The following is a 144179-nucleotide window of genomic DNA, read 5'->3' on the forward strand; positions in this document are numbered from 1 at the left end:
ACCAGTCTGTGCTCAGAAGAATCATATTAGATTGAAAGGCGAAGTCAGGACCGAAGAGGTTAAGGCTGAGTGGATTTGGCAACATAAAGATCTGTCAAGGCTTTAGGGAGAGCACGGGCACAGGTTAAGACATAAAAAGAAAGAAACAATGGAAAGATCAATGTAAACTTTTATTAAATTTAATACTTTTTGCTTTCAACTAGATTGAAATACTTACTTGGAATGATTACAGTGATCCCTGTAGGGGCACAAAGTGCTCCAATTTCTAAAGAATCACCATTTGTGATGCGGAGAATAAGCAGTAGTGAGGGTCAAGGTGAGAATAGGGAAGAGCAGTGAGGAGACTGTTGGAATAGTCTAGGAGAAAAATGATGGCTAAAGAGGTCAAATTCAGGATATAATCTGAAGCTAGAACCAACTGGTTTTACTGATGAAGCATAAGGATATAGTTTGTGAAGGAAAGACAAGAATTAAGCATGGCCCTGGGTTTTGAGCCTGGGCAACTGAAGGAATGTGGTGCCATTTCCTACAGGAAGAATGAATGCAGGAGGTGCAAATATGTGTGTGTGTATGTGTGTGTACGCACACCCATGTGCACCCATGTTAGGGTGGAAGGAAACTAAGGACTCTGTTTGACTATGGTGCATTTCATACTCTGGTGGAGTGGTCCTTAGTTGTGTGTAAGACTGTAATCTGGATGAGATCACCTAGGGACTCAGTGTAAACAGAAACATAAGATCCAAGAACTGATCCCCAGAACATGCTAACATTTGAATACCAAAAAAGGAAGGAGGATATATATACAATGCAAGAGTGTTCAACCATAAAAGAGAAGGAAATTCTGCCATTTGCAACAACATGGGTGGACCTTGAGGATACTGTACAAAATGAAGTAAGAGAAAGACAAATACTCCATGATCTCATTTACATATGGAATCTAAAAAAAAAAATCAAACTCACAGAAACAGTAGACTGAAGGTTGCAGGTGCAGAGCAGGGAATGAAAGAAATGAGAAGATGTTTGTGAAAAGGTAAAAAATTCCAGTTATAAGAGGAGTGTGTTCTAAAAATGTAACATAGAGTAATGTGACTATAGGTTAACAATACCATATTGTAAAACTGAAATTTGCAAAAACAGTAGATCATAAATGTTATAACCACACACACACACACAAAATAGCTTCATCAGGGGATGGATGTGTTAGCTAACTTTACTATAATCACTTTCCAATATACACATACATCAAATCATCATGTTTTACATCTTAAACTTACACAATGTTGTAAATTATATCTCAAAAACCCTGGGAAAAACTGAAGAAGGGGCCCAAAAATGTGACTGAGCAGAAAGAGTGAAAATGGTGATCCAATACCTATGTGAAGGAAATGTTGCAAAGACAAGGAGATAGCAAACTATGTCAATTTTTTCTCATAAGCTCAACTAAGATGAGGCAAGAGAAGTCATCATTGAGTCTGGCAACCATGGAGGACCTTAGTAACCTCAGAAAAATCAGTAAAAGTGATTAGCAAAGTAGAGAGAATGAAAGCCATTGGAACATCTACAAAGCTACAGAGAAATGAGAACATAAAGACATAAATGTGGCATTTTGCTGTATGGGGGGGCATGGAGAAATAGGGTGACAATGAGGTAAAGTTATAGTCAATACAGGGACTTTATGGTGAAAAAATATTTAACAGTACTACTTACATCATTTAGATGAGAAATAAAAGAGCAGAAAGACTTAATCCAGTGGTATGTGGACACATTTTGAATGCAGAGTAAAGGAGATAATTGCCAGAGTCCTTGTCATGAGTACATGGGGGAAGGATCCCGTGCGAAGTGAGGAGGCTAGACTTAGTGAACAGGAACAATTCATCCAACTGAGCAGTCAGAGTATCAGACAGATTAGCTGAATGATTGGTAAATATCCCAGCAATAACAGAAGTGATGGTGAAGAGGAAAATAGTGCTAAATCTTCAAGGAATAAAAGAGTGACCAAGAGTTTGAGAGATAAAGACAAGGAGGGTGAGTGGGGGAATGTTCTCGTGGATTCTTTCAAAGAGATGGTTTTTTTTTTTTTTAAATTTTCAGCGTAACAGTATTCATTGTTTTTGCACCACACCCAGTGCTCCATGCAATACGTGCCCTCCCTATTACCCGCCACCTGGTTCCTCAACCTCCCACCCCCCCCGCCCCTTCAAAACCCTCAGGTTGTTTTTCAGAGTCCATAGTCTCTCATGGTTCATCTCCCCTTCCAATTTCCCTCAACTCCCTTCTCCTCTCCATCTCCCCATGTCCTCCACGTTCTTTGTTATGCTCCACAAATAAGCGAAACCATATGATACCTGACTCTCTCTGCTTGACTTATTTCGCTCAGCATAATCTCTTCCAGTCCCATCCATGTTGCTACAAAAGTTGGGTATTCATCCTTTCTGATGGAGGCATAATACTCCATCGTGTATATGGACCACATCTTCCTTATCCATTTGTCCGCTGAAGGGCATCTTGGTTCTTTCCACAGTTTGGTGACCATGGCCATTGCTGCTATAAACACTGGGGTACAGATGGCTCTTCTTTTCACTACATCTGTATCTTTGGGGTAAATACCCAGCAGTGCAATTGCAGGGTCATAGGGAAGCTTTATTTTTAATTTCTTGAGGAATATCCACACTGTTCTCCAAAGTGGCTGCACCAACTTGCATTCCCACCAACAGTGTAAGAGGGTTCCCCCTTTCTCCACATCCTCTCCAACACACGTTGTTTCCCGTCTTGCTAACTTTGGCCATTCTAACGTGTCAGGTGATATCTCAATGTGGTTTTAATTTAAATCTCCCTGATGGCTAGTGATGATGAGCATTTTTTCATGTGTCCGATAGCCATTTGTATGTCTTCATTGGAGAAGTGTCTGTTCATATCTTCTGCCCATTTTTTGATATGATTATCTGTTTTGGGTGTGTTGAGTTTGAGGAGTTCTTTATAGATCCTGGATATCAACCTTTTGTCTGTACTGTCATTTGCAAATATCTTCTCCCATTCCGTGGGTTGCCTTTTTGTTTTGTTGACTGTTTCCTTTGCTGTGCAGAAGCTTTTGATCTTGATGAAGTCCCAAAAGTTCATTTTCGCTTTTGTTTCCTTGGCCTTTGGAGACATATCTTGAAAGAAGTTGCTGTGGCTGATATCGAAGAGGTTACTGCCTATGTTCTCCACTAGGATTCTGATGGATTCCTGTAGGATTCTGATGGATTCCTGTCTCAAGCTGGGGTCTTTTATCCATTTCAAGTTTATCTTTGTGTACAGTGTAAGAGAATGGTCGAGTTTCATTCTTCTACATATAGCTATCCAGTTTTCCCAGCACCATTTATTGAAGAGACTGTCTTTTTTCCATTGTATATTTTTTCCTGTTTTGTCAAAGATTATTTGACCATAGAGTTGAGGGTCCATATCTGGGCTCTCTACTCTGTTCCACTGGTCTATCTGTCTGTTTTTATGCTAGTACCACGCAATCTTGGTGATCATAGCTTTGTAGTAAAGCTTGAAATCAGGTAACATGATGCCGCCAGTTTTATTTTTGTTTTTCAACATTTCCTTAGCAATTCGGGGTTTCTTCTGATTCCATACAAATTTTAGGATTATTTGCTCCAGCTCTTTGAAAAATACCGGTGGAATTTTGATTGGAATGGCATTAAAAGTATAGATTGCTCTAGGCAGTATAGACATTTTAATAATGTTTATTCTTCTGATCTAAGAGCATGGAATGGTCTTCCATCTTTTTGTGTCTTCTTCAATTTCTTTCATGAGTGTTCTGGAGTTCCTCGAGTACAGATCCTTTACCTCTTTGGTTAGGTTTATTCCCAGGTATCTTATGGTTCTTGGTGCTATAGTAAATGGAATCGATTCTCTAATTTCCCTTTCTGTATTTTCATTGTTAGTGTATAAGAAAGCCACTGATTTCTGTACATTGACTTTGTATCCTGCCATGTTACTGAATTGCTGTATGAGTTCTAGTAGTTTGGGGGTGGAGTCTTTGGGGTTTTCCATATAAAGAATCATGTCATCTGCAAAGAGAGAGAGTTTGACTTCTTCCTTGCCAATTTGGATACCTTTTATTTCTCTTTGTTGTCTGATTGCCATTGCTAGGACTTCTAATACTATGTTGAACAAGAGTGGTGAGAGTGGGCATCCTTGTCGTGTTCCTGATCTCAACGGGAAGGCTGCAAGCTTTTTCCCATTGAGGATGATATTTGCTGTGGGTCTTTCATAGATAGATTTTATGAAGTTCAGGAATGTTCCCTCTATCCCTATACTCTGAAGTGTTTTAATCAGGAACGGATGCTGGATTTTGTCAAAGGCTTTTTCTGCATCAGTTAAAAGGACCATGTGGTTCTTCTTTCTTCTCTTATTGATTTGTTCTATCAAATTGATTGATTTGCGAATGTTGAACCATCCTTGTAACCCAGCAAGACTGACATTCAAAATGGATGGAGAGATAAAGAGTTTCCAAGACCGGCAACGCTTAAAAGACTATGCAACCACCAAGCCAACACTACAGAAAATATTAAGGGGGGTCCTATAAAAGAGAAAAAATCCCTAAGAATATCATTGAACAGAAATATAAGACAATCTACAGACAGAAAGACTTCAAAGGTAACACGATGTCAATAAAAATGTATCTATCAATAATCACTCTCAATGTGAATGGCCTAAATGCACCCATAAAACGATACAGGGTTGCAGATTGGATAAAATGACAGGACCCATCCATATGTTGTCTACAAGAGACCCATTTTGAACCTAAGGATACACCCAGACTGCAAGTGAAGGGATGGAGAAGCATCTTTCATGCCAATGGGCCTCAAAAGAAGGCCGGGGTAGCAATTCTCATATCAGATAAATTAGATTTTAAACTTAAGACTGTAGTCAGAGATACAGAAGGACACTACATAATTCTTAAAGGGACTATCCACCAAGATGATCTAACAATTGTAAATATCTATGCCCCCAATATGGGAGCAGGCAATTACATAAGAAAACTATTAATCAAGATAAAGAGTCATATTGGTATGAATACATTAATAGTAGGAGATCTTAATATGCCTCTCTCAGTACTAGACAAATCATCGAAGCAGAAAATCAATAAAGAAATAAGAGCATTGAATGAAACATTGGACCAGATGGACCTCATAGACATATACAGAACATTCCACCCTAAAACAACAGAATACTCATTCTTCTCAAGTGCACATGGAACCTTCTCCAGAATAGACCACATATTGGGTCACGAAGCAGGACTCAACCGATGCCAAAAGACTGACATTATTCCCTGCATATTCTCAGATCACAATGCTTTGAAACTGGAGCTCAATCACAAGGAAAAGTTCAGAAGGAACTCAAACCTGGAGGCTAAAGACCACCTTGCTTAAGAATGCTTGGATCAACCAGGAGATCAAAGAAGAACTTAATTCATGGAAACCAATGAGAATGAAGGCACTTCGGTCCAAAACCTATGGGATACAGCAAAGGCAATTTTAAGGGGGAAATACATAGCCATCCAAGCCTCCCTCAAAAAAACTGAAAAATCCAGAATACACCAACTGTCTCTATACCTTAAAGAACTGGAGAATCAACAACAAATCAAACCAACTCCACACACAAGAAGGGAAATAATCAAGATTAGAGCAGAGATCAATGAGGTAGAAACCAGAGATACAGTAGAACATATCAATGAAACTAGAAGCTGGTTTTTTGAAAGAATCAATAAGATCGATAAACCATTGGCCACACTAATCCAAAAGAAAAGAGAGAAAGCCCAAATTAATAAAATTATGAATGAAAAGGGAGAGATCACAACTAACACCAAGGAAATAGAAACAATCATCAGAAATTATTACCAACAGTTATATGCCAATAAGCTAAGCAAACTAGATGAAATGGATGCATTCCTGGAAAACTATAAACTCCCAAAATTGAACCAGGAAGAAATTGACAACCTGAATAGACCAATATCTGGTACCGAGATTGAAGCAGTGATCAAAAACCTCCCAAAAAACAAGAGCCCAGGACCTGGCGGATTCCCTGGGGAATTCTACCAAACTTTCAAAGAAGAAATAACACCAATTCTCCTGAAGCTGTTCCAAAAAATTGAAGCAGAAGGAAAACTTCCAAACTCTTTTTATGAAGCCAGCATTACCCTGATCCCCAAACCAGGCAAAGACCCTACCAAAAAGGAGAATTTCAGACCAATATCACTGATGAATATGGATGCAAAGATTCTCAACAAGATCCTAGCAAACAGGATCCAGCAGCACATTAAAAAGATTATCCACCATGAACAGGTGAGATTCATCCCTGGGTTACAAGGAGATGCTTTTTTGAGAAAGGAAGAAGGAGAAATGTGTTGGAAGAAGAAATGAGGAGGAAGTAGTTAAGTATATTCCACTCCCCTCCATACTCACTATCTATTCATAAGAGACAAAAATAATAATATAACCGCCCCTAGAGAAGGAAGACATGTCCTTGAGATGAGCCAGGTTCACTTAGAACAACAAAGTGAAGAGGACATTTCCAGAAGAGGAAAACATAAGGGACATTTACCTTATAACACTCTGAGAGTTCAAAAAAGGAGGTGAAAGAGTTTGGATGGATCAGAAGTAGTATAAGAGTCTCATTAGAAGATTTGGAACATCATATGGGTGTTACATTTTGGACAATAATAGATTTCTTGAGAGATATGAACTTTCTGATAGTGCAGGAGGTAAAGAGGCATATAAGGCAAAATGAGATTAAGTCTGATGGTCTCTCTGGGGACAACAGAAATCTGGTTCTAGGATAGCATCATTTTGGGGATTCGTGTCTTGCAGCTGGTGGTGAAGAGGCTGGAGTGTCATGGTCTGGCAGTGAGGGGGTGCATTCTTCAGACCTCCCTGCTAAAGAAAACGTTCTAGTTATTGACAGCCTCCAACTGTTTCACCTTAGTGATCCACCATAGTTTTCACACCAAGGCCACACTCTTCTGGGGCAACTCCCAGCCAGACCTAGCAAGGTAGAAGTCCTAGGGACAGGCCATTTCTGCCAAAAGCAGGACTCTGCACTGGGCCTCCTTATGGGCATAGTCAAAACTTTCCCGGGCCTCCTTGGTTTCCCCAAACCTCCTTCTTTCCCAACTTTTCCACAGATGTCAAAATTGTTTCCAGGTCTGAGGCTTTCCTTGACTAGGTCTGCCCCCTTTCCTTACCTCTTTCACAGGCATTTCCCACAATAAGCCTCTCACACTTGTAACTTGGTTTTAGCGCCCACTTCTGGGAGGACACAAACTGATCCACTTGGGGAGAGATGGAGAGGCTGAGCTGGGGTAAATGTGTGCTGGATTTTACTGGGAACTGTCACAGCTCTTGGATCTCTCTGGACATGTTATGATCAGGGATGACCTGGTTTACCAGGGATGAACTCTATGGATGTTCCTGCTCTTCAACTCTGCTATCCGTGGTGTGGCCATCAAGTTAATGCAGAAGTTTTTTCTATCCCTATGTACATCATTATCCTCCTTGTATGCCAAGCTAGGAATGCTACAAAACAGCAAGGAAAAATGTATTAAGGGCTTACTCTGTAGCAAGCTTTGGACAGAGGCTTGCTCACTGCTTCAGAATACTTTTACTGAATACCAGGATACATGGGGCACCATCTTGAGTCAAAATCCAGGCCAACACTTGTTTTTAAAAAAATCATTTACATCCTGCCTTGCTTATACCAGAGCTGTATCTGTCTTATCTGTATCTGTATCTGTCTTAAAGCAAGCATGTTCACAAGCTGTCATGTCATATAAATTCTCCCTGCTATCTTGCTGACTGGATGCTTCCAGCTTCTCCCAGCTGCATCTCAATTTTCCTCCTGGAATGAAGCTAACAAAGGGTCTCTTTCTCTCCATCGCATGTTGTGAATGTTTCAAAAATGATAACATACCTCCAGGATACTGGAATACATGAAAACTGGTGCCTTCATAAAAGGAGTTTCTGGTGTTGTCCACTTCAGGGTTTCCTGCGCCTAACAGGTATGTCTGCCACTTTCCCAGTAGACAACCCAGCCTGAGTGAAGGCAAAACAGTGTTAGCTCCCAGCTCATGAGAAACAGAGCTGTGGGCTTCGGGTTCCTCTGAATTCTTGCATTACATATTTGACTGGTTTTTACCCTTTTCTGGGATGGTTGTTTAGAATCTCACACCTCGACACCCCTTTATTTTTCCCTTTAGTCAAAGGCTTAATGAGGAGCAAAATGTGTCTCTGCATCATAAACACATTTTAGAAGTTAACAGGAGTCCCTGGCCCCTGCTAAATGCTAACCAAATGTGTTAAAATCAGCAGTTTGATGTTGCCCATAGAGACAGCTGGGGAAGGGGAGGGGGGTTGGAGGGAATGTCTCACAGCTGGAGAACTCAGCAGGAAATGACACTATCCGAGACTTGCGACTAAACAAACAACAAAGTGAGAGAACAGAGAGAAAGAGAGAGCGAATAAAAGTATGGGAAACCAGCCCAGCCGGGTCATAGAATTGGTAAGGGGATACAGATGATACAGCTAAAATTAAAAATGATTAGCTGAGAACTGTCTAATTACTGAAATTAAATATAAAATCCACTCAGTGCTTACTATTCTAACTCCTGTGCATATGTGCTGTGGTATAATCTAAAAGTTTTGTAAACTCACTTCTAAACACTTAGCAGTAGTTAACTATAGGCTTTAACCATAAAGTTGTAAGAGGTGGACAGTTGGAAATGCCCTTTCACCTACATGGGCCACTTCTGGGAATAGAATACAAGAACACAACATGTGAATAAAGGTAGGTATTAATATCAGCATTAACTCTAATAACAAAAGATTTTCAAACAATGGAAATTGCTGTATAAATCATATACTGCTAAAAAAATAAAATATTACAAAGAATATTTGCATTTAGGGGCACCTGGGTGGTTCAGTGGGTTAAAGCCTCTGCCTTCGGCCCAGGTCATGGTCCCAGGGTCCTGGGATCCAGCCCCTCATCGGGCTCACTGCTCAGCAGGGAGCCGGCTTCCCCTCCTCTCTCTCTGGCTGCCTCTCTGCCTACCTGTGATCTCTGTCTGTCAAATAAATAAATAAATAATCTTAAAAAAAAAAAGAATATTTGCATTTAGGAATTAATTTCCCCACGTTACAGGATGCTGAATGAATCTTTTCATGTTGTCTTCTGAAATTCAATAGATGGTAAGAAACACTAAAGAAGAATGCTACTTTTATCCTTGCCAAGAATAACAGAACTAGTTTGATCATTATTAATCCCCACCACCGACCTAATAGCTTCAATAAGGGGAAACTAGGAATTCTAAAAGGTGACAAAAAGAGAACTGGTAGGAGATTTTTCTGAGATGAAAAGTGAAAAGAATTTATCCCCCCTCCTCTCTTTGAGGAAGAGGGTACCCTCCTCATCAACTGATTGAGAAGGGTCTAAGAAAATGTCCATAAAGTAATGTCCCTGTATGAAGGGAAGCTGGCATCCCTCACCTTGCCTAGATGTTTGCTGAGTTGCAGACATTTGTAGTCTGAAACCAGTACAGCCTCCTGAATGAAGAAGGATATAGGAACTCTCAGGTGTTTGATATGTCCATTGAAATTTCACATACACAATAATAAACCCAGGATCTGCCTCTTATCTGGAGAATTATAAAGGTAGGATTCTGGTTAGACCAGCATGTGATAGCAAAGCAAACACAGACTGCCCAGAAAGGATGCATGAATTTCTTGAGAACCGAGAGGATGCCTTAGAAGATAAGTAGGCCATCTTCAAGGTATGAGACCTTGGGTTCACCACAGCAGTAGGAGCAGTAGGAACAGACAGAGGAGATGATCTAGAGAGTGCATTGCCCTTACTGGGTGCACCATTGGTGATCCTGTGCAGCCTCCAAAGAATCCATTAATGTACCAGACAAAGAAGCCAGGATTTAGGTACCTATCATGGGAAATATAGTAGCTACATGATATATATACACTACATGAAAGACAAAGCAAAAGACCTTTTCTCTTTTTTCTCTAGGCTTTCTCCTTCCTCTAAACCTGTAAGATATAGGAAGATTCACAAGAGACATTAAACCAAGAAATAGCAAGGAAGAATATCATGCCGTATACCCCATTGCAAGATCCCAAGGTACAACTCAAGCCTGCTAGAAAGTGGGGAGAAGGTGAATAGGATGTGAGATTGAACTTGTTGTGTATACTGGCCTGACCAGTCATAAAAATATATATATAATTATTAATTATTAATATTTTAAATATAATAAATAATATGCATTTATAATACAAATATGATTGATTGTGAATGTTAATATTATATTATATATAGTCTTAATTACCATACATGACACAATTTTCTAAGTGAAAGTACCCGGAAAGCTACAGTGTATACACCAAACAAATTCAGAGGTGGGCAAGACAGCAATGCACTTGCCTTTTTAAGGTCATGATTTTTAAAAGTCAAGGAAATAAAAGGTTTTTTATGTGTGTATTCCCACTGAGTTCATCTCATTTACTACATCAGTAATATATAGCACTGTGGGAAAATTCATAATTTTCAAGAAAGTGTGTTACTTAGGCTATGCTTTGTAAGTTTAGGTCTTTTTAGCTATGAGAAGATCCACTGTCTGATCCCAAAGCAAGAAGATTTAATTTTAAAACATCAAGAATATAGAACTCCAAGGAGCATTTGGAATATGACAAGTGAAACATTCTTAAACGTTGCTTCCCAAAATATGTTGCATAGAACTTTATAAGATGCTCTCTCCATTGCAAAAAAAGAGATACAATCATATAAGTTTGAGGGATTTGTATTTGTTATCTTTTGTCTTAGCAAGTCACAATTCATATTAGCGTGTTTGAGAAATGCTTCCATTTTTTAAAATTGTTCATTTAACCCAGTACATTTGATATGCTTCCCAATATTCAGTCTCAGTTCCACAGAGAGATCCGATGAGCAGCTGTGGAAGAAACCTTTAGTCCAAGTGCCTTGTCTTTGAGTTCCCTTCAGGCACAGACAGCAGTGGGAAACACAACTTTCTTTTTTTACATCTTCTTTCATGGACGCTGATTTAGGGTCATAGGAAAGTGAGAAGGAAAAGAAAAAAGGCCAAGGAAAGGGACATAACAGAAATTAGTAAGGATGAAAGTAAAGAGATTCCAAGAGAGGCAGAAGGTGGGTGTTCTTCTTTCCTGAAGGCTGAGATACTGCTTCAAAAGGTAAACTTCACAAGTGAAATCATGACCTCAAAAGAGAGACCTCTGGCCCCAGCCTGACCACTGCCAAGGCTTCATTCACCAAAAAGATTTTGGATAAAAATAAAGTTGACCCAATGGTTGGAACATGGAAGATGAGCAGAAGGCAAAGAAGTATACATATTTCAAGCAAGATGGGGATATTATTTAGGTTTGGATATGGGGTCGGGAAGGGAGAAGGCTCTCACATCTTTCTAGAAGGAAAATATTCTTACTTTTCTCTCTGGGGAAGATAATCACTGGCCTTGGTTGCAGGTACTATGTAAAGTAAGAGTCTATTTTAAACTCTTACTTTACATAGTACCTGCAACCAAGGCCAGTGATTATCTTCCCCAGAGAGAAAAGTAAGAATATTTTCCTTCTAGAAAGATAGAACCAAGGAAGGAAACAGAAAACGCTCCAGGGTGGGCTGAAAAACTGTCTTGCCAAGCTCCATAGAACATCAGTATATCAAATGAGCATTCAAGGTCCAGACCTGTCAATTCCACTCCCTTCAGAAGGAATAGGTTCTTAAAAATGCATCTATGCCATATTTAAATGAGGGAAACCTATCGGCCTCTCTTCAGAATTTACTGGTGGAAAGCAGCTGAGGGTTTTCCTTAGTGAAAATGACAAATAGCGGGGTTTGTCATTTAAGATATGCCATTACCTAAATCTTACTGAAAGGAAAGTGATTTGCATCAATTAATTGACTGTGTTTAAGGTCTGTTCTAATTTTCCCTAAACCACAAGAACCTCCACCTCCAATATTACCAAAGGGCTGCAGGCCAAGAAGAGAGAGGAGGGCTTCCTTTAAGTTCCTCAGAGTGGCTGTGTTCCTTTCTTTTCTCCTCCCATTGTGAGCTGAGGAATCCAAGATTGGGGTGCCTAAACATTGGGTATCTGGTAAGAGTAATTTCTGGGTTCATGTAAGGTCATCTTTTTTGCTATACCCTCACCTGGTAGATGGGCCAAGGGAGCTCTCTGGGGTCTCTTTTAAGGGCACTCTTCTCATTCATGAAGGCTCCATCCTCCTAACCTAGCTACCACCCCAAGGTTCCACCTCCTAATACCCTGGCATAGGAAATTAGGTTTCAGTATAGGAACTTTGTGGGGGACACAGTCTACAGCAGGCTCCAAAGTCAGACTTTATGTGCTCATATCTGTAGGACCTCGGCAAGGTCTGAGCTTTTCGGGTTTTCTTTTCCACATCTGTAGAGTAGGGATAATAATGGTAAACATTTAATTGGGTTGCTAGGTTAACTAAAATGTTGTATGTAAATCCGATAGCACCAAGGCCATCAAACCTGTCAATGGGTGACTTGCTGACTAGTTAATCCTAACTTCCAGCCCATTTGTACCACGCAGTTATAGGAATCAGGGGAGCGTCACCAATAAAAGCTTCTGAGACACCCACACCTTCTTTGGCTTAGTCTTATTTTTGTTCCTCAAGAAACAGAACAAAATAATACCCAGACCACTGAACTGAACGACACTGGAGCAAAATATGAGATCCAAGCAAGACCAGTAGAGATCAAGCAAAATGGCGGGAGAGGAAATGTTACGAAAGATGACTGAAAGAGAAGTGAAGAGTGAGGAGCCAAGGCATCCCCGAGGAATCAGAGCAGAAACTGCCGGCTAAATGGGGTTGAGGTTTAGTTCAGGGCAGGGCAAAGGGGCGCAAATCACCAGGTAAAGTGCCTGCTTCCCTTGGGCATGGCAGAGCCCTCGATAGAATGGAGGGATACCGTGTGTTTAGAGAGAGAAAACGGGAGACACCATGTAAATATACAGGGTCCTGACTGATCAAAGTGCTATTTACCAGCCTTCCCAGAGAGAAGAAAAAAAATCACTGAGGCCCCCTGGTGGGTGTGCTAAAGCAAATACCCAAATACTGGAGCCATGAGCTATTGGAAAGAACACACTTGCTTTGATCACAGGATGAGGCTGGAAGCAGCGTTTTGTTGGTTACACTACATCTTATATACCCTTTATTGATGCCAAACCACATTTCTTCTCCATTAGAACAGACACCATTTTTTATTCTAGGCAGCTTTTCGACACATCTTTTTCTTTTTTCTCTTCCCTAACCAGGGCTCAGTTTGAGGAGAACACTTTCTGATATAAACTCTGCAAGTAAGGTCGGACCTCTACGCTGGTAACGCTATGCTTTCCCCATAAAGCAATGCTGAGCACAGCACTTTGAGCAAACAGACAACTCCTTCCCGGTAGCGGTGGGGATGTGATAAGTCACTCAGGGCTGTCTACCCAGACAACAAGAATAAAAATTTCTAAGCCAGACTCGGCAGATATTCGATGTGGCCCTTGTCATTAAGTTTATTTTCTCAAGGCGATAATGGGCACCATGCATAGCTAATAAATTGGTGTGTATTCCTTTCTTTTGGATTATTGACAGTGACTTAGAATGCCATTCTATGCAGGAGACAGAATAAATGCTGCTGTACAAAAGTGATGGCCTAGCATTTGTAGTATGATTGATTTTTTTTAGAAGAAAGCAAAGCTACAAGGCAGGAGAAGAACATAACCAACCACGGGTTGAAATGTCTGTCCCTACGTGAATAAGAGATGAAAGAAGATCAGTAAGTAATTCCATCAAGATGTCGTTCCTGGCGCATGCCAACTCCGGTATCTTTAGAAGTTTTGATTCACAGGTAGGGATGTGAATATGTGAAATAATCAAGCACATAACTTAGACTTAGTATTTACAAACAGCACCAGCAAACACTTTGATGGCATTAACGACGAGTTGGACGCTATTTTCAACACTTTCCATGTAGCGCCACATTTAATCCTCACGACAGGGAAGTGCTATTATTATCCTCATTTCAAAGAAAAGAAAATTGAGGCACAAAGAGGTAAAGCACCATGCCCCAAGTTGCACTCCTCGCAAGAAATTGTGGAAGTCCTAAGGGCTGCTCATAAATATTTCAGTTCTCCTCAGAGGCCCATGATAGAATTGCACTTAGGTAGAATCTCTAACAGCCACTGTTCGTTCGATCCACCATGTTCTCTTTGCTCTGGCGTGGTTATCACTGAGGTAGGGATTGGGAGGGAGCCGAGGTTTCTGAGTGACCGTGATGATCATAGGCCTCCCGCCAACCTGAATGGAACATTTAATATGAGCAAAAAACACTGTGTTAAGCCTCTGCAGCCTTGAGAGCTATCTGTCAACGAGCATACTCCAGCCTGTCCTGGCTGGAGAGTGGTAATGCTGGCATGTGAACCCAGGCAGAGTCCATCCTCTAAACCACTGTGTTATACTGCCTCCCAAGTGTGAGGTATCGCCTGTACACCGAATGAGCTTAGTGTCTGCTAAAAATGGGCAGACACCACAGAAGCAGCCAAATAAGAATGTTAAGTAGCACATGATGGATTTAGAAAATGAACAGCACAGAGTAAGTAAACGGGATGTCAGAGAATGGGAAGACCAGGGTAGCAAGATATGTTGGTCCAAGCCCACTGCATTGATAAGGTAAGAAACCCATTCTAATTAGCTCAAGTCAATTGGCGTGAGGTTATAAATCTCTTGGAATCTAAAGTAGGGAAATTAGAAGAACTGAGCCACCTGTGAGCTAAAAGTACACCTGAAAAGTCAGCAAACTTGTCTTCTCAGAGGTTGCATGTCCTCTCTTATCTCTGTTTCTCTTAGTTTTTCTGCTGTTTCTCAGCCGTACTCTTCCCCTTGGCCCAACATGACACCCGTCTCCCCACCAGATCCATCTCTACCATGACTGAAGAGGCTTCGTGTCACTTAGTGCAAGTTATTGAGAGACAGAATCTGTTTGGTTCAATCAGTTTCCTTTTGGCCCAATATGACCTCTGGTTCAATCACCTGCCAGGGAGGGGATCCCAGGGTTCACAGGCTAACACAACTCCTTTGGCAGAAATGGGATGAGAGAACAAGTCTAAAGAAAAAGATGGTCAGCAATGAAATCAAGAATGATTTAATCAAAGAAGTAAGAATTTGATTTAGGTGAACAAAGAGGAATATGGCCCAGGCCCTGCAGGAAGAAGCATCAGCTTGTATAAATACGCAAATGCTCCTACAAGTTTGGGAGGAAGCAAGGAGGAAGCCAACAAGGGCTAGGAAAAGCAAGCTTAGGTTGCTCAGGGGCAGGAAGCTGAAAAAGTGAAATGAGTCATCAACAGATAGTCATCAGTGACCTTCACCTTTACCCCATTTATTTTGTAAGTGTGCTCATCTGACAATCTGGGCTGTGATCTCCAGGCCAAAGAGTGTATGTCTTTTCTCTGAACTATCCATTTCTTTCATATGAACATTTCTTAATCTCTTTCAATTATCTCCTATGTTTTATAGAAATTAATAAACATTTCTTATACCCTCCACAAGAGCATCAGTTACCTTAAGGGAAGCGAATGTATTTTATACCTATTCCTAGCACCTAGCTCAGTCCCCTTTACCTAACAGACTTTCATAAATGTTTTTTGGATAAAATAATTAAAAATAAATGAACCTCCCTTTAGGAAGAACAAAGAGCCAACTGACTTATGTGGCAACACCACGAAGACTTCAAGTTCTTTGAAAAGCAAAGAACCTCTAACATTTTAAGAAGGAGAGTTCTTAATTACTACCGTGACTCCCCACTGTTCTTCCTCTGCTCACTAACTAGTCTGGAGGCGCTGGGGGCCTCCCTCCATGCTCCTCAAAGTTAACAAGCCACTTTTCAAAATAATGTATTAAGTTTTAGATATCTGAATCAATTTCCTAACACCATAATATCTATTATGAGATTACTAGGTCATATGTGAATATAATGGCTGGAAGTACACAAATTTAGTAAAATCAGAGACTTCCAAGCCATCATCTGAATCTCAGCTCTACCTGATCTTAGGCAACTTACTTTACTACCAGGAGTAAAAAACTGGATATAATAACATTTACCTCAAACATTTGGTATGAAGATTATGTGAACACACACATGTAGAATTCTTAGCCTAGGGATGCATAGTAGGTGTTAAGAAATACTTGTTCTCTCCCTAGTTTCCTCTTTCCTTTGATGAGAACTGCCTTTTGCTAAGCCAAGTGATGTCTATAACTCTGTCATATTGCTCTTTGGACAGATGGACCAGCTGCAATTTAGACTGCTGAATAGAACCCCCAGTGCTAAATTGTACGGCCACTCAGGCCTCAATGGCCTTTGATCTCTCCAGAGTGCTTCATCTCCTCTGGTCAGTGACTGTGCCTCCTAGTCACTCTGGAATAACAGAAGGTCAGAGCAGGGCCCCACACTATTGCAAGTGACAGACTATCTGAGGCATTGCAATTTGGCTCATTTCCTGTTATGACAATGATGGTAACAAGAACTGAAAATGGCACAACACAAATGCATTCCTGAGACCAAAATTGTAATAAAAATGGGAAAATTTACAGGAGCTGTTATCCCCAGAACAGGTTTCTCATTGTAATTGTGTGGATTTTGTTTTTCTTTATTTCTTGTTTTTTTTTATAATCTTGTGTTCAGATCTTGGTATTGGCAGTCAGTGAAAATTGTTTGGGCAGTCAGGAAAACAGTGATGTTTATCTAGTAACAAGGTTATAAAATTTGAATAGACCAAGGCAACAAATAAATGCTAAAGATAGTTTCCTTTGCAGAATTAATTTTCCTAAATCATACTTTTGACATATTAGGAAATAAGAACACATCAAGATCATGGTAAACAAAATTTGCATCTTGTAAAACACACATTCTGTTAAAGCAGTAGTTCTCAAATGGGAGCAAAGCTTCTCACTTTGGCCCCTCTCCCCACATATAGCCACCCTCAAGGTGATATCTGGCAATATGTAAAGATATTTTTCATTGTCACAATTGGGAGGAGAATATCACTAGCATCTAGTGGGTAGAGAGCAGGAAAGCTGATAAACATCCTACAGTATACAGGCCAGGCCTCCTCAACAAAGAACAATCCCACCGAAATGTCAATAGTGATGAGACTGAGAAACTTATGTGAAAAGAACTCAAACTTCTTGGCTTTGCTTAAATCCAATACTGTAACATTTTGTTATCAAATACTTCGGCATCTCATTTCCATGGGATTTATTAGAGGAACATTGTTTTAAAAAAAAGGAAAATAGATAAAATAAAAACTTGTAAAATAGGAACTAAAAAAACTTAAACTGAAACTTTTCAGGAGTCAGTATGAGCCACATAAGCAAACAGTGTATTAGTCACCTTTCTCATTAGTGTACTCAATTCCCAACACTTATATTTTGCTTTAAATAGCACATTCAATTTTAGTCATCTCATTGGATCTTCTCAAAAGTCCTGTGGGATAGATATAATTGTCTACAATTTAAAAGGGACCAAGTAAGATTCAGAGAGGGTAAGTATTTGTCCAATGAAACACAGGTAATAACACCACAGGAACCAATGAGAAAAATGAATGTTTGGGATCAGGAATGCTGAGCTTCCTAATGTCTCCCATTCACCAGCCACATGTCACTGTTTCACCCTGTGAAACCCTGGCCTCCACACCTGCGCAGTGGGAGTGGTGATAGCTAGCTCCTGGTGGGGGAGGGGAAGGCTGGTCACCGTAGGGATTGACTAAGGCCATAGATCCTAAACAAAGGAAAACAAAGGAACTCACCTTAGGCGGACAAAGACACAGAGGTGGCATAGTGCCAGGGCCCAAGTCAGATGTTCTGATTACAAATCCAGTGTACTTTCCTCCATCCCATGAGGGCCCACCATGTGTTCCTAACACTGTAGGCATTTAGGTGGTAGATTTCAATAGCAAATGTGTATAACTTGCCTAAGGAAAAAGAAAAAGAAAAAAAAAAAAACAACCTTAAAATCACTTAGAACTTTTTTACTTTCAACTGTATTGTTCCAAATTGACAGGAGATTTCTTTCTCAGCCAGGACAAGATAAGGAGAAACTTTCCATTTTCCATGATTGAATAGTGTGCGTTTTTGTGTGTGTTGGGGGTAGGGATGGGGAGAATGAAAGCATCTCAAAACAGTCTAAGGCAAAAAGGGACTTAATCATCTTCACTGAAATGAAGAGAACATGCTTTTATTTGTTCAGAGGAATCTCATACCAAGAGAGTATATTTTTCTCCAGCATCCAGCAAATCTTTTGGGGCCTGAATCAAAAAGAAGCAAAAATTAAAAAGAAAACTTGACCCTGTAATTCTACTTCGGGGAATCAATCTGAAGGAAAAATAATACATATATAATATATATAGTATATATACATATAATTTTAATATCCAACACACAAATTATACTATCATCAGTATAATTTTATAAATTATATAATCTTTTATAAACATGAAAAATTGAAATCAAATGAAATATCCAACAAAGGGAGAATGGTTAAGCAATCATTAAAAATTATGGTAAAGGGCAGTTGTAACAATACAATTAATGCCTGCTAGAAACAGTGGTTAGAAGAAAGCAGAAACAAAATTACAGATACAAAATAAACTTAATTTTGTTTTGGGGAAAGTCTAAATAAATAGATAGGAAACAGTCTAATATGTTATAGTGGTAAGGTTATAAATAATTTTTTATCTTTCTTATTTTCTATTTCCCAGCTTTATAAAATGAGCATATATTCATGTTACAACAACAACAACAACAAACAATAAATACAATGGCAAAGCTAAGAGCACTTGAAAAAAAGGAGTTCTGTTGAAAAAATACATAGAATTTTATGTGGGGAATTTGCTACTGCAAATAAAATAGTTCAGTAAGGCAGGGGAAGAATGACTTGATTGTTACACTATTGCAAAGCCCTTAAGACCGAATTCCTCTCAGCCCATCAATTTCACATTGATTTCATCTTGACATGTAACATGCCCCTCAGTTCTACAATAAAAGAAGCCATGAAATATCAATGGTGACTTCTAGAGGACACACATACACATGTTGATTGAAGATTAATTTCTCAGCAGGCCGGCTCATCATCAATATCCTGCCTTTTGTGTGACATAGGTCAGGGGACCTTAATGATTAATAAAGGAACCTGCTTTTAGTTGGCTCTGGGTTTCCAGGAAGTATGAGTTATTCTGAACTAAGCTCCTAGAGGATGCTCTGGTTTGACCATATATTTCATTACAGAGCATCATAATCCAAGTAAGGGATTATCTGAATGGTCTGAGATGTCACTGAAAGCTACCATATGTATAAACTTGCTGATGGCTGATTCTAAATATGGGGAAATCTTTCTGGATGGTATATACTACCTGTTGACCTCGACTATGTCCCATGATATATCTTTTTCACCCTTTTCTTTTTCCTCCACACATAATTTTCCAGCAAAACTTTTAATAGCACATGACCATGGGGGGAGATGGATTAAAAAAATATTTAATCAAATGATCCTGATGATTTAATCAAATGGGCTAAATCCAGTAGACACTTAAACAACTCAGTTGAAAGTTCAGTTTAAAAAGAAGTATAAAAAAGTCTCACAAATCCTCTTTGAGAGCTTTTTTGGATTATCTGCAAGGTGTTTTTTATAACTGTAAGGAATTATTATATCATAATTATAAGATCCGGCTATATGTAAATTATGCCAGTTATGTACTATTTTATGTGATAATGCATAATAAATGCCTAGCACAGTATCTAACACATAAAAAATTAAAAATAAGAACAAAAAGTATAGATTCATAGCAACAGAAACATGAAGACAGAAGAGATTTACCTTTTGATCAGCATAATGAAAACAATTAATTGGTCCAAAATACCTACCCTCTGCTATGGTTGTGGGCAGATCTGCTTTGGGCAGACCTCACTTTCTTCCCCACCCAGAAAGGTCATTTCCATAATATGTGAACTTATCCTTCCCCCAGTTCTGCACAATTTTTCAACCAAAGATGGATCTCTGTCCAAAGTTAAGTCAATAAGTTACTCTATATATGACTTTGGAATTGGGATAGGAAGGCAAACAGACAAAAAACAGAAAAAAACAGCAAGGCAGCCAATTGCTATAGGTGGCTTTAGAAATGAACACTGTGAACGTGGCCACCCTCTGTCATGTGAATGAAAAGTCAGAAAAGGCTGCACTGGAGTATATGTGGAAAGAAGTCTGATTAGGCCCAATACAAAGACCCTCTTCCCTGCCCAAGTTATGATCGAATTGGGAGCCTCAGGACACATGTTAACATCAAAATAGCCCATTTATTTGTGGAGCATAACAAAGAACATGGAGGACATGGGGAGATGGAGAGGAGAAGGGAGTTGAGGGAAATTGGAAGGGGAGATGAACCATGAGAGACTATGGACTCTGAAAAACAACCAGAGGGTTTTGAAGGGGCAGGGGTGGGAGGTTGGGGGAACCAGGTGGTGGGTATTAGGGAGGGCACGTATTGCATGGAGCACTGGATGTGGTGCAAAAACAATGAATACTGTTACGCTGAAAAGAAATTTTAAAAAAAAGTTTATAATAAAAATAAAAATAGACCGTTTATTTCAGAGATGGTTTGTCACAGCTTTAGGTATGACAGAGTTGCCTTCTCAGTTCATAACCCCAGGTTAGGCAGACCCACCCAGCACAGTTATTTCCCTGCAGGTGTCTTCCAGACATCTTAAAACAAATGTAATAGAATATTACGCAGTCATCAAAAAATGAAATCTTGCCATGTGCAATGATGTGAATGGAACTAGAGAATATTATGTTAAGCAAGATAAATCAATCAAAGAAAGACAAATATCATATGATCTCACTGATAAGTGGAATTTGAGAAAGAAGGAAGAAGATCATAGGGGAAGAGAGGAAAAAATAAAACAAGATAAAACCAGAGAGGGAGACAAACCATAAGAGACTCTTAATCACAGGAAGCAAACTGAGGGTTGCTGGAGGGGAGGGGGATAGGGGGATGAAGTAATTGGGTGATGGACATTAAGGAAGGTATATGATGTAATGAGCACTGGATATTATATGAGACTGATGAATCACAGGTCTGTACCTCTGAAACCAATAATATATTAATTAATTGAATTTAAATTTAAAAAAAATTTTGTATACCATAATGGGATGAAGGAAGAGAGCAGAATGTATGTCCTCTGTAAGCAAACAGGTCTCATAATTAAGGAAGAGGCTGAGCTAAACATGCCCAGTGTATTCTTTCAAATCTAGTTAGATATGTTAAATACATTACCCCTTCCCCAGAAGGAGTGAGTGAGAGGGTGGAAAGTAGCCCGGAGTCTGACACTAACAGAGATCTTTCCACATGGAAACATGGGATAGTTGGACTGTGAGTATGGACTAAATTTAGCTGGATGGCTCTTAGATCGCATGAAATCCCCTAGTATCCTTCTCATAAATTTTCCTCTGGCTTAGATTAACTCAAGTTGGTTTCTCTTACTTACAATCACAATCATCCAGAAACAACTGTTTGCGATTAGCGTTCCACAAAGGACACCACCAATGCTAGGGTCCCAGCAAAATTAGTTCTAGTCTCTCCACGTCTTGTTCTTCTGTTAAAGGTCAGAAGGTAGGACTCATAGAGATAACCTATGCAGGGCTCTACACCACTTGCTTTGGGCTTTAATGATCACCATCATTAGAAAGACAGAAGGAATGCTGAGTCTCAGAAACTTTTTTGTTTGTTTGTTTGTTTTCAGCCTAACAGTGTTCATTGTTTTTGCACCACACCCAGTGCTCCATGAAGTACGTGCCCTCCCTAATACCCACCATGTTCTTTGTTATGCTCCACAAATAAGTGAGACCATATGATACTTGACTCTCTCTGCTTGACTTATTTCACTCAGCATAATCTCTTCCAGTCCCGTCCATGTTGCTACAGAAGTTGGGTATTCATCCTTTCTGACGGAGGCATAATACTCCATTGTGTATATGGACCACATCAAAAACTTTTTCACTTATAATCCATTAGTTGTGTTACACTGGACAGAACGCAGCAGAAAAGAGTTGATGAAGCAGAAGCTGAGAGATAAGATCCACAGGCATCACCAGCTACAATGTGAAAGCACATCAAAGCACTAGCTAGACCATTCAGGGGACACTGTGGGGTGGCACCCCATGCTTCTTAAGGACCGAGGCATCTGTTCCTCGGCTGCTGGTAGTGTTGGCAACTGACAGCTTATACCTGGGTCCCCTTCCTGGGATTCCCCCCCTTACTGAAAGAGAGCTGCTTCCCCCAAGTTATGCCCCTGCTTCAAGAAGAGAGTGGGACAGCCAACATTCAATGACTGCTGGTGAAGGGGTGTAGAGACCTGGCTCCCTTGTCTCAATTCTGATGTTTCTGAAGAGCATTCCCAGGCTCAGACTTCCCCCAAGATATGCTGAGACCCCTGTGTGACCACTTCACAGTTCAACCTCTCCCTTTGCCTAATCTTATTTCTCTCACTCCCTTCTAGATTTATTTCTAAAACTACTCCCCAGTTAATTTCTTGAATACAAATCTCTACCTCAGAGTCCATTTCCTGGGGGACTCTATTTGTGACATCCAGATGTTCAGAAATAAACAGTATCAAGGGCATTATAGACCTACAGAGCTTTCTACAGTGATGGAAATGTTTCATAGCTGTGCTGTCCGGTATGGTAACCACTAACCACACACGGCTATTGAGCACTTGAAGTGTGTAACTGAGAAAATTAACTTTTAATTTGATTTAATTAACTTAGGTTTAAACATCCACATCTGGTTAGTGGCTACCATACTCGACAAATGCTAATCAGAATATTAGGATAAAAATCAAAATTCAGCATCATGCCATGATCCTACCAAAAGCCTGGGGAAAAGAAATCAAACACGGTGGGAAGGGGTAACTAGGTACTGGGTGCAGAGGAGGACAAAAATCCAGGTTTTGAAGACAAAGAGCAACAGGCGTAATAATAATTACTAAGTACTTATCCAAGGTAATATTCGCCTCACTATTCAGCTAAGAAAAAGGTGGCTCTGAACGGGCACCAGATCATACAGTGGTAAGTAGGAAAGCCAGAATCTAAAAATGACTCTAGGGGCGCCTGGGTGGCTCAGTGGATTGAGCCGCTGCCTTCGGCTCAGGTCATGATCTCAGGGTCCTGGGATCGAGCCCCACATCGGGCTCTCTGCTCCGCGGAGAGCCTGCTTCCTCCTCTCTCTCTGCCTGCCTCTCTGCCTGCTTGTGATCTCTCTCTCTGTCAAATGAATAAATAAAATCTTAAAAAAAAATAAATAAAAAAAAATAAAAATGACTCTAAAGCTCATCTTCCTTTCAAAGTGCTCAAAAAGCAGCAAACCCAGTCCACAAGTAATCAGCAAACATCTGCACATATTCTTAAGCCTTAATCCTTCTTCTCTTGTTTATGATTCTTAATTGTGCATAGCGATGCAAGAGGAATTATGTGGGAGGAACCGCTAGACATCCGGTGAGTCCTACCTGCCACCCGTTAACTACCTACCATGCGCTGGGTGCCTGAAGCAGATACTGACATGAGTGAGAAATGAAGACAGAACTGTAACTGGTGGTGAGTGGGGCTAACATCGTGCAACAGACCTGCTGACTCTCCATATTGTGAAGCCCTGAGGCATAGTAACCGCTCAAAGGTACTACAGGCAGGGATAAATCTGGCTAAGATGGTAGTTCGAAGTTCCTGTATTCCCTCTCCTCCTAGAGAACTGCCTGCCTCCTGCACACAGGAGTGACCTCTGGGAAGAAAGGAGGCACTCCTCCCAGGGCGGGCACCACAGTCGTGTCAGAGTCTGTGTGAATGGCACCCCCCTGCATGAAACTCTCTTGGTGCACAATTTTTCTAGGACCCATTGCTGATTCCTGTTTGCCTTTTTTTTTTTTTTTTTTTTTTTAAAGAATGGGATAGAGAGGATTCCTGGGCCGATCACAGCAAATTCGCAGCACAAAAGAGGTGATCAAAATAGAGATGTCCTTTCAGCTTGGACCAAACCAAAAACAGTGGAAGTCAGAGGTTTGAACTGTTTTACTTCTCCCAATGTAAGCTTCATCCATTAGCCTCATGGCCCTGAGCTCCTTCACAGGTAATCCTGGGCCACCTATGTAGACAGCAGTCTGGATCATTTAAGGAGATCGCCGCCAAGTAAAGACAGTACAGCAATAAATTATTGCTGTTCAGTGATAACTTCTATGGGAAAGGGATGTACAGATGCTCATGGGAGCACGAGGAGGGACTACTCAGAGCTTCTCAGGTGCCTTCTGTTAGAACTGTTCAGTGAGGTAAGAAACAAGAAAGCTATGAACAATAGCTTAGTGTATTTGTATGACCCATGGTATGTTCGTGGGTGCTCTTAGCAGTAAACCCCAGTGAAGAGCATCAGCGCTTCTTCCAAAGGGACCAGACTGATCAATGAGTTTTTTATTCTGGTCCAACCTAAGCCACCTATCAACCAAGGGAAGGGAAAACATGAGATGTATGTTTCAGGCTTCCATGTCATATCCAAATCCATGCTAGAGCTTTACAATCTCCTTTCTTCCAACAGATTAAATATATGCACAAAAGAAAGTATGTCCAAAACGGTTCTGCAAACCTCTTTTAAGTCATTAATCATGAAGTTGGGCAATTTCAAAGTTGACCTTAGAGCACCTACGGTCAGTACTAAATTTTCCATATAATCTGCATCCTCAATCCATGAGGGAAGACTTGAGCATGGACTCCTAAGGGCAGAGATGGTTCCATTCATCACTGTATGATCACTGCCCACCATGCCAGGTAGCCCATAGATGCTCACTATGTGTATTAGCCTTCCTTCTCCAGACAGTAGTTCAGAAATTTCAACACACATTTATAAACCCTCTTTGTGCCCAGCATCATTCTTAGGGCTGGAGGGAAAAAAGATGAGTAAGGCATGTTGCTCCTTTGCTCTCCATCAGCTTATAAACACAGGGCGCTCAATAAATGTTCTTTGGATTGAATTGCTGACTGAGTGGTTCCACAGGGGCAGGCTCAGAATCACCAACGAACTCTGAACAGAAGCCTCCAATCAACTGAATCCAAAAAAACTGATGTGAGATATAACCATAGGATACTGATAGACACATGGCTTGAATTTCTCAAGCACAGTTGTGAGCACTGTCTCAGTAGACCTACGTGGATTTATTTCTTCCTATACCCACCCCCGCCCTGGCTCGTTTCGGAGCTGTGAAGCCCAGGATGAAGTCTTCTGTCTATGGCCATAGGATACAGGGAAACACATAGATCAACACAGGGCTTGAACTGACATCCTCCGTTAGCACCACGCTTCCGCCAGCCGGGCCCCCCCACTGCAGATGGGCCCAGATGGATTTGCTATCACGTTGACACAGCTTTACTGCATGCGCTTCCATATAATGTAGAACTGTTCTTCCGAGTTGTCAGCAAACAGCATTGAATCGGACGATTTCTGCATTCCCCGATTTTGTGAGCATATCTCTAGATTAACATTATGGAGGTTATAAAGTGTCCCCCCCCTCCGCCCTTAGCACTCTGGTCTATAAATCATGCTATTTACATTTGTTTGTCCTTAATTGTCCAAGGCAAACTGTCCTCGTCACTGGGAAATAAGGATGAGTGGTCACACAGTGGCAGAACACAGGCAATCACAAATAGTCAGGGAAACAAAACGAGCAACAAGATGAATGTACTGGAAGCAAGTGTAGCAAAGAGAGGTGGCAGCGAGCACGGACCATTGCTTCGGCCACGCAGCCAGGGCCTCTGTGCATAAATGCTCAGCAGGCTTCAGAGGGAGAGCTGGAAATAAGTTTATACCTGAGGCAAAACAGACTGTCAAGTCAACTTGAGACCAACAGAAGCACAGGTGAGAGGAGGCTGGACGTGATTGTCAGGGGCCACTCGGCACTTGCTGCGTCACATCTCAGACTGTCGAGTCTCCTCAAAGAATGAGGTCTCTTGCCACTGAGCCGGTGTGGAAGGCCTATCTGGCTTGCCTCTCTCCTGGGCCTCCCGGGTCCCAGACTAAACGAAGGGGCCGTATAGAAAATGGACCTGCTAACACCTGGGGCTCGGGGATGTGTGTGACACACACCAGCAGCGGATCTTGCTCTCTTGTCACTAGTTCACCTACCAGAGGGGAACAGTCCCCTACATGGCCCCCCAAACCGCAGCTGCCAAAATTTAACTTGTTTTGAAGCTCACGCAACTTTGATGTTTTCTGAACCCAGCCAGGCGCTTCATTAAAGCACCACGGAGCACACCAGCTACGTTTTCCCTGGGGCGAGCTGGACGAGATCCAGGCTAGAGCACCAGGCACACACAGGCAAAATTATACAGGCACGGAGGTAAACCTCGTTATCTTCCCAAGACACACTTTTACCTGCTTTAGTTAATTGTTGTATTTGTGCAGGGAGGGGCGTCCCTTCATCAAAGAGCTGTTTTTGAGAGACGGGTAGTGGTCTAGAGTCTGTGGGAGCCTGTCCAGTCAGAGGCTGACAACTGAAATGGAGGCCCAAGCACGACAGGCGGCCGGGAACAGTGCTTCCTCCCACGCAGGGGAAGGCGATGAAGCAAATTCAAATTTGGAGAACGCTTTGTTTTTGTTTTTGTTTTTGTTTTTGTGGCACCAAGTAGGTGCCACAAAACTGACACTTTGAGAACTATAGCTTATTGTATTGGAATCAGGATTATTTGACCTTAAGATCATTGACAATTGAGGGACAGCATTTGGGGGAAAGAGGGGAGAAAAAATGCTTTGAATTCACTGCCACGATCCTGAGACTTTACTCAGTATAGTATTTATGTAAGGAGATGAGTCCCTTCAAAACCATATGATTTCAGGCAACAATCCCCAGTTCCTTTATGCATTCTTTCATTCTCTCAACAATATTTATTTTCTATATACCAACCATTGTGCTAGACCATAGGAATATGGCAAAAAATAAGATAAATATGGTTCCTCTCTTTTTCATAGCTAACCAGTTAAATATGTACTAAAGTGTGATTTTTTTTTTAATGAAAGAGTATGGACAGGAAGCAATGCACACATATGGATCACAAGCCAAACTTTATTTAGTGAAACACAGCAGCCTTTCCAAAATATGTATCACCAGGACACCCAGGTTATGCTGGGTTGATTAATGACCCAAAGTGTCAGGGACTTACAAGTTCCATGTTAACCCTGGATGTCCACTGTAGTATACCAGGGACCTCTGTCGGTCATGGTTACTCAGGGACCCATTCTGAGAGGACAGCCGTCAACTCCAATGGTACCAAATGCTAAGGCAGAGGGACAGATACCTCTGAGGGTCTGGCACTAACGTTTGAAAGTTGCACCTGTAAGTGCACGTATCACCCTCCTCGATTCTCTTCAGCCAGGACTAATCACGCACCCCATTCAAGTAGGAAATGCAATCATATCAAGTGCCCATAATGACTTGTACAATAAGTAATGACTCCGGGTCACGAAGCAGGAGGGGATCTGGGGTCTGAGGAAAAGAATTCCAGACATATACCAAGGCAACAACATGTGTGAAAGCCATCTAATTCTTTCTTGGCGTGCAATTCTCTTCTCTAAACACAAGTAATTACACACCTGCCTCCAGACTAGACTGTAAGTTCCTAAATTCATACTTCCTCGCAGAGTGCCTGATGCAAAATAGATGCTCAGTACAGACTTGAAAATAAGGAAAGCAAGATTGTCTTCTGGACTGGATATAACAGATGAGATCAAGAGCATGCAAAGTTCACTGCAGAACCATAGCCACCTCTGGGCCAAAACAGATATTTGCTTGAAGACTTTCCTGAGCTTCCTCTATCCCACTCCCACTCAGAAAAAATTGAGCCCTTCTTCCTTCTTACCCCAAATATAAACTGTTCAGGTAATTTAAGGACCTGCAATACCTTTGTCTCTTTCATCCTCCTAGATGTTGAGAGCTGGGTCCCATCTTATTTGTCTGTGGAGCTATGTAGAGACCAGAGCCTGGCACATGGTAGGGATTCAGTAAACATCTACTGGATGATGGAATGGATCTGAATTAAAAGGTATCAACAGAAGGCTGTTTGGACTGCAATGGAAGTGTGGGGAAGTCAGGGGTCGATAAACTGAAACAAACACCCATTTCAGTGGCAGGGATGTCTCTCCCATGAGTGTTGCAAGTTATTATAACTATAATATAATAAGTTATTATAAGTTGGAACCAAAACATACCAGTAACTTCCTCTACTCTAATGTCATGCTTACACATGACATTTGAGACCCAAAGTGCCATCAGCCTTCACGGACATCCTGGTCTCTCCAAAACACCATTTTCTTTCCTCTTCCTGTCTGCCCAGACTCTACACCTCTGCCAGAAGCCAGTCCACGATGGCCACAACAGCATCCACCTTGCATCTGTTTCACATGTGGGCTTCACAGATGACTTCATGTCTCTTATTTCACCATCCAGAAAGGCAAGTTTTGTGGCATTCAGCCATAAGTAATGATTTGTTGTCACTATCAATCAGAGCAAGAGAAAAAACAGTGTGTTGTTTTTCCCTCTCCTTCAGGTTCGATTTTGCAGAGTAGCTGAGATGCTGTTCAGTCTCCTCTCTCTCCCAGCTCCGCTGGCCTTAGTAACTGCCCAAAACAGCAGGACTCCAGGCAAATATTCAGGCTTGTGACCACAGAAATTTGAATGGAATGTCCATTTTCATGCATTTGAGGTGAGCCAGGCTGCTCTAATTCTCGGGAGTCGTACATTCTGCCAGGAGACCCGACCCCATGGCGGCAAAGGCAGCCTGTCACTGTCACAGCAGTTGCTCCAGGAAGGGCTTGCAAGCTGCAATTTTTCACACCATTAATGCATTGCTTACACCAAGGAGCACAGCTGGTAATCCTGGGATTGCATTAGAGGCTTTGGTGAGAAGCCCTGGCACGGAACTATCAAGGAGGAAGTGAAAGGTGATCACTGGGATTCTACCAGCTAACTCCATGGGGAATCAGTACTACTTATGCGTTTACCAGAGCTCTGCTTCTGATTGTAATGGGGCCCTTGACAAACAGGGGGATTTTTACATTGCTGCACTTTAGTGGGACTAACAGGATGCCAGCCTCAGCTTTCAATGCCTTTCCTGATGACCCATGCATAATAGCTTCCTGTGCATGGCCCTCAAGTATCCATGACTCACTTTGCAACTGATCCTTACACATTTCTAAACATGCTCGTCATCAGAGAGCTCTATACACCCTAACTTTCTATCATGAGCCTTATGGTATTGTTAATGGTTAAGAGCATTTCCTTTCCAGTTATACCTCCTGGTTGCAAACCTCCATTCCTTCACTTGCTAATTGTAAGACTTCAGATACTTTACCCTCTCAAAGTCCCAGATTCCTTATCTTTAAAAAAAGGGTAATTAGAGCAACTACTTATGATGAAGATTAAATGAGAAAATACAGTGCCTGGCATGGAAAATGAGAATGATTTTTTTAACTGCCCCCCCTTTTTTTAAATAGAACACATGTTAGGGTTTCATAAAATGGTGAAATGATTACTAGGTAGAAATTACAGGAAAAGAGATTTCAGTGAGGTATTTCTTCCCAGTGTCAAGCACTGCCCTGGAAAAAAGGACATGTCTCCAATAAATATTCATTGAGGACCTACTATTATATGAGCCACTAAGCTCCAGGTAGATAAGATGTCTGTCGCTGGATGTTTTAAGTGTGGGATGGGCAACCAAATGCCTGGTGAGAGCAGGACCCAGCAGAGTGCATCCACCCTGGAAAAGCTAATGCGACCTAGGGAGACCCTGGGGTAGGGAGAGTTTTAATCAGATTTCTAGACCGAATAATCAACTTGCACCCACTTGCATCAGCCTCAAGTTGTGTGTGGGCCACTTCATTCTGATAGGTGTCTATATTAATAAAGAAGGATAAAACAGAAGGGGGTTGGGAGAAGAGCAGGAAAATTACATAATTGCCTATTCCAAATTGCTCGAAAGACTTACCTGAAGAAACATACATCATAATTAATGCCTCTGGGTTCCATTTAAGAAAATGCTGTAACAATTCAATTGCTTTGCTCCCAGGCACTCTTAGAATTTTTTCTGATTGTTGCCTTTATTATTTCACTGAAAAGTGTTAATCATTACTGTAGGCTCTTCAGTATCACAATATGAAAGGGGAAATCTCCTTACCACCTTGAGCTTGCTTTTCCATTGATACCAACACTTGAAAGGAGGGGGGGGGGGCGGGGGACAAAGGCATTGTATAAATATATACAGGTCCCGGTTATATTTCCATCTGACGAGTTCCCAACGCCCTCCCTGAGGACAGAGAACCTGGGGAGGGAGCAGCTGCTAGGCTGAGGAGGTGGCAAGGCAAGCTGACAGCCAAAGCAGACCATGCAGTTAGTGGGTGAGAATGTACCAGGGGAAGGAAACTGGCAAAGGAAGGAGGGCTGGAAAAGGCCCACAAGTTACACTCGGAGAAGGCAGCCCACCCAACAAGCACATACAATGTGCTCCCAGATGTCTCCTTTGTGTTCTTCACCTGCCGCGGTGGTTCTCAAACTTGAGTATGTACGTGAGTCACCTGGAAATCTTGTTTAAATGCAGGTCCTAATTCAGTAGGTCTGGGGTAGAGCCTGCCATTCTGCATTTCTAACGAGATCCCAGGTGGCGCTGACACGCACAATCTGCAGACCACACACCTTACTGAGTAGCAGTGTACTAGATCAGGATTGGCAAATTACAACGTGTAGGTCAAACACGGCCAGTGGCCTGCTTCTGTAAATGAAGTGGGATCGGAACCCAGCCATGCCCAACTGTTTCCTTGTTGTCTGTAGCTGCTTTTCACAGCAACAGCAGAGCTGAGTAGTTGCAGCAGGGACTTCTGGCCCATAAAGCCTAAAAAAATATTTACCATCTGGCCCTTTACAGGAAAATGTTCTAATCCTTGTTCTAGACAACACTTAGTATTGAAACTAAGAAAAAAGGATGAAACAGTGTTGTTTTAGCCTGAAGGAGCTTGTATTACAAATTTCAACAAATAAGTGAAAAGTTCTTGCTTTGGCAACAGAAAATGATAATTTTTTTAAGATTTACTTATTTGAGGAGGAGGCAGAGAGAGAGAGGGAGGGAGAATCTCCAGAGACCCCATGTTGAGATCATGACCTGACCCGACACCAAGAGTCAGACACTTAACCGACCGCAACTGCCCCAAAATCATCATTTTTATAGATATGTAAAGGAGATTGGTAGTCTGTAAATGAATCTAAGGAGAAGACATTTCAGAGTTCCATGGTTCTAGAGGAGAGACCTGGTCCCTTAGAAATATTCTGTAAGTTTGAAAAGAACTAATGAAATCCTGCATGTTATCATAAATTAGGTAAATTTATCATAAATTATCATACCATAAATTATCATAAATCCTGAAGTTGATCACTAATTAGGTTCAGAGATACAAAAGTTTATGAAGCCATCTCAAATCAGTTGAAAAGAACATGTCTCTGCTCCTCACTGCCTCACCATGTTTTCCTTAGCAACTTGGTTCTTTTTCTTAAATGGGGTACCAATAGCAACAACTGAAACTTAATTTTACATGACACTGCATTTTTCCAAAATTATTTTTCGCATGCAATATAATACTAGATCTTCACATTAATCCTTTAATATGAGTAAGCTAATTCTTTCTGATGCAGAGAAACAGAGAGATAAAGTCTTCTCTCACATTCAGTCATAGCCATCAATGTCAATGTTGTTTCATAATGGCCAGTAGAGGGGACATGGGTATGACTCAGGGAAGGGCACAGCCTGCGCAAGACTGCCAAGTCAGCATCATATGGGTTTTTAAGTTAAAGGAGGGAGTGGTAAGGAATGAGAAGATTGTAATGAAAAATGGTAACTGAACCAAAACCTAAAGGAAAGAAAGATGTTAATGGTAGCATTTTACACAGAATGTTCTTGTGAGATAGAAATTCTCATATTAGAAAGTTGAGGCTCAGAATTAATACAGATTAATTACTGAAGGTAGGATTCCTGTTGGAATCATCTAACCCCAAACATTGTTTCTTTCTACTGTGATAGTGGCTTTTCAAGGATGATTCTTTTTTCCAGAGGATAATGGTCATATGGGATGATAACGACAGTTCTGATAATGATCACTGACTTTCACAGTTTGTTTCCCATGTGCCAAATCCTATCTTTCAAAGGACTAGCTCCAATAGATGGATGTTATATATTAGAAGATTTCAGCTCAGTATAATTAAAATCCTTTAAATCTTTGGAACTGTCTGGCAAAAGAAATGGTGTATCATCCATAATAAGCTTCTCTTTCTTAAAAGAAGTGCCTACTCTGAAGCTGAATCCACAAGTGGCTTCATAGCAGAGATTGCTTTTTGTTGGGCTATGAAGTCAGGATGGATGACTTCCAAAATCCTCTCCAACTCTGCATCCCCTCCAAAAAAAGCCAGTGAGTTTCCCAAAGCCACCCAATTACTCAGTGGTTCAGCCAAAGCTAGAACCTACATCTCCCATGTCTCTTTCCTCTACCTCCTTCTCGAGTGGAACTAGTAGTATCAGATGTAACTGATGGGAAGATTGTTGAAGGACCAAGCACTATATTCCTGGAAATAGAATGGAGTTTAGTATAGACAGTAATAATGTAAATGGATGTAATTCTCAGCAGAACCCTGTGAGAGACTTACTGAACCTAATTTGAGCAACTGGAAGTTTTCCTCATTCCTCATTCTCTCAGTCATTAAGATCCTGTTCTCCAATTACACGTTGGGCCAGTTAGAACCGTTCTTGAGTACAGTTCTTGTTCTTCAGGTACTACCCAAATAGCATACATTATGTTTTGGCCATACTGGATTGCTACTTTCTTTTTCTAATTCATATACTATTATGCATAGCTTTCTATATCACAGTAATTTAGCTATGAAATATGTATGAGGAAGCTGAGTGACTGTGAAACAAGATATGGTGAAACCCTAGGGAATAATGTGGTCTCTTATTTTATAGCATATTGTAATATTTTATGATACCACGGATTCAATCACATGTTTTCTTTATGGAATGATCTATCAATCCAATCCTTTTGCCAGTGTAATTGAAAAAGCACTTACTGCAAAGCTCAAATCTGAGCCTAGTCCCCCACCAGGCATGGGAGTAAAAGAAAAGCATTCTATAATGAGCTTGGGACTATAATCTCAAGGGGTTTTACACTCAAGGAGATTTGCAAGCATGTAACCAACTGCTAGAGAAAAATCCAGCACCTTTTAAAATAGCAGGCCAAAAGAAGTAGGATAGATAATAAGTAGCTCAGAAGTCGATTCAATATTGAATGGGAATTTCGACATTAATTTTCATGTTTCAGCCGCATTACAGATTGACCAGAATACCCCTGATAATCATTTAATTTATTCTCTCTTGACGGCAATCCATATGTGCATCAGTTGTCATGCCACGTAATCAGCAGACAAGAACCATGTCCCATTTGAGCGAGATGAGCTGGTCTACTGTGGCTATGTTATGATTTCAAGCCTCGTTCCCTGTAATGCCTCTATAATGCAAAACCTAATGATTTTTTTCTTTAACCTGCATAGTCTCCAGAGGTGGCGCATCTGATTCAGTCTCTAAAGTAAGGTAAGCAGTGTGGTTTGGAGGTCAGCACAGCATGTCAGAAAGCAATAGAAACAGCTGTGCAGCCAAAGAAAGTGCTTAAGATTCTTTTGAAACTGACTTTAGCTTTTAGTACCAGAAAAAAATGAAATCAAAGGTACTGGTACTCCTCACCTTTATGCCAAGTATAGATTTTCATAAATTAGTCAAACACAGCTCTAAGAGCTGGTTTATCTGGAGGTTAATCTCAGATGAGAAATTAATGTTTAATTAATTTTAGTCAAGATAAAAGGTGGCCGATATGCTCCCTTTCTTTTTGTTTAGTTGGAATCTAATTACAAAGAGGTCATTCATTCTTTCACTGGCTCTGCAAATATTTGTTTAACTACATGAAGCCTTGTGTTTTTTAACTAAAGCAAAACTCACTAGAAATTTCCATGTTGCGTGTTTCTTAATTTTAGATTGCCTAACTCCCCAAGGATACCATCCTTGCCTTGAGTGAGTAGTTGAGCAAATTTACATCAAAAATATTTGCCACCTGTAACCACTCCCTAATTAGCGAAAATGCCAAATCAGTGCCTTTGGATTTCTAAATGACTTTGACATAATGAAGCAGTACTATAGATTAGTTTAAATTATCTTTAGTCTGGGAGACTTTCACCATCCAATAAATGGGCTTTATTTAACCCTCTCATCATGCCATAGTCTACTGTCTTCTTTCTCAAGATCAGTGGTTCGCAGCCTTGCCTGTACACTGGGATCACCAAGAAATACGTGAAAACTAGTGAGACCTGGTATCCATGCCTGGCGAGATTGTTTAATTGGTCTGGGGTGAGGCCCAGGGTTTAAGTATCCCACGCGTTTCAAATGTGCAGCCAGAATTTAGAACCACCACTCTAAATTAGGAGAACACAAGAGAAGGCGATGTTCTTGCTTCACTAACAACCTTCTGGTGATTCAACAACCCTCATGCCTCCTGATTAAAGTCGAAATCCCTAATGTGGTTGTCAGTGCCCTCTGAGATCGGACCCCTGCTTCTATGTTGCTCCCTCTTCCCAGATCCTCAGCAGAGCACTTTCCAAGCTGCCAGTCTTCAAACCTGCCACTCCTTTCTGACGCTCTTCCTTAGAAAGCTGCTCCCTTTACTGGAACATGCTTCCCCCACCTCTTAATCTGGCCAACTTCTACTGATCTCTAGTTTGGGTTGAAGAGTGGCTTCGTGTAAGTAGAACATTTGTAACCCCACCCCATGACTCTCATCCTAAAAGAAGTTTCCCTACCACACCTAACACCTTACTTGTTCATTACAGGGAAACCGCAGGGTTTTGGAGGACAGGAACCATGTCTGTATTCCTTACAGCTGTGTCTCCACTACCTAGCCCAGTGTCTGACACAATAGGAACTCAGTAATTATTTGTCATTGAAGCACACCAGAAATTTGAGCAGGGAAATGTTTATATACAAAATGCTTACCTAGTAAAAAGTGATCCTGAAATGAGCTGAAGAGGACTGATAGCAAATGTTGGGGGTAATCACACCCTTAGGTGAAAGAGAATACACAAAGAGGGAACTAAAAATTTGGAAGGGCACCAACAAACCCCTGAAATTTAGACTTCATTGAAAGGATCCAACTACAACCTGCTGAAAACCAGAAATTTCACTGGGTGTTGTAGGCTAGAGCTGATCTGCAGGAGGTCACATTGTTGGGGTGCTGGTAAAGTTCATGGGGGTGCCATGGGGTAAAGTTAGTTTAATTAAAGTTCTCTGTGGGGTGTTTATAGATTGTTGTTGGTCTATAGGAATTCTTCTACTGAAGTGCTGGAAAGTCTCATGGGAGATTAAAGGCCACAGGGCCACCCACCTGGGGCCCCTGAAGGAGAAAGAGAAAAGCACACCAGGAAAGCCTTTCTCTGCTAAGCCTGTAGTGTATCTCTAGCCCCCTCTACTGATAAAATCTAACATCACACCAACTCTTAAAGTGAAGTGCCCAGCCGAAATCAGAAAAGCACAGCAAAGGGCAGAAGATTCGGAGCTAAGAGGCAATCATTTGCTAACTAGCACTGTGAAAGAGATCGATGCATAGATAGATAAAAATATAAATATATAAATATCTCCAGTAAAAACTAAGAAAATATGAATCCCTTCACAAATGTAAGAATCAACAGTATGTTCAAAAGAAAAGATGAAAACTTGACATTCACTTTCTCCTATTACATTTCCTATTATTTCCTTTTTTTTCGATTTTCAGTTCAAAACCCATGCCGTATTGATGACTGCCATCTCATCTATCCCTATTAGAGCTGTACCCCTCTCTTCATGGATCTGAAAAGCCATGTAAGTTGGATGAAAGCAAATCTTGGCTTAGAAATCTGGTGGCTTTGTTTATTTGCAAGATGGACATTAAATTCCTTTAATTCCACTTTTCAGGAGATTCTGGTAGCTACGTTGTGAACACTGAGAAAGTATAAACCAGAGAAAATAATCAGGATATTGCTTGTCATACTTTCATATCATTAGGGATGTCTGAGTGCCAAATGAAAGCTTTGATGCAAAAATTAGAGCACAGAATTGTAAGATTCTTTTGATCCTTGATCAGTGCTCATAACTTCTGTGGAATATCAACTGTGGCAAAGAATCATTAGTTTTCTGCTATATTTAAACTTCTGCTTTATTTAATAAGCAAACAGTGAAAATAAATGCACATAGCAGAAAGATGATCTTTAGCTGGTGTCAGGGACTGAATAAATAACCATCTATTCTAGCCTATCCTTTCATACAATCAAGTACTTGACTCAGAATCAAGTGAATTTGTGAAAGCAATTAAATTTGCTTAAAAACACTCATGCATTTTTGAGGGTACAATTAATGCCACACCCTTTTTGGAAACTTTTCTAAAGAACAATTAAACAATATGCATAAATAAGGAAATAATCTGGTATATTTTTTAAAAAGCTTTATTCTAAAAAATCTGTCATGCAATATTTATAAGCTGCTCCCATACCAACAAAAGAAACTAAATAACTGACAATAGGAGAATTGTGGTACCATCTGATGATAGACACTCATATAGGCATTAAAAATAAGCAAAAGAGGACAGTTGTTGAAGATGGTGGGTAGGAGGACCCTAGACTCACATCATCCCATGAATACAACTAGGCATTGCTCTCAAATCATCCTAAATACCCCAGAAACTGACCTGAAGACTGGCAGAACAAATTCTACAACTAAAGGAAGACAAGAGGTAAGAGGTGCAGAGATGTGATTTGGGAGAGAAATGCAGCTGCAGTGGCAGAGAAGGGCTAGAGACAGATAGCACACGGGGGAGTACACATGACACAGAGGAGTGTACATGGGTAAGATGAATCCCCATAGCAACTGACTTAGAAAGATAGAGGGGCTGAATTTTATGACTTCTGGCAACCAGCGGGGCCTAAGCCTGGAGTTTAAATGTGGGTGAGCCTGGAGGGCATGGGGACTGCTCTTGGAGAAAAGGCAGACAAAAAACCCTCAGACACACAGCTGAAAACAGTGGTGAGAAGAGTACCAGGAGCACACAGCGGGAAGGTTCTTTGCTCATTTCAGAGTGTGTCCCAGAGAGGCAGCATTCACAGGGAGAGGCCTCTGGGAACAAAAGAACTGGAAGGCACCACTTTCCTCCAGCATCCTACAGCATAAACAGAGCCACCTATGGGAACCAGGGTAGCACAGACACTCACTACCTAGCTTGCTTACACCAAGCTCTACCTCTCACCCCCAAACTCCAGTGGAATCACCTTTCCCAGTCTAGCTTGCTTCAGTCCCAGCAGCAGCAGGCCCCCTTCCCCAAAAAACAAGCCCAAATCCCTACTCAAACGGCACCTCTCACCTAGGGAATTTTGTGAAGCCTCAGTTCCGGTGGCAGTGGTGACAGGTCTCTTTCTACAAGCAGACCAGGGCATAGTTAAAATGTACAACATTCAGGCCAGGGCAAGCAAAGAGCCTCTGCAGACAACTGGCCTGAAGGGTAAAGTGGCCAGGACACAAAAGCAGAGCACACACAGCATACACTGGAGACTCCCAGAAGTGCCAGGCTCTTGGAATTAGGAGATACTACATTGTAGGCCACTACAGGGCCTCTTCTTCATAAGGCCATTACCCTCAAGGGCAGGAAATGTAACTGAATTTCTTAACACAGGGAAACAGGCACAGAGACTTAGACAAAAATGAGAAAACAAAGAAATTTAGCCCAAATGAAAGAATAAGGCTGTGGCCAGAGATCTAAGTGAAATAAACATAAGTAACATGCCTGAGGGAGTATTTAAAGCCACAATCATAAGGATACTCACTGGACTTGAGAAAAGAGTAGAAAACATGAGTGAGACCCTTAACACAGAGATAAGGAATAACATAGAGATAAAGGGCTCAATAAACAAAATAAGAAGCATGGTTGATGTAATGAACAGCAGGATGGAAGAAGCAGAGGAACAAATTAAGGACCTAGAAGAGAGATTAATGGAAAGTAATAAAGCTAAACAAAACAGAGAAAAAAAGAATTATTAAAAAAAAAAGACTTAGGGAACTCAGTGACTCCATCAAATGTAATAACATTCATATTACAGGAATCGCAGAAGAAGAAGAGAGAAAAAGGGGACCAAAGTTTTTTTGAAGAAATAATTTGAAAACTTCCCTAATCTGGTAAAAGAAGCAGATAATTAGATTCAGGAGGCAGGCACAGAGAGCACCAACAAAATTAACAAAAGCAGACTCACACCAAGACATGCTGCAATTAAACTGGCAAAATACAGAGCTAAAGAAAAAAAAAGTTAAGCAGCAATACAAAAGAAGACAGTTACATACAACTGAAACCCAATAAGGCTATTAGGGGATTTTTCAGCAGAAACTTCCCAAACCAGGTGGGAGTGGTATGATAGATTCAAGGTGCTGAATGGGAAAAATCTGCAGCCAAGAATACTCTATCTAGCAAGGCTATCATTCAAAATAGAAGGACAGATAAAGAGTTTCCCAGACAAACAAAACCTAAAGGAGTTCAGGACCACTAAATGAACCCTGCAGGAAAGATTAAAGGGGACACTTTGATTGGAAAGGTGAGATCAAAAGTGACAGTATGAAGGTAGGAAACACAGAAGCAGTACAAATAAATATTTCCTGTAAAATCAGTCAAGGGAATCACAAAATAAAAATATGTAAAATATGGCAACATACACCTAAAATGTGGGGAGGAAAGGACTAAAGAATGGGTTCAAACTTAAATAACCATCAACTTAGTATAGACTGCTATACGCAAAGAGGTTATATACAAACCTAATGGTAACCATATATCAAAAACCACTAATTATATGCAAAGAATAAAGAAAAGAAGTTCAAATATATCACCAAAGAAAATCAGCAAACCATGAAAGAGAGAAAAACAAGAAAGGATCAGAGAAAATCTTCAAAAATAACCACGAAACAAATAATGAAATGATAAGAAATAACATACCTATCAATAATTATTTTCAATGTAAATGAACTCAACACACCAATCAAAGGACATAGGATGACAGAATGGATTAAAATAAAACAAAACAAAACAAAAGGTCCATCTATATGCTGCCTACAAAAGACTCATTATAGGCCTGAAGATACCTGCAGATTCAAAGTGAGGGGATGGAGAAACATCTATCATGCAAGTGAATGTCAAAAGACAGCCAAAATAGCAATACTAATACCAGACAAAATAGACTTTAAAACAAAGACTGTAATAAGAGATAAAGAAGGACACTGTATAATAATAATGGGAACAACCCAACAAGAACATATAACAATCATAGATATGTATTCATAGTTAATAACAAACACAAAGGAAATAACCAATAATAACACAAAAATAGTAAGGGACTTTTACACCCCACTTACATCAATGGACACACCAGGTAAACAGAAAATCACAAAGAAACAATTGAATGATACACAGGGATAGATGGATTGAACTAACATATTCAGAACATTCTATCCTAAAACAGCAGAACACACATTCTTTTAAGTGCATGAAGAACACTATCCAAAATAAATCTCATATTAGCCCACAAAACAAGCCTCATCAAATTCAAGACAATTAAAGTCATAACATGTACCTTTTCTGACCACAAGCTATGAAACTAGAAGTCAACCACAAGAAAAACAAAACCCTGAAAAGACCACAAATACGTGGAGGTTAAATAATATGCTACTAAACAATAAACGGGTCCACCAGAAAATTAAAAAATGAAATAAAAAATACATAGAAACAAATGAAAATGAAAACACAACAGTTCAAAACCTTTGGGATGCACCAAAAGTGGTCCTAAAAGGGAATTGTATAGCAATACAGGCCTGTATCAAGAAGCAGGAAAAATCTCAAATAAACACCCTAACCTTACCCTAAAGGAGCTACAAAAGAACAACAAACAAAGCCTGAAACCAACAAAATGAAGAAAATAACAAAGATTAGAGCAAAAATAAATGCTACAGAGATTTAAAACAAACAAACAAATCATTGAAATCATGAAGCTGGTTCTTTGAAAAAGAATCAATAAAACTGATAAACCTCTAGCCAGACTTATTAAGAAAAAAAAGAAAAGATTCAAATTAAATTTCAAGTGAGAAAAGAGAAATAATGACAAATGCCACAGAAATACAAACAATTATAAGGTTTTGAGGGAGCATACCTCAACATAATAAAAGCCATATGAAAAAACCCATGGCTAACATCTTCCTTAACTGGGAAAAATTGAGAGCTTTTCCCCTAAGGTAAGAAAGAAGACAAAGATGTCTCTCCACTCTCAACACTTTTATTTAACATTGTACTGGAAGTTATAGCCACAGCAATCACACAACAAAAAGAAAGAAAAGCATCAAAACCAGTAAGAAAGAAGCAAACTTGTGCTATGGTGAGTGCTGTGAAGTGTGTAAACCTGGCAATTCACAGATCTGTACCCCTGGGGATAAAAATACATTATATGTTTATAAAAAATAAGAAATAAATAAAAAAAATTTTTTAAATAAATTAAAAAAAAAGAAAGAAGCAAACTTCCATTATTTGCAGATGACATGATAGTCTATATAGAAAACCCAAAAGACCACAAAAAAACTGCTAAAACTGATAGACGAATTCAGTAAAGTTGCAAAATACAAAATCAATGTACAGAAATCTGTTGCATTTCTATTTACAACAATAATGAAGCATCAGAAAAAGAAGTTAAGAAAAGAATCTCTACAACAGAACCAAAAATAACAAGATACCTAGAAATAAACCTAACCAAAGAGGTAAAAAACCTATACTCTGAAAACAACAAAACATTGATGAAAGAAATTTAAGAGGACACAAAGAAATGGAAAGACTTTCCATGCTCATGGATTAAAGAATATGGTTAAAATGTCTCTACTACCCACAGCAATCTACACATGCAATGCAATCCCTATCAAAATACCAATAGCATTTTTCACAGAATTGGAGCAAACAATTCTAAAATTTGTATGGAACCATAAAAGACCCTGAATAGCCAAAGAAATCCTGAAAAAGAAAAGCAGGGGTGCCTCGGTGGCTCAGTGGGTTAAGCCTCTGCCTTTAGCTCAGGTCATGATCTCAGGGTCCTGGGATCAAGCCCTGCATCAGGCTCTCTGCTCAGCAGGGAGCCTGTTTCCCCCTACCTCCTGCCTGTCTCTTTGCCTACTTGTGATCTCTGTCTGTCAAATAAATAAATAAAATCTTTGAAAAGAAAAGAAAAGCTGGACATCACAGTTCCAGACTTCATTATATTACAATGCTGTCGTGATCGAAACAGTATGGTACTGGCACAAAACAGACATAGAAGTCAATTGAACAGTGGCCAATTATTCTTCAATAAAGCAGTAAAAAATATGCAATGGGAAAAAAGGCTCTTCAACAGTGTTGAGGAAACTACACATCTACATAAAAAATAATGAAACTGGACCACTTTCTTATACCAACAAATAAACAAATTCAAAATGGATTAAAGACCTAAATGCAAGACCTGAAACCATAAAAATCCTAGAGCAGAACACAGGCAGTAGCTTACTTGATATCAGCAGTAGCGACTTTTTTCTAGATGTCTCCTGAGCCAAGGGAAACAAAAGCAAAAAATAAACTATTGGGACTACATCAAAATAAAATGCATCTGTACAGCAAAGGAAACAATCAACAAAACTTAAAGACACTTACTGAATGGAAGAAGTTATTTGCAAATGACATATCCAATAAAGGGTTAGTATCCAAAATATATAAAGAACATATACAGTAAACACCCCCCAAAAATAATCCAATTAAAAACTGAGCAGAAGACATGAACAGATATTTCTCCAAAGAAGACATTCAGATGGCCAACAGACATGAAAAGATGCCCAACATCACTCATCACCAGGAAAATACAAATCAAAACTACAATGAGATATCTTTTCACACTGTCAGAATGACTAAAATCAACAACACAAGTAACAACAGGTGTTGGCAAGGATGTGGAGAAAGGGAAACCCACTGTTGGAGGGAATGCAAACTGTTTCGGTCACTCTGGAAAACAGTATGGAGGTTCCTCAAAAACTTAAAAACAAAACTACCTAATGATCCAGTAATCATATTACTGGGTGTTTACTCAAAGAAAACAAAAAACACTAAATCAAAGGGATACCTGCATCCCTATGTTTATAGGAGCATTATTTACAACAACCAAATTATGGAAGCAGCCCAAGTGTTCACTGGTTGATGAATGGGTAAAGGGGTGATATATATGCACAACAGAGTATTATGCAGCCAAAAAAAAAAAAAGAATGAAATCTTGCCATTCTCAACAACATGGATGGAGGTAGAGGGTACAATGGTAAGTGAAATAAGTCAGTCAGAGAAAGACAAATACCATAGGATTTCACTCACATGTGGAATTTAAGAAATAAGACAAAGGAACAAAGGGGAAAAAAGGGAGAGAGAGAAAGAGACACAAACCAAGAAACAGACTCTTAAATGAAGAGAACAAACTGATGGTTACAGAAGGGGAGGTTGGTGGGGGGATGGGTGAAATAGGGGATGGGGATTACGAAGTGCCCTTGTCATGATGAGCATCAGGAAATGTATGGAAATGTTGAACCACTATATTGTAATATAACTAGTAAACTAGTTATATTGGAAACTAGTAAAACACTATCTGTTAAAAAAAAAATAAGCAAAAGACTTTGAAACAACACAAGGAAATGATTATTTTATAATAATCTCATGTTAAATGAAAAAAATGGATACAAAATCATGCTCCCTATATAATCACAACTAAAAAGTGCATAAGAGAAAGCCTGGTAGGCTTTTTTTACCATTTTCTGTAGGATGATCTTACAGAAACAAGGATACTAGGGAAAAAGGTGATAAATATAAAATTTTGGTAGACCGCCAAATTGTCCCCCAGAAAGGTATTGCACCACATTTACTTTTCCACTAACACTGCATTTAACATATTTTCTTTGTGTTCTATAATGTGCATAAATAATATTTACACTAGGAAAAATAGCTTTTAGATTTTACTCAAAAATTTTTAGAGTCCAATCTTAGAGATAGTGCCAATACTCTCGACAAATTGAATATAGGCAATATAATTGTCTACTTCTTTTATAGCTCCCATATTTCCTGACATAAAAGACATGTCTGGGATGTCAATCTGTGTTTAATTCATGCAATCGCCTTATTTAGTTGAGCAAATATATGTACAAATTGTTAAATGGAAGCTATGGGGAGAAGCAAAAATAAATCAAAACTCTACCCTTAAATAACTCACAGGCTTTTACACATAAAAACTATGAAATCGGATAGATAAGTGCCACCAGGCAGGTCAAGAGCCTACAGGTGTTCACTATGATTTGGGAAATGTATGGATAGGCAATGGGTAGTAGCCACTATGTATGGGACCATAGAAAATCTCTTGGCAGACCCTGAAGGGTACAATTCTGTGTTCTCATCTTTGTTTTTGAAAATGATCAACCTCCTCCAGTGACACTGAAATTCAGAAATATTTTCCACTACCCATTTTTCTTTTTTTTTTTAAGATTTTATTTATTTATTTGATAGACAAAGATCACAAGTAGGCAGAGAGGCAGGCAGAGAGAGAGGAGGAAGCAGATTCCCTGCTGAGCAGAGAGCCCCATACAGGGCTCAATTTCAGGACCCTGGGATCATGACCTGAGCTGAAGACAGAAGCTTTAACCCACTGAGCCACCCAGGTGCCCCTCCACTACCCACTTTTCAATCATAGGACTAAACTTACTCCAAAACTGTCAGGTTCCACACATGCTACCTGACTCTAGGAATATACACATTAAATAAAATGATAAGAAAAATTTTTTAAAGTGTTCCAATTTTTAAGGTGTTTACACCTCACTCTAGTGAAAAAAAAAATCCAAATAATCAGAAATCAAAGTTCTGTTTGAGTAAGTACCTATTTAAAAAAAAAAAAAAAAACAGCTGAATCATATGGAAGATGTTTAGCCTTTTTTTTTTTAATTTATTATTTATTTGACAGAGAGAGACACAGTGAGAGAGGGAACAGAAGCAGGGGGCAGTGGGAGAGGGAGAAGCAGTCTCCCGCCGAGCAGGGAGCCCAATGTGGGGCTCGATCCCAGCACCCTGGGATCATGACCTGAGCCGAAGGCAGACGCTTAATGACTGAGCCACCCAGGTGCCCCGATGTTTAGCTTTTTAAGAAATTTCCAACCTGTTTTCTAAGAGGTGTGTAGTGATATCTTGTTTTGATTTAAATTTTCCCTAATAACCAGTGTTTCTGAGTACCTTATGGGCTTATTTATCATCTCTGCATCTTATTTTGTGACATGTCTTTTCAAATCTCTCTCCATTTCTTTATCAGGTCATCTTTCTATTTCTGGTTTAAGGGTTCTTTGTATCTTCTGGATAAAAGTCCTTTTTCAGATACATGCAATTATTTTCTCATCGATGGCTTGCCGTTTCATTCACTCAACATGTACATAAGTGCTCCTAGCAGCTTTATTTATAATAACCAAAAACTAGAAACATTATAAATGTTCATTAACAGGTGAGTGGGTAGACAAATTGTGGCATGTCCATGCAATGAAATACTACTCAGCAATAAAAAGTAATAAACTATTAATATACACAACAATATTGATGAACCTCAAAATAATTATGCTGAGTCAAAGAAACCAAACAAAAAATAAGAATATGTAGTGAACGATTCTGTTTATATAAATAAACTCTCTGAAAGTCAAACTAGTTTGGGGCACATGGGTGGCTCAGTCTGCCCAGTGTTCAACTCTTGATGTCGGCTGAGGTCATGATCTCCAGATGATGAGATTGAACCCCGTGTCATCAGGCTCCATGCTGGCTGTGGATCCTGCTTGGGATTTCCTCTCCTCTCTCCTCTCCTCCCTCTCCCTCTCTCAAAAAAACATTTAATAAAACAATAAATAAATAAAATGAAATAAAATACAAACTTGTCGGGGCGCCTGGGTGGCTCAGTGGATTAGGCCGCTGCCTTCGGCTCAGGTCATGATCTCAGGGTCCTGGGATTGAGCCCCGCATCGGGCTCTCTGCTCCGCAGGGAGCCTGCTTCCTCCTCTCTCTCTGCCTGCCTCTCTGCCTACTTGTGATCTCTCTCTGTCAAATAAATAAATAAAATCTTAAAAAAAAAAAAAAATACAAACTTGTCTATGGTGACAGAAAGCAGATCAGTGGTTGTTTGGGATATCCAGGGATGTATGAGGGGCAGGAAGGGAATGTCAGGAGGGATCACATGGGAGCCTAAGAAACTTTTGGAAGGGATGTAAATGTTGATGATCACAACGGTGGTAATGGTTTTATAGGTTGTTCCCATGCCAAAACCTATCAGATGGAATAAGTTAAGTACGTATGTCAGTTATATTTCAATAAGTATTAAGAATGCAATTGGGGGGGACACGCCTAGGTGGCTCAGATGCTTGGGCATCTGCCTTCAGCTCGGGTCAGGATCCTGGTGTCCTGGGATCGAGCCCCATGTCAGGTTTCTGGCTCAGGGAGGAGTCTGCTTCTCCCTCTCCCTCTCCCCCTGCTCATGTTCTCTCTATATATATCTCTCTGTCTCAAATAAATAAATAAAACCCTTTATTAAAAAAAGGGAATGCAATTTGGGAAATGTGACAATATAGATAACTACAGGTTGCTACAAAAGCTCAGAAAAAGGGCATCTAATTTTAACTGAGGGTTCAGGGGCGGCTTCCTTAAAGAATGGCGCCCAAGCTGAGGCTTGCAGAAAAGGACAGGAAGGGTGTGTGTGTCGCCCTCCTCCACATCCTGACCACCAGACCTTATTATCATTCGTCTCATGTCACTTCAGAATCACTTCCAATACAGTCCTCTAAGTAGGAATCCTAATCTAATAGTACTGGGATGAGAGGTGAAAATGAATTTACCACCCCTGGGATCGGAATTATTCTGGGGAGAAAGGGGCTCAAGGATTTTAGAATATTCCGTTTCGAAACTGGTTCCACCTTGTCCCATCAGGAAACCTGAGCTGGTTAACCACAGGATACCGACGGTCACGGGGAGATCTTTGCAGACAGTGTCTCATCAGGCTGGATTTCTCAAAGAAGACTTAGGCAGGAATTTTCATACAAGGCATTGATGGAGGGTGCCCTGAGGAGACAGGAAGGAGGGAGGCAGGGTAGGGCGGAGAGAGCAGAGGAGCAAAGCCAGTCCTCGGGTGGAGCCTTGTTTTAGTCCCATCCCATGGGAACTCTGCAACAAAAGCTGCACAGCAAAGCTCTTCTCACCTTTGCATCCCGGGTTAATGAGTCACTGGCTATGGGGGCTGTGGGGTGTGTGTTGGGAGGGGCGTGGGTCTCAAAGGACAGTAACTTTGCTTGCAACGTGGAAGACAGGAAGGTGATCTGTGAGCTGTTAGCGGCCAACACTCAGGGCAGCTGGGAGATGGGGACCAGTCTGGAAAGAGGTATGGTAACTCACTCTTTGTTCAGTAAAGAGTAACTCACTTTTTGCCCCTCGCTTCTCATATTCTTACCAGTAGGCTTTACAACAGGGATCCTAAACTTAAATAACTTCAGGAAGAGGCATGAGAGAATGAATGAGATGGCTGTAGGTACCTTGAGAAAAAATATATATACACTAACAAATGCAATAATAAGTAAGACTCAGGTGATCCTGGCATCAGGGACAGAATAAACAGAGGTAGAAACTGGCTAGATGGAGAACATTCAGCTCTAGCTCACCAAATTCCCACTGTCAGCGCCAATTAAAATAATAATCATTTTTAAAAAATGAAAAAAATTATTCACAGGTCAGAGTTGGCCCATGGGCAATCAATATGTAATTTCAACTTCAGGCAAATAATAAAAACATACTCCCCACAAAAGCTTTCCCACATTTTTGGAGTTCAAAAGTAGTAAGTAGGCAGCAACACATAGATTTTTATTTTTTTTAATTTATTCCACCATATTTTTATTTTTTCCACTGTATTATTTTTATTCCACTATATTAAAGAAATCTAAAAATCAAATGGAATACGTAATACATAAGAAAGACAAAAGATTAGGAAAAGACCCAAAGCATACCAGGAAGGGGGGGTCCAATTCGTTATGAAGGTGCTGATTTGATGTTTACTTTAAAAAGTTAAGGAAGTCAATTCAGATAAACTCTTTGTTAAGAGACTCTGTTAGGAAAGAGGGGTCAGGGCCAGCCCCAGCCATGTCTGTGGTGTCTCACTGGCGGGACCCTCAGATGTTGTCATGGCTACCAAGAAAGAGTCGCTAGTCAACAGAGAACAGAAGCTGTCACTAAGTTTGAGTCCAAAACTGGGAGACCCTAGGCACCTTCCCTGGAAGGGATCGGCAAAGCCCATCCGGACACACACTCTGCCATTCAATGGCCTTGACTGGATTTTTCAGCCTTCTACTGAGTAGAAGACTGCTAAATGCAGGTTCATCACCACAGAACAATAGCTACTTATAATCTGCAAAGCATTGAGACCTGGGGGCGGTGCAGGGGGTGAAAGGGAAGACTGTCTTCCTCCAGGCCAAGAACTGTGCTAAGGCTTTTTTTTTTTTAATATTTTATTTATTTATTTGCCAGAGAGAGAGGTCACAAGTAGGCAGAGAGGCAGGCAGAGAGAGAGGGAGAAACAGGCTCCTCACTGAGCAGAGAGCCCGATGCAGGGCTCGATCCCAGGATCCTGAGATCATGACCTGAGCCGAAGGCAGAGGCTTAAACCACTGAGCCACCCAGGTGCCCCAAGGCTTTTTTTTTTTTAAGATTTTATTTATTTATTTGACAGACAGAGATCATCACAAGTAGGCAGAAAGGCAGGCAGAGAATGGGGGAGGGGGGGGAAGCAGGCTCCTCACCAAGCAGAGAGCCTGATGTGGAGCTCGATCCCAGGACTCATGATCCCAGGGATCATGACCGGAGCCAAAGGCAGAGGCTTTAACCCACCGAGCCACCCAGGCACCCCTGTGCTAAGGCTTAGTTGAATGTGCTTGGGAAAGCCATGGTGTTACCAGGCTACTCTGCAACCAGGTCCCTGCCACAGACGCTGGAGGAAGTATCCACCTGATTCAGGTAATCTCACACCACTCCCTTTCCTTTAAAATGTATGAAGTAAAGCTTTTTTTTTTTTTTTTTTTTTAGAGAAACAAGAGAATCTTCATCACTATCTGGTGTCTTTGCCGAGACCCAAACATATAGATTTCTGTGGGTTAATTGTGGAAGCAATTTTAAACTCTGTCAACATCGGCCTTATTAACCCAGATGGTGTTAATTTGCAGTTCTCTACTTAGCTTCGGTGTTTCCTTTGCATTAAACAGGAGTTGATTCCTTATTCCGAATCTTACCACCGTCCGCTCCAGAGACACACTTCTACCAGTGGCAACCTGCGTGGTATGTAGATGAGCTCTTGGAGATGAATTGAAATCCCTCAGGTGGTGGAATAATGTAGTTTAAAGGAAGCCCATATCCTACACATCTGCCCATATCCAGAGGGCCAGAGCCATTAAGAAACACACAATTCACACTGTGTTTCAATATTGCTATGCTTCCAGATTGCTTCCCAGTAAATCCAACTCCTGACAGTCACCTGTAATTGATTACCCTGCCTTGTCCAGCAGCTTCTATTGTTTTTATTTATAATGAAACAGAACTTGATTCTCAGCAACCTCCCCAGGTCTCTTGGAAGCTATTTCATAAAATTAAAGTGTTTCTCCTATTAAAAAAAAAAAAAATTCTCCCCCAAAGTACAAGGATTTGATTCAAGCCCAGCTTGGTAAGTGACTGGGAGGGATTTGGCCACCTACATTCTGACGGCTTAATGAAGCAGAGAAGAGAAACTCACATTTCTCAAGCACTTACTAGGCACAGTTCCTCCTCAGGGGCTTTATATATAGGCAATCTTGTCCATTTTCATTCTCATAACCAAGAAAGGTGCTGCTATCAACATTTTGCAACACAATGAAAACTCAGGTTACTTATCATCGGCCTAGTTAGAAAGAGGTCAAGTTTAGGGGTAGGCTTAAACCTTTGCTCAGCTTCTTACTAGCTCTGTGACCTAAGGCTGAACTTCCTTTCCTCATGCCTAATACGGGGAAAATGGAACAGGCGTTGTACTAGGATTAGTTTAATGAGTGCAGAATCCCCTTTACACACTGTCGGGCATGTAAAGGCAGTCTCTTTCTCTGTGCTTTCTCCTTCCTAAAGCTCGTGGGCTTTGTGTGTGCATGCACACAGTCCTTGTGAGTTCGAAACCATGGCAGAAATGTTCTCCTTCACAAGTGGCTGAAAACATAAGACCTGGGCAGGTTCTCCTGTGGCCAGTTTTCATTCTCTGCCTCTACTCTTGACCGCACATCCCTCTCCTTACTCTTCCCTATTTCTTACCCTACCTCTCCTGGTCTCTGTTCTACTACTTCCCCTCCTTTCTCCCTACCAAAGATTTCTTCCTTCCAGACTGCCAACCTAATCCTAATCCCCTTGGTTGGGGACTCTGCCTCCAAAGCATCTTGATGACCTCCACAGAAGCACTTCCTGCATCACCATAACCAGGAGAGGCAGTGGCGGTGGACCTCGTGGATAAATATATACTTGGAGATTAAAGAGCATCCTGCCAAAGAATGAATGGGTCAGCCATGAAACTGAAGAAGAATTTTTAAAAATTCATGGAAACTAAGGGTGCCTGGGTGGCTCAGTGGATTAAAGCCTCTGCCTTCTGCTCAGGTCATGATCCCAGGGTCCTGGGATCGAGCCCCACATTGGGCCTTCTGCTCAGCAGGGAGTCTACTTCCCTTCCTCTCTCTCTGTCTGCCTCTCTCCCTACTTGTGATCTCTGTCTGTCCAATAAATAAATAAATTTTTTAAAAAAATTCATGGAAACTAATGACAATGAAAACACCTCTGTTCAGAACCTTTGGGACACAGCAAATGCAATCCTAAGAGGGGAGTACATTGCAATACAAGGCTCTCAAAAAAATTAGAAAAATCTCAAATACGGGGGGAGGAGTCAAGATGGCGGAGAAGTAGCAGCCTGAGACTACATCAGGTAGCAGGAGATCAGCTCGATAGCTTATCTAAACATTGCAAACACCTACAAATCCAACGGGAGAGCGAAGAGAAGAAGAACAGCAACTCTAGAAACAGAAAATCAACCACTTTCTGAAAGGTAGGACTGGCAGAGAAGGGAATCTAAAACGACGGGAAGATAGACCGCGGGGGGAGGGGCCGGCTCCCGGCAAGCGGCGGAGCAACGGAGCACAAAATCAGGACTTTTAAAAGTCTGTTCCACTGAGGGACATTGCTCCAGGGGCTAAACCGGGGTGAAGCTCACGCGCGGCCAGCGTGGCCCCAGGCCCCGCAGGGTCACAGAAGGATCGGGGGTGTCGGAGTGTCGGAGAGCTCGCAGGTATTAGAACGGAGAAGCCGGCTGGAGAGACAGAGCCGAGGACTAAACTCTCAGCTCGGGGTTACCTTGAACTGGTCGCGGGCTGGGTGAGCTCGGAGCGCGGCTAGAGGCTGGGGATACGGGAGTGATTGGGTGCTGTCCTCTGGGGGCGCACTGAGGAGTGGGGCCCCAGGCTCTCGGCTCCTCCGGGCCGGAGACTGGGAGGCCGCCATTTTCATTCCCGTCCTCCGGAACTCTACGGAAAGCGCTCAGGGAACAGAAGCTCCCAAAAGCGAACCCGAGCCGATTACTTAGTCCGGCCGCCGGTAAGGGCGGTGCAATCCCGCCTCGGGCAAAGACACTTGAGAGTCACTACAACAGGCCCCTCCCCCAGAAGATCAACAAAATATCCAGCCAGGACGAAGTTCATCTATCAAGGAGAAAGCAGATTCAATTCCTAAGACAGCAGAGCAATTCCAGAGGAGGAGAAAGCAAAGCACGGAACTCATGGCTTTCTCCCCATGATTCTTTAGTCTTGCGGCTACTTCAATTTTTTTTTCTTTTTTCAATTTTTTTTTTCTTTTTTCTTTTTTCTTCTTCTGCTAAAAATTTTTTTTAAATCTTTTTTATATTTTTTATTTGTTTTATTTTTTAAATTTTTTTCTTTCTTTTTTTTTTTTCTTTTTTTTTTCAGAAGCTGTTTTTATCCCCTTTCTCCCCCCCACAATTTGGGGTCTCTTCTGATTTGGTTACAGCGCATTTTTCCGGGGTCTTTGCCACCCTTTTAGTAGTTTATTTGCTCCTTCATATTCTCTTATCTGGACAAAATGACAAGGCGGAAAAAATCACCACAAACAAAAGAACAAGAGACAGTACCGAAGGCTAGGGACCTAATCAACACAGACATGAGTAATATGTCAGATCAAGAGTTCAGAATGACGATTCTGAACATTCTAGCCGGGCTCGAAAAAGGCATGGAAGATATTAGAGAAACCCTCTCTGGAGATATTAAAGCCCTTTCTGGAGAAATTAAAGAACTAAAATCTAACCAAGTTGAAATCAAAAAAGCTATTAATGAGGTGCAATCAAAAATGGAGGCTCTCACTGCTAGGATCAATGAGGCAGAAGAAAGAATTAGTGATATAGAAGACCAAATGACAGAGAATAAGGAAGCCGAGCAAAAGAGGGACAAACAGCTACTGGACCATGAGGGGAGAATTCGAGAGATAAGTGACACCATAAGACGAAACAACATTAGAATAATTGGGATTCCAGAAGAAGAAGAAACAGAGAGGGGAGCAGAAGGTCTATTGGAGAGAATCATTGGAGAGAATTTCCCTAATATGGCAAAGGGAACAAGCATCAAAATCCAGGAGATGCAGAGAACCCCCCTCAAAGTCAACAAAAATAGGTCCACACCCCGTCACCTAATAGTAAAATTTACAAGTCTTAGTGACAAAGAGAAAATCCTGAAAGCAGCCCGAGAAAAGAAGTCTGTAACATACAATGGTAAAAATATTAGATTGGCAGCAGACTTATCCACAGAGACCTGGCAGGCCAGAAAGAGCTGGCATGATATATTCAGAGCACTCAACGAGAAAAACATGCAGCCAAGAATACTCTATCCAGCTAGGCTATCATTGAAAATAGAAGGAGAGATAAAAAGCTTCCAGGACAAACAAAAACTGAAAGAATTTGCAAACACCAAACCAGCTCTCCAGGAAATATTGAAAGGGGTCCTCTAAGCAAAGAGAGAGCCTAAAAGTAGTAGATCAGAAAGGTACAGAGACAATATACAGTAACAGTCACCTTACAGGCTAATAATGGCACTAAATTCATATCTCTCAATAGTTACCCTGAATGTTAATGGGCTAAATGCCCCAATCAAAAGACACAGGGTATCAGAATGGATAAAAAAACAAAACCCATCAGTATGTTGCCTACAAGAAACTCATTTTAGACGCGAAGACACCTCCAGATTTAAAGTGAGGGGGTGGAAAACAATTTACCATGCTAATGGGCATCAGAAGAAAGCTGGGGTGGCAATCCTTATATCAGATCAATTAGATTTTAAGCCAAAGACTATAATAAGAGATGAGGAAGGACACTATATCCTACTCAAAGGGTCTGTCCAACAAGAAGATCTAACAATTTTAAATATCTATGCCCCTAACGTGGGAGCAGCCAACTATATCAACCAATTAATAACAAAATCAAAGAAACACATCAATAATAATACAATAATAGTAGGGGACTTGAACACTCCCCTCACTGAAATGGACAGATCATCCAAGCAAAAGATCAACAAGGAAATAAAGGCCTTAAATGACACACTGGACCAGATGGACATCACAGATATATTCAGAACATTTCATCCCAAAGCAACAGAATGCACATTCTTCTCTAGTGCACATGGAACCTTCTCCAGAATAGATCACATCCTGGGTCACAAATCAGGTCTCAACCGGTATCAAAAGATTAGGATTATTCCCTGCATATTTTCAGACCACAATGCTCTGAAGCTAGAACTCAATCACAAGAGGAAAGCTGGAAAGAACCCAAATACATGGAGACTAAACAGCATCCTTCTAAAGAATGAATGGGTTAACCAGGAAATTAAAGAAGAATTGAAAAAATTCATGGAAACAAATGATAATGAAAACACAACAGTTCAAAATCTGTGGGACACAGCAAAGGCAGTCCTGAGAGGAAAATATATAGCGGTACAAGCCTTTCTCAAGAAACAAGAAAGGTCCAAGTACACAACCTAACCCTACACGTAAAGGAGCTGGAGAAAGAACAAGAAAGAAACCCTAAACCCATCAGGAGAAGAGAAATCATAAAGATCAGAGCAGAAATCAATGAAATAGAAACCAAAAAAACAATAGAAAAAATCAATGAAACTAGGAGCTGGTTCTTTGAAAAAATCAATAAGATTGATAAACCCCTGGCCAGACTCATCAAAAAGAAAAGAGAAAGGACCCAAATCAATAAAATCATGAATGAAAGAGGAGAAATCACAACTAACACCAAAGAAATACAGACAATTATAAGAACATACTATGAGCAACTCTACGCCAACAAATTGGACAATCTGGAAGAAATGGATGCATTCCTAGAGACATATAAACTACCGCAACTGAACCAGGAAGAAATAGAAAACCTGAACAGGCCCATAACCAGTAAGGAGATTGAAACAGTCATCAAAAATCTCCAAACAAACAAAAGCCCAGGGCCAGACGGCTTCCCAGGGGAATTCTACCAAGCATTTAAAGAAGAACTAATTCCTATTCTCTTGAAACTGTTCCAAAAAATAGAAACGGAAGGAAAACTTCCAAACTCATTTTATGAGGCCAGCATCACCTTGATCCCAAAACCAGACAAGGATCCCACCAAAAAAGAGAACTACAGACCAATATCCTTGATGAACACAGATGCAAAAATTCTCGCCAAAATACTAGCCAATAGGATTCAACAGTACATTAAAAGGATTATTCACCACGATCAAGTGGGATTTATTCCAGGGCTGCAGGGTTGGTTCAACATCCGCAAATCAATCAATGTGATAGAACACATTAATAAAAGAAAGAACAAGAACCATATGATACTCTCCATAGATGCTGAAAAAGCATTTGACAAAGTACAGCATCCCTTCCTGATCAAAACTCTTCAAAGTGTGGGGATAGAGGGCACATACCTCAATATTATCAAAGCCATCTATGAAAAACCCACCGCAAATATCATTCTCAATGGAGAAAAACTGAAAGCTTTTCCATTAAGGTCAGGAACACGGCAGGGATGTCCATTATCACCACTGCTATTCAACATAGTACTAGAAGTCCTAGCCTCAGCAATCAGACAACAAAAAGAAATTAAAGGCATCCAAATTGGTAAAGAAGAAGTCAAACTATCACTCTTCGCAGATGATATGATACTATATGTGGAAAACCCAAAAGACTCCACTCCAAAACTGCTAGAACTTGTACAGGAATTCAGTAAAGTGTCAGGATATAAAATCAATGCACAGAAATCAGTTGCATTTCTGTACACCAACAACAAGACTGAAGAAAGAGAAATTAAGGAGTCAATCCCATTTACAATTGTACCCAAATCTATAAGATACCTAGGAATAAACCTAACCAAAGAGACTAAGAATCTATACACAGAAAATTATAAAGTACTCATGAAAGAAATTGAGGAAGACACCAAAAAATGGAAAAATGTTCCATGCTCCTGGATTGGAAGAATAAATATTGTGAAAATGTCTATGCTACCTAAAGCAATCTACACATTTAATGCAATCCCTATCAAAATACCATCCATTTTTTTCAAAGAAATGGAACAAATAATCCTAAAATTTATATGGAACCAGAAAAGACCTCGAATAGCCAAAGGAATATTGAAGAACAAAGCCAAAGTTGGTGGCATCACAATTCCGGACTTCAAGCTCTATTACAAAGCTGTCATCATCAAGACAGCATGGTACTGGCACAAAAACAGACACATAGATCAGTGGAACAGAATAGAGAGCCCAGAAATCGACCCTCAACTCTATGGTCAACTAATCTTCGACAAAGCAGGAAAGAATGTCCAGTGGAAAAAAGACAGCCTCTTCAATAAATGGTGCTGGGAAAATTGGACAGCCACATGCAGAAAAATGAAATTGGACCACTTCCTTACACCACACACGAAAATAGACTCCAAATGGATGAAGGACCTCAATGTGAGAAAGGAATCCATCAAAATCCTTGAGGAGAATGCAGGCAGCAACCTCTTTGACCTCAGCCGTAGCAACATCTTCCTAGGAACAACGGCAAAGGCAAGGGAAGCAAGGGCAAAAATGAACTATTGGGATTTCATCAAGATCAAAAGCTTTTGCACAGCAAAGGAAACAGTTAACAAAACCAAAAGACAACTGACAGAATGGGAGAAGATATTTGCAAACGACATATCAGATAAAGGTCTAGTATCCAAAATCTATAAGGAACTTAGCAAACTCAACACCCAAAGAACAAACAATCCAATCAAGAAATGGGCAGAGGACATGAACAGACATTTCTGCAAAGAAGACATCCAGATGGCCAACAGACACATGAAAAAGTGCTCCACGTCACTCGGCATCAGGGAAATACAAATCAAAACCACAATGAGATATCACCTCACACCAGTCAGAATGGCTAAAATTAACAAGTCAGGAAATGACAGATGCTGGCGAGGATGTGGAGAAAGGGGAACCCTCCTCCACTGTTGGTGGGAATGCAAGCTGGTGCAACCACTCTGGAAAACAGCATGGAGGTTCCTCAAAATGTTGAAAATAGAACTACCCTATGACCCAGCAATTGCACTACTGGGTATTTACCCTAAAGATACAAACATAGTGATCCGAAGGGGCACGTGTACCCGAATGTTTATAGCAGCAATGTCTACAATAGCCAGACTATGGAAAGAACCTAGATGTCCATCAACAGATGAATGGATAAAGAAGATGTGGTATATATACACAATGGAATACTATGCAGCCATCAAAAGAAATGAAATCATGCCATTTGCGATGACGTGGATGGAACTAGAGCGTATCATGCTTAGTGAAATAAGTCAATCGGAGAAAGACAACTATCATATGATCTCCCTGATATGAGGACATGGAGAAGCAACATGGGGGGGTAGGGGGATAGGAGAAAAGTAAATGAAACAAGATGGGATTGGGAGGGAGACAAACCATAAATGACTCTTAATCTCACAAAACAAACTGGGGGTTGCTGGGGGGAGGTGGGATTGGGAGAGGGGGAGCGGGCTATGGACATTGGGGAGGGGAGGTGAACCATAAGAGACTATGGACTCTGAAAAACAACCTGAGGGTTTTGAAGGGTCAGGGGTGGGAGGTTGGGGGAACAGTTGGTGGGTGATGGGGAGGGCACGTTTTGCATGGAGCACTGGGTGTTGTGCAAAAAGAATGAATACTGTTACACTGAAAAAATAAATAAAATGAAAAAAAAAAAAAGTTAAACATTAGAAAAATCTCAAATACACAAACTAACCCTACACATAAATGTCCTGGAGAAAGAACAGCAAATAAACCCTAAACCAAGCAAAAGAAGAGAAGTAATAAAGTTTAGAGCAGAAATCAATGAAATAGAAACCAGAAGAACAGTAGAACAGTTCAACAAAACTAGAAGCTAGTTCTTTGAAAGAATTAATAAGATTGATAAACCTTTGGCTAGACTTATCCAAAAGAAAAGAGAAAGGAGGGGCGCCTGGGTGGCTCAGTGGGTTAAAGCCTCTGCCTTCGGCTCAGGTCATGATCCCAGGGTCCTGGGATCGAGCCCCGCATCGGGCTCTCTGCTCCACGGGGAGCCTGCTTCCTCCTCTCTCTCTGCCTGCCTCTCTGCCTAGTTGTGATTTCTCTCTGTCAAATAAATAAAATATATTTTAAAAAAAAAGAAAAGAAAAGAGAAAGGACCCAAATTAATAAAATCATGAATGAAAGGGGAGAGATCACGACCAACACCAAGGAGATTCAGACAGTTTTAAGAACATACTATCAGCAACTATATGTCAATGAATTAGTCAGTCTAGAAGAAATGGATGCATTCCTGGAAACTTATAAAATACCAAAACTGAAAAAGGAAGAAACAGGAAATTTAAACAGACCCATAACCAGCAAGGAAATTGAAGCAGGAATCAAAAACCTCCCAAAAAACAAGAGTCCAGGGGCACCTGGGTGGCTCAGTTGGTTAAGCCTCTGCCTTCGGCTCAGGTCATGGTCTCAGGATCCTGGGATCAAGCCCTGCATCAGGCTCTCTGCTCCTCGGGGAGCCTGAGCCTGCTTCCCCCTCTCTCTGCCTGCCTCTCTGCCTACTTGTGATTTCTGTCTGTCAAATGAATAAGTAAAAAAATCTTTAAAATTTAAAAAAAAAAAAAAAAAAAAAACAAGAGTCCAGGGCCAGATGGCTTCCCAGGGGAATTCCACCAAACATTTAAAGAAGAAATAATACCTATTCTACAGAAGCTGTTTCAAAAAATAGAAATGGAAGGAAAATTTCCAAACTCTTTCTATGAGGCCAGCATTACTTTGATCCCAAAACCAGACAAAGGAGAATTACAGACCAGTATCACTGATGAACATGGATCCCAAAATATTCACCAATATACTACCCAATAGGATCCAACAATACATTGAAAGGATTATTCACCGCAACCACATGGGATTTATTCCTGGGATGCAAGGGTGGTTCAACATTTGCAAAGCAATCAACGTGATAGATCACATTAATAAAATAAAAGACAAGAGCTATATGATCCTCTCAATTGATGCAGAAAAAGCATCTGCCAAAGTACAGCATCATTTCTTCATTAAAACTCTTCAAAATGTAGGGATAGAGGGAACATACCTCAATACTATAAAAGCCATCTACAAAAAGCCCACAGTGAATATCATTCTCAATGGGGAAAAACTGAAAGCTTTTCCCTTAAGATCAGGAACACAACAGGGATGCCCACTCTCACCACTATTGTTCAACATAGTACTAGAAGTCTTAGCCTCAGCAATCAGACAATGAAAAGAAATAAAAGGGATTTAAATTGGCAAAGAAGAAGTCAAACTCTCACTCTTCACAAATGACATGATATTTCATGTGGAAAACCCAAAAGTCTCCACCCTAAAATTGCTAGAACTAGAATACAGCAATTCAGCAACACAGCAGGATACTAAATCAATACACAGAAATCAGTCGCATTTCTATACACTGACAATATGACTGAAGAAAGGGAAATTAAGGAATTGATTCCATTTACAACAGCACCAAAAACCATAAGATACCTAAGAATAAACCTAGCCAAAGAGATAAAGGATCTACATTCTAGAAACTACTAAACACTTACGAAAGAAACTGAGGAAGATACAAGGAGATGGAAAAACATTTCATGCTCATGGATTGGAAGAATAAACATTGTTAAAATTTCTATGCTTCCCAGAGCAATCTACACATCCAATGCAATCCCTATCAAAATACCATCGACGTTTTCCACAGAGCTGGAACAAATAATCCTAAAATGTGTATGGGTCCAGAAAAGACCCTGACTAGCCAAAGGAATGTTGAAAAAGAAAACCAAAGCTGAGGGCATCACAATGCCTGACTTCAAGCTGTATTGCTCTGATCATCAAGACAGCATGGTACTGGCACAAAAAGAGACATATGGATCAATGGAACAGAATACAGAACCCAGAAATGGACCCTCCACTCTATGGTCAACCAATCTTCATCAAAGCAGGAAATAATACCCAATGGAAAAAAGACAGTCTCTTCAATAAATGGTGCAGGGAAAATTGGACAGCCACATGCAGAAGAATGAGACTAGACCATTCTCTTACACCATATGCAAAGTTAAATTCAAAATGTGAGATAGGAAAGCATCAAAATCCTGGAGAACACAGGCAGTAACCTCTTCAACCTCGGCCACAGCAACTCCTGCAAGACATGTCTCTAAAGGCAAGGGAAACAAAAGTAAAAATGAACTATTGGAACTTCATCAAGATAAAAATCTTCTACACACAAAGGAAACTGTCAGCAAAACTAAAAGGCAACCTATGGAATCGGAGAAGATATTTGCAAATGACATAACAGATAAAGGGCGGGTACCCAAGATCTATAAAGAACTCACCAGACTTTAACACCCAAAAAAAACAAGTAATTCAGTCAAGAAATGGGCAGAAGACCCGAACAGACATTTCTCCAAAGAAGACATACAAATGGCTAACAGACACATGAAAAAATGCTCTGCATCACTTGGCATCAGGGAAACACAAATCAATACCACAGTGAGATATCACCTTACACCAGTTAGAATGGCTAAAATCAACAAGACAGGAAACAACAAATGCTGGCAAGGATGTGGAGAAAGGGGAAACCTCTTACACTGGTGGTGGGAATGCAAGCTGGTACAGCCTCTCTGAAAAATAGTATGGAGGTTCCTCAAGAAGTTAAAAAATAGAGCTACCCTATGACCCAGCAATTACATTACTGTGTATTTACCCCAAAGATACAGAGGTAGTGAAACAAAGGAGCACCTGCACCCTAATGTTCATAGCAGCAATGTTCACCATAGCCAAACTGTGGAAGAAGCTGAGAAGGATTTGTTGAGCTGAGAAGGACTCTTGAAGGACTTCAACAGATGAATTAATAAAGATGTGGTTCATATATTCAATGGAATATTACTCAGCCATCAGAAAGGATGAATACCTACCATTTACGTCAACATGGATGGAACTGGAGGAGATTATGCTGAGCGAAATAAGTCAATCAGAGAAAGAGATTTATCATAAAGTTTCACTCATATGTGGAATATAAGAAACAGTGCAGAGGATCACAGGGAAGGGAGGGAAAACTGGATGGGAAGAAATCAGAGAGGGAGACAAAACATGAGAGACTCTGGACTCTGGGAAATAAACTGAGGGTTGCTGGAGTGGAGGTGGGGTAACTGGGTGATGGGCATTAAGGAGGGCACGTGATGTGATGAGCACTGGGTGTTATATGCAACTGATGAATCATTGAACACTACATCAGAAATTAATGATGTACTATATGTTGGCTAATAGAATTTAAATTTTAAAAATAGTAAATCAAAAATAAAATTAATTAAATGGCCCCTACTGATCTGAGATGAAGGTATATCTATCTACATGATCCCTCTCAGTCCACTCAAAGACCACGAAGACAGGTACAGTCCTGATACCCTGAGGGCAGCCAATAATCGCACACGTGACTTCTTTTGGTTCCACTCAATTGCCACAATCACCTCGTTTCTCTGAGTATTGACATGCAATTTTCCATGCCTGTTTTCCTTTCTTGGTCTTTGTCTACTTATTGGCTGGAAAATCAATGTATGCACTCTATTCTTACACCTCATGAATCTGAGAAAATTGAGGAAACTCACGCTTCTGTGGCATAATTCCCTTAAATCTGAAAGGTCTAGTTCCAAAGCACACTGTTTACCATAGCCTTGTTCTCCATTTCATCTCAAATATAATGGCAATAATGGTGGGCAACAGGTGCACCCGGGTGGCTCAGTCAATCAAGCGTCAACTCTTGGTTTCAGCTCAGGTCACGATCTCAGGGTCATGGTATCGACCCCCATGTCAGGCTCGGCAATCAGTACAGAGTCTGCTTGAGATTTTCCCCTGCCCGCTGCCCCCCACCACTGTGCACAGGTTGTCTCTCTAAAATAAATAAATCCGGGGCGCCTGGATGGCTCAGTGGGTTAAGCCTCTGACTTCGGCTCAGGTCATGATCTCAGGGTCCTGGGATCAAGCCCCACATCGGACTGTCTGCTCAGTGGGGAGCCTGCTTCCATTCTCTCTGCCTGCCTGCCTACTTGATCTCTCTCTCTCTCTCTGTGTCAAATAAATACATAAAATTTTCAAAAATAAAAAATAAAATAAAATAAAATAAATCTTTAAAATAATAGTAATAATGATGATGCGGAGCAGATGTGGAGTGCTTTCTGCGTGTTAGGCCCTGTGCTGAGAGGTTTCCACACCAGCCCTGAGAAGCTGATGATATTACCCTTATTCTATAGATAAGGAAACTCTGATTAGGCAGCCTTGTCAAAAACAATGATCAATGGAAAGGGAATGAAATATCTCCTAAGGAGCAGATACATGAGATGCTATTGTAGAAGGAATTATGAGCCTCAGACCAGATAATCCTGAGTTTAAGTCCCAGACACTTGCCAACTGAATACACAGGAAAGCTGCTTCACCTCAAATAGACTCAGTTTTTGTTTTTCATCTCTAAAATGGGAATAATAAATCCTATTGTACAGGGGTTATTGTAGGCATCGTTGTAGGAGTAAACTAATATAGAGAATAGAGTCTGAACTGTAATAAAACCTCTGCAGGTGTTTATTACCTTCCCTCCCTTATCATTGCTAGGTTATCGTATAACCCAGCCAGCAGGCCTTCCCGAGTAACGCTCCTGGCCATGGGCTAACCAATTCTGAAAATATGTATTTATTACCCAGATACCCTTTAGGGCCACTACAGTCTCAAGGAGATCTATCTCAGTTCATAGACCACTGGCCCAAGTAATCATTAAAAACCAGTAAGTGTGTGTTTTGTCAATTCTGTTGTCACACATGAGCACTAAGTCTTTGCACTCCAAATCTTCTGGCAACATTTTTTCTCACTCATTATGTATTTCCGCAGTGGACTTTTTCACTCACTTCTGTTGTATTTTTTGTTTAAGAGTGAGAGGGATGATGGGATCGGGAGAGAGACAACCCATAAGAGACTCTTAATCTCACAAAACAAACTGAGAGGTGCTGAGGGGAGGAGTGTAGGGAGAGGGTGGTGGGGTTATGTACACTGGGGAGGGTATGTGCTATGAGTGCTGTGAAGTGTGTAAGCCTGACGATTAACAGACCTTTACCCCTGGGACTAATACATTCTATGTTAATTTAAAAAAAAAAAAAAGAGTGAGAGGGAGCCAGCTCCTATAACCCATCTGCCCTGTAGTGATTCTGCTCATCTACAAGAGTCTACCACACTGCGCGTGTCCTGCTCTGAGGAGGTACTTGGACTGAATCCGTATGTCCCAGCAAACTCACACCCTGGAAATAATGGCTTAAAATAGGAACGCTGACACCACCTTAACTCAAACAGCACAAATTCAGGGCTGTAATTTTCTATGCTACTTAATCTCCTGATACAAAAACCTCTGTTGCTCAAGGGAATTCTTCATCCAGTCCAGAGGAAAAAAATAAGTTAACAAACCAAATTAGCATGTAGTAGGGTTCTGCAGCTCTTATCATCCACATTAACCTCAGGGCTCTCCGAGGCTAACGTCTTTAGTTGTGCTGCTTTTTGCTTGCTGTCTCCAGACCACTAACCTTATTTCTCCATGGGGGAATTGAAAGCTGTGCTCTTTGGAAATCTCCCTCTGATTTTCATTTGGGGTTTTGTTGTTGTTGTTGTTGTTGTTGTTGGTTTGTTGGTTTGTTTTTGGTGGAGCTAAGTCTTCAGTTTCCAAAGTCAAAAGAGCTAAGCCCCTTCCAAAAGGAGCTTACTTCGGACTGACACAACAAGGGGCTACGCTTTTTAGCAGACCCTTTCAGGGACATCAAAACACTTCGCCATTTGAAATGCAACTTTCTTCTCTTTGCACATTTGTGGGCCTCAGAAGAGACACATGGAGCAGCAGCGCCACCTGCTGGTTTTCTCTACATAATTTTTGCAGCACAGTAATTCTCTTGGGTTTGGGCTTTTGCATCAGAGAATGAGGTTAGCTCACTTTGGGATTCTATCACTCCCATGCAAGTCAAATGCTGAAATATCTTTGATAACCTATTTTTAGCTCCTGCCTAATGAGATTATTTATCTTTAGGCCTAACTTTCAAGATGGAGGGGGAAATGGTAAAGTCAAAATTGGAAATAAATAAATGTTTGTCTCCTCCCAATGGCATCTTCCCCAGACCCCTGTGGGCACTCCTGTTCAACCTGTTGTGTGCCATGTTGGCTGATCAAGGACCTAGCTGCATAGCTGACACCATGGCGTATGGTCAGCTTCTACCTATGTATCAGAGTGGAAAAAACAATGGTCCAATAAATGACTTTTTACCTGAGGCAGAAAAGCCTGCTTTCCCTTAAGCTGAGGGAGAGCTGCCTAAATATAACATCATGGCAAAAATGCCCCAAAACCAGCATCTCAGAATGCAAGGCACCTGCATGTACATAAGCTGTCCAATTTTATTTTGCCAACTTATCAATACCATCACCTTCATCAGTGACAGAAAAATAAACACTGAATATCAGCTATAGGAAAGAAAGTTATGTTGTGCCTTTCCCTAAGGAAAAAATTTCTATGCATCCCAAAACCCACAACGAGGCCATCTTGCCCTATCTACCTCTCCAGTGGACAACATTTTATGATTTTCATATCCAGAAAAATAAAGATAAAGATGTTTCATATTCTCAAAGTTTTAAAGGGACTTGCTATTCCTAGGAAACAGTAAGTCAACTACTTTCTCGCAGACGATATATATAAACCACTTCGAAATCGGAATTTTCCCACCAAAGCATTTAAACAGTTCTTTCAAGATCACCAAGGACCTCCACTTGTCAAGTCAACGGTCAGTTTTCTGTCTTTGTGAATGGAAAGTGGAGAAATGGTCTCTGGAGGCCACAATGGGCTATGTCAGAAGTAGGTCTCTCACCTCCCCTGCTTACTGGGGAAGCACCTCTGTGGACAGCAAGCAGGCTCTATGGGTATCTCGTTGTACTCTTTCTGTTACATTTTAGAGTTTTTTTTATTGCTTTTTATATTGCAAAGTAATACATCCATAAATGTTAAAATAGCATGCAGTAAAGGATGAAGACAAACAAAAATCACCCATAATTCCACTACTCAGAGATGGCCATTGTTAACATTTTGATGTATTTCCTTTGTGTGCATGTGTGTGTATGACAGAGAAAGAGACTATTTTCCGTTTTTCTATTGGAATTTTCCTCATATATGTATATGTATCCTGTACATATACATATTTACATATTCATGTAATATATATCATCAAACATATCAGCCTGGAAAAATGTTTTAATCCTAACAGTGGACACTCCAATGCATGTTAAGGAAAAAGGATTAAAAAAAAAAAAACTTTGGGGTGCCTAAGTGGTTCAGCTGGTTAAGTATCTGACTCTCGGTTTCAGCTCAGGTCATGATCTCAGGGTCCTAGGATCAAGCCTTGTATCCTGTGTGGCTCCATGCTCAGAAGGAAGTCTGAGGGAGAACCTCTCTCCCCCTCCCTCCACCTGACCCCCAGTCATTGTGCATGTGTGTGCTTCCTCTCTCCCTCTCTAAAACAAATAAATATGTCTTAAAAAAAAAAAAAAAAAAAAAACCTTTGTTAAGTGTGGGGGTGGGAAGTGGCGCCCACCTCTCCCTACTCAAACTAAGAACTAAGGGTTAGCTGGCACTGAGGCTTAGAGGAAGAAAAACGCTTAATGACGGAAGGAGGAATCTGGAGCTTCTAAGGCAATTCAGGAGGTAGACAATGGCAGGAAAAGACAGAGAGAAGAGAGCTACTCAGTGTGAGGACCATACAACAAGACCAACCAAAACCATGCCTCAAAGTCTATGAAACTCAGGAGCACCTGCATGCATTTGGGAATGAAACTGGATTAAGGAGATGAGGTTCCCATGTAGGAGAGCACAAGGCAACATGCAAAGAAGCCAGAACCTGGAGGACTGAGGTCAGGAAGACAGATAACTGCTTGAGGCAGAGCAGACATTCTGAGGAGGGCTTGGGATTTCTACAGCCCATAGCATGGGTGAGTGTGTGTGCATCCGTGCGTGCATGCACGCTCTCTTACACACACACACACACACGGAACACAGACACTGCATTTCAGGAGTTTCCTAAATATCCATGATGAAGTGGTGCGTGTGTATGTGTGTGTGTGTGTGTGTGTGTGTTCATTTCCATTTTTAATAAAGTGCTACATTTATTATTTCTACACAAATTACTGGAAAAGGCAAAAAATATTGGAGTAAAGGACACAGAAAAAAAAATAGAAAGTGGATCAACAGTTAAACTAAACATTTATCAGATTGAGCTCTCTGTAACCCTGTAGAGGAAAAAAACAGCACAATGCCATCCTCCTCTCCTGGCCCCCACGTGCACACACTAGGTAGGTCTGCCGAGTAATATCTATTTCTATTCATTTCCAAACTTACAAAGCTCAGGGCCCTTTTTTTATTTTACTTAAAGCAAGAGTTTTCCAAATAAGGTAGCTTTTCATAAAACTATTCCCCCTCCTACATCTGTGTTCCCAGTGTCAGCAAGCCATAGAGGCTGCTATTTTCCAGGGCTGTCATTGTATTCTGTAACAAAGCACCCTTCCCTTTAGCTGAGCTGAACACTAGAAATGCTTTCAAACTAAAGTTTTCAGAGAATCTAGGCATTTTTTACCTTTAGCTGTGGGGTCTGACTTAAGCAATTTTCATTCCTCCTCTTGATTGAAGCTCATTTTAAGTTTAAAGAACAGTAACTGTAATCCCAATTCTCCTTCAAGGATTCTAGAAATGATAAAAACAGTAACACTTGATTCTTGGGGTAATAATCCATGATGTATCAGGACATCAGTGGATACAGAGGCATCTGAGAGCCAAGATAAACCAGTGACCGTGCAAGAAATAGTCACCTGGGTCAGCAGTAGAAATCCTGGGGTTTTCCATCAAAAGATTGCTGGGAAGATTGTATCCAGGATGCTTTAGAAAGTGATACTATGGGCAGCGGTAACCAGGTCTGGAGGTGACAGTCTCTGAACCCACTGGCAATGATGTAGGGCAAACTGTCATAGAAGCATCATAATCTCTCCCGTGCTTTCTCCTAAACCTGACCCTGTGGTAGTTCCTACAGCTTGAAACGCTTTATCAAATCTCTAAGAAATGCTCGTGGTGGGGTTTTTTTTGTATGTATATTTAACTCCATAACAAAAACTTAAAACTTAATGACATACTAGGACTGTGTTATGCATTAGAGATTTAAAGAAAAGAATTATGAATAATGTATCCTCAAGTAACTCACAGCTCAGGCATCACCTCTCATGGGAAGTCTTCCTCAATCTATAGCCTGTGGTAGCAGAATTCTAAGCTGGCTGCCAACATCCCTGCCTCTCTCCCTAAACCTGAACGATCCCCTTTCCTTGAATATGGGTAGGACACAGGTGCGGGTCATGTCTATGACGCCATGACACTCCTGTGATTAGGTTATATTATCTGGCAAAGGTGAGAGGACTCTGCAGATGTAACTAAGGTCCCAAATCAGAGGACTATGCACTAATCAAAAGGGATATGATCTTGGGTGGGCCTGACTTAATCAGAAGCAAATCCTTAAAAGAGCAACTGAACCCTTTCTAAAGGGAGAGATACTTCTGCGGGTCTTGAAGAAGTAGACTTCCACGCTGTCAGAGGGTCCCAGGCAATGAGATGTGTCTCCAGGAGCAAAGAGCAGCTCCTGGTTGACAATCAGCAAGACAACAGACCTGAGTCCTACAAATACAAAGAAACTAAACCCTGCCAATAAGCATGTGAACTTGAAAGTGGACTGTAAGCTCCAGAAAGGAACACAGCCCGTCCAACATCTTACTTGTAGCCTTGGGAGACCCTGAGCAAAGGAACTAGCTAAACCGTGTCAAGATTCCTGGCCCACAAAACCTGAGATAGTAAATGTGTGTTGTTTTAAACCACTAAGTTTCTGGTAACTTGTGACACAAAAATAGAAAACTGGCACAATGCCCAATTCTAATCTAAAAGTATGCTATGAACAAGAACAAAAATGAAAGAGCTATGTCCATAGTACACAAAAAGGCAGTACACAGAGAGGAAAATATGCACACTATTATCAGGAGATCTTGATTCTTTTTTTTTTCATTTTAAGATTTTTTAATTTATTTCAGAGAGAGACAGAGAGAACACAAGCAGGGGGGAGGGCAAAGGGAAAGAGACAAGAAGACTCCCCACTGAGCAGAGAGCCCCATGCAGGGCTTGATCCCAGGACCCTGAAATCATGACCTAAGCTGAAGGCAGATGCTTAACCAACTGAGCCACACAGGCACCCCAGGAGATCTTGGTTCTGATCCTGGTTCTTTCCTAATTCAAAGTATCATACTGAACAAATCACCTTCCTTCTCTGGGTCCCATCTAGTTTACTTACATATAAGATGAAGCAGTTGAGCTGGATAAACTCTGGGATACCTCCAATCTCCAATATTCTGATCTAAGCTTATGAAACTATGTCCTCCATAGTGGGGGCCACTCACCTTCCCTCCATACCACACCAAATGGTAGCTCACCATTAGCTGTTCTGAGCCCTCAAGAAACAGGTATCAATGTAGAATGAGCTTTTAGAAGAGGAGAGAGAAATTTGCTGTCTTTTTTCCTCTTCTAAATGTCTTCACGGTGGCATTAAGAGCAATACAGAAATACCTCCAAATCTCCAGAGCCTAGAAAGACTCAAATCATAAAACTAGACACCAAAACCTCAAAGCATGAGGTTTGAGGGCTCCGGTCTCACAAACCTTTCAGGTCTCTGTGTACGTCTTCTGGAATCAGAAGCAACTGTACATAACCTTCCCACAATTATCATTTTTATGCCCCAAATCATAAAACAGCTACGTTTACTGAGCACCAGATATTAAAGCACTATCTCAGGTGCTTTATACACATTACCTGTCTGGAGAGACCAGTCATTTATTGAGGGTCACGCAGTTAGTAAGTGAGGACGAGAATTCTAACCCAGGTCCATCTCAGGCTAAAGCTTGTACTTCTCCCTCTGTGTGATCTTTATGTGGTGTCATGTCATAGGCCCTCCTCCACTCAGTAAACACTTCGTGACCCCTCATTCATACTCATATGGTCGCACCATAGAGTGACCATTCATCTTGGCTTGCCCAGGAGAAAGAGGATTCCCAGGATATGGACGTTGAGTGCTAAAACCCCAGGCACACTGGGACAAGTCAGTCACTGTAGCATGGGTACACAGGGCTGGGGATGCGCACTTAGAGCTCGGGAGACATAGAGCTATTAAGCGACATCTGAATGCAAAGCTTTCTCTGAACGTCACTGTATTTCACTTCTTGGGCACAATCCCCTGGGAGGGACCCTCATCAGTCTGTCCACGCAATCTCTTCAAGGAGCCATGCCTGAGACTCAAATTTACAGACCTACTTATCTTCTGGGAAGTCTCCCGAAACCCAGTTGCCAAGTTTTCTCAGTCGTCTGCAGGCCTGTGGTCATTCAACCTAATACTCTGCCTGAAATACTGGAATGCCTGAAGCATCACTGTTCTTCCTTTAGCCACTAGTGCTCTCTGATTCACTCAGTACCTAAATCTCTGGAGAACCACTGAAGACTGTCATGCTTTAATTGTCATTAAAGCAGACAGTTGTCAGACTCTAATCCCAAATCCATGAAATCTCTTCTCCACCTAATGGCAATACCTCCACTGAGATACAGGCATCTTGGACTTCTCCTGGCACTGCATAAGTCCACATGATGGGGACAGTAACAATAGGTAAGGCTGTTGATGGAGAGAATAACCTAAAATTTATATTCTTAATCATGTGAAACCTGATCCTGGTCTCTCTGCTTCTAACTTGACCACAGGGGTCTAGTGTTCAGATGGGCTAGACGTTGGCATCTTTGGTCATGGTGAACTCAAAGGCCAGCATCTCCCAGTGATCTAGGCCCATTTCCAGTTTCAAGAACAGTCTCTCCAAACAGCAAAACCTCTTGATCTCTTTTTGTCAGAAAGAAGAGCTACATGCACACAGTGCCAAAACCAAGATGCCACTTCTGGCCTGGATGTTTGAGCAACACCAAATGAATGTTGCCGGAAGTTCTGTCTACCAAATGACCGCATCTGGGAGGTGAAGGTCCATTCTTGAGTAGTCGTATACTGAGGCTGAGCTTGTTCAAAATGATGTGAGATACAGCCGTCACAGAGGAACAATGCGCCACCACACACTCTGAATGATAGTTGTCTCCTGCCTCCGCGGACATATACCAAGGCCATCACTTCCTGGTGTGAAGGTCTCTAATAGGTAACACCCCCCTTCCCTCATCTGAGCATTAAGTAACTTTAAAGATAAAGCCATAAAATGGCAAATTGAGGCTCAAAATATTACCTTTATTATCAATATAAATTAAATGGAGGATGTAATTTAGTGAGAAAGCCACATATGCTGGAAAATGAAACACAAGATTAAGCAGATTTGCACACTACTCCCAAAAGAATGGAAGATTTTTCCCTGGAGAAAAAGTGGAGAATTAATATTCTCTGTAGCTAGGTTTTGCAAGGTCGGGGGCACAAGGAGGGGGAGCGGGGCCGCCTGCATCCCCTTTGTTCTTCCCAATTTTACCAATTAGATAAATAACTCCCCTCCCGCATCTTCGTGAAGAAAGGAGATGAAGGGTGGGCAGGAGTTAGACTAATTGATTTCTGTCCACTTGAAGAGAGCACCAAGCACAGCTGCTAAGTACAGCCCCAGGTGAGAAGTGCCCTTGTTCCACCAAGGAAAGAACACTAATCAGGATTTTCAGTGTGCACCAGAAAGGAGGAAAAAAGCCAGTCTGAAGTGGGTGGCAGAAACCGTAAGTGCGCTAGGATGAAAAAGGAGCACAGGGGAAGGGACAATAAGGACTCCCTGCAGGCTTCTCAGAAATAGGGAGAAACCGCAGATGGAATGTGAGGGATGACAATAATTTGGAGAGCAGAAAAAGGAAAGGTTGATACTCTTTTTTTTTTTTAAGATTTATTTATTTATTTATTTATTTGACACAGAGAGAGAGAGAGATCACAAGTAAGCAGAGAGAGAGAGGGAAGCAGGCTCCCTGCTGAGCAGAGAGCCCTATGCGGGACTCCATCCCAGGACCCTGAGATCATGACCCAAGCTGAAGGCAGAGGATTAACCCACTGAGCCACCCAGGCACCCAGGATGATACTCTTGATCAAGGAAAAAGCCGACCAGCATGAAGCAGTGTAATATGAAGGACAGTCCAGACTCAGCCAGGTGAGAGAGGGGATGGAAAGCCTCTGCCACCTGAGCAGCTACGGGCTTAACTCTGGAAGTCTTAGAGGTCCGTTAGCCAGAATAAAAGGCTTAACTGTGTGAATGCCCTGATGGAGATAGTTTCAGTGATTTGGTGTGAATGGTTTGAACTTGGAAATGAAACGGCTAAATTTAGAAATCAAAATTCCCATCATTCATAACATGTGCTTAAATACATAATCATACTTTGAATCAGATACAGAGTTTCCATATCGATGGAAATCAAAATTGTGACTCTATCTGTAAAAAACAAAAAAAAATTGTTAAGAAAAACATTTGTTGGGGTGCGTGGGTGACAGTCAGTTAAGTGTCCGACTCTTGGTTTCGGTTCAGGTCATGATCTCAAGGTCGTGAGATCAAGCCCTCCTTCAGAATCCATACTCAGCGTGGAGTCTGCTTAAGACTCCCTCCCTCTCACTGTGCCCCAATCCCTCTAAAATAAATAAATATATATTTTTTTAAAAATTTGTTACAAGACATTTCTATTTTCTAAGAAAATTACATTTTCTGGCCAGGAAAAGCTTTTAGACTTGCTTTGGTGGGCGATACAAAGCCACTGTAGGTGACTGGCAGGTACTCCTTGAGGAAGGGAAGTGATCACGGTGCTTCCGATAAGGGGAGGCACAGAGAGAACTATCTGCTGAGACCATCGAAGATGCTCTCTAGGCACAGGGCTCTCGAGAATCCATGAGATCCTTGAGGGGTGGTTAAAATCTCCCAGGCATAACTTACAGGGCCAACATTTCAGAGAAAATCCTGCAGCATAAACCATTTTTAAATGTCCACCTTCTTTAGTCAGTCCTACAGAACCTTTTTCAAACTGGAGTATCTCTACCCTCTCCCTCTACCTGAGGCAATACCGTGAGAAAAATTCGTCCTCGGAAGTCTCGACTGCTCCTGCCATCCTGCAGTGTACGTATTCTCTCCTCCAGTACGCGGAGGGGTGCAGAATGTTCCATTTCCCCATTTCTCTCCTTCACAACCTACCTCAGACAGGTTCACCTTCACTCGAACCTAGATGATGTTCAAGAGCCATTTGCTTGGGACATTTTAAGCTCTTGATGTACAAAGAAGGCTTTTTCCCCATAAAAGAATTTGAGCCCCTGGAAAGTGGAGAAGGAAGATTTCCATAAAAACCTTTCCAGAACCTCAGGTGTTACCCCAAGGACGATAAGATCCTGACCCCACTCTCTAGCCTCCGTCAATCCTGCCATGCACACAGCTTTATGTGCACCTGTTCCTTCCTCCAGGCCAGTCCAGCTGTGTCACCCAGAGGCCGTGCTTCTCTCTCCTGCCTTGGAATAGAAATGCCTACCTCCAATATGGAAACTGCACCCCAGCAGAGCTGTAAGACATTCCTGGCCCCACCGCTTTGACCCTCTCCTTACAGTCTGCATAAGTGCCTGAGAACACCTCAGCGCTGGAGGGCCATACTGAGCAGTGCAGTTTCAGACTTGTCTGTTGGAAATGAGGTCACAGTATGTGGGGAGAGGAAATGAGGAGAATGTGCTCCACTTGCCTACTCCAGGTTACTGCAGTGAACCCCAAGGGCCAGCTTCATTCATTTATTCAATCAACAATTCTACTAAAGCACTTAGCTAGATGGAGCATAAAATATGACATCCACTTTCAAGACTTTGGACACTAGACTGTTAATATTAGGAGGACCTTGGAGACCATCTGCTCAAATTCTTGCCTATAGAGAAATCATCTTTCCAATATGCATGACAAGTGTTGGAATAGAAGCAGCCCATTTCCCCCATTGACAACTCCAGTCCTCAGAAATTATTCTTCTGCAGGAAACCAAAATCTGCCCATATGCCAGTCTATTTCTAATGTCTAGAGACAAACTTTATTCTCCGTGGAAAATCCTTCAAATGTTTGCATGAGTCTCGTTGACTATTCCCAAAGGCAGTATTCACCTGCTGGTCGATTCACTCATTCCTTACTAAGAACAGTTTCTGAGCTCTTTTCTCAGAAAACTGAGGGGACTGCTCTGGTATTTCAGAGCAAAGAAGACACATGATGACCAGATCTGCAGATGATGTTCCAAAAGTGGGGTACGCAATCATCCCAGTGCCCAGAGGGGCTTCTGCTGGCTCTGAGCTACTATTGTGCTTTTCTTCTTGTGACCAAAAGAGTCAGGGGCATAAATGGCTAAGAGAGGCCGAGCTGTATACTGGATCAGATAACATGGACTCTGGACTCGGACTGACTGGAGTTCCAAGAAGAACTCTGTCAGTTACTAGCTGCGTGACCTTGAAAAACTTACAGAACCTCTCTAGTCCCAATTAATCAAGTGTGAAATTATGATAATGCCTTCCTTATGAAGTTATTGTGAAAAAACATATGAGATACTACATGGAAAAAGCATTGCACAAATTAAGAGCAATTACTGGGAGATATTATTGTTGTCAGTGCTATGCAAGTGTCCAAAGTCCAGAAGAGAGTGGAAAACAAAGGTCTTTATTGCTCTTTAGGGTTGGCTGTTGGTCCCTTCCTTCCAACAGAGTCCTACCGACCTACATTTAAAGCTGTTCTTTCTGTTCCTCTGCTGGTGAGAAGGGGAAATAAACATCACTCTCCTGGTGTGTTAGATTTACAGCCTTGAGAGAACTCAGTACCTGCCAGGCATGGGTCCGCTTCCTTTGCAAGTTAGAGACTCCCTCTGTGTACTGCCAGGATCCCAGCTGTACTCACCAGGAGGACTGGGGGTGAGACGTGATGTAGATAGTAGGAGGACCAACCCTCAACATTCCACCTCCAACTGTTCCATATCCAGATATCCTTGGCCCCTATGTGTTCTAGTCAAAGATGATGTCACATCATAGCCTGTATCAGTGGTATCAGTGGAATTCCCACTCCTTATCTTGAGCCACTTAACTCTAGCCCACAGGCTTCTGCTAAATACTCATATATCAGAAGTGATACTAGATATTATTTCCTGAAATTGGTGGCAGTCACTGACATAGTGGGAAACAAACAGCCAGGTTGTCATGAAGGGACCCATTCCAGAGACTCTGTACCTCTACCCTGAATTTGGGGCAAGATGCAAAGAGGCCAAGAAACACAAGCAGGTATAGGGGCAGGTGTCTTGTGCCTGTCTGTCTGCCTGTCTATCTATCTTTCTACCTACCTACCTATCACCCTAGTAGGAAACTGTTATTCTGCACGTCAATCCTTGAGGAAGAGGTGGGTGCTGGAAGAGAGGTCATAGGTTGTCTTCAGAAGGACTGACCACTTTTTCCCTCAGATTTTGCACTTGCTTTCCTGCCAAGACTCCTAGCAGCATCGTCTGCCTCTAGCTTTCATATGCCTCTGTACCAGGCACACCAATCCGCTGCTCATCCCACTCACTGGGCTGATGCCACAGTGGTCCAGACTGGCTCCCCAGAAAAGTCTGAGCGTTTTCTTGAGGCCCACGAAGCCCTTTGTGCTAAGCACCAGGAGCTGTTCTCCTTCCACGAATACATTCTGCTTTCTCTCTCCTGCTGTCCAAACGAGCTTCCCAGAACCTGCCACTGCATTGTGCCAACAGCCATCTCAGCACTGCCCTACCTAAGCAAAGCCTGGCCTTTGGCTTTCTTTCACTCCTCCAGGCTTTCAGAGGCTCTTGTCAAGTCTGCAGCTCACCTTTTCATGGTGTGATCCCATGGCCTAACGCAGGGTATGGAAATTTAGCCCTCCATGGCCCATGTTTCCTGGCTCCACATTTCCCACAGAAGGCCTCCTCCTCTCCCCAGCATTCACTCTGGCCTCCTGCCTACAGTTGATCCTGGTCCCATCTGTGATCGTATCTACCAGAAGAACAAATGGGGGCAAGGCTAAGAATAAAAAAGAAGGAAGAAAAAAGAGAGAGGAGTGGGGAGGAAAAGAGAGGAGAGGAGTCTTCCTTAAAGGATTCAAAGGAGGCCAAGCCCTCTCTTTGAAGACCAGTGTCCATCACCTCAAATCCCAAAGGAACCCCAGGCCCTAGGAGCTCAGATGAATGGTGAGAATCTTCCGGATTATAAGCCAGACCACCTGAGCCACAGTCTTGCTGCACCAGTGATAGGGATGCTTGCTTGTTATTTCCAATTCCACCTTTCCTAAACCTGAGCCATCAGTATTTCAGTCTTCATGCTCCACTAGATCCCTGAAGATTCCATGGCACCCCCAACGCCATTCATTACCCCGAATTCCCCTCTCACTCTTTTCTCGCCAGGTCACTTGACTGCCTCCCACACCTGTGCTGTGCTTCATCCGGGGAATTCAGATCTCAGCTCTCATTCTGTCTCAAACTCTGGTCACATCATATTCCAGGACATTAGACCTCTTGCCCGTCTTCCCGAAACCACATTTTGAATCAGCAAACACTAAAGATGCCAGTTCCTCCTAGTGGCTGTCAGGCTGGTACCTAAGACTGACAGAGGCCAGCAGCCACTGGGCGAGGAGTTGAGGATTCACTTTCCTGGAATCCAACACAGCACAACGCGTTTTTGTTTTCTTTTACTGAACTTCAGCTTCTTTCAAAAAGTGAAGGTGTTAAACTGTTAACCTAGATGATCTAATTGCTCCCTCCTCTCTGTTCCCCTAATGCGCACACAGAGGGGACCACATAAAGGGGGAAGGATTCATTTAAATGATGGTACAATCATATACGTGCAGGCTGCGTACAGGTAAAGACTTCTGATACGGCGGACCCAGAGGAGCAGCTCGCAGATGTCAGGCCCAGGCTTCTCACAGGTTCTGTGTTGCCTCAAGTATATTTTGTGTCCTCAGGAAATACAATAATTACAACAGCCACTACCACCACGCCCACCCCCTCTGCCATGCTTTACTTCACCCCACACTGAGGGGTCTGGGATCTTACCAAGTCCTTCTTCCTAAACATGGAGCAACTCTGTCCATCCCCACTTAGACTTCTTTGAATGAAGGTGACCATTGTTCCAAGAAAGCTTCTCTCACCTCCTCTCACCTCCTTTCCTTTCTAGTTGCTTATACTGTGGACAACATTCCTGGTTGGACTAGGAACCAGCCTTTCCTAGGTGGTTTCTAAAGACCTAATCTTGTCCCTGAGCTCATATAATCTTTCAGCTCAGTGATATACCTGACCATGACTCCCCACTAATTGGGATATCTAGATTTGTAAAATCTCTAGAGGAATCTGCACTTACATCAACCGGAGTTAGCCTTCGGTCTCAGTACATTCTCAAGGACATTCAAGGTCAAACACTCGAACCTTATCCATTATATTGTCCTCAGATAAAGCTGACATCTAGCAGACTGTGTGGTATTCTCACTGACATCTCCAAGAACAAGAACAAATTTTCCCTCTGGAAAATTGCTCCTTGCCCCACATGCAGTGTCCTTTTGCTGCAACTGCATTTAAACACAAATGTCTCCTTCACTCTCCAAAGGGTTCCCCCAATAACTGGTTCTGGCTTCTTTAAAAAAAATAAAAATAAAAACAAGGAGTAGCTGAACAGACTACACAAAATCTCAATTACGTTGCCTGGATCAAGGAACAAGAACAACTAAAAGTTTTATTCACATACCTAACCCCTACTTTCCCCTTAGCATGGTCAAAAAACAAAAATAAGAACAAAAACAAAACAAAAAAAACACAATAACAACTCTAGTTGCACACCCATTAAAGAACACTAAAAACAGAAAATCATCTACATTCCCATCACACTCACAAAGTTGCTACTTTTGTTTTTGTAATCCTTGCCTCTCCATGAGTAACAAAGGCGACACTTTTGGACATAGGTATAATACCATTTACTAGATTTCTTTTTGTGTTACAAATATTTTTTTCCACTATTGCTACAAGGCCCTCAATTACAATTTGTAAGGGTTTCAGGACAGTCCATTGATTTGATGAGTTTATTTCATGCTTTCCTAGTACTGGACTTATAAGCAATTCTCAGATTTTATCCAAAACAGACAATGCAACAGTGAATATCATAGTGCATAAAGCTTTGTCCCTTCATCAGATTATTTCTTTAAAAGACACTCCCAGAAGGGAAATCCCTGTGTCAAAGCATAAACCTTTTAATGGTTCTTAAAATATTTTGTACTGTGCCTTTCCAATCAGGGGATATTCTTGTCTCCTGCCACTGCAATTTTTAAGCACATTGCTAGGAGAATGAACTCTTAAAACAGATGAAGAAGCTGTGAACTCTTAAAACAGATGAAGAGAACTATTTCTTTCTCCAACATAGCAACAAAAGATTCAAACCTAAGCTCTATACCAAGGTGTTTACAAATAATTTCCCTCAGCTTTTTCCCTATCTTTACTGATGCCAGGTGATGTCCTTTCAACACTATACCTCATGGGTCATTTCTACACTTGCTCTCTATGACCCAACATCAGGAAGGCTGTGCCCTGTTCCTCCAGCCACAGGCTGCACCTCTGAGAGCAGCACTCTGAAGGCGGTCTTGTCTGGGTCTGGGTCTCTTTTGTCCTGACTTCTCATGATGCCAATGCTTCCTTTCCACTAGCATTAGATTCCTCTCCTTCCTGGTCCAGACCAAGCTTCCCTGTCCAACTGCCCTGTCAACCCCAGCAACTCACCAGTCTCCTAGTGAACTGAAATAGAACTGCTCCCTTTCTAACTTCCCTAGCTTCAAGTCCCAATGCCTCCCCCATCATCACTCATTCATAGTCTTAATGGGGGGGGGGGGGGGCGTTAACCTTTTCCAAAGGAAATGGGAGGAGACTGAAAGTATTATTCAAACTCTCATTAAAAACAGAAAGCAAGAAAGGTCTGAGAGGAACAATAATAGAAAAATTAATATCCTCCCAAGTCCCCAGCCAAGAATAAGAAATGACTTGCCTTCCTTTAGCAAAACTGCTAAGTTTGAATATAAGGTCTCTATTTAATAAATGTAGGTTCACGTTCAGCTGAAGCAACCATAAACTAGCATCGCTTGCCAGATGCTACAAGTCCCAGGAAGCTGACAGCCTGGGACAGTTGGCTGAAAACATCAAGCTCACTGAATTGAGATTCTCCACAAATATTCTACCACCATATCCTAGCTGATGGTCTCTCACGAAATCAAAAACTTAGTGATGTGGGTGTAGATGTTTGTCAGCTCCAAACACAACTCAGTGTTTAGGCAGTACTCAGGATGAGGCAAAAGTCAAAGTAGACTTCTAGATGATTCCACATCATGAACAACACATCACATAACCTTCAAACCTCTGGACTACAGCTACTCATTCTGATTGAAAAAAGAATAAAGAAAGAAAATCTCATAGTTATCTATTTTTTCTTTTCAATTTATCCATATTAAAATTACATACAGAAATGCATGTGCTCGGACTTGGGAGCAGAGTAAGAAGATGCAAATACAGGTTTAATTAAAAAAAAAAAAAAAGGCAATCTCCATTAGGCATTTACTACCATCCTTGAGCGTTTAGCTCATAAGCACTACTCACCAGACAAAGACACAAGGTCAAGGTCAAATCTCTGCCCTCTCTGAGCATGAGGTTTAATCTTCTTTGTGTTAAACAGACATTGATCCTTTTAACAGAAAGTGTATGGAATTTCTACTTAAAGTCTTGAAACTTACAGCACTATTTGAGGAAGTTCAGAAATTTAGAAGTCAATTTAGATAGAAAAGGAACTGAGGAAGTAAAGGAGGAAAAAAAAGAGGAAGGAATGGGTGGGGTTCGGAGAGTAGTAATACTCCCTACCATGTATTAAGCATTTTCAGTTTTATTGTCTCACTAAAAGGAAGGTGTTAGTTTCACCATTAGCAAATAAGAAAACCAAAACATGGGACAAGCGAGTCGTTAAAACCATGCAAGAAGAAGTGGCAGAGCCCCATTTGAACTGGAGATCCGTACTCCTCTCAACCCATAAGGTGGGATTCATGTACCAGAAATCCACTGAAGTCAACTCCTGAGATAACTGCAAAAATTCTAGAATATAAACTCCACAGAAGCATGAAGGTATCCCAAAAAAAGGGCCACACACACATGCTCAATAAATGTTGGTTAGCATTATTAACCTAATATATTGATTTACCAAAGAATAAATTCTGATTCCCAATGAATTGTACCTCATTATAATAAATAGTAACTACTGTTTATTTCTTTGTTTACTCTGTGTCAGGCAGTATGGTAAGTGCTTGAAATTATTTAATTTCCACAACATTTCTCTGAGGCAGAATTTACTATCCACATTTTTTAAGTGGGGAAACTGAGGCTAGGAATAAGGACAAACTTGACTGTTCGAGAACTAACCTGTGTCAGAAGCAGACTTCAAACCCAGACCTCTGCCACCAAGGTTTGGGCTCTTAATCATCCCACTGTCCTGCCTCCCCCCCAACCCCCCCACCATGGAGCTTTGTTTATAACCCATGAAGCAGAACAGATGTAGTGTAAAGGAGAGTGAGGGGATGGAGTCAATGTCTTCATGTACCGTGATTCCCGCATTGAAGATGCTCTGAGAGGGTCTCAGGGATGGGAGAGAGAACAGAGGCAGGCAGTCCACCTAGCACAGCTTGGGGTTCAGACATATTGTTATTGATTATAGTGCAAACCTGAACTTCTCCTGGATGCTTCTCTGGTGTACTTCAAAGGCAACGTGAGCTTGGAAAGTTTGTGATCCATGTAGTCAGAGATGAAGAGGGATTTGCCAAATCTGAAGGCCAGAAGCAACAAGATGATTTCAAAAGCATGCTGTTCTCCTGGAAGTTTAAGATCCAAGTAAAAGGTAAACCCTGAGTCTCCAAGAAATGAAGTCTGAGTTCCATTGGCCAGACAGTTTCAAAAGAGATGGATGGCCTGAAAAGTGTAAGAATCCCGAGTTCCCAGAAAAGCAGTCTGGTAGAGAGAAGGACTTCCATTCAGGGCAGAAGGCAGTGGGATGGACCGGAGGAAAGGCGTTCTGCATTCTCAGTGCGGGCAGGGCCGTCTCTACCATCCCCTAGTCTGAATGTCAAACATAAACACCTGCCTCCCCCAAGCAAAGCCCGAGCCAACAGAACAGGAAGAACATCGCAAAAGTGACAGGATGCCGATTGAATATGCAGGGTTACCAGGGCACCACGGAAGGGTCTGCCGGAATCAATGCGAGAAGAGCAGCCGACAGCCAGCCCGGCCAGGGCAGAGAAACAGGGCTGAAGGAGCGATGTGACAGCGGCATCACTATCATGTGACAAGAACTGGGAACTAGAGGAGCAGTATTAGAGAAAGGACAGAGAGCAATGTCACAGGAGTGCCTCTGACAGGTGGTGTCCTTGGGGAAGACAGAGAGGCCAAAGTACAAAGAAAATGCTATGGCTTAATGCCACTTGCCTTCCTGACCCACAATCACATCCTCACACTGAGAAAAGACACAAATGCGTGAAGTTTAGTACCGTTGCTTCTCTACTTCAAAAGCAAGCTGAGGCATTTGACTAAAATATATAGATATATGTGCTAAAAAATGTAGCCTGCCATGACATTTAAATTTATTAGCTGACAAACACTGTGTTGTACCATCTGCTACTCTGTACTCAACTTCCTGTAACTAAAGATACGCAAGCCCTAGAGAATAAGCATTAAGTAAAATAGATTCATTTTATATAATTGAACATAATTGTGCATGTAATGTTTTAACGTAATATTACTCAACAGCTGTGCAAATAATGGAAGGGTTATTCACCATAGACCATATGCTGGCAATGAGATATGAAGGCAGCACTCTAACCGGCCAGTGAACCCACAACCTCACATGACGTGATGGCTTGCCTTCAAAAAATGTTCAGGTTAAAAGCAGAAGAAAAAGCGGAGCACCACAAAACTCAGAAGCGAAGGGGCAAGGCTACCCCCTGACTCCCGCTGCAGAGAAAGGGCCCGTGGCCTTTGCTCATGTCACCGTCTGCTCTTCCTTCCTTTTCTTCAGGGAGTCTCTTCCTCTCCACGACTTTCATGATATTTTCAGTCATCTTCTACAACCATATACTGACTAACCACAAGTGGACTCATCCTCTCTTCTTGTACATTCTGCTTTAAAATAGCATGGCAAGTGAGCTCTAGAACCAAAATTCTAAAGCCCTAAATGACTCATTTGCCCTCTCATGAAACTCTTCCAACTGTCTTCACGTGGATCATAAGTTTTCCCCACTATGTGGGTAGATTTTATGTTTCCGGTTTTAGAGAGGAGAAAACCGCGGCTTGCTGTTTCAATCAACAAGTGTTTACTGAATACCTAGTATGGGCCAAAGTCACATAAGTCACTTGGCCTGCTGTGGTACAAATACATAGTGGCAAAGCTAAGAATTAGGACATAACACTTTGTTCTTAATACTGGTTCCTTAAGGGACATCTGGGTGGCTCAGTCATTTAAGTGTCCGACTCTTGATCTCAGCTGAGGTCATGATCTCAGGGTTGTGAGATGGAGCCCTGCGTTGGGCTCCCTGCTCAGCATGCAATCTGCTTGAGATTCTCTCCTGCTCTCTCTCTGCCCCTCCCCGCTGCTCACACACACTCTCCCTCTCTCAAATAAATAAATAAAATCTTTTTTTTAAGTAAAATAAAATAATACTAGTTCCTCTAGTGATTCACTGCTAAGTCACTTCGGACAAACTATTTAATATGCCTACAACTCATGTTTAACATTTATGAAAGAGGAACAAAAAAAAAATCCAACTCATTGGAATATATCCACATTTACCCCTTTGATCAAATACAAAAATTTTTAACACCTAACCAAAATGAGTCCATAAACATCCAATCAATTGTATTCCATTTCAGCCCTTGATTCTATTCATTCTGTTCCACCTTCTCTTTAAAGCTTATTTAGCAGGGCGCCTGGGTGGCTCAGTGGTTTAGGCCGCTGCCTTCGGCTCAGGTCATGATCTCAGGGTCCTGGGATCGAGTCCCACATCGGGCTCTCTGCTCGGCAGGGAGCCTGCTTCCCTCTCACTCTCTCTGCCTGCCTCTCTGCCTACTTGTGATCTCTCTCTGTCAAATAAATAAATAAAATCTTTAAAAAAAAAAAAAAAAGCTTATATAGCAACCATTTTTTTTTCCAAACCTGCCTTGTTATAGTGGTCGTTTCAAGTCTATGGAATAAGATGAGATATATTTTTTCCGATGTATTATGCTAAGAAGTGTCTTACCTGCAGGCTAACCATTGTAAATTGCCTCCACATCCACTGTATTACACATTTCACATTGTTCTGCCTATAATATTAAAGCTTGGTCTCTTGGAAAATATTATAAGGGAATTTAACTATACATAAATATTAATAGATGCAATAAAATAAGAACAGCATAAAAGTATTTCAGTACTAAAAGTTAAATGTGTTGAAGCCTAAGGAGAATCTTTTACTCTTTTTCTTTTTGTAAATGACTTTAAATTCACATAAAATGATGAAATTATAAAAATGAAAATAACAAAACACACAAAAAAATTTATTACAAATATTAAGGAGAGGAGCTGGTGGCTTAGAAAGCTCCAAGATGACGAAGAAAAGTATAATATTCCAGAATTGAAACAAGTGATCACAATTGCTCAAATACCATTCTCCACCACAGTGTAATGACTTTCTTATGAACACTCAGACAAATACAATAATGTTACACTATTTTAAGGTTGAGAGAAGGTTATGAGGAAGAGTTACTGAAGCCAATAAATATCAAACTTGGAGCTGACATTTGGTCTCAAATCCCCCAGTGTTTGCAAAAATTTCTGCACAGGTGGTAAGTACAATCACCGTATGTTCAAACTAGAGACATCTGCAGAATCAGAACCAAGAGACTGTCAACTTAAATGCTTGCTCTTTTTGGTAGAGAAAGTAGTTATTTTAGGTTACAGTGAGAATAATTTAGCTTAATCTCAATTCACTTGAAAAACTGAAGATTAACCCAATCTGTCAAGTGTAGTTCTGATCACTGAGTTTCTTTTCTAAATACATTCCTAAAAGATTTGTGCAATTTGGATGAGAGATTATGGCTAAAAATAGAATTAAATTTAAAAGAGATATTTCATAATCCCTTGATCTCTCTGATCTTCAGTTTTCTTTTCATGAATTCAGAAAGTGGAAGCCAGATTATATCTCTATAGCCAGTTTATCATTATCTGAAAACCATGAAAATCCAGATACAATGCAACCTTTCAATGGAAATGAATACATTGGCTTTAAAAGTAAAATCTTAGCCCTCTCACCTATCAGTTTCAGGAGACTGCAACAGAAGCAAGTCAAATCAGCTTTCAGAAATACCCAAACTCTCACTACTTCTTGCCACCTGCACCACTGTTGCACTGACCTAAATGAAAGAAACGAGTAGATACGATAGTGTTCTAAGTGTTTTCCATGTTTCCATCATCACTTCCTACAACTCATTCTTACATAGTACCAGAACAATCCTGGCTGTAACCTGATACTTTTGAAAGTAGCTGCCCCCTCATGACCCTCATTGTCCTCACTGTACTCCTTTCTATTCACATTTGACTGGATACTTGATCCATGTTGGGTCAATGAGATCCTGTATCCCTAGAATCTAGATTAGGGTTCATGGCCCCAAGTCATTCTCTGTTGGGCACTTGATATAAAATCTATACATTTGGTAGCTATATAAGTGTTCACCTTTCACCAAAGGCACAAAAAAGAAAACCATGTCAGCCCTTGGGAAGAGAAGGTATAGCAGATGCTCACAGAGAAACAAGAGACAAAAGGCCATGCTGAGAGAGAGGGACAGGAAGGGAAGAAAAGAGGGAGAAGGAGACACAGACACAGACAGAGAACGCACCAGCGCATTGGTTCCTGATGACTTGCCAGTGACTGATTCCAAGCAGTTATGGGGGCCAGAGTTCCACAAGATATCTCTACATCCTTACAATAAATTCCCTTCACTTACCAACAGTGACTTCAAGCCCCTGATTAGAGATGCAGAGGCAACAGCCTCCCTTAGACTTCACCAAGTTTCACACTTGACAAAGATCTGATCCCTGCAGTAAGTTATTCATTCCATAGCACCATCAGAAGTCACTCTGCTTCCCTGATGAAACACCAGTTGATGCATAAAAGGTCTGCACTTATTAGCCGTGTGTCCTCCAGAAAGTCATTTCTCTAAGCTTCAGTTTTATCATCCATAAAGTGGGGATGGTAAATCCTTCCTCGGAGGCCTCCTTAGGGAGGACTTACATTGAAAACACTTAACTTATCACATCCTCAGTACCTTTATTATCATCATCATTATTCAAACAAGCCTGTACTATAAATCAACTATGTGTTACAAGTTGAACTTATTAATGAGATGTTTAAATAGATGGTCTGTTCTTCCAGAGGACATACTAGGGAACAGAGCTTAGTTGCTATTGTTTTCGCTTTATCCTAATTCAGAGTCAGCTATCAACTGGCAAAAGACAGTACAACAGGCTAACATAGTATCTTTTTAACACTTAAAAAGCCCTCTTTCTGGAGTTAATATCCTAATGGTCATTGTGCTATACTGTGATTTCCATCCTGTTTTATTTGTTATTTATTTTTGCTTACTCTTCCTTAATGTTTCTCTTATCAGGACACCACTGTGGCATCTGAACCAAAGGAGGCCAATGCAATAACCACAAAAAGCACATCTACAACACTCTTGAGTCTAAAGCAACAGCAACAAGCACGGCTCTTGAAGAGTTCAGGAAAAGGGCAACGTTCAGCCCAGGAAATACGCTAATCTGTGCCCAAGACATTGGTGTCAGTGCCAGAAAGACGGCTGGTCTTAGATACCGGCCTCCAAAGGAGTCCACAGCTCATCCTGTGTTGCTGTCATCAGCCAGGACGCTTTTGTGTCATCCCCTCTTGAAGAAAGTCTATCTCTGCTGGGGCTGCAACTCCACAGAGGACTTTAAACTCATGAATTTCACTTTCCTAACCTGACAAAAGGTTCTGTGTTGGATGACGCATGGATGTGGGATGATTACACAGGAACCATCAGAGAGACAAGACTGTCTGCTCTTATTAGATTTGATGGCTAGGCAAGACATATGCTGCTTATCTATAAAAGCTGTGAGGACAAGAAAGCTTTAAATTGGGTTAAGGTGACTTAAGGCAGAATTTGAGATGTGAGTTGCTTCGGAAATGAAACTGGGCCAAAATGCACTCCACTCCAAAGTCACCTCCAAGGAAATAAGGAGTGCAGGTGCTTGGACCACAGAGACACACCACACCATCACACCTGAAGACCACGCAGTGAACAGAATCTAGTGTGCACGGAAGTGGAGGAGTGAGGAGGGTGAGGAGAAAGTGAAATCTGCACTCCCCTAAGAGGAAGGGAGCCTAAAAGGAGCAGCACAGTCACCCTAACCATGGTAAAGCCAAGCCACTTCTGACAGGCCCAATGGAGAGGCCCATATGCTGCCACTATGAAGACAGGAAGAAAGAAGTCAGGGATTTTTCTGTTTCATTAAACAATGAGTTGAGCACCAAGTTCAGCCTTGTTGGCACCAACAGGATTAAGACTTTCATGTATAAGTGTGTCCCAGAAGGACCCAAGAGTTAAAGTTGTGCTCAAAGAAGAAACCTTGAATCTGTTCTGGAAAGAAAGAAATAGAGATTCTAGAGTTTTTTGCCATGCAATATCAAAGGGCTAATTTAGGGGCACCTGGGTGGCTCAGTCAGTTAAGCGTCAGACTCCTGGTTTCAGTTCAGGTCATAAACTCAGAGTCCTGGGATCAAACCCCATGTTGGGCTCCACACTCAGCATGGAGACTGCTTGAGGATTCTCTCTTTCTCCATCTGCTCCTTCCTCTACTCTCTTTCTCTGTCTCTGACTCAAAAACAAATAAATACATCCTTTATTTTTAAGTGCTTAATTAGATCTGAAAGCACAAAAAGAATGTTTTATAAATATACCATTTCTTTTTTTTTTTAAGATTTTATTTTATTTATTTGACAGAGAGAGATCCAAAGTAGATAGAGAGGCAGGCAGAGAGAGAGAGAGAGGGAAGCAGGCTCCCTGATGAGCAGAGACCCCGATGCGGGACTCGATCCCAGGACCCCGAGACCATGACCTGAGCTGAAGGCAGCAGCTTAACCCACTGAGCCACCCAGGTGCCCCATAAATATACCATTTCTATCGTAAGAACTTAGTTTGGCCTTCATCATCACTATTATTATTCAAATAACTTACTTGTATTATAAATCTACTATGTGTTTTAAGTTGAACTTATTAATGAGAGATTTTTACTGCTGGTATCTTCTTTTGGAAGACATAGAAAACAGAATTTAGTTGCTATTGTGTTTGCTTTACTCTAATGCAGAGTCAGCCATACCCCGGCAAGAGGTGATACAACATTCCAACATGGCATCTTTTTACACTTGACTTTAGGTACACTTGTATCCCTGAAGCTCCATAATGCCAGTGAATACTATAGTTGGAGAAGTTTATCCCTAGCTGCCTTTCCCATAGTTCCCATGAGTCACTCACAGCCTTGACTGAGCTCTCTGTATCTCAACACCGTGGTGCCTCCTGGAGCAGTCAGCTCTGTCTTTGTTCTCCTTAACTTGCCTCTGATGGGATATGGATGCAGAGTTGGACTGTGTGACCTTGAAACAGCTAAGACTAGCTGTTTCGGAATACTCTCACAAAATGCTTTGGTATTATAAGCACAATCAAATGGAACCAGCAGTGCTGCATAATTAGGAGCTAAAACATTTCTCCATAATCTATAACAAAACGTATAATGCTAAGTAAATAAATCTAAGTATGTGTTTTACCACAGTTGTTATTGTTTTTTACATTTTTATATATGTAATACATATTTTATATATCTTATATTTTTAAATATTAAATAATTTGTAAATACTTATGTATTTTATAAATATTTTTATATACATATATTTTATATTTTCATTTACCATTAGATCAGAAGTAAATGACTCTGTTTTCATATATCTTTTGTTTGCATCGTTTTTTTCAAATCCTGCATAATACCGCATCATTCCATTTAGAGAATTCCAGAAGTCATCACAAAGAGTGATCCAGAAGTCATCTGCCCCTGTCTTCCTTCCTCTCTCCTTCTCTCGTCTACCTTCTCCCTCTTCCTCCTCTCTTTTAACAACTCACATTATTCTATGGAGAAAGTGATCTCTCTTGTGAGGTTCTGGGACCCAGCTGAAACTCAGCTGAAATTCAGACTCAAGATGAAGGACTTCTGTGATTCAAAACATAGAAACATTTCAACCTTTCATGATGTTGGGGAAATAAACATGAAGAGCTCCCATACTAAAAGTTTCCCTGAGTGCTGGTGTCAGAGTGAGGTGACAGATGTCATTTACATCCAAGCACAGCACTCTAAAGTTGGTAACATACTTTGCCGGGACACAGAGATAACCTCTATGAAGTTTACCACTATTACTTCTGTCCCTCCCGGGCATTTTATCTAGACTTTGTTGTTAGCCATTCATCCAACATTCATTCTCCTGATTCCACGTAGTTCTACTTGAGTCAAGTTCTTACTTGAGTAAAGGGAGGTCCTCCACAGGTAATAATGACCTTGAGTGGAGTCACTCATTCATCCATAGACATACAGGGGCCCGACTAGACTGCTTTTATATGTATGACATGATGCCCAGTCAGATAAGTAACCAATAAATTTTTTTAATAAATTGTCAATAAACAAATACTCATTGGGTGCCAACCATATACCAGGTACTAGGTTAGGTACTAGAATTAAATCACATTGTAGTCTTCCTCAGAAAAATACAGAATTGGCTCTTGTCAAATGCAAGGTAACAGACATGAGCTTAAAAACCCAGAGATATACTTTGTGCAGGATGAAAACACCTACCTCACTGCTTTCTCCAACTTGGTATCTATGTCTAATAGAGCCAGTAAATTAAGCCCTGTTGGTAAGGTAAAATATCTTGAGCAAAATTCAGACTGGGGAGGTACTATTAAACAGCAAGCCATAAAATAACTGTAAACCTGTTTATGAACTACCTTGAAAGTAATTTCAGGACAGTAGAGAAGGAACTGATTACCAGGAACAATAGCTGCCAGGATCTTTCACGCCAGCTCCTTATAAATGGGAGTCACCTTAGCAATTTCCACCAGCCTCCCACGGAGAAGAAAAGTAACTTGTATTTAAAGATTTATAATATCTACTTAAAGGTGACCTGGGATGGAACTTGCTACCTTTTTTTAACACCCAACTTCTCTAGGTCCATAATCACTGTGACACAGTGAATTCTACCAGCTCATCTTCAGTTGTCTTCCAGGCTATAGCAATAAATGGTCTTTCAGTTTTTCAGGCCAATTCTAGGAAAGAAAGAAAGAAAGAAAGAAAGAAAGAAAGAAAGAAAGAAAGAAAGAAAGAAAGAAAGAAAGAAAGAAAGAAAGAAAGGAAGGGAAGGGAAGGGAAGGGAAGGGAAGGGAAGGGAAGGAAGGAAGGAAGGAAGAAAGAAAGAAAGGAAGGAAGGAAGAAAGAAAGAATCCCATTGGCCCTGCCCTCAACTAACAAGAAGGTTTGGTTTTCTAAGACACACTTCCAGGCCCTAAAGATTTAGTTAACCATTTTAGTGTTAAGATGAAAGTGTCTCAGTTGCATAGATGTCAGTTCAAGGGGCTTGATGGCTTAATGAACGGTTGTGACCTTCCTCAGTAGTAGCAGCAGGATGGCACTCTACAAGGGAGGTGACTTTCTCATAGGAGTAAGCATTCTGGCCAAAGTGAGTATTAGTGATTCCTCCTCAATCTCCCTAACTACAGCAAGAGAAGAGGGCAAAGTCCACTGATGACATCCACAGCCACCATTTCTAAGACTTCTCCAGGTGGAAAAATATCCTCCAGGATTCAGATAGTGTACAGTCAATGGTCATTCATATATAATATCTGTTTCCTCAGGATTCAACAAGATATACTATTTAATTAGATAAACTATTTATTGGGTTTTCTTTTAGTTTATAATCATGGTAGAAAATCAAAAATACCTGTTTTAGAAGTTACCTAAGACAAATACACTATGATTATGCTGTAATACAGAGTAAAACACTGAGCCTTCATCCCCTATTCAAACTTCTGTATTAAAATAGACATAGATAATCTAGGAGAGTTTTCTAAGGAAGATTCTAGTTCTGGTCATAGGTGCTCTGAAGCCCACTAAACCGATAAGCTATGAGGACCCATTTAGGTGCGTACCTTAGTTAGATTCCTTTTGGGCTGGGGGGGGGGGGGCAGTATTTCTACAGGGTGCTGATTCTATCTGCTGCCCCCTTGGTTGTCCAAGTACATGGATCTGTCCTACATAGTAATCCCTGTATCCAAGGTGCTTAGTAGCACTGATGACCTTTGAACTCTACTCTTTATTTCTTCCCAAAAGCTTAGCTGCCCAAATTCATGTTTATGAAAAATCCTAAAGTATATTGCTCCAAACTTTCTAAAATTTGTCCTAAAGCCAATAGTTCTCTACCTTATTAAAAATATATTTCAGGGGTGCCTGGGTGGCTCAGGGAGTTAAAGCCTCTGCCTTCAGCTCAGGTCATGATCTCAGGGTGGTGCAGGGGGTTAAAGCCTCTGCCTTCAGCTCATGTCATGGTCTCAGGGTCCTGGGATTGAGCCCAGTACTGGGGTCTCTGCTCAGCAGGGAGCCTGCTTCCCCCGCTCTCTGCCTGCCTCTCTGCCTACTTGTGATCTCTATCAAATAAATAAATAAAATATTTTTTTTAAAATATATTTCAGAATTGTGTCCTAAATAAATAAATATGGGAAAGGAAGATTAAATGGAGCCTGTCACTACTAATTATGGACATCTGCTGATTTTAACCTCCAGGGATCAGTCCAGGCTACTCTGGCATTACACAAACCCCAGTTGTCAGGAATGGCTCTAGTGGGTAAGCTGTAAAAACAACAAAAATATACACTTCAAAATTCTCTCCCACACCACAACTAGAATTAACTTGGTATGTTTTTCTAACTCCTCTGAGTCTCATATTTATATCTGCAAACTTTCCTCACTGGTTTCTGATGAGATTTAGAATACTAAGAAACAAATACAACACTTCTTATTTCTGTTTTATGCCTAAGCCTGCCCTGCTCACTAACCTAAGCTAGATTATTATCTGTAATCCAAGCACACTATTTTCTTTCTTATCAAAAATTTTTACTATATTTTAATTTGTTTGCCTATTTATTATCTACCATCCCCGTTATATTTTTGAGCTCTGTAAGGGCATACACCATACCCATTTGGTTAGCTACTAGGAACACAGAACCACTAATGTCCCCAGTGATACCTAAGAGGCTAATGAATAAGGGTATTAACATTTAACAGAAACATTAACTTCTCTTATTATTTCCGTATTACAAAATTATGGCCAGTTGACATACCACCTTAGGAGAAATTCAGTGGTTTTGTTACTTGCTAAAATATTATGCATACCATTTGGAGCATGATGAGCAAATTCACCTATACAATAGCTATGCATTTCAGAACACTTTAGACTGTCTGGGATAATTATATTCTTTTGTATTAATATCCCTTATATATAAAAAATAAACTTACAAGACCAAGTTAAATCTTATTTTAAAAATAACTTTGACAAATATCTTTGACATCAACCACATCAACCACATCAACAAATATCTTTGACATCAACCACAGCAACTTCTTTCAAGATATGTCTCCAAAGGCCAAGGAAACAAAAGTGAAAATGAACTTTTGGGACTTCATAAAGATCAAAAGCTTCTGCACAGCAAAGGAAACAGTCAAAAAAACAAAAAGGCAACCCACGGAATGGGAGAAGATATTTGCAAATGACAGTACAGACAAAAGGTTGATATCCAGGATCTATAAAGAACTTCTCAAACTCAACACACACAAAACAGATAATCATATCAAAAAATGGGCAGAAGATATGAACAGACACTTCTTCAACGAAGACATACAAATGGCTATCAGACACATGAAAAAATGTTCATCATCACTAGCCATCAGGGAGATTCAAATTAAAACCACATTGAGATACCACCTGACACCAGTTAGAATGGCCAAAATTAGCAAGACAGGAAACAACGTGTATTGGAGAGGATGTGGAGAAAGGGGAACCCTCTTACACTGTTGGTGGGAATGCAAGTTAGTGCAGCCACTTTGGAGAACAGTGTGGAGACTCCTGAAGAAATTAAGAATAGAGCTTCCCTATGACCCTGCAATTGCACTGCTGGGTATTTACCCCAAAGATACAGATGTAGTGAACAGAAGGGCCATCTGTACCCCAATGTTTATTGCAGCAATGGCTACGGTTGCCAAACTGTGGAAAGAACCAAGATGCCCTTCAACGGATGAATGGATAAGGAAGATGTGGTCCATATACACAATGGAGTATTATGCCTCCATCAGAAAGGATGAATACCCAACTTTTGTAGCAACATGGACGGGACTGGAAGAAATTATGCTGAGTGAAATAAGTCAAGCAGAGAGAGTCAAGTATCATATGGTCTCACTTATTTGTGGAGCATAACAAATAACATGGAGGACATGGGGAGATGGAGAGGAGAGGGAGTTGAGGGAAACTGGAAGGGGAGATGAACCATGAGAGACTATGGACTCTGAAAAACAACCTGAGGGTTTTGAAGGGGCGGGGGGTGGGAGGTTGGGGAACCCGGTGGTGGGTAATAGGGAGGGCACGTACTGCATGGAGCACTGGGTGTGATGCCAAAACAATGAACACTGTTACGCTGTAAATAAACAAATAAAAATAAATAAAAAAATAATAATAAAAAAAATCAGGTTAAAAATTATATAAGATATAATCACTGGTTACATATACATATTTTTAAATATTTATTTAATAAATTTATCATTACATAATATTTAATAATTAACACTATATTATATATCATACATCATGTGTACAGTCTATAATATGCATTATTAAATTTAAATATAAACATATATTTATGTATAAATACATCTGAATGGTTTCTATTTATATACTATTCAGATACACTTATTAACAAAACATCACATGTCTACAACAAAATATTTACAGTGCTTATCTCCATAAAATCAGATTCTTTTCCTATTGTATTTATCTTCATTGCTTTTTCTTCTACAACTATCAAGGATTACTTATGTATTTAAATTTCCAAAAGTCTAAATAAAAGACACTTGCTAATTTAATTTCAAAATTGTTCAAAAGATTACATTTTAGCAGGAATTTAAAATTCATAAATACTCCTTTGTCAGAACATCTGCCTTTCTTTTCATTTATTTGGAAAATAAAGTCAGTACAATCATAGAATCTTGGGGTCATTTATTTCCCCACGCTGTTCTTGTATACTTTTTTTTTTTTAAGTTTTTATTTGATTATTTTGAGAGAAGGACAGACAGAGAGAGGGACAGTGGTAAAAGCAGACTCCCCGCTAAGCAGGGAGCCCAACACTGGGCTTGATCCCAGCACCCTGAGATCAGAACATGAGCTGAAGTCAGACACTTACCCGACAGAGCCACCCAGGCACCCCCTCAGTGTACTTTTTTTTTTAAAGATTTTATTTATATATTTGACAGAGAGAGAGAGAGGAAGAGAGCATAAGCAAAGAGAGTAGCAGAGGGAGAGGGAGAAGCAGACTCTCTGCTGAGCAGGGAGCCCCATGTGGGGCTCAATCCCAGGACCCTGGTATAATGGCCTAAGCTGCAGGCAGACGCTTGACCAACTGAGCCACCCAGGTGCCCCCCAGTATACTTCTTAAAAAGCAAAAACACTCCCACTTAAAAACAACATTTGATTTTGATAAAGACCCTGTATACACGTGAAAAGAGTCCTATTTACTTGGATCTCAGAAGAGTAGGACTTATTCTGTGCAACTGTGTATTACACATGCATCTCAAGTGAGTGGTAATCAACTGGGCTAGAGGCACCTGGGGCAAAGTTCATACCATCCATATGTCTAAAATCCAGCTCCAACCACACTGTTCCTCTCAACTATTCTGATAATCAAATGTAAAAGTTGCTTCCTGGCTTCCCAGAGACATGCTCAGCACACTGACTAGAGATAACCATTTAGTAGTAGAAGGAGTACTGACAAATAACCTTTTATTGAGTACTTATCATGTCCCAAGACATGATTTAATTCCCATAAAAATTCCCGTTTCATAGATACAATTATTAGCTCCATCTGCAGAGGGAGGAAACTGTAGCCCAGGAAAAGAAGGGAGCTGCCTGATGTCACACAATTAGTTAGTGGTGGCATGAGAAGGCAAGGGTTGACTCCATAACTTGCACTCTTAACTGCTATCCTCTATGACCTCCCAACTCTGCTGAAACCAACTTCCCTGAAAATACAAATTACCTATGAGAGATTACCAAAGTTTCTATTTGCCATTGAAGATTTCTCTTTTGCTTGAAAACGAGCACTTTATATACATTCAACAGTTATTTTAACAGGATGATATCATGAAGTCTTAACATGTGACTGTTTCTCTCTGGATTTTTCTCTTTCTCTTTCAAATTGGTTACTGTTCTATCTCCTCACTTTATTTATTTATTTTTTGGAGAGAAAAAGAGAGAGAGTGAGCTGGAGGGTGGAGAGGTAAGGGAGAGGGAGAATCTCCAGCAGATTCCTCACTGAGGGTAGAGCTCGACATGGGGCTCGACCTCACGTCCCTGAGATCATGAACTGAGCCAAAATCAAGAGTCAGACAGTTAACCAACTGAACCACCCAGGTGCCCCCTACCTCCTCCCTTTAGAGAAAATAAAAGGTGAGAGATTTTCAAAGATTAAGCCCTTGGGGGAGCTAGCAGATAAAACACTAGATGCCCAGTAAAACTTGAATTTCAGATAAGTGACAAAGTATTGTTTAATATAAATAGGTTCCATACTTTGCATGGGATATACTTACACTAGAAAATGATTTGTTGTTTGTTTGAAATTCAAATTTAATTAAGTAGTCTTTATTTTTAAATGATAAACCTGGCAACTCTGTCCTTCGGAAAACCTGGATAGTTTATGAAGGAAGTAAAAGGAAAGAAAATCCACACAATAGGCAGAGTGCTTAGGAAAAACAGGAGGGATGATATCTAGGCAGAAGAAACCATAAGCAGGGATGCCTGGGTGGCTCAGTTGGTTAAGCGGCTGCCTTCGGCTCAGGTCATGATCCCAGCATCCTGGGATCGAGTCCCACATCGGGCTCCGTGCTCGGCGGGGAGCCTGCCTCTCTCTCTGTCTCTGCCTGCCACTCTGTCTGCCTGTGCTCACTCTCGCTCTCTCTCTGATAAAGAAATAAAACCTAAAAAAAAGAAAGAAACCATAAGCAGCTTAGAAAAACACTCCAGTATCCAAAGCAGGAGCAGAAGACGGCCAGCCCCAAAGCCTGTGAGGACAGAAGGCCCAGGGCCAGCTGCTTCCCATCTCTTATTGATGTCAGAGCCATGCTCCGACTCTAAGTTAAAACTAAGATTTGAGGGGCACCTGGGTGGCTCAGTGGGTTAAGGCCTCTGCCTTCAGTTCAGGTCATGACCTCAGGGTCCTGGGATCGAGCCCCACATTGGGCTCTCTGCTCAGCGGGGAGCCTGCTTCCCTTCCTCTCTCTCTGCCTGCCTCTCTGTCTACTTGTGATCTCTCTCTGTCAAATAAATAAATAAAATCTTAAAAAAAAAAAAAAAAAACCCTAAGATTTGACTGAGAAGCCCAAATCAGATGGCTGGGCCAAAACGAAGGCATTGTGGATAAAGAGAAAAGCCATTACACAGGAAAAATATGGATACCCAATGGTTTTGATTGAAGAAAATTAATACTACAACTTATAAGGCCCGGAAAAGCTTAAGAATCCTCTTCTTTGGGGTGCCTGAGTGGCTCAGTGGGTTAAAGCCTCTGCCTTCAGCTCAAGTCATGATCCCAGGGTCCTGGAATGGAGCCCCACATCAGGCTCTCTGCTCAGCAGGGAATCTACTTCCACGTCTCTCTGCCTGCCTCTCTGTGTACTTGTGATCCCTGCCTGTCAAATAAATAAATAAAATCTTTAAAAAAAAAAAAAAAGAATCCTCTTCTTCATATATGACTGAAGCAGAATTACACCTGCAGGTAAAGGCTTTGATCAGACCAAATTCCAAATAATAAATTTGAAATACTAACTGCTTGCCATGTTCCGTGCCCTGCCCTGTACTACAAACCAGCCCTGCTGAGATAAGAAGCACAAGCCCTGCCTTTCAGGCACTTACCGGCTGGTAAGCAACAGGTCAAGAAGCAATTTCGACACGAGAGTTTTCTATACATAATGCAAGTTTTCAGAGGAGGACAGGATTAACTGTCTCAGAAATGACAGGGAAAACTTCACAAAGGAAATTGCTCCAGAGAGAGATCTTTAAAGAACAAGCCAAGAGGACCTGTTAAGAAGGACAGTCCCCCTGAAGTATATCTGATTATTTCTGGAACATTCAGTGGCCAGAAGAAGAAAGGAAAAAACAAAAGGCTATAGCCTATACCACACAAGTGCTTCCCAAACTTTATCGTATGCTCCAATTATCTAGGGATCTTGTTAAAATATAGGTTCTAGTTTAAATGCAGCCTCTAAGATTCTGCATTTCTAACAAGCTACCAGATGAGGCCAATGCTGCTGGCCTAAGAATCATCCTTGGAGTAGTAAGGCTGAATGTCATGCTTTGGATCTTCAATCTTTTCCTGCAGACACCGGAGAGCCATCTTGTGGCGTCTCTCGCCTGAAATTGACTAGAATTCAAAAGAGCTAGAAGCAGGCATGAGACTCTTCCTACAGGCCAGGAAAGAAATGCCTAAACTGGAGACATTGAAGATACAAAGAGGATGACTTTGGTAATGCTGAAAAACGCGTTGATACTCAGTGTAGGCACAGATAAGGGAAACAGACAGAAGATGATGCCTAAGCTATGTTGTTTTTTCACAACTACCTGGTATGATTTGAGGTTAACATTCATTTAGCATTTGGGATGTCCTACCATGATTCATTGTAGCACCATTTTTTTTTTTTTAATGAGAGAGAGAGAGAGAGAGAGCGCATGAGCGGGGGGAGGGGCACAGGGAGAGGGAGAGAATCTTAAGCACGTTCCTAGCTCAGCACGGAGCCAGATGGAGCCAGACCTAAGGCTTGATTTCATGACCCTGAGATCATGACCTGAGCTGAAATCAAGAGTTGGGCACTTAACTGACTGTGCCACCCCAGCACCCCTATTACTACTATAGGACCCCTTTAAACACAAGATATAACTTTAAATGAGGAATTACGTTTTAAATGTTTTTTGTGGATTCAGCCACATTACTGTAAAATCACTTCTGATAGGGGTACCTGGGTGGCACAGTCAATTAAGCGTCTGCCTTTGGCTCAGGTCATGATCCCAGGGTCTTAGGATTGAACCCTGCATTTGGACTCTCTGCTCAGTGGGGACTCTGTCTCTCCCTCTTCCTCTGTGTGCTCTTGCTTTCACTCTCATTCTCACTCTCTCTCAAGTAAATAAATATAATCTTCACATTTTTTTTTTAAAAAAAGATCACTCCTGATACACATCCAGTCTTTCCAGATAGAGTGTAAACTCCTCTCGGGCGGGCACTGGCTTCATTGTGTCCCCCAGCACGGAGCACGTGTCTGGTAAATGAAGCTTCCATCTGATTGTGTTCTATTGCTATGCAGACATCCCATTCCTGATCAAACACCTTACTTCACAAATATGAAAGCTTGGGAAAATTCCACAGCAACAGCCCCCACAGAGTTTCCTCATTTATTTTCCCTCTTCTCTTTTTAAAATCTGAAATAATAAGAGATTTCGATGCCAGTACTGAAACTAAGAGCTCATTCATTTCTCAAGTTCCGGAATAACATCCTGAGGTAGAGATCCCGGTGGGCCTTCCTAATGACTGATTAGAGTTCTTTTCTTTACCTCCTACTGATGATTACTTGTTTTGATATCACAGATTGCTTAGCACATTGACTTAGCACCTGTGCTAATTGTTTTCTCCTGTTAGAATCTGATTTTCAGTGTGTTACAATGTTAAGCCAGTGGTTCTCAGCCCTGGCTAAACATTGGAATCACCGAGGATCGTTTTTAAATGTCTACGTCCCACCTCGGGTATTATAACTGAACTGGACTAAAGTGGATTCCAAGTACCGGTGAGGTTAAAAAGCTTCCCGGGTTGTTCCAATTACGGCCAAGACTGAGAATTACTGAGTTAAGCAGACCTAAATGAGGATGTTCCCAGGCACCTGGGTGGCTCAGGCGGTTAAGTGTCTGCCTTCTGCCTAGGTCATGTTCTCAGAGTTCTGGGATACAGCTCCTCATCAGACTCTCTGCTCAGCAGGGGATCTGCTTCTCCATCTCCCTTTGCACCTCCCCCTGCTCATGGGTGCAGAACATTCTCTCTCTTAAATAAATAAAATCTTTATTTAAAAATGAGGATGTTTCCCCAATTCAGGATCCAAAGCTGCCTCCCCAAACCACAGACCATCCAAGCAAAAAGTAAGTGAAAACTTTGATCATATTCACCTAGGTCTGTCTAAAGCAATCTCACCTAAAAGGAGCACCAATAAGAATGGGAAAGGAGTCCAAACAAGGTGGTATGAAGTCTATACAGAAAGGTGTTAAAATAGAGCTTAGACCTGATGGTTAAAAACAAAGAACTCTATTATTTTCCTGGTTATGTAACACTGAAGAAGTTATTGTCTGCATCTCAGTTTTCTCATCTATAAATCTTCTTCATGAAGTTGTTAAGTAGGTTTGATGAAAGCCCTATATTAATATGCTTACAAAAGAGTTTGCTTGTGTTTCAAATCCTTTTGAGATTCTAACATCTCTCTGGGCATGCTATTTTTCTTTTTTGCCACATTCTTGGCATTTGAAAGACTATTTTAAACCAGTTACTCTATACCATTTGCAACTTAATTTTATTTTTCTAATGAGTACTTGTCAAATGTGAAGCATGATATGAATGATGGCATTATTCTGTACCTTTGTGGGTATCTTCATCTCATGTATAGATTTTAAATAGTTTTTTTTTTCTTTGCAAGGTGTCTATATCAATGAGGAACTGCTAACCAAAAAAAGAATAATCCAAAATCTCTAACATTTGTGCCCACTGTTATGGGCCACTAAACACCGAGAGTCATTGTGTAGGCTGATCACTTGGCAAAGTATCCTGATTATAGTTTTGTCCCTGAGGCAGACAGCACCTTGTTAGAGACCTACCCAGCACAGTAAGCCAGAGCTCAAGCCCCTCAGCCAAGAGGCTGCTCTTATAGAGGCAGGTGTTTAGGTGTAGCCCAGTGTCCAATGGTAATGGTCAGGTGCAGGTTCTCAAGAGGAGGCCCAGCAGGATTCTAAGTGGGTGAGGGAATACAATAATTCCTCACCACCAAAAACAATAACCAAGTTGTAAAATAATATGGTTTTATAAATTTCTATTAAATCAATAATCTCATTCTTGGAAAATTCTGTTCAGTTCCATACTCTTACAAAAATAGGAAGTGTGTATGTGATTTTCATAGCCACAAGGCAAATATAGAACTTTTTCTTTATAACTGAAATAATTTCTATTACAAGCCCTTCATGCTTCTTAATAACAAATTGAATCTAGTCACTTCTAAGTAAATTCGACAACCTCGGTAATTTATTAGGTATTTCATTATAATACTCAGTCAAATTATGGATTTGCCCCTTCCTTCTCTCCAGGGTTGATTCTATCTCAGGTGTTTACATAATAATGCAGTATCTTGAGAAAGCATCTCTGTGGTAGTCCCAAGTTGACATCTACTGATATATACAATCATAATATCGGCTCCTTAGTGTTGCCACATTCCAAAATGGGCTTGCACTCATCTGGTCTCAGACTGACTAACCCATGCCACCACATATAGTTGCATCTCCTTGTCATGACCTTGAGAATCCTTTGGATATCAAGATTTCTCTCTCGCTAAAATATGCATCCTTGCTTGGGACATGAGGAATGTCAGTGTTTACTGTTTCACATCACTCCTGGAACATGGTATGGTTAGGATCTGTCGTTAAGCCCTCCCATGTTGAGTGGCATGAGAATCTTTGTGATATCTTTCCCTTCCTGCAACTTAGATGGGGAAAAGGAGACATCCTACTCAGGATAGAGTACATTGTGCTGTAGGAATAAATTACACCTAAAAGGTCAGTAAAATTTCATTCTTAACTCATATAAAATCCATCATTAGTCCAGAACACTCTCCATGATATCAGTCTTTCACATCTTGGCTCAGACCAGCAAGAAAAAAAAAAAAAAAAGGCAGGCTGGAAACATCTAGCACCAGCAGTTAGGTACTTCAACAAGGAAATGATCCACGTCACTTCCATTAACAATTTGTTGGTCAAGGCAAGTTACAGGGTCATGCCTATCTTCAAGGGAGAGGGGCAGTACAATGCTCCCTATGCCCAGGAGAAGAGTGGGGCCCAAATACTAGCACGCTGTAGCAATGTCTTCAACAACACTGGTTCCCTGTACTCTAACACTTAGCTGGAGGTCTTCGAGTCTCTTAGCCTAATTACTTGGTTCTTTATTTGAGACTTGGCCCAAAATAAGGATTAGCTCTTAAATCAGTGTCTATCTTTATGAGTTTCCAACTTTCTTCCCTCTCTCCAGTTGGGAGCATCTTTATCTAGTAAGGGAGGGGTGAGAGAAAGGAGAGATCAAGGGACAACACAGAAAGATGATTTGAGACTTTTAACTTTAAAACTCAGGAAATGAACATCGGTTTTTCTGTCCTCTTGACAACTTTCACTGTCTTGTGTATTCCCTGACTGTACCCTCCATGTGGAATGTCAGCCTCACATATCTTTGGACACAATGAAAGGGAGCAGGGTCATGGGATTAAAAGTCAGTAAAGGTAGGTGATTAGCAATTAATACTTCACATATTGTCTTTCCACCACCAGCCATGCATCACTCTCCCCTTTACTACACCACACATGAGGGGATCTATGAGGCTGGACAGAGAAATCAAGTATGTTTCACTTATCAATACACAGATCAGAGAACAGGTCTAGAAAAATGTGTCCTGAAGTGGTGTGACAATTTGTGAAGAGGCCAGCTGTTATACAAGTACTCTGCCAGCACTTAGTGAAAATGAAGGGAAAGAAAACGGAAGGAAAAATACTTTCAATGTCAGACTAAGAAGCTCTGTATAAAACTTTTAGAAGCGATGCCTTCCGGGTAGCTTAACACTTGTATGAAGCTCTGCCTAAGCAAATCACAATGCCACAGTCATTTCTATTTAACCACTGAAGGTGATTCAAGAGATGGGTTACCCACCAAAGGAGACTTTTCATGCTGAAGAATCTCTGCATTTCCCATCAAAAAACACGAAATCTTGCCATTTGCAACAACGTGGATGGAACTAGAGGGTATTATCCTAAGTGAAATAAGTCAATCAGAGAAAAAAAATATCATATAATCTCTCTGATATGAGGAATTTGAGAGGCAGGGCAGGGGAGTCATGGGGAAAAGGAAGGGAAGAAATGAAACAAGATGGGACCGGGGAGGGAGACAAACCATAAGAGACTCTTAATCTCAGGAAACAAACTGAGGGTGGCTGGGGGGTCAGGGGAGGAAGGGATAGGGTGGCTGGGTTATGGACACCGGAGAGGGTGTGTGCTATGAATTGTTTAAGGGGCGCCTGGGTGGCTCAGTGGGTTAAAGCCTCTGCCTTCGGCTCAGGTCATGATCCAAGGGTCCTGGGATCGAGCCCCGCATCGGGCTCTCTGCTCAGCAGAGAGCCTGCTTCCTCCTCTCTCTCTGCCTGCCTCTCTGCCTACTTGTGATCTCTCTGTCAAATAATAAATAAAATCTTAAAAAAAAAAAAGACTGATGATTCACAGGTCTGTACCCCTGAAGCAAGTAATACATTATATGTTAATTTTTTTAAAGATTTTGTTTATTTATTTGACAGACAGAGATCACAAGTAGGCAGAGAGGCAGGCGGAGAGAGAGAGAGAGAGGAGGAAGCAGGCTCCCCACGAGCAGAGAGCCTGATGCGGGGCTCGATCCCAGGATTCTGGGATCATTACCTGAGCCGAAGGCAGAGGCTTTAACCCACTGAGTCACCCAGGTGCCCCTAAGTTAATTTTTTTAAAAAGGAATCTCTGCATTTAAAAATACATTGAATAACATATACATTCCTTCCCTAGGTCTCTCTTGATTATGAAACTTCAGTTTTGCCTATCAAAATACTTTCAGGATCATAAGCTCTGAGACCACTGTTCTTAAAGCCAGTTATGGTTATGACACCTACTGTATCCATTTCCTATTGCTAGAATTAAAATGTCTAACAACCAACCATGAAACTTCAGAGCCATATCGCAACAAATGTTTGTGTTCACAGTCCCGGGGGCCAGCTGGGTGTCAGCAAGGTAGCTCTGCTGATCTAGGCAGGGGCTATTTACATATCTGGGGGTTCCGCTGGTTGTTGGCTGAAATGGAATGGCCCCATCTGGGAAGATGGAATGTTCCACCATAGTCTACATGCCCCTATCTTCTTTCTGGGACCAGCAGTCTAAGCTGGATATGTTCACAGGGTGTTTTGTTAACGCACAAGAGTGAGAGAGCAAGCCCAGGCCCAAACACAGTTTTCAAGGCTCTGCTTCCATTACATCTGCTAATAATCCATGTGCCAGAGCAAGTCACAGGAATAAACCTGGAGTCACGGCAAAGAAGAGATGCAAGAAGAGGGGAAGAATCCAAGCCACACCATGCTAGCACCACGCTGAGGCTTCGGTCCAGCAAGAATGCCTGGGCAGGGCTAACGCGCCGAATGGTCTGGGTGCTAGCCCGATGCTGATTACAGCTTAAGGTGGGGGCCAGCTCTTGGGCACTCAGGCAGGGAGGCAGAGGAATGGAAATAGGATATGAAACTGAGCAGAAACAGAAATTCAAAAATCACCAACTCCAGAAATTAAAAAGAAGAATTACAAACAACTGAAAATAACCAGTCTGTAATTCTTAGCTCTGCTTTGTGTATGTGCATAGTACCTTCTTCTCTCCCATAGAGTGCTGCATGATTTCGTGTCTCTCAAGTTCATCTCAATCATTCCTAGCAGCAGACCGCACACAGTGACAGGTGGGCGTTGCTTCCCCATTTGAAATGGGAAGCTATTGAGGATTGCAGAAGTAAAGTGAGGTGCCCAAGGTAACAACACTAGTAAGTCATCCAACTGAAACGCAAACCCAAGACTGGTTCTCTTTTTCCACTCGACAATGAAAACCTTTGAAAAATAAGGTTTGAAACAGTAACATTTAAAACATCTTCTTTATAAATCTCCAGCATAAAGGCCAAAGTGCCAAGTGTCATCCAACTTAGAAAAGGATACACAAATTGGTGGTTGCTATGGAGTCCCTTCAGCACTCCTTGCTTGTGAAGTTGGGATTGACACTGAAGGCTATTAAAAGTTAAAGGGAATCGGGGCACCTGGGTGGCTCAGTGGGTTGGGCCGCTGCCTTCGGCTCAGGTCATGATCTCAGGGTCCTGGGATCGAGTCCTACATCGGGCTCTTTGCTCAGCGGCGAGCCTGCTTCCCTCTCTCTCTCTCTGCCTGCCTGTCTGTCTACTTGTGATCTCTCTCTGTCAAATAAATAAATAAAATCTTTAAAAAAAAAAAAAAGTTAAAGGGAATCATGAGCCAACACTTACATATTTCCTAAGGAAAGACAAAAACATAACAGGATTCATATGAAACTGGGGGAAAAGTGGTTCAAAATGCTATTAGAGAAGGTGGGGGGATTGAGTGGGGGAATCAGAATCAATCAGCAGGTAGAGCCTTTGATGGAAAAGATTGCTTTGAAAAGCAGGGTAAAATCAAAGGTATAAATCATGACTATAGAATCAAATAACACTTGTTATAAAGGAGAAAAACCAGAGATGACAAAATATAGGTAGGAAATCTAAAAGATTAAAAAGAACACAAAGATGTGGATCATCACAGAGAAGGTGAGTCAGTCCAAAGCTTGCAGGAAAATCTGAAGAAGGGAATCGAAAGAAAGAAAAATCTGGGATAATTTTCCCTCTGAAATTAAAAATATGTATTGTTTAAAGGACCCTTTAATGTCTCTAAATGTAGCTAATATTGCAGATTTGTTGGAAAATAAACAGGAAGACTTGAAGCTGTCCCACACTTAATATCAGAGTGCTGTTTTTCTTTAAAATGACCTGACAACTTGGGAAAAAGAAATCGAGTTCGACCTTACTCCTGCTATCTGATAGCAGACAAGGGCCTGGTTTCTCAGAAACTGCTGGGGTTAGGCAAGAGATGGGATGTGCTTCAAAAGAGGTGCAGGAAGAAAATGACTCCTGATGGACTGGAAAGCCTGTGGAAGGCTAGAGTATCAAGGAAGGCCAAGAGTAAATGCCATGCTGTGAAACTAAGTCTCACCTAGGATACCTGAATAGCAGATTCTCAGAAATCCTGAGTCCAGGACACAGCAAGGCCACCACATACAGCAACAGCTTATCTAGACATCAGTACTCTCACTCCTGAGGGGCAACGTCAAGAGATAAATAAATGCAGAGGAGACACAGGCTTTGCAAACCATTTTCATAGCCATTATCCTCTCCTGGGTTGCCCTTCATTACCAGCAATGATTTAGATAATGATCAAGAAAGAATGCTCACCAGATTATTTAAGGAAATAGTAAGTATGGGAACAGAGGTACAATAATGAAGAAAAATGGCCTTGAAACAGACAGAAGGACCAAGATGAAATTCAGCAGGGATAAGAATACTACTGTGCCAAAGGCAGATGCAGGAAACCACAGTTATGCTAGTGAAGAGAAGACATCTAGGAGTGGTATACAGGGATAACGAATTTGGTGTTTAAATTGGGTATGAGCTCAATGTCAGTCTACCTTTAACACAGGAATTCTTAACCTCCTTGGGGACAAGGATTCCCAAGAGCATGATAAAAATTAAGTATTATCCACACTTTAGAAATGAGTACATTTTGCAAGAAGCTCACAGAGGGCTCACAGGGCATAGATGTACAGTTCGTGGCTGAGAACACAGGACTCGATCTGAACAAGTCAGTCCAGGACCCAATCCGGTCTCCAGCACTCACTTTCTTATTCAGACTTCCAAGAAGGCCATAACATAACCCTCTCTCTGCAGCTGAGCTTCCTCATCTGTAAGGGCAACAGAATAACAGCTGCACCTAGCTCCCCCACCCAGTTACTGTAAGAGATTCCTATAATAAAGCACAAGTAGTTTTGGGGGTTTTGGGTTATATTTTTATTATATTTTAAACATACTGATATACTTTGTTATATGTATATTTATCATATGTATTACATTACTAAAGTCACTGCTCCTTTATGTAACTTTTAGGTAACTTTTCAGTCTAGTAAATGGGGCAGAAGAGGGGATTATCCCCCTGGGGCTGTTGCTATTTGGAATAATTACTGGTACCTTGAGTTTGATCTGGGCATATCAGCATTAAGAGAGACAACTGGAATATAAGGAGGAGAGGCCAGGCAGGATAGTGAGAGAATGTGCAATCCAGCATAAGACACATGGAGGAACTAAGGATATTTAGCCCCAAGAACAGAAGACTTAACCAAATTCTGATTCTTTTTTTTTTAATATATTTTATTTATTTATTTGACACACACAGAGAGAAATCACAAAGGCAGAGAGGCGGGCAGAGAGATAGGGGGAAGCAGGCTCTCTGCTGAGCAGAAAGCCCCATTGCGAGACTTGCTCCCAGGACACTGAGATCATGACCTGAGCCGAAGGCAGAGGCTTAACCCTCTGAGCCACCCAGGCGCCCCCAAATTCTAATTCTTAAAAGATTGTATTGTGGTGGAAGAAAGGGAATTGTTCTGAATTAACTCCAGGAGTCAAAATCTGGGCCATTAGAGAAGGACATTTCAGTTGTAAATACGAGCAGATATTTCTTTATCACTGAGGGGTCCATATATTCATTTATTTAGTAAACAACTTATTGAACACCTACTGTGTGCTGGAGACCACGATAGTATCAGGAATTCAAAAATGAATAAGATACAAACCTAGTTTCTTTAAAGACTTCCAAGTTTGTTGAGAGAAACAAGTAAAATAAGTATTTTCAATATCAGCAGAAGCAATGGTATTGCCTGGAGATCAAGGAGGACACCTACCTAGTCTAGGGATATGGCATTAGAATTGAGACCTAATGAATGAAGAGGAACTGGCTGGGTGGGCAGGCATACTAGACAGAGGGCAGAGGCACCGAGGTGAGAAACAGCACAGAGTGCTCTGTGTCCAAGGAGAGCTGGGCAGGAAGTACAACACAAAGAGGAGAAGGAGAGAAGAATTGAGAGATCATCCTATGGATGGAGCCAGTAAAGGATTTTAAGCAGGGATGTGACCTGGTCAGATCTGTGCTTTAGATGTGGTCATATCATTCCTAAAATGTTTGAGGTGAGAGCTGGTGGTACAGATTCCATTATTCATTCTGTATCTCCCCACGAGAGGTCATCAACTAAGTAAGGAGATTCGTGACAGTTGGAACACTTTTTTCAATGGATTATTTTGCCTTACATAATATGAGAATGTTTCAAACAGGATATTTGTTTTGGGTCTTGGGGCGGGACAGCAAATCTAAAGACAAGCTAAGAGACTGTGGTAAAAAGATGCAAGGCAAGAACTTACGGTAAGAAACTATAGGGCCTGACTCAGGTATGCAAAGGTGTGGAGGGATTGGGAGATAGAGCTGATCCTCTCAAGGGCATTTCCAAAGCTCTAACTCTCTACAGTTTGGCCTTCAAACCATTGCAGAGTTCTATGGTTGTAAAGGACACTGAAGCCATCTCCTCCCACTCTTCCACTGTAGAAACTAAACCCCAAGAAGATAAAGTGTTTTTGTCACTTCTCCATGTAACTAGTTGATGAAAGAGTTAAGAACAGCACACAAAACCCTGAAAAGTACCATCCTTCAACCTTGCCCTAGTCAGTGACCTTTTGTTCTACCATATCTCTCAAATTTTCATTCAGTCTTTTTTGTAGCAAATATAATTTCTTAAGGAGGACTACAAAAATAGAGTTCCAAAACACAAGCTGTTTATGAAAAGGAAAATGCCACAGAATGTAGATGTTGCCATGGCTCACAGATATGTTATAGAACAGGAAGGGTCTTCTATTTAAATCCTTCAGAGGGGGCAGAGAGAGCACAGGCTGATTCAAAGCTGAATTCTATACTTGCCAATAGAATGACGTGGAGAAAGTCACTTAACCTCGAGAGCTCAGTTTTCTCATCTGTAAAACGAAGCTCTTACAGAGTTTTAGTTATATGAAGTGCCTCCACAGTGTTTAGAGTTCAACCAATGTGTGGTCTGTCCTTTCTCCTGTTCCCTTACTTGTCCCCTCTCACCACGACCTGTAAGAAGAAGTTATCCACCATCTTCTCCAGCAGAGAGAAGGGACTCTGGTAGACAGTATAATAAAGTGGTTAGAATTTGGCCATGGGTGTCAGGCAGACCAAGTGATGACTCATGGCCCTATGTAAACCTGGACACACTCTTTGATCTAAGACGATTTATAAATCTATGATAATCATAAGATCTTATTTCCACCACATAGAGTTGTTGTGAAGATTAAATAAGCTAAATATAAGGTGTCACACATTGTTCAGATGTGGAAGAAACTGAAGAGCTTCCTCCCAAAAGTAATTAAGGTAAATGTGATCAATGGATCCAAGTGACCGCCAGAAATGGAACAGTGGAACTGAGTAATGTCAGTTCAAGGTATTGGACACCCACCCATCGATCTGTGACCTGCTTTTGATTATAGGTCAATAACTCCTCGTCCCTCATTCTATAGACCAGAGGGATATTGAAGTACTTTCTCTGGACTGAGTGGTTTGATAAACCCCTGTGAAGATCATCAGGTGAAGATGAGAACTGGTCTTTGTACCGTGACAGGCACAGTATATGCACTCAAAAAACCCACTGAACAAACCAGCCACTGAAACTCCTTCATCGAGCTCCTTGGTACTACAGGATTAACTCCAGGGGCGACATCACATTGCATTCAAGAACACAGGACTAAAGTGGATGGCCAACGTAGTGAATAAAAGACTGGGCTCCAAAAGGAGAATATTTGAATCCTGGCTCCATCATCTTTGTGACTTTAGGCATGTCACTTAACTTCTCAAAATCGCAACATTCTCCTCTATAAAATGAGGATTATAGATGAACCTAACTAGTAGAGTTCACATGACGTTAAGTGAGATAAGTCTTATCAAGAGTTTGGTGTTCAATAAATGTGATGGTGACAATGACTACAATTTCCAGTAAGAATAATTAAGTACTATACAATGTTATACTCTTTAAAAGGCACAGGTAAGATATGAGGAATTTGAAAGGCGAAGTGAGAGGTTTGGGGGGTAAGGAAGGAAAAAATGAAACAAGATGGGATCAGGAGGGAGACAAACCAAAAGAGACTGTCAATCTCACAAAACAAACTGAGGGTTGCCAAGGGGTGCAGGGATAGGAATAAGGAGGGTATGGGCTATGGTGAGCACTGTGAAGTATAAGCCTGACGATTCACAGACCTGTACCTCTGGGGCAAATAATATATTATATGTTATATACATTATATGTTAATAAAAAAATGCACAGGTAAGAATTCATAAGAGGGGAGATCAATGTGGCACTAGTTTGAATATGTGCCTTAACCACGGGATGGATGTTTGTTAGAGAAGGTAAGTTCTGAGCCCAACCTTAGAGAAAGTATAGGTTTATTAGATCTGCAGAGAGCACTTTCCATGAGCAAAGAGCCATGAGGATATGATCCCTGACTACACAGAACACACAAGAGTGAGTAAATGACCAGCAAGAATTATGAGTCTGTGCCCAGTAGGGGAGAGACATTTCAAATTCCTATATGGAAGTGGTAGACAATTTCAGAAAAAAAAAAAAAAAAAGTTACCTGGTGACAAGAACTGGCTGATCAAAAGCCATGGTGTGGTAGGGGAATACAGACTTTAGCACAGACAGATCTCAGACAAATGACCTAACATTTCCAAGTCTCAGTAGTCTCATCTTTGCTATTGGGATGCTTTCACTGACCTTGCAGAATTGTGAGGAGGATTAAATGAGCTCCTAAAGTTAAAACAGTCACCTCGGTGTCTGACTCAACATCAGCTAGTATGAGTATCTAGCAATATTCTAAGATAACCACTAAGAGGAGTTACACAAATCCACCTGGAAAAACACTTAACTTCAAGTGAATCAAGAAAAGTTTATCTTCATTCACTATCCTAACTCTCATTACTGGTTTCTGCAGGAATTTCAATCCTACCACAAATGCCAGATCTTATCATTATCGAGGACTAGACAGAGCTATCATGATCTCAGTTAGTCCTCACACAACCCAGGATAAAAGTCATTTTTATGTGTCCCATTTTACAGACCTCTTTTTTAAGTGGTTTAGAGAGATTAGTCACTTGTCCAAGCTCACAGACATTTGAACCAGGGCAGTCTGGCCCCGAAGATTGTGAGCTTTTGATCGTGGCAGTTGACAGACTACCAAATGGGCAGACCCATTTGAGACCCTTGGACATGTTCCTCCTGATCACGACCTGCTACAACAGCAGGGGCCCACCACCTGGATTCAAGAAAGAAAAACAGCCCAGAAGGGGAAAGTGGGTATAATTAGGTAAGAGGATAGACAGAGAGGAGGCTCCTAAAATTTCACCTCAATCCTTCTCTGTAATTTAATTCTGCTTTTAATGCACAGAACACAAACCTTTTCATTCAAGTGTACTGCAAATCTGGCTTCTGCTGCAGGGAGAAGTGCCTTCTGGAGATACTGTCTTAAAATGGCAGACACTGAATGCCTATAAACTACCGATCCTTAAGAAATAGGTCTGGTTGTGCCAGCAGACATTAATTGCACAACCTAGCATGAGCAATTGCAGTCTTGTCTGTAAAAAAAAAAAAAAAAAAGAGCTTGCCCCTGGCAAGTCCTACTCAGAAACTATTTGCTCTTTCTATGAGCCAATAGAATTGAAAATCAAATTTGAGAAAGTTACAGAAAATCTGAGGAGGATTCAGTAAAGAGTGGAAAACAAGATTAAAATATTGAAGTGTTGGTTCTCAATTCTGTTTTCTTCTCACTTTTCTCCATATATTCTCCTCAAATCTCCCATAACTAATCTAACCTTCTTGTCTCTGATTTCTCAAAGTGAGGGGTGGCAGAGGGATGGAATGAGAAAAAGATAAAAGCAGAAGAGGAGGGAGGATGGGAGGGTCTTCAAGGGGGGAAAGGGAAGAGGGAGAATCATAGAAATAGGTGTCTACAGATCTCAGGTCTTAGTGAAGGCAAAAACAGATGTAGCTACAATAACCAAGAAAAAGAGCATAAAATATAGAAAGTCCCCAGGATTTCAGCAGAGGAGAATCCTTGTGTATTATAAGGCCAAGAGAATTAAAATGGTTTAAGTGGGTTGAAATAGAAGTAACTAGAAACTAAGAAGCCAAGAAACGTGCAGATGAAATCATCCATGCTGTTAGTAGTTAACACTCACCAAGAGACCTCACTGGACCTCCCCATGCACACTGAGTGTCTCACCCTCGGGGTCCCCTTGGTGTTTGCAGCGATGTCTTGTAAGGAAGGGGAAGGAAGACCTGGCATGGGACTGATCACAGTGAAGTGTGTATTTATTTAGCTGTTGGACTGAGCACCTTTAGAGCAGAGGCTACATTCACATGTGCACACAGCTGCTGTCTAATAAGTATTTGCTGCAAAGCAGGGAAGAAAAGTAGGAGGAAGGGAAGGAAGAATGACAGAGACATTCAGGAGACAACTCCTCCTTACCTCAAATCAGCATGAGTCAGATGGTAATTCTGGTCTCATATCAGCCATTTCATCCTTTCAAATCTAGCATTTACTTGCCCTGGCAATTAGAAAGAAAGAGGAAAAAAGGAAAGTGATTCCTTATTGTATCTTCTCATTAGAAAGTTTGAAAATTAACAGCAGCCAATATTATGAATAACTAAAACTCAAGGGCAGATACTATGAACTTAATAAACCATTATGTCTAAAATAATTATTCTGAATGAGCTTTTAAAAATAGTTTTATGCTTTTTACATCACCATCTGTTTTATCTAAAATAGCCTCAACTCTTAACATTTTGCCTTTAAAATCTTAACCAAAAGATTCAGATATATCACTAAAAACAAAACAAAACAAAAAGCAAGAGTAGCAATACCTTCTATTCTAGCCATTGTTCTTTTTATCTTTGGTCATCTTTGATCATCATAACCTGGTTCTGAGGTCAGTAGAATGAATAGTATTGTCTCCAGCCCATAGGTGTGGAAACAGAAAGGAAAATTAGACTGCAGACCGTCTGAGCAAAAATGAAAACCCAGGACTCAGTCTGAGCTTAGTTCTCATGCCGAAGAAATGCTTAGAGGAGGGCCATTCTAGAATGTTGTTCGGTATGTATTTTGAGGCAGAAAAAGGAGCAAAATATTTTCCAACTTTTTACATAGCAGACATGTTCTTACATATGCTAATGTCTTTATTTCATAAGACAGATTTTTTACTGTTCTCACACAGCTGTCTGTGGTTTCCAAACTCCTTTTACCAGCAAAAACTTTGTATCAAAATTTCCTGCTGACACCCTCTCTACAAAGCAGATAAAAGTGAAGCCCCACTGGCAGGAACAAAGCTAAGAGACCTGAGAGAGGTTTGGTGATAGGGGCCATTGGTCTGTCTCAACACCAAACACGTGAAAACCACCAGGACCCCACCAAACACAGACTGAAGACCACACCACAGAGCATGTCTGACTTCTGGTGGAGTAAGAAGAGCGAGGACTTCACAGTCCCACTGAGTCCAATTTCAAATCTACCACTTGCTCACGGCATGCACTGAGGAGGTAATCAACCTTTCTGAGCCTCTGTTTCTTCATCTCTAGAAGAGTCATCATCACACCTGCTAGGTGTGTCTGTTCTGAGGATTAACTCGGACACCCTCCGTGAGTCACAGATCACAGTGCCCAGTACGCAGTGGGTACGCAGGCAGTGTCCTTCTAGAAGTCCCTTGCCACATCTACACACTCTTCTGATAAAATAGATATGTTCTTGTTTCCTCAGAGGGTAAAAATTCCATTTGTTCTCTTAAATCCGGCTCATGCCTTTAACACTTGAGGGCTTGTACTACTCCCTCAAACATTTAGCATTTTCTATTCAGTTAGCACAGCACTGAGACTTTAAAAGCAGCTTGAAAACAAACTTTATTCCAAATATGATTTATAATGTCCCAAGCAACAGCTCATTTACCCAAGAAAGCTCCATCAATTATTGACAGATGTACCCTCCGAGGAGAAGTAGCATTAAGACAAGGAGACGGAGGGAAAAGCGTGCTTCAACCCCTTAAGCCAATTATCCAAGGTGATTTTCAGCATTAAATCCTTAGATATGCTTAATTTACCGTCCTTGCCTGTAAGCACAGAAAGAAGAGTGAGGAGGGGAAAAAATGCTAAGCAATTTGGGACCGCTTTTAAAAAACAAAGAAAAAGAATAGCATAGAGAGGAAAAATATCTAGGAAGCAGTATGTGGGTGTTGAACGCCCGTGGGCTGATAGATTGAGCACCCCGGCCCTCTTGTACCTTGCCCTCTCATTGTAGAGCCCGCAACTCCCCACCTGTCTTTGTTCAGTAAAGAAATAATTGCGCTTACCTGCCTCTGACCTAATAATTACAGCAGTGCCTGATTTTATTCACAGCATGTGTATCGTGGTCGAATTTCCTCGGTTTTCAGTGCAAAGGCCTCAAGAAGGATGGTAGCATTATTTGCTATAACATCAAGCTAGTGACAAGGCTATGGAAGGTTCTGTAAAAAGCCAAGAGGCCAGTGTGAATCCAGCCCACGGGGGCTGTAATCTGCATTTGACATGCCAATATTAGAAAACCTTGGCAAGATTATGAGGTTTCCGTGGGAGGGAAGAATGGGAGTGCCTGAGGCCAATAAATGTGAGGACTCTAATATATTTCTCCATAGTTTTCCTGATAGAAGAAAAACACGGGAGGATTTTTTTTTCCCCAAAATCCAAATTATAAGGCAAAAAGGTGACCAGTTATGCCTCGCTGGTTTTAATTTGCATGTGTGCGTGTGTAAGTGATCACGCACTCATAAGTGCACTGCATGCCTGCTGTGAATGAGCGTAAGGAGATGGACAGAAAGAAATCTGAGGGCCTAGAGAAGAGGTCAGGCCTGTAGAAAAATGCTCGCTTGATGAACGGAGCATTTCTGTATTAAGAAATAAATCCTGCCATGGGAGACCTGAAAAATTACTACCCTGACTTTTAATGCAATCTATGGTTCAAAGTACAGTTATAGAACATTCTGAAATTACCTGCTTACACCTCATGACTTGGCAGAATAATTATAGGCTAGATTGTTTTACCTTTTTATACTTTTTTTATTAAGAATTAAGAGATTCACTATATTGGGTTATTAAAAGCCTGGCCTCTTCTAGCATGTATTTTTATCCTATTATTAAACAGTACATGTAAAATAGAGTAAGCCTTGACTTTCAAAGCTTTGACTTCTCAATTTCAGATTCAAAATCAACATCTGAGGGCCAGTGGGTGCTCAATATGGTACAAAAGCTTTCAGAGGTATTGCTGCGTCTGATCAGCGCCTGGATTCCTAACCAGGTCTTCTGATTCCAGTCTAGTATGCATCCCACCAAATCACAACCTTCTATCATGGTCTTGCCTTCAAGTTTCGGAGGGAATCTGGATGGGGGATGGAGGGAGCGGAGGAGGGGCAGACTCACTGCCAATGCAGGATGGTTTGTCACTGGCTTGCTCTTAGAGGCACATACCTCTGTTCTCAGGGGGACTCCCGTTTCTCTAAACATGCAACTGAAGCAAGTGCACAGGATCTTTAACCAACACGCAAAAATGTTGTCAAGGATCTTAAGTACCCTGCACCTTTGTGAGACTTCCTCTATACTCAAGACACGACTCTGAACTTTCGATGACAAGTTATGTTAATAATGCTGCGATTGGGGGTGCCTGGGTGGCTCAGTGGGTTAAGCCTCTGCCTTCAGCTCAGGTCATCATCTCAGGACCCTGGGATAGAACCCCGCATCTGACTCTCTGCTCAGCAGGGAGCCTGCTTCCCCCACTCTCTCTCTGCCTGCCAAATACATAAATAAAATCTTTAAAAAAAATGCTGTGATTGTTTCACATCTTGTGTTAGGGGAGAAGAGCCGTCTGGGGTAGGGGGAGTCCTCTTTAGGGTTACTGTCATCCTTGGAACACATTCTTAACCTCCTCTAAGCTTCATTCTTTAAGGGATGGAAATTTTTTACCCTTTAGAAACAAATCTGAGGGGCGCCTGGGAGGCTCAGTGGGTTAAAGCCTCTGCCTTCAGCTCAGGTCATGATCCCAGGGTCCCAGGATCGGGCTTTCTGCTCCCCCAGGGAGCCTGCTTCCCTTCCTCTCTCTCTGCCTGCCTCTCTGCGTACTTGTGATCTCTGTCTGTCAAATAAACAAATAAAATCTTAAAAAAAAAAAATCTGAAAAAGCCCAAAGTTATTCAGAGCCAAGAGAGATAAATAAAAGGCTCAAATCAGAAATATCACTTACCATCATCTAAGATGTGCCTATAAGATATATCAAGACATATCTTGATAATGTCAAGATAACATTATCTTGAGTAACATGTAAGCTGTTTTTGAACACAACTGCAAAAGGTTCACACTCACACACACATATTCACAAGGTTCTTTCCTCAAAATGCTCAGATGTTTCAAACAGAAAGCACATATCAAGAACATATTTATTCCAGGGGCGCCTGGGTGGCTCAGTGGGTTAAAGCCTCTGCCTTCGACTCAGGTCATGATCCCAGGGTCCTGGGATCGAGCCCCACATCGGGCTCTCTGCTCAGCGGGAAGCCTGTTTCCTCCACTCTCTCTCTGCCTGCCTCTCTGCCTACTTGTGATCTCTATCTGTCAAATAAATAAATAAAATCTTTAAAAAAAAAAGAACATATTTATTCCATTAATTGGATAAGGAAACTGACTTGGAAAATGAGCCATTGGCCTGGACTATATGTGTGCCCACACATGTGTGTACATGCACACATGTGTGCCTATGCATATGTGTGTGTGCATTCACCCATGTGCACACCTCCCACAAACAGGGATTGCCTTTGCTCACATGTCATTCTGTAAGAGCTCTTACTTCACCTGTTCAGTCTGTTCATCCGAGCCCCTGAATCTCAAGGACAGCTATCATGACTCCCCAGAGCAGATTTATATCTTCATATTCTGCAAAGAATGTTATTATTTCTGACGTTAAGAAAAAAACCTAAAGGAATTATGTGGCATCTTTTACTTTTTCTTTAGAACTATATACTTCCCCAAACAGTAAGGTATGAACATATACTATAAACTATGCATTAAATACAGTGTTTCCAACCTTAACTTCCAAACAATACTTACAAGATAATTTTTCAAAGTTTTTAGGAAGTGGAATGAAGTAGGTGAAGCACCTTTGCATTTGTGTATGAGAATACTTTCTGTAAAGGTTGTCCTTCCATGGAAAAAAACATGATTACCCTGTGGATAGTATAATTTAGCACAGAATGTATTATGAATTTTTAAAAATTCTGAACTCATACTATTGTCAGTAAATTTGTTTCTCATGGAGATAGGGGATAGCAATTCTGAAACCACTTGATCTTTTACTAGGGTTAAACAAAATAAGTAAACATACTATAGATAATAAGGACCAAGTTTCTCATGCTCAGGAAAGAAGTTACAAATAAGGAAAGAAGAAAGAACAATGATACCCCAGGAGCAATGAGCCCACCTACTGTTCGGATCTTTAGTCCTAAAAACCATTCTCCAATAAAAAGAACCAAAGTGTTTCTTTGAAGAAGTGGTAGATTCTAAGCCTGAGGCAGGGTAAATAAAAGATGAATCTGGAGCATTTTAAAATTCTAAAAAGTAGAAGTGCTCAAAAAAGAATGGGAGAGGAGCGTCTGGCTAGCTCAGTGGGAAGAGTGTGCAACTCTTGAGGTCATGAGTTCAAACTCCACCTAAGGTGTAGAGATTAATTTTAAAATAAATAAATAAACCTTAAAAAAAAAAAAAAAAAGGATGGGAGAATATGGAAAGGTCACAGGACCCAACCTGAAAGAGCTCACGATGGCCAAATTAGAACAATTTGAGCAACAAAAAGTGATAGCTTGCATTATAACCCTAAAACAAAGCAAGTTAATATACATGCATCCACACTGATGTAAATAATTGAATAAGTAGGTAAATGGAGAAGAGACAGCTCTTTATTCAAATGAATTCAAATTAATAAATGTGGGGAGGGGGAATGAGGGAATAGAAAATCACTCTTAAAACACCACAAATTATTGCAGGCAAGATTCACAGATGAATGCTAAAACTAATGGATGAAAGTTTGAGAAGAAACAAGTCATTTGCATAGTCTCAAAGTATCTCTCCCCAAGATATCAATTGATTGCAAAGAGGAAAATAGTAGCAGTTGAGACAACTGGCAGCCACCACCTGAACCAAGCAATCAAAGCTCACACCGTAATAGGACATCTTACACTGAGAAGGCTCATCACTGTGTTACTCTTCTCAATAATGTATATCACCAATCTCGTCCTGGGAAAACACCAGATAAAACCAAACTGAGGACTTAAGTCTTCAAAATAAAAGCTGACCAGAACTCTCCAAAAGTGTCAAGGTCATAAAGACAGGGAAAGACAGAAAAACAGTTGCAGAGTAGAGGAGACTAAGGAGATATGACTGTTATGCCCGAGTTTTCGCGTCCGAGAGACCACAAGGAGCCGACACCGATGCAATCACATGAGGGTTAATTTAACAAGCTTAAGCTTGGGCCCAAGTATACCCGACACAGCGGAGTAGGGACTTGGACCCCGAACCAGATTACAGTCATGACGTTTTTGCAGGCAGAGTGGGGGTGGACTCAGCACTGGGTGAGGACAAAGGGGACGATGTTAGTCTCTAAGGAATTTTGGAAGCAAGGTCTCCAGGACCTTGAGGGGCTAGCTATTGTTGGGAGAAAGGTTATTTATTACTAGTAATAAAAATCTTCTCGTGAGACCCTTTAGATATATATCAGTGGGTTATATGCTTGGGAATGATCGCTGACACTATCTTGGAGGTTTAGAGATAAAGTTTCACACTTTTCCTATCAAAGGTCCTTGTTAGTGAGATTTGGGTTAGAAGAAATTTAACTTTATTTCCATTTCCTTCTGCCTCAGCCTCCTTCAGTTTTATGGTGGGGAGGGCGACATTAGGGCTTGGGGAACTGAGTTATTTTCCTCTGGAAATTGGGCTATTATTAAGATAGCTTCTTTGTTGTTAATCTCTCGGACATTTGTAAACCAAGGGAGACTCCTGTCTTGAAGGATTGTGATCTCTGCAAGTTAACTATTTGTTTTTCTTTTAGGGCAGCCAGGGGTGGCTGAGGAATGTCACACATACTACCGAGGGGAGGGGAGCGGGTTGGAGAGGGGGTGCGGGTGCCAGCTTTTGCTTTGTCAAGATGGCTGTACTTATGTCAGGGTTAGACTCGAGGTGGGTACAGCCTTGTTTTTCTTGGCCTCCACAATGACAACTAAATGCAACGTGGGACCTTGGACAGAATCCTAGAACAGAAAAAGGTCATGAGTGGGAAAATTGTGAAAATCAAAATAAAGTCTGTACTTGGGTTAATAGTATTATAGCAAGGTACATACTCAGTTTGGATCACTGTACTATGATAATGTGAGACAGTAACCTTTGCGGAAGCTGGGTAAAGAGCCTATAAGAAATATCTGTATTATCTTTACAACTTTTCTGAAGTCTAAAATTAAAAATAAAAAATAACTGTAAACCAAATAACACAGTCTAATCAGAAGAATATTATGATTTATTAAACTGTAGTTCTGTGTCATATAAAAAAGTGAGTTAATGACTATTAGAGCCCTCTGAGTCTTGGCGAAAGTAACCTAAAGATGTATTATCCTCGTGCTTCTGATACAACAGCCATGAGGGAGAAGGGCCTAGGAAAGATGGTTTTGATCTGATAAACAGGAGCACCCTAAAAAGTCTGAGTCCTGGTCATATAATGGGGCTAATGTGTTTGGCCGTTAGGTGACATATTGAGAATCTACCTTATTCCTCCTACTCTTCCTATGTGGGAAAAATTGAGTCCTGTAAACCTGATCCACATTTATAAGAAATGGTGGGGTATTGACAATAAAAATAGCAATTCTTAAGAGCTTACTACCTGCTGAACACTATTCCAAACTCTTTCCATATTTGATTTATTGTTCACAACATCCTTATCCAATAGATATTATTATCCTTCATTCTACAGATAAGGAAAATGGGTACGGAGAGAGGAAATCATATAAACAAAAGGTATGTTGCTGGGAAAAACCATGCGGAAAATCATGATACATCTCTTCTCTTCTGGTCATCTGTTACCAATCCTGCACTGGTGTTTTACCTGCCCGAGATATACCCTATTTTAATTAATTGCCCAGATTGAAGTCTTTTCACACTAAAAATAGACGGAGTAGAGAGAAGAGCCATCCATATATGAGGAGACATCTCCTCTGGCTGGATGCTGGGTCCCAGAGCCCACACCACCTTCCTCCTTCACTGGAAGTATGAACACAACTTCTCTGTCACCAGGATTCCAGTTAGCTTATGGCAGAAAACATGAAGAGTACCTTCCATTGGCATGAAAAAGTCCCCTCTTGTTGGACTGTTCACTCAGACTGATTTCACACGGGGAAAATGAGGAATTACTTGTTGTCAAGCTATATGTTCATTTCCTGAGAAAATGGAAGTTGGCACTTGCTTCCCCGTTTCTCAGTGCCTGCCCTGGCATGATAATAATGTTGCTTCACATTTGTGTAGTGCTTTTGGTTCATAAATGTCACTCACATACTGTACCTGGTCTTCAAAATCAACCTTAGAGATTAGTTCACACATTATCAACAAATATTTATGAAGTGCCTGCTACGTGTCAGGCCCTAGGAATGAAACAGGAAATAGGACCAATGTTCTCTTTGCCCACTCACCTAGAGGTGACATTACAGTGGGAAATAGAAGCCAAAAATAAAACAAAACAGAAAACTAAATATATGTTTAGTACAAATACATATTTTATATATTATAGTACAAAATGGTATTATACTACAAAATATGGAGTTATTTAAAAAAAAAAAAAAGAGGGGCACCTGGGTGGCTCAGTCAGTTAAGCGGTTGCCTTCAGCTCAGGTCATGATCTCAGGGTCCTGGGATCAAGTCTTGCATCAGGCTTCCTGCTGACAGAGCCTGCTTCTCCCTCTCCCTCTGCCTCTCTGCACCCGCCCCCTGCCAACTGTGGTCTTTCTCTCTCTCAAGTAAATAAATAAAATCTTCATAAATAAAGAAATAATTTTTAAAGTACTATAAAATAAAAAATATAACCAAGCATAACATGGAGAGACCTACTTTAGAGAAGGGATTAGTCAAGGCCTCTCTGAGAAGGTGATGTTTGATGAGAAAGAGGCTCCCCTGTAAAGTTTGGGGTGGTGCCTCCCATTTAGAGGAATCAGCAAGTGCAAAGGTGGTATGTGCAAGGAGGCTGGGAACGGCAGGAAAAGAGTTTGGCACCTTCTGTGAACTACCAGAAGGCAAATTCCTACTGCAAGGCAAATTCCTCTGGAAAACTGGGAACAGGGGGGCTGGAGACCTGAAATGAAGTTCCAGAACAAAGCAGATAGTAGATTATACAGGGCTGGTGCTTAGAGGTTACATATGAATGCTTTTCTTCTAAATGCAGTGGAAGGATGCCTGGGTGGTGCAGTTGGCTAAGCATCTGACACGGGTTCGGCTTGGGGGCCACGATCTCAGGATCGTGAGATCAGCCCAGCACTGGGCTCTGCACTCCATGTGGAGTCTGCTTGAGATTCTTTCTCCCTCTCTCTTTCCCTGTGTTCCTCTCCCTGCTCTCACACACTCTCTCTCAAATAAATAAATAAACAAATGAAATCTAAAAATAAACAAATAAATGCAATGGAAAGAGGTGACAATGTTATGGTCATTTTACAGGTGAGTAAAATTAAGCTCAGAGAGATTATGTGTCTTGTCTGAACTCTTAGACCTGGGAAGCGTATGGCTCCATCCCACGTCTCTCCATTCCTTTCTTTTTTACACAGATATGTGACAAGTGCATGCTAGATGCCACACACCTTACTACTGGGTAGATAAGATAGTTTTAATCCATTTGGATTAAGTCTGGAAGTGGGAAATGGCTGTCTAACAAATGCAATAAAATATGACTGGCGCTTTGTCCAGAAGTCTCTACAAAATACAGAGGAGACTTGAGGGGAGAAGTCAGTTTTATGTGGGTTAGGCAAAGAGAATCAGAGAGTTAGCACTGAGCTCAGTCTAGAAGATGGATGTTTATAAGGAAAATGGGAGTAGAAAAGATCATCAAAGCAGGGCTAGCACAGATAGAATTATATAGCGTGGTAGTGCTGGAAATAGCAAGCTAATTCTGACATGGAGTGGGTGAGGGGCTTGACGGTAGGGCTGAAAACAGAAATTGCAAAGGCCAGATCATGAGCCCCTGGCATTTCAAAACTCCCAACTCTTGATTTTGGCCCAGGTTGTGATCGCACGGTCATTAGACAGAGCTCCCAGTCAGGTTCTACAATTAGCATGGAGTCTGCTTAGGACTTTCTTTCCCTCTGCCACCACCCCCCCCACCATGCTCTCTCTCTCTTTCAAATATATAAATAAGTCTTTGAAAAAAAAAAAAAGATTCTCTCCCTCTCCCTCTGCCCATCCCTACCCCCACCACTACTTGCTCACATGTGGTCTCTCTCAAAAAAAAAAAAGAAAAAGAGCCCTTTTACGAAGATGGCGCTGAAAGCTAAGAAGGAAGCCCCTGCCCCTCCCAAAGCCGAAGCTAAAGCAAAGTCTTTGAAGGCCAAGAAAGCAGTGCTGAAAGGCGTCCACAGTCACAAAAAAAAGATCTTCACATCACCTACGTTCCAACGACCCAAGACTCTGCGTCTCTGAAGGCAGCTCAAATACCCTCGAAAGAGCGCCCCTAGGAGAAACAAGCTTGATCACTATGCCATCATCAAGTTCCCCCTGACTACTGAGTCAGCCATGAAAAAAATAGAAGACACTAACACACTTGTGTTCATTGTGGATATCAAGGCCAACAAGCACCAGATCAAACAGGCTGTGAAGAAGCTCTAGGACATTGATGTAGCCACGGTCAACACCTTAATGAGGCCTGATGGAGAGAAGAAGGCTTATGTTCAACTGGCCCCTGACTATGATGCTTTGGATGCTGCCAACATCTAAACTGAGTCCAGCTGGCTAAATTTAAATACAGTTTTTTCATGATTTAAAAAAAAAAGAAAGAAAAGAAAAAAAGAATCTGTAGAGATTAATTGTGGTGGGGGCAGGGAGGGAGCAATGATAGGAAAAGAGAAAAAGGGAGACCGGTTAGAAGATTTGACAAGGTCTAGGTCAAGAGAAAATGGAGGTGTGAAGAAAGACTACAAGGACTGCGTGGGAGAGAGGAGAAAAGATTAAACAGACGGGAAAGAGGAAGAAGGTGCAGAACTTGTGACACTGAGTGTTTGGAGAGAGAGAGACAGAAAACTTAGGGTGACTTCTGGGTTTTTATGACTTTTGACTCTAAATTCAATACTTCTGAGATGGTAAGTTTCCCCACCTTCTATTAAAAGATGTCTTTTATTTGTTGCAAACAGTTGAACATGTCTTCTCTGCCAGCTAAGACAAACTCACCAAAGATTATTCATATTTAAAGTTATTTTTAAAAAGAAAATAACGTGTTTTTTTATCTGACAAACTGTTGTTTAGAAGACAATGAAACTCTTTACCTAAAGTGATCAGCATAATGTCCTCTACTGAGATAAAAAGCACATTTCCAACTTGACTCTGGCAGGACAGATATCTATCTAAGCAGAAAAAGGAGACAGGTTTTAACAAACAGAATTTTTTTTGCAATTTAAGTTTCCAGCAAAGGAAAAATATTAGTACTCTATTTAAAAAGACAGTTCTCTCTCTGAGATCCTCAGAAAATGTTAACTAATAATTCTCTTTACATTCAGACCTATCTTAACATGCTCTACTACCATCAGAAACACAGCATATGGAAGCTCAATTTCTTTTCTCAGATGCCCAAGAAAGAACTTCAGATTCAAGTCTGAGATTTGACTTGAAAGACATGATATTAACATACAATAGGCAGCACCTAAGAAAAAACATTTTAAAATTATATTTAAAGACTTTTCAGGGCGCCTGTGTGCCTCAGTCAGCTGGCCGTCTGACTCTTGATTTCAGCTCAGGGTATGATCTCATCAGAGTCCTGACATGGAGCCTGGTGCAGAGCCTACTTGGGATTCTCTCTCTCCCTCTCCCCCTCCCCCACTCATATGTGCGTGCTCTCCCTCTAAAATAAATAAATACATAAATAAATACTTTTCCAAAATAATTTAGCTCTAGGGGGCAAATGTCTGTGACATTTTTACATGAATTGTTCCAAGAACCTACATAGGATAGCTTCCATATACATCCAGTCCTCATCTCAGCTTCCTTCCCCATGTTCCCTCCCTCTTGCCCATTTCATCATTCTTACTGCTTTGGGGATGTCCAGAAAACCTCTAACCTAAATATTTGGGGGAGAAGTGATTTGAGATTCCTGTTAGCTTAATGTGTCACATCAAATGTGCTACGTGTGGAGAACTATCAAAGAAAAGGTGTTGACCACGGACTGCCTTGGTGAAAGCACCACCATGAATGGCATTTGGGAGAACTGTGGCATATACTTTACAGATTCAAGAGATAGGTCCTTATCACCATGGTGAAGAGGTTAGAGAGGCTAGGTAACACAATGCATCACACACCAGAAAGTGATGGAATTGGGAGTCACACACAGCTCTGTGACTCCAAAGATGAGGAAATACACAGCCATTCCTAATTCCAGTGAACCTCCCAACACTAATCATTTGGGGGGAAATTTTACAAATGCCATCTAAGTCTCTTTGTTTGGGGTTTTTTTGGCAGGCACAAATGTAGAAGATAATTTTTATTTATGTGCATGTGTCCTTAATTGGCTGTCCTGCTTATTTATTTCAGGATGCAAAGGCACATTCACTTATTAAACCTCCGGGTGTTTTCACAAATTGGCAAAGGAAACAGAAATAATGGACATCACACGCTTCTTGCAATAGCCAGCAATTAATGGAAAGGGCTCTCCTAGCCATAGTTAACTCAGCTGTAAACTCATATCCTTCCCATCTAACTCCAGAAGCAAATTTCTGAGTAAACAAATGAGTTAATTTGCTCTCTGAGCTAAAGTGGACCAAAGAGAGGCAATTCTCTATTGAGCAAGTAGTGTTGGAGTTTGTTAATGACAACCTTAAAGTAGCCTACATTATGGTCTCATATGATAAATTTCAGTCTACTGATTCTAAATTGCAGACTACTAAAAATCAATTGCTTAGCAGGAAGAGACTGTCAGCCAAAAGTATGAAGATGGGAGAGAGACAGCATATTTTTAAAACATATTGATATAATTCAGCCATTCCCAGAGATCCAGGTTACTTAGATCAGATGAGTTACTTGCCCAGCCATGCTTCTTACCTTTGTACATGCATTTTATGTATATCATAGAAGTTATAGGTTATTAGAGGATATTATAGGAATCATATAACTTGTAGAAGTTACAGGATGTTAATAGACGTTATAATGTGTTGTAGGACGGTATACAAGTCATAGAATGTGCCAGGAGTTAGAAGAATTAACTTAAATGGGGAGGAATATAAGACGAGGGATGTAGACACAATCTGACCAGTAGAATGGGGATGTCTCAAGAATGGAGAGTGTTTCCTATTGATGCTCTGACAAACTATCACAAACTTAGTGGTTTAAAACAGTACACATATATTTTCTCAGTCTCTAAAGGTCAAAAGGCTATGTGGGTTGGCCTGGGGTCCTCTCCCTAGCATCTCACAATACCAAAATCAAAGTCTTGGTAGGGCTGTATTCCTTGCTGAAGGTGCTGGGCTGTATTCCTTGCTCAAGGGGCTGGGAAAGAATCTGCTCTCCAAGCTCATTTAGGTTGTTGACCGAATTCAGCTTCTTGTGGTTGCGGGACTTAGGGCCCCATTTCTCTCTTTCTTTTTTTTTTTTTTTTTTTAAGATTTTATTTATTTATTTGAGAGAGAGAGAGAGATCACAAGCAGTGGAGCAGCAGGCAGAGTGAGAGGGAGAAGGAGACTCTCCGCTGAGCAGGGAGCCAGATGCAGGACTTGATTCCAGGATCTTGGGATCATGACCTAAGTTGAAGGCAGACGTTTAACCAACTGAGCCACCAAGCGCCCCTAAAGTCTTCATCTTAATTGCATCTGCAAAGTCCTTTCTGCCATGTCACATAAGGACAGCATGCCATCTGAGGGCAAAGTTCACTGGGGACCACAATTCTGCCTACCCTCAGCATCATTTTTAAGCTCACAAATACTCTGTAAAAGAATGCGGCTGCCAAAACCACCAAGCTATCTTCCGAATTTTGTGAGTCAGAGGAGAAAACCCTAGCAGAAGCGCCTCTTTCTTCAGAAGGCAGCCAAATCAACTTGGTTTACACCAAACTCCTCTGAGTTCTGAAAGACAGGCTACTTAAAAGTAGTGTATAAACCAACAGACAACACTTTGGTCTTATTTTTAAGGCAATGCCATCAGAAAACCTTGATGGTAAGTTTAGTAACAATAATAGCTATCATCTGTGCCAGGGAGTATGTAGCCTCTAATATAGACAGTGTGAACACCCCCTTCCTATCCATTCTTTGATAGAACGAGGTACAACTCTTCCTTCCGGACAATGGAGAAATATATTCAGTGCCATCGGTAATGAAACATGCAGTACCAACTCAATAATTCCAGCCAATATTCCCTGTGCCCATGAAAGCTTTCCACATACGATATTGTAAACTAAACTTACGTGTGCAAAACGTGGAATGAGATTGTGCCTGGCAGGGTTCATTGCCGCCACAGAACGGCCGAGCAGGGCAATCACCAACTGTTGTCACAAATCTCAGATCTGCTTTGACATCACAGTTGGCAAATTATAGTCCATCAGCAGACACAGCTCACTGGTCCCTGCTCATTCATTTTCTTATGCAATAAAATCATTTCCCAGCAAGAATACAATTGCATGAGAGTCACTTCACAGTGAGAACTATCCAGCACAGTACTTAAACTCCAGGGGGTTATATAAATACAAATAAAGTCAGAATTTTAAAAATTCTTTGAGTTAATATTTAAAGAGCTAGGGCACTTCACATCCCTGGACAATCAAACTAATAAGTTTGTAAAGTACAGAAGTTCTTTCTTCCTAAGGGAGTTTAACACTCATCTTAATGACAATGATTTTGTATTTTTTTTTCTTTTCTAAAGATTTTATTTATTTATTTGACAGAGAGAAATCACAAGAGAGGCAGGCAGAGAGAGAGGAAGGGAAGCAGGCTCTCCGCTGAGCAGAGAGCCCGATGTGGGACTCGATCCCAGGACCCTGAGATCATGACCCGAGCCGAAGGCAGCGGCTTAACCCACTGAGCCACCCAGGCGCCCCTGATTTTGTATTTTAGATGTAGATCAAGCCTACTGACAATGATTCAAATCATTAGCAAATGTATTTACCCCCCTCTGGAAATAAATTCAAAGCATATGGAATTAAAGCCAGTTTTAACCAGAAGAGTTGAGGTGCTGTGGCTTAGGTTTTGTTTTTATGTTACCAATTAATTTTGGTACGGACATGACCCCCAATACAATTTTCTTACCTTCCTTTTAACTACACTTTTAGAGAATAGAAAATGGTAGCCATAATAACATAGTCTGTATCCTTCTGTGCTTTCTAGTGGGTTCCTTGTATTGATAACTGCTTTTGGAGCCTAACAGTCCCTGAACTTCAGAATGAATTTTGAATGCTTGTAATTTTTAATATCCTTCAGAACATCTCCCTGTGCTACACTGTTCCTTTAAAAAGAAATAGTGGATTAGATGATTTAGGATATAAAATATTTATACAGCTTTCCTTCTGACTAAAATTAGGAGAAATTGGGGCTTCTGTGATTTTTAGCATGTCACACTATAAGTATAAATATAAGAAAGACTACTTATAAACCTAAGTTTAAATAATAGGTAAAGCATATTATTTTGGGTAATATTCCATTGTATACATGGACCACATCTTCTTTATCCATTCGTCTGAATCTTGGAACACTGCATCAAAAACTAATGATGTATTTTATGGTGACTAACGTGACACAATAAAAAAATTTTTAAAAAAGCATACTATTTTGTATCAGATAACAAGAGTTTGAATGTAAGTCACTCTACTATCTGAGTAAAAAATGAATTCAGTAAAAATTCAATCAACTTTTATATAAAATCTGCTAAATGGAAGATCTCTAAAGGAAAACTGTGTGACCTTTAAGATAGTTCAACAACCAACAATAAAACCTTATTTTCATTCTCTGTTCTACATATTACTTCATGTATTATCAGTCCCAGAAATTTTTCAATGACAATAATTTCATTGAAAGGGTCCTAATATAACCTATATTCAAATTCATTAAATGTCATGTATCACTTGTACAGCCTTTCTCAACATTATTTTCAAAATATTGCTTGCATCCAATCCCTCTTTTCTGCACACACTCAAATTCATACTACAGCTGTTACAGAAATAGCTAATTTACATATAGATTAAAAATTACCTTGAAGCCCATTTACACCCTGATGAGTTAAAGACGAAGTAACTCAAAGCTGATCACTGGCTTCCATTAAACTCACCTATTATGAAACATTACACTAGTCCAAATACAGGTTTCAGCTTCACAGCTTGGATCCTAAACCGTGAGATAGGATGAGGGCAGCTCCACAGACACAGACAAATTCAGATATTTTCTCTATTACTAATACAGGTCACGAGACACTATCCCTTAAATTGACTCACTTCTTTGCTTGTCCTTTATGTTTCATCCAGTGCTCATTAACAGTAACTGATTTAAGTCAAATCAGTTAGCTGGCCATTGGCAGTCTAGCCAATTTTACTTAGACTTGAGGAAAGAATGTTCTTTTTTTTTTTTTTCTTTTTTTTAAGGAAAGAATGTTCTTTCAAAATGACTGAGAAGTTTGAAGTCTGACTGGCAGCCGAGTGTGACAGCTCTGGTCCACTGGCCTGTATGCCTGCCCATCTACTGGACTTCAGCATTATATGACTGCTGCCCAATAGAATAGGTTTTCTACCACTTCCAGGAAGTAGAAGTCCGCTCACAGTGGACATCTCATTCAATGAGCCTGCTACGCCCAAATTTCCCTTAAGCTGCCCTACTCATGTCAGCTATTTAAAGGGGCAGGGCTTGGTGGCCAGATTAGAACTCTCTGACTCTACCCCCATGCTGGCCACAAATACTAGATAAAAAATGGAAAGTTTTCCCTACTCCTATAAATCTACTGGCATATTGCCAGTTAGAGTCTATCTTTCTTGAGAATTTAAACTACCATGCATGTAAATTGTGGTCAAGAAATGCTGAAAAGCCACAGAGAGACGAGATCAGAGTTGGTGTTAAGGAAAGCCATGATGTTCATAAGAAGCAGGGGCTATGGATCAGCAGGTTAAAGTACCCAGTAGAGAAGAGAATGAAGGGCACTTGCAGGGAATGATAGAGCGGAAAGATACTATACTACAGAGACATGGCGAAGGAGAAAGGAAAACCGAGTAAGATCCAAAGAGAGAGAGACAGAGAATTCCTCAGTTCCCAATGGCTTCCCAGCTCCTGGTCCAGCCCCCATGAAGCTTAGCTACATTTCCTATCTTCAGTTAAGTGATATAACCTTCTACCTTCTCCATATCTCTTTTTTACTGGAATTGATGTGAATACCTGTTGTTTCTAAGCAAACAAACCTTAGTAAAATGCCATATTAAAGGACATTTTTTTCAAGATACAGCACTAGATCAACTAGCCTATATCTGGATTTAAGAGAAGGAAAGAAAGAAAAAAGGGGGGGTGGTAGAAAAGGAGAACAATTTTTGAGCATCAAGAAAGGATTCTCTGACCTAACACACCAAACATAATGTGCTATTAAAAACACACTATGTCTACTTTCTTTTTATGAGAAAGTATCATATACCTAAATGTTTTCACCTCTGAAAATTTCTAAAGAACCCGGGGTAAGGAGACATGTTTGCATTTTTTTTTAAGATTCTATTTATTTTTTTATTTGACAGAGAGAGCACAAGCAGCAGGGGCTGGGGGGCAGGCAGCAGGGAGAGGGAGAGGGAGAAGCAGGCTCTCCACGGAGCAGAGAGCCTGTTGTGGGGCACCATCCCAGTACCCTGAGTCAAAGGCAGATACTTAACCAACTGAGCCACCCAGGTGCCCCTACATGTTTGTATTTTAAGTGATGGCAAGTCTTGAAGATGAATGATTCTGAAGCTTGTTCCATACTTGGCATTTACACTTTGGCATTTATTCAAGAGATTTCAGCCTCCTCCCTCTGTATGCATCCTACTCCTTTTGCCTAATGGTGTCTTTCCACCCAATTCATATGCTGATGATCCTGACTCTTAATTGTCCTGTTGTCTCCAATTTTTGTCTTTCTAAACTTTACCAGAGAAAGTATTTCCTCTTATCCTTTTATGAACTAGGACAAGCTTCCAGTTTCTAGAAATATAGGCAAACACTACAAAAGAAATTGCAGTGCATCCGGACCTCTGCCAGAGTCTGCCAATTTAAACATCAACCAGATAAAAAGAAAAAGAAAAGACAATGGCTCCTTTCTACCAGAACTTTGATCAAATGGTTGAATTACAAATGGGGAGCTATTTATTTGACGCAAAAATAGATCAAATCACCAAATAAACAAGCAAAATTAAACAAATACAACAAAGAAATTTAATTTTTTTTTAAGATTTTATTTATTTGAGAGAAAGCAAGCAAGAGAAAGAGTGGGAGCACAGGAGGGGGGAGGTTAGGGGGATAGGAAGGAACAAACTCCCAGCTGAGCAGGGAGCCTGGCATGGGACTCGACCCCAGGACCCTGAGATCATGACCTGAGCGGAAGGCAGACGCTTAACCCAATGAGCCACCCAGGCGACCCACAACAAAGGATTTTTAAAGAAAAATCTTTAGCCAGCCATTTCACTTCTACATATGTATCCCAAAGCAGTAAAAACACATGTCCATACAAAGACTTGTACAAGAATGTTCATGAAACCTTTATTCATAATAGGCCCCAAATGGAAACAGCCCCAAAGTCCATCACTAACAGAAAACAAAAACAAACCATGGACATCAACACAACAGATACCACTCAGGAGTGAAAAGGAATGAAGTTCTGATTTATGCAACAACAAATGAGTATCAGTAATATTATGCTGAAAGAAAAAAACCAGACACAAAAGGGTATACACTATATGATTCCACTTATACAAAATTCTAGAGAAAGCAAAACTAAATTATAGTAACAGAAAGCAGATCAGAATTTGAGGCCATTGAAGGCAATGGTTGGGGGTGCTGACTACAAATAGGCACGAGGTAATTCCTTGGAATAACGGGAAGGTCTTAATTAAGATTGTATTCACACGCTTGTGTATATTAGCAAAATTCACTGAAGACTTTTAAAATAAGTGCATTTTATTGCATTAGTAATTATACTGCAATAATTTTTTTTAAAAACAAAAACTTTACCATAAAGCTGGGTCCCACCCAACCCAACTTACTGAGACATAACTGACCTTAAGTGAAACCATTATTTATATAAATGTTCAAACTGGTTTTTTTAAAGATTTTATTTATTTGACAGAGAGAGACACAGAGAGTAAGGGAACATAAGCAGGGGGAGTGGGAGAGGGAGAAGCAGGCTTCCTGCTGAGCAGGGAGCCTGATGTGTCCTTGATCCCAGGACCCTGGGATCATGACCTGAGCTGAAGGCAGATGCTTAACAACTTAACACCCCAAGATATTTTTTATTTAACATACTTAGCTAGATTCCTCATTCAAGTACCCAAATTCACTTAGTCATCATTTAATAGAATTTAGTTATTCATCATATTCGTATGTCAAAGTTGTAGTAGGAAAACATTTATTATTTTCATCTTTATAAAGGAAAAAGTTGATCATTCTTAATTACATAGTTTTTGAGCAAGAAGAATAGAAGTCTGAGAGTCTTTGAGAAGGGAGAAAGAAGGCACAACTTCCATCTTTCTTCTCTAATTTAAACTAGTAAGCATTTTGTGTCATATAATTTAGAATATGTTTTGTTGTTTAAGACTGAGCTTTTCTCAGTGTTAAGTATAATTACCCCAACTTTGAAAGCCAATACGACATTTTTTAAAAGTAAAGAATGTCCTGGGGGCCATATCAGTCCATTCTCTCTACCAGAAAGAAATCACTGATACACATAATAGTGGATGCAATCCCATAACTCACCACAGTGATATCTTCCTGGCCCCAGGAAACCTTCAAAACTATTACCGTTCAATGACTGTAATGAATTGGTATGATTATCACCTAAAGATAACAGGCATCTATGGATGTCCAACCCCACTCATCCATGCCACTTAATACATTAATCAATACACTAAAACAAAAATGATCCAAGTTGGCTCTAGCCAAAAAGGCTGGTGGGGTGAGAGGAGATGTGTAATATAAGTCACATTCTTCCAAAGTCAAAGCTTTGGGACCTGTCTATTCTGTTGCAAATTTTCTGCCCTTCTTAAGATCTCTTACAGCACAAGCCTTTTTTTTCTATATTTTGAGTATCTTACTTATCATTATCCCCAGGTAATTCCTAGTCTCAATTGATCTACAATATTAATAAAAGGTTCAGAACACCGTATAATTATGGAATTTTGGTGGCTGGTGTAAAGAACTCCTGTGTGCCACCTGTGACTGGAACACTCCAGGCTTCTGACTGGCTGAATTCAAGTGGGGGCCAGTGGTCAGAATGTCAGTCACTGACACACCTCCTCAAGGATCTAGGCGTTATAAAGGCTCTTGCAGTGAAATAACACTGCCCACATTTTATACAGTACCTGACAGTTTTTAATTGTCCTAAATGAATGTCTAACCACGTCTAGTACAATGATATCTTCTAAAATAGATAAAAAAATAAATGTGTGTATTCATAAAATATGAGGCCCAAATACCTCCAGCTTGAATAGGCCCACCTGGTATAATTAGAGGAACTTAGCCTTCCCCTCGGGCTGTCCCGTTATTATACCTAAGAGTCTCCAAAGAAGTCCTTCAAATGTCCTCCAAATAAGGACAGTCCCCACACAGAGCTCAGACTCTCCTTCTTTTCCTGATCCAGTCCCATTCCCCACATCACCTTTCCAGAGTCAGCTAAGTAAATCTCATCACTTGCCTCAGCCATCCCAAGAACAGCCCTATCCACACAAAGGATGTCTCTGGGCACCCCCAGAGATTCCAGTTAAAGGCAGCCAGATTATAGGGGAGGAGGCTTTATTCCTCATCTGTGGCATGTTTTTGTCACTGAGCTCGGTGGGGCTTATTGTCCTGAGAATCTCACAGGGTAAGTTCCTGACATTACCTCCTTTCTTCACAGGTGTTTCAGAACCAGTGGAAGGAACCTGGCCCTGGACAGTTGCCATCCACCCACATGATCCTCTTAAGGGATGAAGGTATCTGGCTTAATGACAAGCCCTGCTACACCGACACTTCTGTAAATGACACTCGATCAGGGGAGAGACCTAGTTTGTTTTTTTCAGTGTGTATGGTCCCCTGAAGACCCGCAAAGAATGCTGGGGTACTTGCTGACAATACACAATCTTCCTCTGGATTCCACTCCTCAGACACTAAATCAATCACCTGGGGAGGTGAACAGATTCTGAATTTCTTAACAAGATCATGAGAGGATTTTTGTACAGATCTGGGCCTAAGACCCAATGCTGGGTAATCTGAGATAAACACTGATACAATTCAATTTTTCTGAAATAGCCAAAACGTGGGATTTTGGGGGTCCCTGTACCCTGGAGGTTCTTCCTTAGCAAACAGAATGCTGCCAGATCAATATTACTGACATTTAGCTGAAATGGTGGCCTGAGAATTCAGATCCTGAAACAACGGGAACCCGAGGGATACCTTTAGATATCCACAGCCCTCACATAGATATTTTCCATGAGAGAAGTAAAAGTTTTAGAAATTCTGAAATGATGAGGATACTGGATATTTAATATTTCCTTTTAAGGGAAATCTATAGAAATGTCAGGGGAAAAAGGAGATATATTTTTAATATCTATTTTTAATTCACCCTATTGATGTAAACATAGTGGGTTGTTTAACAGGAAGATAAAGAATATGTTATGTTTAATTCACTTTGCTCTTAGAATTATCATAATCAATATGTTAAGTTCAAGAATACAGTTTGCATAAAGAAAAATGATCAGTTTACCCAGTGAACTGACCTTTAGATGACTTAGGTTTACCAGTATCTTATTTCCATCTTTTTCAGTAATGAATAGCAGGCAAATATCTGAGGGACAAGAGACGGGAACTAGTATTTACCTGAGTAGTTTCTACACACTAATCTTTGAGTTAAGTACCATATAGGCCATGTCTAAGAACAGAAGAAAATGTGAAAAGTATTTTTTTTCAATACACAAGAGAAAATTGTTTTCAGAACTTAATAGCCCTGATGGTACCAAAAGCTAGAGAAATCATGTCCTGAAGAGCAAATGAGAGAGGGGTAAAAAAGATAATTTACTGAATCCAATATTTGCCAATAGTAGCTTTATCTAACTCAGGGGTCTCCAACCTGATAAAACCTGATAAAGCATGATTGCTGGCCCCCACCCTGAAGTCTGAATTGAGGCTGCAGAATTTGCATTTCTATGTTCCCAAGTGATGTTGACACACAATTCGAGAACTGCTGGTCTCATTAGTTTCATTTCCTCAGCTATGGCTGATCCTACAACCACGTCTCAATGTTGCGGGAGGTGAATCATGGGCCTAATTCCAGATGCATCCTGAAACTAATACCCCAGGGTCGTTCAGTATTTGTTTTGTCTGTTTTTCATAAGAAGGGGTAAGGATTCTGATTCAAAAGTATATTTTGTGCAAGTTTGAGATACTGGAGAAAACCAGGAACGTGATCTTGTAACAACTGAAAAAAACCTTTCCAAAACCATCTTGAATTGACACCTGGCTTTGTCATCCAATCAAATGCAGAATCTGACTTAGGTTTCTGCCTTTGAAACTTGACTACAAAAGATTAGCAAGATCATAAAATGGCTGACAATAAAATTTGCCTTGTTTTCTATTTTTTTTTTTAACTTTCTTTTGCACTTTTCAATGCATGATGCACCTTAAATCTCCTATTTTCCCCTGGGACTATTTGGTAAAAAGTTATTCAGCAGCAAGTGCCTCTTGAAGAAATTGGCTTTATAACCCACAAGGCGTTCTGCAGGATTCATCACCATTAAGTATCACCATCCACAAACTTCTGGATACTTGAAGATCCCCAATTACTAATTTTCTTAAAGAGCTTCATTGTTTTCTAGTAAAAAGTGTATTACGATTCCACAAAGAATTTCAATCCAAATTTTTGGACAGTGTATGGTTTCCTGCATCCTTTCCTTCTGGAAGACAGATGCTATAAGGAAGGGACTACTATTAACTTTTGTGATTTTTTTGTTCTCTTCTCTAGATATTTTCAAGAGCGATCAGAATCAAGATATCAAGAACCAAAACTGAGCCATGGAATGCACTATGCATTCAAGTCATGGGGTAGTTGTCTATCATGATTTCTCTTGTCTACACCATTAATCAACAAACAAATGCAGCTAATCCTTAATATCTCATATAATATGGGGCCATTTTCACACACACAGAATATCTGTCACTTGGCATTAGAGAATTTCAACAATTAATAAGAATAGAAGATGATTAAAAAGCAAACAAACTCCTGATTTGAGGTGCCAAAGCCTTCAGCAAATTGAAGAAGATTGGCACAGTGTGGCTCAGATTGGATTGTTGAAGCATGAGGACATTGCAAGGGCACTCATGGTTGTGGGGAGGAAAGGTGTATTGGAGGATAATGGCAGCCCAGCGACAGATGTCAGAATGTTGGGTAAGAAGGATATCCTCACAGGTTACTGCAGCAGCAATGAGAGATGGGTCACATACTCAGCAATTGATCAAATAATATATAAATAAGACTAATGGGAACAAGGTTTCCCACTGTCAGAGAAGGGTATTATAAATATAGAAAGGGGAAAAAAACAATAAACTTTGTGGTATTAAACTGAAATTAGAGGTATAGGTGTGTGCTCATGATTTTGAATACAGGTATAGAAATATAGATGTAAATGTGATGATAGACAAATAGACAAATATTCCCTGACAGTCCACTAAGAGAGCCTCAGAGCAAGACCCCAATAACAATAAGAACAACTCATCTCCAGCTCTTGGCTTGTCCAGGGCTCCATAGAGTAAAGGGTGACTTCAGCACTAGGGCAAGGAAAGTACAGGAGTCCAGTGTATTGCTCCTGAAAGGAAGTGCTCAAAGAATGATAGAGGTATGTCAAAAGAACACTGAAGAAGCCATTTTGAAGAGACTTCCAAAGGAAAAATCTGGAATTACTTGAGAATAAAAATAAATATAGTAATGGATTATAACCCACCGAATTAAATAGAAAATTATAAGTCCATACTAAATAAATGATTGAGTGAGAGACTAAAAGTATGATGCAGAATGGGATATTTATATAATCTCAAAGTATCTCTCCACAGAACACTTACTAGTTATACAAGGAAAAATCAACTTTACTGTGGACAAGCCCTAGTAGATATCATTTAATTCAAATAATCAAAGTGAACATAAATGTTGAGACAAATTGATATGATGAACCACCGGATATGATACAATGAGAACAATGCAGAATCATATCTGTGATAGTCTTTGAGAAATTCTTAACATGCTTCCATCATGAGGAAATATCAGACAAACCCAAACTGAGGCACTTCTACAAAGTTATCTTCAAAAGTATCAAACTCATTGTGGCAGATAGACTTTAAGGTGGACACCAAAAGTCCCTGTCCCTTGATGTTTATTCCTTTGAGTTTGGGCAGAACCCAGAGGCTATCACAAAGGTGATGCGATGTCACATCCAGGATTGCATCAAAGACCATTGTATAAGACCACCTTGCTAACAGAGGTGCTACAGACCCAGCAAGCTGCCGTGGCCATGGCATAAGTGGTCATATTGCAGAAACCCAAGTAGCAAGGAATTACCAGAGCTAAGGCTGATCTCCAGCAATAAACTGATGCCTTGGGAGTAAAGCAGCAAGCAAATGAACTGTGCCAACCAAGTGAGGGAGTTAAGAAGCACATCTTTCCCCAGCCAAATCTCCAGTGTGACCACAGTACTGAGTGATATGTGGATTATAGCCTGGTGACCCTGAAGCAGAGAATCCAACCTGGCCACATCTAGACTCCTGACTTCCAGAAACTGAGATAATAAATGTATGTTGCTTCAAGCTACAGAGTCTGTGGTGATATTTTAAGCAACACAGAAAACTAAAACAGTCATTAAATCTGATGAAAACCTAAAAAACTCTTCCACACTAAACAAGAAATAGGACAACCAAATGCAATGCATGACTCGGAATTGGGTATTTTTGTTGAAACAACTCGAACACATGAACACGGTTGGAGAATTAGATGGTAGAAGAAAATCAATGTTCTCTTCCTCAGTTTGATGCTTTACAGTTATACAGTAGACTATGCTTGCTAGTAGGAATATTAACTAAATACTAAATAAATACTTTGAGTATAAATGTTGAACAGTAAGTAAATACTCTGAATACTAAAGTATGGAGTATTAACATATTCAGAGGTGGTGAGGCAAACAGATAGTTCGGGGGAAAAAAGTTACTTGTATTATATTCCCAAGTATTTTGTAAATGTATGATTGGTTCAAAAAATATTTCAAAGATGACAATAAAAACGGCTCCTACTTAGTGTTCTCCATCTCAACAAGTGGCATCCCTATTTTCCCAGTTGCTTGGGTCAGAAGCCCATCGCCTCTGATTCTTCTTATTTCCTGACACTATTCACTCATTTGCCATATGGTCCAAGCATTTATCGCCACCTCCGCTATTATCTCCTAAGCTAACATCTTCTGTCTGTTCTATTTCAGGACTCCTAACTGCTCTCCCTATTTACTCTTGCTTCACAACTCTCCCTCCCCCAGGACAATTCTCCACACAGTAGCCAGAGTGATGTATTAAATTTTAATTCAGACCCTGACTTGACCCCGTTTAAAATATCCAGTGGTTGCTGGTGGCACTCCTTTCTGTGGACTATCAGCTCCATTGTGATCTGGCCCCTGTTTATCTCTCTGACTCACCTCCTACCACTCTATGTGATCACTCCCCTTCGGTTACAGCCTCTTCCTGCTTCTTGAACTCAAGCCGTTGCATTTTCTGTTCCTTCTGTCTAGGTTCCCCCAAACAGTGACATGGCTTACTCCTTTCCATCAGTCTGATCTTTATTAAACGGCACCTCCTTAGTGAACTCTTTTCTGACCATCATATTAAAAATGCACCCTCCTTCCTATCCTAATGCTACACTTATCCCTCATCCCACTTAATTTTTCTCTATGGTACTTACCACTGCCCGAGATTAAATTATTTATTTTCTTGTTTACTTGTTTATTATCTGTCTCATTAATAAGGGGAAGGTCTATTAATTTCTGGATCCCCAGGACTAGAATAACCCCTGATGAATGAATGAACACAGCATTATCGACATTCAGCTGCCAAGCAGTCAGCTAGGCTTGCTCACTATTTATATGCCTTTGCCCACAAGCCTTGCAGTACTTGTGGCGGAAGTTCCTGTTTCAGAAAAATACACCACTACTTCTGTAGGATTGCAAGGGTCACACAAATTAGGCAAAACCAAACACCCTTAAATTAAGACCCCATTAAAGTTTACCTTTTCTATCCTAGAGCATGCCACCTGCTTGACACTGATGTATTTTACAGCGTGTCTGTCTCTCCTATTTTATGTATCCATCAGCTATTATTTATTGAATAGAAAGCCCTCGATAAAAACAGAAGATCCATGAAACAAGAAGAGAAAAGGCATCATTATGTTAACAAATTAAAAGGATGCAAAACTTGAGGACAAGTCAAACACACACACACACACACACACACACACACATAAAATAGGACCCAGAATTACCTGAGAATTACCAGAGAAAGAGTAGCCAAGAACACACAAGGAGTCTTAATAAACAGAGTTAAAAATCTTTGTAGAAACTCTTTTTTTTTTTAAGATTTATTTATTTATTTTAGAGAGAGAGAGTGGTCAGTGTGAGGGGTATACAGAGGGGGAGAAAGAATCTCAAGCAGGCTCCCTGCTGAGCACAGAGCCCCACGCAGGGCTCGATCCCATGACCATGAGATCACAACCTGAGCCAAAATCAAGAGTTGGACACTTAACTGAGTCATTCGGGTGCCCCTGAAATCTTTGTCAAAATTCTTGTGCACATATTCCATTCAAGGTTACACTGGTGGTGGTTCCCTTTCTTATGGAAATGACATTATAATGACGGAGGACAAAATTGATGCAAATGAAGTAAACAGTAATTAAAGAGGGCCATTCTAGGTCTGGTTAATTTTGCATGTCAGAAAATGAGGGCTGTCTGGATAGAAATTTGGGAGGAGTTTGACCTGTGAAGAATGAGGTCATCAGGAGAAAGGATATTAAGATCATAAAAGGATTACTTTGTATATGAGGATATTGAAAGAGCCTCTGGGTACTCCTCACCCACTGCTTCTTCTACTAACTCTGTTTGTCAGTAGTAGGTAATAAATCCTGTACTTGCGGCTCCCTGCTCTCCTGTCTGGTCTACTCTCCTCATCATCTCTGCTTGGAAGGAAACTTCAGGTTAGAGTTGCCAGATAAAAGACAGGATGCTTGGAGCACCTGGGTGGCTCAGTGGGTTAAGCCTCTGCCTTTGGCTCAGGTCATGATCTCAGGGTCCTGGGATCGAGCCCCGAATTGGGCTCTCTGCTCAGCAGGAAGCCTATTTTCCCTTCTATCTCTGCCTGCCTCTCTGCCTACTTGTGATCTTTCTTTCTGTGTCAAATAAATAATTAAAACCTTTAAAAAAAAAAAAAGACAGGATGCCCAATTAAATTTGAATTTCAGATAGGCAACATCATTTTGTTCGGTATAAATACAACCCATACAATATTTAGGACATACTTATACTAAAAATATTTACTATATATAATAAAAAATATGTAATACTCAAATTGAGGCCCTTTATTTGTATTTGCTAAATATGGGAACCCAGCCCCCACATCAGGGAAAAAAGGGTAAATTTTGACTTTTCTGGGCCTGAAGTAAGGAGTTCAGAGCAATTCAAAGTCCCACTGCTTTGATGGCTCTTCCTTCTGTCTTCCGAAAGCCAGAGGGCTGGACTCTTCCAGGAAAAGGTGTTTGACTGAAGTTTATGTCTTTCTGTGTTCACGTTTGCCCGTCTATCCCTATACCTCTGAGGAGATGCTATTCAGTCATTCTTCCCTTTGCTGAATCTTTCTCAATCAAACTTACTCTGATTCTATAAGCAGTCTGCTCAGAAAAGTTCTCTTCAGGCAATAACATGCTTATCTTATAAATTTCCTGCTAGCATGCATTTTCACAATTGACAATCCTGTTGCAGAAGAATTTTCTTCTAAATGCTGGCCAGTTCTTCCTTGAATCTTAGATGACCCCCTACCTATAAATAAAGCCACTGAAGGGTTTTGTGGGGAGGGGACGTTGCCATTAATTATTCGTGTAACCACAGAAAGGAAAAAAAACAAAACATTAGAATGAAAACTCCAATATTAAAAACTCTGTAAAGAGGAAATAGTTAACAATAGGAAGTCTGATAGTTGATAACGTTTGTGTCCCAAAAGATAGGGAGAGCACAGGAAAAAGCATTTGGGAGCAATAATTCTTCAGCTGTCTAGGCAAGCAAGAGGCAGTCAGCCTTTTGAAGATCTTTCATTCCTATAATAAACATTAAGGTTTGGGATAGGGAGTTGTAGGAACTAAGGCTTTGCGAATTGGGCAAGAATCCCAGTATCACATCTGGAATATGCTACTAGAATCTCACAGCATCAGCTTGAGGGTAGCTTGACACAGAGCCTTGGTGTCAGCCTAGATCAGAGTCTCCAAACCGTGGCACTTATGACATTGTAGGTCAGGTAACTCTTTGCTGTGGAAATTGCCCTATGTATTACAGGACGTTCGCAGTCAGTCTGGGCCTCTACTCACTAGATGCCTATAGCACCGTCCCAGGTGTGACAACCAAAAAGGTCTCTCAACATTGCCAGATGTCCCCCGGAAGGCAAAAATCACCCCTAGTTGAGAGGCACTACTCCAGAATAGAAGAGTGGTATTTCACCCTGGTGGAACATGAAAAGAATCTGGCATCTTTTTATTTTTATTTATTTATTTCTTTAAAGATTTTACTTATTTGACAGAGACTGAGAAAGCACAAGCAAGGGGAGTGGCAGGCAGAGGGAGGCAGGGAGCCTGATGCAGGGCTCGATCCCAGGGCCCTGGGATCATGACCTGAGCTAAAGGCAGTCGCTTAAGGACTGAGCCACCCAGATGCCCCAACCTGGCGTCTTTTTAAAAAGATTCCCAGCCCCACCCCCAAAGAGTCTGGTTTAATTGGTGTGGGGGCGAGTTTAGGCACTGATATTTTGTAGAAGCTCCTTACCTATTGCTCACATGCAGCTAGTGCTGAGGACCATTGCTCTAGACTTACTTAAAACAAAAAAACAAACAGTGTGTTCAAAAGGATCACCCCTAGAAAACTGGGGACAGGGCTCAGGGCTGAGTCCACAGATATAGATTAAATGTCCTCAGCTGATGAAGAGCCAGGAGCCCAGGCTTGGGCTTACAAATCGCAGTCACTTACCTCAGGTTAACATGTTTTAATGCCATTTTTTAAAACAATCTTAGAATTTTAGGCTATGGTTATATTAAGAAGGCTGCAAGACAGGAAAAGGAATGGAAAAAGAAATTGAAAAATTGCAGAACTCTGACTTTTCTTTGTTAAATAAAACTTCTTTGTTAAATAGAAAAAAGAGGAAGTTTTCATTTGCTGGTTCCTATTTCTTTTAAAAAGTCTGTTCCCATTCGGGCACCTGGGTGGCTCAGTTTGTTAAGCATCCAGCATCCAACCCTTGATCTCAAGGTCATGAGTTTGAGCCCATGTTGCGCCCCACACTGGGCGTGGAGCTTACACACACATACACACACACAAAGTCTGTTACTGTTTATCTTGTAAGATTGCCAGTTACTGGTTGGGAACATTAGTAGTTCTTAGGAGCACTACTGAAGGTGGTCAAATATTTGAAGAGTATCGTGTCTGCCTTTCCTAAATCCTACACAGAGTGGGCAGTAAGAAGTTACAGGTCAGCTTGCTGCCCAGCTCCCAAGTTCCAAGGCAGGTAAGCCAATGCTTCTATAGTACCCTTTGGAGACAGAGAAGTAACCTAGAAAAAAGGTTCACTTTGCTTACTGACACTGATTTTCCTAGAAACACTCTGCATAGCATAGAACGTCCCTTTTACTGTGCAACGGGGACCTGCGGCCAGAGTATGCAAATTTAGTGCAGAGACAGGTAGCACCAGGAGGGTATTTAAGATTAGTGATGCCTGTTAATGGCTGAGCTGCAGCCACACTGCTATCTACCCTACAATAGTTGGACAATCCACACATTTTATTTTTATAATGTCACCAAGTCCTGCTGAAATAAATGCTGGGTAATAAAGTATGACTTTATAATGAGTGATTGGAATAGGCTTACTGGTCTTCAAGGAGCAGCGTTTATGATCACACCTTGCTTGGTCATTCACACTAAAACTCTCAGGGGAGCTCTTGCACATGGACAATCCTTTCCTTTCTCTTCTGCTCTAGAAACCTTCAACATCCACTCTCACTGCACCACTGGGAGAGAACTGTAGAATGAAAACTTAGATCTCCAGGGATCTCTTAGTACACCCTTCCTTCTCAACTCAACAAAAGTAAGTGCAACAGAATGAGGAAGCACACCCACGGAGGTGAGAGCCGGCAAGGGCAGCAAAGACGCAGGAGAACACAGCAAATGCACAACGAGCAGCCTCAGGAAAGCACGTGGACAGGAGAAAGATATGAGAGGGGAAAAATAAATGCATGATGCAAATCAGAGGGAAAAGAAAATTCAATCCTAGGGATTTGGAGCCAACAGGGCCAAGCCCAACTAATGTAATACTGGAGATGATCAGTCAAGTGAGTCATATTCACTGGTATGAGAGAAAGGGTTTTCTCAAACATTAGCCCTCACTCTTTCTGGAGCCCGGCACCTCTGGTACAAAGACAATCAATCAAATAGACCTTTTGTAATACAACTCAGCCCTGAAGGAAACATTCTGTTAGCACAATAAGCTGGAGATTATTCTTTATGGTCCCAAAGATTTCATGGATGTGTTAGATGTTTCAGTATCGCCCTGAGGCCCAGGAAAGAGGCAGCAGCCCTCCGTATGTGGGCTTTAGAGGGCCTGGCATATCACAGACTTACACATATTCTCCAGAGAACACACAGGTGCCTCTGCCACTTGGGACCCAACGTTCAGCACTGACACAGCAGGACCCACAACCGCAAACATCTGCTTTCACCACTCACCATCTGGGCCCCAAAGAAATTCTTCTCACATATCTTACTTAATCCTATGACTTCAAAACAAAAGGTAAATACCCTTGAATTCTGTGAAGGTTTGTGTGTTGTACCACTGTTGAAATCAAAGACAAACACTGACTTAGCTGGGGAGGGTTTGAGTGGCAGAAGTGCTCAAATAAGAGAAAAGACAAATTAATTAACGTGTCCAATCCTTCTTCTCAGATAATATGAATATGACAAATTCCTGCATGATGAAATACAGTTTCCCAGGAGTACCATGAACCCGTTTTCTTGCTTCTCTTCATGTCCCAATTCATAGGTTTGAAGGTATTTATGAATTAGATCAGCTTTTGAAAATTAAACATGGTCGTTTAGGAACATTTTGTAATACTGGGGCACCCGGGTGGCTCAGTTGATTAAGTATCTGACTCTTGAGCCCCGCTCAGCAGGGAGTCTGCTTGTGATTCTCCCTTTCCCTCCACCCTCCCTGCACAGCCCCCCAAGCACATGCTCTGTCTCTCTCAAATGAATAAACCTGAAAAAAACATTTTGCAATACTGAATATTTCATAAATTTATGTTTATGTAACCTTAGTTGTAATGTGATTGAAGTATTGGCACTTAGATGGACATCAAACATGAAAAATCCAAAACTTCATCATCATGAAAATACTTAAGATTTTATTCAGTTCATAAAAACTAAACTAATTCAAAACTTTATTTAAATAATTTTATTTTAAATGTTTACATTTCTTATAATTTGTATCTTTTCTTTTAATTGTGTTGGATAAACTTATTATCCAATATTTAATAATCATGTTAGGTTTTTTTTTTAAAAGCTACATGAAAAATTATTTTGGCTTAAAAAATTTTTTTAAAGCTTTATTTATTTTAGAGAGAGACAGAGAGAGAGAGAGAGTGCAGGAGGAGGGGCAGAGGGAGAGGAAGAGAGAAATTCTGGCAGACTTCCTGCTGAATGTAGAGCCAGACTTGGGACTGGATTTCAGGACCCTGAGATCAGACCTGAGCTGAAACTAAAGAGTCAGACACTTAATCGACTGCTCTACTCAGGCACCCCAGTTTAAAATGTCTATCTCTAATTTAACTTTTAGATAAAAGTGTTGTCTAAATTTCATATACTTTAAATTGCATTTGATTGTTTGATGCATTAGTATTAGTTTTCTATTATTACTGTAACAAATTACCACAGCTCAGTGATTTAAAGCAACATAAATTTATTCTCTGTCCCTCCATAGGCCAGTTGTCCAATGTGGCTAAATTCAAGAACCGCATTCCTTTCTGGAAACTTTATGGGAGAAACCATCCCTTACCTTTCAGCTTGTGGAGGCTACCCACATTCCTTGGCTCATGGCATACTTCCTCCACCTTCAAGGCCAGAATAGCAGGCAGATTCCTCACATCACATCTTCTTAGCTCTTACTCTATGGCTTCGCCCTTCCCTCTGACTGCTGCTGGGAAAGATTCTCCCTAAGGACTCACATGATCAGCCTGCACCCACCTGGATAATACGAAATAATCTCCCCATAAGAAAATCCCTAACCTTAATCACGTAAGCAAAGTCCCTTTTGCCATTAAAAGGATCCAAGGTTTAGACATGGAGATCTTTAGGGTGTAATTATTCTACTTACCAATATCATCGAGAATGAGCACAAGTCAAGATTATAATAGCAGTAGAATATATGAACATGAAGTTTAAAAACAAGAAAGGTGAAGATAAAAAGTAACTACAAATCTTTAAAGAGACAGCCTGTTTAAATTTTTAACAACTGAACACAATGGGAGTAAGCAGACATCTCTTGAACATGACACACTTAAAATTTATGAACGGGACATAACAAATTCTTATATAATGGATATTTGATTTCTGATCAAAACTATAAAAATACGCAAGAGAATTATTCTTATCAAATCCATAGCATGAAAAAGTCAAAATTCCAACAACTTCACACTCCTAACTAAAAGAGGACTTTCAATCGAAACAATGAAACTACATGACAGAATCCATTTGCACTCTTTTTTGGAATCTGAAAATATTAGGGGTAGGTCAACTTCGCCCTGAGGCCAGGCCACAGAGATAGCCCCTTCCCTCCCCTCTCCTCCATACCCTCTCCAGTATCAGAACTGGACTCAAAGAAGGACAAAACCTAGGGAAGGGAGCAAAGGGTTGACAGAGGAGTTGGCAAGGGTAAGAGAGAGGACGCAAGAGAGAGGGTATTGGGGATAACTCTGCTCTTGGAAGTGGGGACACAGGGGATATGGAACAAACTGAAGAGATAAGAGAAGCCACACCCAATCAATGATATTCTGTGTTGGTTAAGAAATAATCACCTGCCGGGCACCTGGGTGGCTCAGTGGGTTAAGCCCCTGCCTTCGGCTCAGGTCATGATCTCAGGGTCCTGGGATCGAGTCCCGCATCAGGCTCTCTGCTCAGCAGCGAGCCTGCTTCCCCCTCTCTCTCTCTGCCTGCCTCTCTGTCTACTTGTGATCTCTCTCTGTCAAATAAATAAATAAAATCTTTAAAAAAAAAAAAAAAGAGAAATAATCACCTGCCTAAAGTTCCCCTAGAATATTCTGCCTGGTTCCATGTGAGTGTTTGGCCAGTGAATGGTAATGCCATTTTGTTTTATTTATGTATTTATTTATTTGCCACTTTGTTTTAGACTGTACCGCCCCCTGCTACAAAACAAAGGAGAAATGATGGGTTTATATTGTAAATTTCCTACCTTATTAAACATGGGGAAGTGGAAAGCGAAGTAAAGTGTTGAGACTTTTATCTAATCTTCCTTGTCCACAGAATGTTCGCTAATTCCTTGTCAAGGAATGAAAGAGCTACCTCACTTTGCATAGGATGTGTCTAGTTAGTTACATTTTAAAATATGTGTTTATTAAATCAGTTAATTATTAACTGATGTGACTAGTATAGTGAAATAGATACTGAATAGTATAGTGAATAGATAGTGAAAATGAGCCATTCTAAAGGCTAATCACTTGTTATTACAAATTCTAGAAGGGAATCATCATGAAAGGACACCTATTACAGTAAAAATAGCTGCATCTGCCTAGGACTCTAATCACCAGCTATTAACTCAATCAATGCTCAGAGAAGGACAGTTCGCCTTTTATTTTAGTCATCATTGAAAGAAGCAGCTGAAGTGCTTATTCAAATCATTAGATCATCTGCCATTGAGTTGTTTCCTTTTTACTGAGTTGTAAAAGCTTTTCATATATTTTAGATACAAAGCCTTTATCAGACATGCAAATATCAGATATTTTGCAAATATTTTCTCTCAGTCTATGATTTATCTTTTCATTTTCTGAATAGTGTCTATCAAAGAGCAATTTGTAATTCTTATGAAGTCCAATTATCAATTCCTTTTCTTTCATTGGTTTGTAGGAGTTTTGGGGCCTAAGAAACCTTTGCTTAGTTCAAGGTAATCAAAAAGATTAGCTCAGGGACATCTAGGTGGTGCAATTGACTAAGGGTCTGACTCTTGATTTTGGCTCAGGTCATGATCTCAGTGTCCAGAGATGGAGCCCCATAGCCAGCTCTGTGCTCAGTGCAGAGTCTGCCTGAGATTCTCTCTCCCTCTCACTCTGCCCCTCCTGCCCATGTGTGTGCGCACTCTCTCTCTCAAATAAACAAATAAATATTTTTAAAAGATTAGTTCATACATTGTCTTCTAGAAGTTTTATAGTTTTATGTTTTGATTTTATGTCATGGATCCGCTTCAGATGGTAAATAAGTACATAAGAAGATGTTCACCATCATTAGTTTTTAGAAAAATGCATCGTAAAACCACAAGGAAATACCACTATACACACATTAGAAAAGCTAAATTTAAGAAGATTAAAAAAAAAAAAAAACTGACCAAACCAAGGGCTAACAAGGATGAAAAGCAACTGAAATTCTCATGCAGGGCTGCTGTGAAATACAAAATGGCACAACAACTTTGGAAAACCCTTTGGAAGAGGCTGGAAAGACATGGAATTTTGACCTAGAAAAATCTTAGAAAAGAAATGTATTTCACCTTCTCTCCCATCTCCCCACCCTGAGGAACTTTCAGATGAGGAAAATGCGCCTCAAGAACCTGTCTGTATCCTCTTGCAGCTTTTTCTTCTCTTTTCTTTTTAAAAAGTTTACTTATTTATTTGAGAGAGACAGACAGACAGAGAC

General features: G+C 40.8%; 1 long non-coding RNA gene across 2 annotated transcripts; it reads right to left on the reverse strand.

Annotated features, from left to right (window-relative positions):
• Positions 1-6646: 6646 nt before the first annotated feature.
• On the reverse strand, positions 6647-111001 carry LOC123952647. Of its 2 annotated transcripts, XR_006820683.1 has the most exons (6): positions 110887-111001; positions 109017-109095; positions 78809-78909; positions 17895-18059; positions 7957-8078; positions 6647-6923 (listed from the first exon to the last, which is right to left on the reverse strand). It is a non-coding gene; the product is annotated as an uncharacterized LOC123952647 (long non-coding RNA). The 2 variants fall into 2 exon arrangements; XR_006820682.1 differs by lacking the exons at positions 109017-109095; positions 110887-111001 and having other exon boundaries at positions 78809-79349.
• Positions 111002-144179: the final 33178 nt, after the last annotated feature.

Source organism: Meles meles, chromosome 11 (assembly GCF_922984935.1).
Source record: "Meles meles chromosome 11, mMelMel3.1 paternal haplotype, whole genome shotgun sequence".
NCBI classification, from domain to species: domain Eukaryota; kingdom Metazoa; phylum Chordata; class Mammalia; order Carnivora; family Mustelidae; genus Meles; species Meles meles.